Source organism: Crotalus tigris, unplaced genomic scaffold (assembly GCF_016545835.1).
Source record: "Crotalus tigris isolate CLP2741 ecotype Arizona unplaced genomic scaffold, ASM1654583v1 scf7180000020270.473046, whole genome shotgun sequence".
NCBI lineage: Eukaryota > Metazoa > Chordata > Lepidosauria > Squamata > Viperidae > Crotalus > Crotalus tigris.
Window position 1 is genome coordinate 299,017 of NW_024097939.1, and position 144,179 is coordinate 443,195.

General features: G+C 37.3%; 2 protein-coding genes, 1 long non-coding RNA gene and 2 other non-coding genes across 23 annotated transcripts; 1 reads left to right on the forward strand and 4 right to left on the reverse strand.

Annotated features, from left to right (window-relative positions):
- The first annotated feature begins 6,391 nt into the window (after positions 1–6,391).
- EPB41L4A (erythrocyte membrane protein band 4.1 like 4A) lies at positions 6,392–99,127 on the forward strand. 6 transcript variants are annotated; one of them, XM_039366391.1, is made up of 23 exons: positions 6,392–7,182; positions 7,788–8,102; positions 37,246–37,350; positions 48,473–48,524; positions 49,045–49,141; positions 53,876–53,973; positions 56,574–56,694; positions 59,305–59,392; positions 63,425–63,513; positions 64,331–64,394; positions 69,136–69,227; positions 72,290–72,367; positions 77,799–77,917; positions 82,188–82,278; positions 83,604–83,687; positions 86,117–86,227; positions 87,573–87,650; positions 88,894–89,013; positions 93,040–93,087; positions 93,177–93,245; positions 96,591–96,701; positions 97,153–97,234; positions 97,324–99,127. In XM_039366391.1, the coding sequence occupies exons 2-23, from the start codon at positions 8,004–8,006 to the stop codon at positions 97,450–97,452; spliced, it is 2,025 nt and encodes a 674-aa protein (XP_039222325.1). In that variant the 5' UTR covers positions 6,392–7,182; positions 7,788–8,003; the 3' UTR covers positions 97,453–99,127. The 6 variants fall into 6 exon arrangements, with proteins under 6 accessions (XP_039222325.1, XP_039222327.1, XP_039222328.1 ...); XM_039366393.1 differs by having other exon boundaries at positions 7,978–8,102; XM_039366394.1 differs by having other exon boundaries at positions 6,392–7,100.
- Positions 93,255–96,413, reverse strand: LOC120318593. The gene is made up of 3 exons (XR_005559537.1): positions 95,630–96,413; positions 95,112–95,191; positions 93,255–93,858 (listed from the first exon to the last, which is right to left on the reverse strand). It is a non-coding gene; the product is annotated as an uncharacterized LOC120318593 (long non-coding RNA).
- An 842-nt stretch (positions 99,128–99,969) lies between the features above and the next one.
- On the reverse strand, positions 99,970–112,504 carry LOC120318592. Of its 14 annotated transcripts, none has more exons than XM_039366408.1 (7): positions 112,200–112,504; positions 111,608–111,761; positions 109,639–110,739; positions 105,817–105,869; positions 105,214–105,328; positions 102,764–103,648; positions 99,970–102,664 (listed from the first exon to the last, which is right to left on the reverse strand). In XM_039366408.1, the coding sequence occupies exons 1-3, from the start codon at positions 112,303–112,305 to the stop codon at positions 110,004–110,006; spliced, it is 996 nt and encodes a 331-aa protein (XP_039222342.1). In that variant the 5' UTR covers positions 112,306–112,504; the 3' UTR covers positions 99,970–102,664; positions 102,764–103,648; positions 105,214–105,328; positions 105,817–105,869; positions 109,639–110,003. The 14 variants fall into 14 exon arrangements, 12 of the variants coding, with proteins under 12 accessions (XP_039222342.1, XP_039222333.1, XP_039222339.1 ...); XM_039366399.1 differs by having other exon boundaries at positions 105,817–107,606; XM_039366405.1 differs by having other exon boundaries at positions 106,650–110,739.
- LOC120318594 lies at positions 105,617–105,744 on the reverse strand. Its single transcript, XR_005559538.1, has one exon. It is a non-coding gene; the product is annotated as a small nucleolar RNA SNORA13 (small nucleolar RNA).
- LOC120318595 lies at positions 111,275–111,416 on the reverse strand. Its single transcript, XR_005559539.1, has one exon. It is a non-coding gene; the product is annotated as a small nucleolar RNA SNORA13 (small nucleolar RNA).
- Positions 112,505–144,179: the final 31,675 nt, after the last annotated feature.

A 144,179-nucleotide genomic window follows, 5' to 3' on the forward strand; every position in this document is an offset into this window, starting at 1 on the left:
ACTTATGAATAAATCTCAATATATATTTACTCTTGAGTAGTCACATATATTAACAGCCTTTTAATTGATGAAGGCCTTGCACTATGGAAGATCTGTGATTTTGATTATGACTTCACATTATTCCTTATCAGGTAAGTTTAACAACAATATTTTAAAAGAAAACATTCATTCCCAAATTCTTAACAAATAAAGCAAATCTGTGACAAAATTTATAGATTCTAAAAAATTTTAAACTCTGATTGTATCACAATTATCAGTCAATATCATATTTTCAGATGGACAGAATAAAACATGTCACTATTCATAATAATCTGCTAGTGTTTTTAAACTTCAGTTACTCCAGTAACTGAAGCAGAAATCCAGATTCAGTCACAGCTTTGTTCTATACAGTATTAACCTTGTGAACTCTAAAGCTTCCTCCTTCCATTATGTATTCAAGATGGACAGTGAATAATATTTATATGTTACTTGTAGGATGTAGGTCTATACATATGTTGTATATCGTATGTTTTAAATTGTATTATGTACGTGTATACTTTGAGAAGAAGCAACTAAAATTTATTTTTAATGTGTGCCACAAGAAAAAATGACAATAAAGGTCTATCTGTCTGTCTATCTGTCTGTCTGTTACCGAATGTAGGAATTTAGTCCAAACTCATGTATAATACAGTAAATTTATCTCATGAAGAATAACTGGATGATTAACTGAAAAGTCATAAAAATTAATGGTATTTTAGCAATGTGTTTTTTACAAGGAAATAATGTGCTAAAAGGTAACCCTGTTAATAAATTGAACAAAAAGGACACCATAAAGTATTCATTGCAATGTTTTGCCTCCAGCTATAGTTTAAGCATCCATTCAAATGACAGGTCATTTTAGTATCTCTTCTTCTTGTGCCATATCTGTTATCAGACGTTGGCAATCCTGTTTTTATCAGCAGCCACACGGAAAAGTGCTGCTGAGTTTTGTCCAAACCAGTCCCTTAGATTTTGAAGCCATGATGTTCTTCTGCCTGGACCTCGTTTGCCTTCATTTTAGTATGGATATATGAAAATGATAAGTAAAGTGCTTCAGTTTGGGAATAATAACTGAAGGTAACATCTCACTGATCAATAGATGCCTACTGACTTCAAAGAGCAATCTCTTGAAATAGTTGAAATTAATCCATTCTGATTTTCCCTTGACTAATTTCTGCAGCCACTAGAATGCTAACTATGCATTTTAAGTACAGAGGAGAAGTCTGTTTGTAGGACTAAATCTATAGATTAACATTGTCCCTTCAAATGTGATGTAAATAATTATCATTTTGTAAGTTAGTTGCAATGTCAAAGCTCTTATTCTAAAAAAAAAACAGTATAATGGAGTAAGTGATCTTGAGTAGAGCTTTATGATTGCCTTTACATTACTCAATTAAGGTGTTGGACTAGAAACCTGGAGGCCATGGGTTCTGGTCCTCTAGTCTTTCATTAGACCCAGAAATTGACTGGATAACTTTGGGCCAGCTTAATCTCCTCATAGGTTTCTCATGGAGAAAGTAGAGGAGAAAGTATCATGTAGACTGCTTGTTACTTATAGAATTGATCAATAAATCAGAACTATTTCTAGTAGTGCAGTCCAGGTGAAAGATTTCAACAATTACAGTAACTCTCTTTGCCAACCTAGCAATAAAGAAGGCAATAATAATAATAATAATAATAATAATAATAATAATAATAATAATAATAAAGTTGGAAGGGACCTTGGAGGTCATTGAGTCCAACCCCCTGCTCAGGCAGGAAACCCTACACCATTTTGGACAAATGGCTGTCTAGTCTCTTCTTAAAAACTTCCAGTGTTGGAGCATTAACCACTTCTGGAGGCAGATTGTTCCATTAGTTAATCGTTCTAACTGTCAGAAAGTTTCTCCTTAGTTCTAGGTTGCTTCTCTCCTTGCTTAGTTTCCACCCGTTGCTTCTTGTCCTGCCTTCAGGCGCTTTGGAGAATAGCTTGACTCCCTCTTCTTTGTGGCAGCCCCTGAGATATTGGAACACTGCTATCATGTCCCCCTCGTCCTTCTCTTCATTAAACTAGACATACCCAATCCCAGCAACCGTTCCTTATGTGTTTTAACCTCCAGTCCCCTAATCATCTTTGTTGCTCTTCTCTGTACTCTTTCTAGAGTCTCAATGCTTTCCCTTTTTAAAGCTAGGGTTGAGCAGTGAAAAAAAAAGATGCTTAGTAGAGAATGAGTTGAATTCATACTGATGCACTAAGAGAATAAAGGTTATTATAAAACCACTGTGTTGAAGCATCATTCTCTTACCCATTACCTATTTTCCCTGGAGATAAGGTGAGGCAATTACTATATCTCTCAGTGTCCTGTCACAGACACTCCCCTTCAGAAATGCAAATATCTTAAAACAACTGCATAAGGCAAGTTTGTTGTGGACAGGTCACAGCATGCTTCTGCAAAGCATAAACTTCATTAGCTATGTGTGAGCCAAATTTTAGAAGCCTTTGAACGTTTCACTTGTGCTCAGTGGAACTTCACTGTGTACTTTTATACTACAGATTTAAAAAAGAGAAGGCCTTTTTCTACTGTAATTATTAGCAGGTAAATTTCCAGTTGAGGAAAAAAATATACATTTCTTTTAAAATATTGTTATATCATGTTTTGTTACAGAAGCTTCTAGAATGGTATATAATTGATGTATGGATGGATTAATGGATATCTGTTTATTTTAATTTTAATTTTGTTGGTTGATGTATACTTTTATTGGTTTTGAATTATTATTGGATTTATTGAATTGCTGCAAAATTTATCTTAAGGCTTCACTGCCACTTGTCTTTTTTTAAAAAAAACACTAAATGTTTAACATTTGTAGTAGTGGATATAACATCTTAGAGCAACACTATAATTTAAAAATAATAAAGTCAATTACAGGTAGTCTTCAACTTACAACTGTTCATTTTGTGACCATTTGAAGTTACAACAGCACTGGAAAAGGTAACTTGACCATATTTTTCACAGGACAGTTGCGGCATTCCCATGGTCACATGATCAAAGTTCAGATGCTTTGCCACTGACCCATAATTATTATGGTTGCAGTGTCCTGGGGTCATGTGATCATCTTTTGTGACCTTCTGATAAACAATGGGGAAGACAGATTCAATTAACAACCACGTTACTGATTTAACAACTGCAGCGATTCACTTAACAATTGTGGCAAGCAAGGTTGTAAAAATGGGGCAAAATTCACTTAACAAAGGTATCACTTAGCAACAGAAACGTTGGGCTCAATTGTCGTAAGTCGAGGACTAGCTATACAAGCTGAAACGTGCCAAAACAGTGTCAAAATTATTGTAAATTGTATCATTTTAGGGAGGGCATTTCAGAATTAGTCCTGTTTTGAAAGGAATTTAAAAATAAAGCTTAGTATACTGATTAGCATTGGAACACGTCTTTGGGGGGTATCTTGTTCACATGCTTTTAGAGTTGTTCCTTTCCTTAAAAAGTATGATAGCAAATGTTTTTCTAGGTTCCAAAAAAAGCAATTTATTTAAAGACTTATCTAGCAGTTTTCATTACTGATCCCAGGACAATTCATCACAGACCAATGAAATGATTCCTGGAATAAAGAAAAGACCAAACCCTCAGCAACACTTTGAAATATTTTGTATTCTGATTACAAAACAACCAAAGTATGTTTAAATAATGTCATGTAAAAAAAAATGGAATTGGCTGTGGCCCAAATTCTTTCATTTGTGACTAAGAATGTAGTTTCAAAAATGTAGATTGCACCATGTCCTGGAAGAAGTATGAGTCTCACTCTCCACACCCCCCCCCCAAAGTTACAGGAATAAATTGTTTGAGAGTAAGATTCTAAGATTATTGTGTTTAAAAATGTGTTAATATTCTCAAAACAATTTTAAAGTCTTAAAGTCTGTACATTGCACTGATTTGTAGGTTATTTAATAACTGAGTGTTGAATTAATGGCTATTGTACACCATTGTGTTACACTGTTACCTACCAATCTCTAATCTTTCAGGAAAATATGCTAGTGTAAATATTGTGGCCCTCCTAATCTGGTAAAATAGTGTTCTTAAATACTTGTCACATAGCAAACTGAGAAGCAGGAGAACTGGATTTGCTTGGCTTCATTTCCCCTCCCATTTCCCAGTGGGCAAAAAACCACCCACTATTGCCCCACTTTGGGATATGGTTGGGTGAATGTAGATGAGTCTTAGAACAACAGGTTTATCCATCTGTCAGATTGCCTGACTAATAGATTGCAAGTGCAAAGGGGTACATGAGGTGGAATAGGAGGGAATGCTCCCACTGGTCCTACTCAGTGCAGCTCCTCACCTGTCCCTCTCAGTTGAGCTATTACTGAATAATGCTAAACTCATGTCAAAAACAATCCAGCTGACAGGTTACAGATGATGAGTATGGGGTGAAATGGATGGTAACAATAACAATCATGCTCCATTGTTGACTAATGCTGTAAGAGAATTGTGAATTATCAGTTAACGTCTGCCTAGTCACCAGTGCCAAATTTGAATTAAAGTGGGCAAGATGGTGTCACCTTCTCTATACAAGCCCCTTGTTGGTAGAAGCAGCAAAACAATGGCTATAGAACTAACAGTTGAAAAAAGCAGCTCTTTCTCATGGTTTAAATCAACTTTCTCTGCAGCTTAGAAATGAAATGCTGCTTAGAAAACAAGTCTAGCACTCTTTCCAAAAAGTATGAAACCTGTGTTTGTAGTCAGGCATTAAGCAGGCAGATACCTCTGCAGTGGCAAGTGCCTAATCTCTCCTGTAGACCAAGCCAATATGACCACAGAGAGCAGCTCCCAGCAATGGAAAGTGAAAGGAACTTGTTTGCAGCCGCGTAAAGTAGCCAGTGGGAGTTAGGGTAACCTTTGCGTGGCTCAGCATCATTAGCGTAATACAGTATTTCTCACCTTGCCATGCTGGCTGGGGAATTCTGGGAACTGAAGTTCACACATCTTAAAAGTTATCAAGATTGAGAAACACTCAAGTGTACCAGATTGTATTCATACCTAAAATTATATTTAAAAATATGAAATGCTTCCTTTTTAAGAACTGGAGCCACAAAGGAAAATCTTAAGTTGCCCAACTATAGCATGGGGTCAGGATAGCTGAGGAGCCATCTCACTCCATTGGCTCCCCCATTTGTTCCAGTGGAAAGGGCCTATTTTGGATCCCATCTACCAAAGAATTTTGATTGGCAGGGTCCAGGAGAAGAGCATTTTCTCCTGTGGCCCCCCACTCTGTGGAATATTCTCCCATTGGAAGTGAGGTCCACTCCCATATTCCTGGCCTTCTGGAAGAGCCTGAAAACCTGGCTCTGCTGCTTGGCTTGGGGCCCTAACAGAGGCCTGCTACGTAGGGGTTCACTGACCATGTAGAAAAGATCCCACTCCCAGACAGCCCATCATCTATGTTTTTAGCTTCTCTATTTAATTCCTCTAATTTAAATTGTCTTGCAGACTTTGTAAATTTTTATTATATTGTAAACCAGACATGTCAAACTCGCGACGTCATGTGACGTCGCGCAACGTATCGGAGCTTTTTTGCCATTGCCGGCAATGGGGTGGGTGTGGCTGCGGTATGATGAAACCAGCCCACGGGCCGGCAGTTTGACACCCCTGTTGTGAACCATCAAGAGTTGTTGCATCATTGAGATGAGTGACATGAAGAAATGAAAAAAAGAGATCATCACCAAGCATGTTAGTGCTAGATTCCAGGATGGGAGGAAAAGTCTTAATCACAAACAATCCACCTCCTGATTTTATGTGAAATTGAACTTGACCTAAAATTAAGATTGAGGGTGGTGGTCTTCTTGTGTAGCACAAAGCATTCAAATTACTCTGTTAGGTTTGCAGCATTCTAAGCATTTTTTTTCACCAATTGGATGCTATGCCGTCTGGTAATGTCTGCTTACTCCATTCCCTGCAATAATATAGGCATACAGTACTGTACAGTTGAAAGGCGATTTAAGTGGAATGCACATAGGAAAGGCCTCGGGCAATTTTTATAAATTGGAAGCCCTTCCTCCAAACATTAGGTAATGAGCTTGTAAGACTATCTATGATAGACATTTTAAAGATGTGTTTAAATCCATCAAAAGCAAGCAACAGTCGCCAGCAAATGATGCCTCTCTCCTTTTGCCAAGAGAGCTCTTGATGAGAGATGTCTGTCTCCATATGAAATAGTTTGCATGCTAAGTCTCTCCTGGAGTGATTATTCATCTCACGTTGCCGCTCGTTCCTCTGAATCATCACGTTCAAGTCCGGCTTGGCGGAATCGCCCGCTAGGGGTCACTGCTGTCCTTGCACAATTAACGCCTCCTCCCCTGCCGGTGCTGCTAAGGCAGGGAAGGTGAAAGGTTGGCGGGAGCAAAAAAGGCGGAGGGAGACAAAAACGCCGGTTGGACAGCCCAGTCTCAAGCCGGCACCGCGGAGGTGTCAGAGCCAGAGTCCTCCCGGGAGCAAGTCCGACTTCTCAGCCGCGAAGGAAGCGGCGCGCCGGCAGCTTGAGCGGAGGCGGTGCTCGCCTTGACGGTAGCGCGCGGAAGCCGCGGCTGCCTCTGGGCTGGGCAAGGAAAGCGATCGGCAGTCTGCCCAGCACCATCCTGGGCCATGCTGGCAAAGGTGGACCGGGAAGACGAGCCTCATCCGAGGAGGAGGAAGAGAAGGGCGGCCAAGGAGACAGCGCTGACATCTCGCACGCTCAGCTTCTCCGGCTGGGAGAGAAACTAAGCAACTGGACCCGCCCCGGGGCAGGTGGCGCTTGTTACTGCTGCGCCTGGGGCTCGCTCCGCTTTAAGCGGGGAACTTTGCCGGCAGAGTTGGGCTACAAGAGGAATCCTGAATTCTTTGCTGTTTCCCCTACGGGAAAAGCCTACTCGCGTGGAGTGGACAAGGCCAGGAGAAAACGGCAATAAGAGCCATACGGTGTGTCTCTGCCGCCGCCGCCGCCGCCGCCGCCCGGGATTTCAGCGCCGCGGAGAGAAGGGTGTGTGTGTCCGAGTAGACGGGCTGCGTCTGACTAGAAAGCGCAAGCTGGATGTGCTTTAGCCACAGCAGTGAACGGTCAGTACCTGCCAGCCCGCCTCTTCACGCCCTAGAAACAGGAGGAGGAGCAGCTGCTTGGTTTGGCTTCCCCCCCCTCCAGGTAACCCTCGTATCCCCCGATTTCGGGTAGGAAAAGGCGGGGGTAGGGGGTGTGCGCGCTGAAGGCGGGGCGGTTTCCCTTCTGCCCGGATCCTTCCTTTTCTCTCGTCATACAAAAGAGCAATCCCCGAGGGAGGGCAGGAGGGGGAGGGGAACGTGGGTAATTATTAATCCCAGGGACTCGGCTTGGAGGAGCTAAGCTGGAGCGCCCGGCGTTGTGTAGCAGAGGAGGAACTGGAGCTTCCCGGCCGGAGTGCTTTTCTTAAGTTCTTTTGCGTTGGAGGCTTGGCCCCTAGTAGGCCTTGAAGGATGACCTGCTTCTTTTGCGGTTGCCTTATGCTGGTATCCAGAGCAAGCTTGCTAACTCCCCATATATCCACAGCACCCGTGTGCTTCAGAGGCCAAGGGATTCTTCTAGCTGAACTGTGAACAAAGAAGCCCATAGGGTTAAGGAGCGTGTAAAACTTTGCAATGGATTTACCTCTGACAACTTTATTCTTTTGATTTCACTCTTGCAGCTCGGCAATGAATGTATAGATATAATTTCCCCCTCTCACTTACAAGGTGGTAAGGATTTGGGTTTTTTCCTTTTTTTTCTTTTTGCAGGATGCCCGATGAAGATTTTACCATTGGTGTAAGCCATCTTTTTTAATAACTCGTTGAAGATAAAAGACAAGCCTGCTTTTCTTCACCTTTGGCCTGAGAGAAATAAAAAATTGCCTATCAGAACGGAGTTATTTCGTTTCCCCCTTGCTGTGCTTGAAGTTACATTCATCTCCTTTTTTATCATTTGCACTCTGACATCAAGACACTGGAGCAGCCATGGGCTGCTTCTGTGCAGTGCCTGAGGAATTTTATTGTGAAGTTCTACTTCTGGATGAATCCAAATTAACCTTAACCACACAGCACCAAGGGATAAAGGTAAGTGCTGCCTGTTCTATTTTTATTAGGTTACCTTTGTCAGTAGTGCTTGAAATGCTTTGTCTAGTGCTAAGCAATAGGGGGCAAATCGACATGGAAACCTATTTCTGAGAGAGTGCTTATCAAAACAAAGTGGTTTCTAATTACAGGGATATGGCCATGTCAAGTGGCATTTAACTTTACATCACATTCCATGACCCAGGAAAGAATTGTAATGATAACAAACAAGAAACAGATGAAAAGGTTAAAAATGAGGGTGGATTTGCTTTCCTTAAAACATGTATTGTGTATAAACTAGACCCTGCAACAAGGGAAGAAATTCTCAAATTTTAGTAACTCTCAATTGTATAAAGTTGTATATTAAAACACTTTTTTCCCAGATGGCTTATTTTCTTTAGATAGTTTACCTCGTGTTATAATGTTCACTAATTGTCAAATCCATGATAGCTAGATATCCTTGCTTTATGTTTATATAAAACTAGCTCTTTTTTTAAAAAAATGCATACATCCTCAAAGATACGTCAAAACTAATAAAATTATACTTAGGGCTTGCATAAGATACATACTTATCAATGGTAGTTAATATTAATCAGTACTTGCTGATTAGCTTTTAGGTCCAAGAATTTTGATCCAGATTATTTTTAAGTATAATTTTATTCTGACTGACTTCCAAAAGAGCCTCATTTATTTTCCATAAGTTTTAACTATCCAGTAAGGTCAGTGGAATAAGGGTGCTTAATATCCCTTTGAAATATCTCTCAGTCAACAAAAGGGTAAAATACTATTGCAACTGAAATGCTTCCAAATAATCCATTGTTTTTTAATTTATATATAAATATTTTAGTAAATTTTTGAATTCCAGTTTTGCACAGATATATATGATAGAGCAGTGAGTTTTCTGTCTGAATATGAAGTGCAGGTTTTAAACTTAAAAAAACATTTCTGCAGAAAATTAGAATTTAAACAGAGCTTTCTTTTGAATGAGAATAAATGGATCGTTCTGGAAGAATCTTAAATATATAGGAATCTATGTCTTCTTTTGGCTGTTATAATGTATAATATATTATAAGCTTTGTATATCAAACTTGAGAATAACAAAAGGATCACACATTTATATCAGTGATGACTATATTTGTCTGTAGAAAATAAAACTCTGAAAGTCTATAAGAAAAATGTCCAAAATCCACAATAGGCAGAAATGTATCACAGTATCTGTAGCAAATATACTTGTAAGGCATTTATTTAATAATTTACTTGAAAACTTAATCATGGGTATTATCCTGTCTGAAGTTGACATAACTGAATTTTTAAAAGGTGGAATAATTTACAATCCTATATTCCTGGAAAATTATTCTCAGTAAATCTGAGGGAAATATTATGTTTTATATACATATGGAGTAGAAAACAATAATACTAGACTGACTTGCCAGTTATATGGATGCTATGAGAATTAGTAGTATAATTACATTTAAGGCAGTGGTGGGATTCAAATATGTGAACAACTGGTTCTCTGTGTAGATGCCTCTTCCGGAAGTCCATTCTGGGCCTGGGCAACAAAAAATTAGCTACTGGTTCTGCCAAAGTGGTGCGAACCGGTTGAATCCCACCACTGATTTAAGGATGTAGCTAAGATAATTTCAGTGCACAATGAAACGTGACTTTTCAACTAATAATGTTTGCAAACGTGGACTTTTAAATATAATTGTCCAAGGAGTCAAACTTGATGGGAAAACTGAGATTGCCACTTTGTAGTATAACCGAAATAAATGGAACTAAAGTACATAATAAGCAATAACTGTGTAAACTTCGGAATGTTTATATCCTACGGGCTTCATTGAAATTTAATCACAGGTCAGTATGCAGGGATTTAAATGAACTTTATATGTGATAATGGTTTTAATTGCCATTAAATTAAAGGAATTTATTTTTAAGCATTCTGAAGTTTGGTGAAAAAATTCTCTGGAGATTTTTTCTTGATAATTAAGTATGCTACTGGTTGAGGCACCAAGCTAGAAAGTGGGAGACTGTGAGTTTACAGTAAGTCCTGCCTTAGCCATGAACATCAGATAGGTTTAGGCCAATCCCTCTCTCAGGCCAACCCACCTCACAGGATTGTTGTGGGGAAAATAGGAAGGTGTGTTGTATATGTTTGCTGCCTTGAGTTACTTGTAAAAATAATAAAGGTGGGTTATAAATAAATAAATCTGATGAGCAGTCCTTTGCATGTTCAACAGAATAACTCATAGAAGATATTTTATTTTTTTAATAAATGTGCAAAGACATTCCTATAGTATAGCTAATACCTTTTGTTACGATTACTTTTTATTAAATATAAAAATACAAATAATTACAGGATAATTGTGAAAACCAAATTAGATAGGCTGTATAAAATAATCTTTTAAATAGTCTTGCACATTTTATTTTTGTTTGTATTTTGATTATAATGGCTATTAGAGCTGATCAGTGTTTTAGGTTCAGTTCCAAAAAGGTGCTTTGGAATGCATATGAATGTGACTGCAATACCTGTTTGAAACGCTTTAAAGCAGCTGCATTGTTTTTCCAGGATTTCATGGCTGCTCTGCCATGTGATCTAGGGAATATGCTGCCATGTTAAAAAGTTGAAAACTGTTGCTATGCTTATGACCCACATACTTCAAACAACTTTTCAGAATTGAATCCAAAGTTTTGCAGTCTTAAGGACCATACCGTAATAAAACCATTAAAGGGGATCTACATGAGAGAAATTTAGAAGAATGCAATTGTTTGTTTTTAATCTATATCTGATGTTAAATGTAATGAACATGTCATCCTAAAATCTCAGAATACAAATACCTTTACAGTATATTACAAATCTGAGAGGAGAAAATTTTAACTTTTGTACATTACAAATTGTTTATAAGTTGATTATTAATGCAGGGATATTTCTATTCTGTTACATTTTTCTTTGTCTAAATCTTATATTTGCAAGTAATTCCATCAATTCATTATAGAAACAGTTTATTTCAAATTGGTTTACTTTGTTTAATGTTAGAATATCTCTGAAGGTTTAATGTCCATAATTCTAGTTAGGAGCTGTTATGTGAATCTTTAATGCCTAATTGGAGATAAAGTAATTAATCCATTTTATATAGCCCTTCGAACAGACTGTGGAATCCATGATTTTGGATCTTTAACTTGCATCTATATTGTTGGTAAGCAGGAATTATAAGAATGCAGTTAACAAATTCTATAGTGGCAGAGCTTTTTCATCTTTGCCAATATTTCTGTCATGTAGATGATTCACCTCCTTTCCACTTTGGAATGTCTTAAAACAAATTATAGATACTTGAATTCAAGTAATAAAAGGGTGTGATAACTGTAAGAAAAACATTTAGAACCACTGCGAATTCCTTAACTGAAGGTGTAAGAGCATATATCTTAAGGAAAACTGTCATGCATGATGCAAATACTGTAGGTGCGTGTGTATAGGGCAGTGATGGCGAACCTTTTAGACATCGGTTGCCCAAAAACTGTCCCACTCCCCTGCCCTGCCCCCCACCTGGCCACAGGGCCACCTACCACCTCACGGCCTGCTGCAGATCAGCCAGGCGGCCCTTCAGTGCCATGGTGGCCACACCCTCTGCCCACACCCTGAAGCATCATCGTGTGACAGGGTGCAAGGGTGGAGTCTTGTCGCTGCTGCCTGACTGCCGTGTCCTTGGCTGCACTGCTCCGCACGGGCGATGCCTGGGGATGACTCTCCTCCAGGGGGGCTGCTGGTGAGGGGCCATGGGGGGATGTGGGGCTGGGGTGACAGCGCGCATGCCCACAGAGAGGACTCTGCCACCTCTGGCATGCATGCCATAGGTTCGCCACCACTGGTATAGGGAAACAATATGAATATGGGTCCTAATGGTGCAAAATACAAATTGATTCTATGCTGAGTTAAAGATATAATAATTTGTACTGTTGGATCAGGAAATTAGATAAAGACAATGTAGCTTGAAAGCAAGACATTCAGCATATAAAATTTAAAGATTGTTTCTCAGCGACTCTCATGAATTGATTTAGTTGAATGCAACTATAACATCTTAGAAATTCATTGGCTATGTTTGATTCTCCTTAAATCTCTTCAAGGAGTAGAGAAACAACAGAATGGTGCATAGACTGATCATAAGTGTACAGAGTTAGAAATAAGGTCTGTAAGTTTATTTAGTGCAGTCTAGATGCTTTCCTTATATTTTTAATAAAGTAATCATGGATCCTTTTTTTCTGTTCATTTTCGATGCGGAAAACATTATCTTTTGCCTTACCATAGACCCACAAACAGTATCTGGGAATAGATAACAGGATCTGTCCAGGAATGGGTAAAAAAAATAAAACTTCTTTTTGTGGAAAACCTTTTCTCTCGTTTGCATACATGTAAATGCATAATGACAATATATATTTCCACACTGCTAGAAAACATGTACAAATCTTTTTTGAGTGCTAGTAAGAACCACTGATTGGTTCAAAATTGGAAAAGGAGTCCGGCAAGGCTCTATACTGTCGCCCTGCCTATTTAACTTATATGCAGAGCACATCATGAGAAAGGCAGGGCTAGATGAAACAAAAGTTGAAATTAAGATTGCCGGGAGAAATATCAACAACCTAAGATATGCAGATGATACCACTCTAATGGCAGAAAGTGAAGAGGAACTAAAGAGCCTCTTGATGCGGGTGAAGAAGGAGAGTGCAAAAGTTGGCTTGAAACTCAACATTAAGAAAACCAAAATCATGGCATCCGGCCCTCTCAATTCCTGGCAAATAGATGGAGAAGAAATGGAGGTAGTGACAGATTTTATTTTTCTGGGCTCCAAGATCACCTCAGATGGGGACTGCAGCCAAGAAATTAAAAGACGCTTGCTCCTGGGGAGGAAAGCTATGGCAAATCTAGACAGCATACTAAAAAGCAGAGACATCACCCTGCCAACAAAAGTGCGTATAATCCAGGCCATGGTTTTCCCAGTTGCAATGTATGGCTGTGAAAGTTGGACCATAAGAAAGGCTGAGCGCCAAAGAATTGAGGCCTTTGAACTATGGTGCTGGAGAAGACTCCTGCGAGTCCCTTGGACTGCAAGGCGTTCAAACCGGTCAGTCCTAGAAGAGATCAACCCCGACTGCTCTTTAGAAGGCCAGATCCTGAAGTTGAAACTCAAATACTTTGGCCACCTAATGAGAAGGAAGGACTCACTGGAGAAGGGCCTAATGCTGGGAAAGATTGAGGGCAATAGAAGAAGGGGACGACAGAGAATGAGATGGCTGGATGGAGTCACTGAAGCAGTAGGTGTGAACTTAAATGGACTCCAGAAAATGGTAGAGGACAGGAAGACCTGGAGAAACGTTGTCCATGAGGTCACGATGGGTCGGACACGACTTCACAATTAACAACAACAACAAAGACTTATATCATGATGATGATGATCCATTCAGTCAGATCCGATTCTTGGTGATTCTATGGGCTAGATCTCTCCACATCTTCAGATCTTGCAGTACTTTGAGTTTTTCTATGCTCTGGCTGGTGTCAGCTTTGATAGTGTCCAGCCACCATGTTCTTTGACGCCTGGTGTCCTTTTATTGCTAACTCTTTCAAACATAATTGCTTTCTCCCAATGAATTCCCCTGCGTGACATGGTCAAAGTAAGTAATTTTGCTTTCTAGTGATAAGTCTGGTGTTATGCACTCCGGTACAATGATATATCAATATAATTGCTCATATCAATCAATGAGACTTATATCAATGAGCCCATAAATGTATTAGCTTAATTAGCACCCAGATCCATAGTGCTACAGTTTTATGTAATATTGGCTGTGTTTTCCAAGTTTTTCCACAATTTTGTCAATCAGGCTATCCATGATATACTCCACACAATTTTCTAGATTCATGTTGAATCTTAAATTAACTATCTGAACTGAGTTTCCATGTTCTAGTGTAAGAGGATGATTATTTAGTATTTTATTCTGTTGTGTAAATACAGTAATTGAAACAGCTTCTGTTTTGCAAGTATGAATGAGGCTTTGGCCTACTGATTGCCACAGAACTTTCTTCCTTTAGTTGAGTTTATAAGTTATGGTAGCTATAATGAAATGAAAACATTTTGGATAGCATTCCAAAGATAGTGGAAGTATTTGAATTTACACATGGTTAACTGATCATGATTCAATGTCTATATGATGTACTAAATTAATCATATGGAGAGATTTATGCAATATACTGAGTCAGAGGGTCTCAACTTTTTTAGACCAATGTACATATTTATAACTCATAAAATGCTTATAATTGATGTGGCCAGTCACAGCATACTCATACTAGAAAGCAAGAAATCATTGTCATTTTCTAGGAATGCTTACAAAATATACCTATGTAGAGTCTAAAACAGAGGTCTCCAACCTTTCTCAGTTGGAGGGAAAGCAAGAGGGAAGCATCTTATGTGCGTGCGCGCACACACACAAACGGCACCACAAGCACGCGTGATGCAAACGGGGCAATGCTAGTGCCCACATGACACTCGCTAGCACTGCCCCATTTTTGACACGCGGGAGCTAGAGCTGCCCCATTTTCACTGTGCGGTGCCCTGTTTTCATAGCAATGGCACTAGCAAGACTGCGGGTGAGTGCATGCATATATGTGCATGCACTTTGCCAGCCTGTCCCATGGCCCGGTAGTCAGTAGGCCATGGCCTGGTAGTGGGCCACAGCTCACAGGTTGGGGACCCCTGGTCTAGAAGTATTGCTGGAATAGAGATTCTTTTTTAGACTGCTGTTTTGCTTTGTTATGTTAAATTAAAAGATTTTAAAAATTAATAAGGGAATCTGCTGTAATCAAGGACGTGTAAATGGTTATTACTCAGTATCACATTGGGAATCCAGATACAGCATGTAAACATTTTTGCAAATTTGTGCTTCACTGTACTGTATTAACACAGTTGGTTTGAGTATTGTGATATATAAATCCTTGTATACATAGAAATTTAGATGATGCCTGCTGGAAGATTATTGATGTGCCCTATGTTTTTATATTTAGAATTGATTAGTATTATTAGTATTATTAGTAGTATTTCTTACTACTTTGTAGTGATGCTTGATTTGGGTATTGTTTTTTCATATGTTGTATAAAAATTTGTACTGAGACTGATGATATAATCATCCCTCTCTCACCCCCGAGGCCTCAACTTCAGTGGTCTTCCAGAGGGCCTGAAGCCAGCCAGGGCTTTGCTGTCTGGCCTAGGAATCCAGTCATGTGGATTATAGATTCTGAAAGGTAGTTTATATTGTCTGCACTGTTTATATTGACTGCGTTTTCCTTCAAATTAGGGATGGTTTTATTGCTTTTAATGTATTTCATGCTTTTTGTTGTTGTTTTGATTGTTTACTGTACTGATCGTATTTATCTTTGTACATTGTACAGAGTCATGTATGTGAGCTGGCCAGTTATATAAAATACCAAATGTTCCATGAATCTGCTGTTTATTTGATTCTGGATTTCCAAAATTTAATGTAAAATACAGTAATTGGGTGGGGGGAGGCTTTAAAGTATGAATTGATTTTAAAACCTTAAAGTGCAGAATTAAATCTGAATCTAAAACCAGATTATATTTCAAACATATTATACAGGTACTTACAACCATTCCTTTACTGACCATTTGAAGTTACAATGGCACTGAAAAAAATGATTTATGATCATTTTTCACACCAAATTCACTGAACAACTGCAGTGTGATTCATTTAACAACTGAGGCAGGAAAAATTGTAATATGGGGTAAAACTCAATAACAAAAATTTTGGGCTCAATTGTGGTCGTAGGTCAAGGACGTGTAAAAACTTACTGTTTTCTCCCATCATATGTTATTAACAATAGTCTTGGTTTTGATAGTCTATTTAGATATGCTATTTTAATTTATTCATTTACATCCTGCTACTTTATAAGCTGAAAGTGGCATGTATAGGAGTTATTCCTATTTTATTTATAACCTGAAATTGGAGGCTGGATTAATCATAGGCTGGATTAAATGAAAGACTTTGGTTGAAATTCACTGATTGAGTTCTATGTAATTTGAATGTTCTGTATAGCACAGGCTTCAAAATGCATCACTGGCAAGCCTCTCTTAGCTGAAAACCTGGAATAGACTCAGTAACCCTAGTTCAGTGATGGCAAACCTTTTAGAGACCAAGTGCCCAAACCGCAACCCAAAACCCACTTATTTATTGCAAAGTGCCAGGGCCGCATCAGCATTGTGGTGCCCTTGGGGAGGGGGGCAGGGAGGTGCCTCTGAGTACTGCCTCTGGCATGCAAAAACCAGGGGTGCAAAAATGGACCACCATGCTGCAAGGCGCAAAAATGGTTGCCGCTGCACTGCAGGGTGCAGATAGAAGGCGCTGCACCACACAAGAACGGGGCATGGCTAGTGAGTATCACACAGGCACTAGCCCTGCCCCATTTGCAGTATGTGCGTGCTCGTGGCCCCATGTGCGCATGGATACGTGTAAAATGCTAGTCAGCTGCTTCACCTCCTGGGTGGGGCTCCTGCTGCAGGCGACAGTGGTGGCCTGATGGACCTGCTGCTGGTGGCGGTGGTGCGCGTGCCAACAGAGAGGGCTCTGAGTGCACGCGTGCCATAGGTTCGCCACCACTGCCTAGTTAGTGTTGTATAGCATCTGTTTAGGTGCTTTTCTGTTAAACTACCACAAAGCTAGGACATAATTTTAAATTTTATTGAAAGAAATATCCAAGAGCAGCCAGCAGTGACACTGGAATTCATAGGTCAGATGGATACCATGGGAATACTAAGGATTTCATGTAGCAACTTAGTCTTTTTGGTGAGAAATGTAAAAAATGAAAGCATCTTATTCCATAACAATATATTGTAATAGAACATAAGCTTTTACAAAATTTATTATTAATATGGATATGCTTATGATGAAACTGAATTTTTAAATATATTTCTTTTTGAAGTATATACCATAAATTCTCTTCATATTTCTGATACTCATTTATAAAAAGCTAAAAGGCACAAAGATTTTGTAGAACTTTTCATAAATTAACCATTCTCTAAAATCTGCCATTATTTTATACAGATTACTAATTTTTGCTGCATCTTTACAGATGAGACCAACCATTTTGAATTCTCAAAGGAATTACTATGTAATGAATGAGTATTAAGTCATTTTATTTTCCCAGAGTGCATCTAACTAAATTAATGGAACTGGCATGACAACGCGGTAGAAATCCATTAATTTTTAAACGAAGTTACCTCCTGGCCAATCTGAGGTTTGTACAATTGACAATCAGTTTATTATTGAATAGACTAAATTTCTGGCTTCTTAATGATTGCAGACAATACCGTATTTTAAATTTTAAATAATTTTCCTTTAACAGGCTTGATTTGGACATTTCTTATAGAAGTTGTAAATGTAAGCTGGAACTGGGGACTATTCACTTTACAATACAATATATTTGGCTTTGTCTCATAAAAATTATAAACTGTAGAGAAATTACCAAATGTAGTATTGTATTTGTAACAGTTGGGAAACAAATTTTATAATATTTTGTAGAGTGAAAGATGTCAAACCTATTTTGGTTTTCACTATCAGTAAATTGCCAGTTCAATATTTGATTATCATTTGTTCCTTGCTTAATAGGAATCAGTATAATCTAGTAACGAACAGGCCAGAGATGTCAAAACTATGTAATCTGCATTTGGGATACTATGTTTAAAGCCAAAAATATGTAGCTTGATTTTAAAATTGAGAAAGCAAAATTCATCAGCATATTACCTTATTTCATCCTATAGCCATGATGCAACTGCAGCAAAGGCTCTACTTTGAACCTCAGAAAGAAAAAACTAAGATTCCTACATTAGCTATAATTTTCAATTTTACTATTATATATTTTAGTGAAGTAGGTTCCATGAGTAGGATTGTTGAATGAGCGAAAACCTGGATAAGGAAGTATAAAAAAACAAATGGAATTGAAGATGAGAATACAGGATGTGGGATTCTGCGCCTCTCAGTTTTAAAATTCCTTATACCTCAATGTACTATTAACAAAACACTAAGTAAACATTCATGGGATTACAACAGCCCATCAACAGGAATATTCTTACAAGCCAGAACAATATGGCACCAAATTTGGAGTGGTGGGAGAAACCAAGAAAAAAAAGTTTGAATATGGGCAGAATTCATATGGGTGCTATGGTGGAAAAAAAGTCCAGAAAAAAACTTTCTCAATGCATAAGGGCAGGAAAAGTAGTTGGGTAGCAATTTGGAACGTTGCTGGCCAATCTATTCTATGCCCCATCCTTCCTCACATGACCCAGAACAGCCTCGTACTTCCTAGTTTCCTGTATGAAACAGCCACACAGATAAGCACCATGAGAGAATAGCAGAAGCACATAAATGGGCAGGATATGCTACAATGGGCACATTCTCCTGATTAGATCCACCCTTTCCTCCAAGAGAGGGAATGTATGCGCTTAACTCAGAAGCATGCATACATACACATGCATACATGCACAAATAAACCAAGATAATATGATACACCCTGATTAAAGATGCATATGTGCACACAAGCACAGAATATGTAACTTTTAACAAGGAAAATTAAGATATTTCTTTGGTGATTTTTATTAAAAGCACTAGGAAGAATTCAGGCTGTTCCCTGCCTTGAATTAAAGAAAGCAGAAGATGGGTGCCACAGTGCAGAGGTTTGTGTTCTTTTTGTATTAGTTACATGATTTATATATCTGTATCCTTTTTTTTTCTTCATGCTGTTCTTAGCTGCAGAAAGCAAAATATTAGCAAGTTTTCAAAAGTCTGTTTGCCTTCCAATATTTTTAAGGAAATGGTTTAGATTTTGATGTGAGGACAGAAGGTGATAAATCTGGTTCCATTATAATTTATATAGTTCTTCCCATTCCACAACTACTCTTTCAATAAAAAAAGTACTACAGAGTCCTGCTACAGATTGCATGTACCTTGGTCCTTAGTGTACAGTGGATTAGTATAAAGGAAAAGTCCAATGAAGTCACTTAACTTTTAGTAATTAACAAGGTTAATTTGTATGCATGCTTCCTTGATTTTATTTATTAAATTTAAAGAAAAACATGTTGAAAAGTTACCATTTCAGTCTGAGTATAGCCATATAATGCTGCCAAGTTAAATGCTGCTATTTAGTGAAGTCTATCTTGATCTGCATCATTATTAAACACACCCGACCTTTCCTAAATATTTCTGAAACAGCAACTTAACTTGGCTTCCTTCCTGACTGCTTTGTTGAACTTTGTTTCTGTTAATGTGTACCAAAAACTATGCTTTCAAACATCACAAGAATATTTCACTGCTGCTAAATCACAATCACATTCTTTTCATTGAATCTTGTGAAGAAGCCTTATTGAAATGCAAAACCATAAACCAATGTTGGTTTGATACATTGCACCTAATGCCATGCAAAATGTTTGAATGTCTAAGAAAAGTGTAATTGTTCTATATATATGTTTTATGGACAGCCCAGATATTTTTTGGGCTTCAATTTGCAAAGTTCATGCAAAGCCTTTCTTAATTAATTTTATTCTCTCCAACAAAAGAGTTGAAAATGCTTGGGCACTTTTTATTTATTTATTTATTTAATTTATAAGCTGCCCATTTTGCCGTCCAAAGAGACTTTGGGATTCTAGAATATGTTTAACAGTTCTGTTAAATGTCCACAGGAGAAGGAATATCAATTAGAGATGGTTCTGTAAGAGGTGACATCAGTGTTAGCTATTATAAATATTTTGAAAAATAGGAATTGTGGGTTGCATTGTGTCCACAGTATTTTCCTATTTACCTTGTCAATCCTCTGCTAATTTTGGGTGGAGACAGTTAGGGCAAGTCTTGAATTGTTTCTCCCTTTGTAGACCTACAACTTTGACTCCTGTCGCTATTAGATGCATTTTCAACTTACTCATATACTCATACTGTGGTGCACACATTTTTGGGAAAAGCTGCATGCAGTAGAGGCAGCATTGTTCCAGAATCTAAAAATAAATAGTCAAGGTATTCTCCTGTACTTTTTTGGAATGGTATAGTCCTATTCAAAATAGGCTTTTACTTTCTTATTGAAAAACATACCTATGTTTTGCCTGGTTCTAATTTCAGCTTGCTTACCATCATCCAGCCCAACATTATGCAGGCACTGGCTAAATAAGTTAACTTTTTCTTTGGGGATAATGTCTGAAGGAAGAAATGTTAACTAGGTTTAAAAATATATTTAGGGCAATCATATTTCCTTTGTTAGATATGCTGTAGGGGTTTCCTATGGTAGACACTAGATTTCACTTAATACTGGACTGAGTATAGCTAAGGAATACTATTACTCTATCCCACACATAAGCACTATACAGAAATTACAGGACTATTTTGCTTTGGAAAGTTCTGAGTTCAGAAGCAATTTATTGATTTCTCCATAGTAGAAGAACCTTATAATCATGGCCATTTAGCACTGAGTGATAAAGATTGTATTAAATTACACTTCTAGAACAAAGACTTTTGAGAAGAACTACTGAAGTATTAGTGGGGTGTTGGTTTGTTAATTTGGTATTAATTAATTAGATATCATTGGTTCTGCTTTGATTAAAAATCACTATTTTGATTTTATTGTAGCAAGATTATGTACATCTAGAGGTTGAGATAATGATTCATGAGACCCCGATTTTCCTCCCAGAATAGATGTCTTGAACCTTGCAGTTCAAGGAAAAAGAAGCCAAAATCTGAGAGAGAGGGAGAGAGCACACAAGAGGGAGAAACCCCAGATATATGGATTCAGACATTTGACACTTATAAGATCATTGTGAAGAAAACCCAGTTCTGATTGCTAAGAGTCGACATTGATTTGGGAGCATGTAATCAATCAGTCAGTTACTAGCCTGACATACTCCTTGTTGATAATTCTTATAAAATTATCTTGTGTTGGCTGTAGGAAGTTTAGAAAAAATTGTGACAAATAGCTTGTCTTTGTCATAGGTTAAAAGAAAAAGAGAAAAAAGCCCATCTGGATTGTAGTCAGTACATATAGTCCTTGAGTTATGTCATGTGACCACATCACTTAGTGATGACAATCCAGGTTGTCTTAAATTCAAAGTACTGTATTATTAAGTGGGAAATGGAGGGAATCTTAGGTTAGGAGCACAGGGGTACTGCAAGGGAGTGGGGAAGGCCCAGTGTAGGCCATGTATGAGTTGGAGTGCTGCAGTACAGTATAAACTTAGGGAAGCCATGGAAAATGTGTGTGTATGGGTGGAGGATGTATGTGAGCATAGAAAGTCTATGGAAAGGGAGTGGGATATATGTGTATGCAAGCTGAGGAAAGGGTGCATGTGTAAGCAGGGAGGTTGGGAAAAGGGTACGAGGTCTTTAAGCACAGGGAAGCTTAGGGAAAGATATGTTGGGATATGCAAACTCTGAGCAAAAACATGCTGGAGAAGTAAGGCATTTATGGATGTGTGTCTACGTACAAGTGCAGGGAAACACAGCGCTACTGGGTGTGTGCAATTGTGAGAATGCAAGAAGGCCCAGGACATGAGGGCACTGGTGAGCGAGCAAAGGAGGACGAAGGGCGCAGTGCATGTGAGCAGAGAAAGGCTGGTTGGGAGGCTTACCCATTATACCTCCAGTTTGGGGGAAGTTAGCAGAGAATGTCAGCAGTGGCAATCATGTGACTATAGGACATTGCAGCTGGTTATAAGGGTGAGCTGGTTGCCATCACTCAAATTTTGTTCACATAACCATGGGGATGCCGCAACATCCAGAACTTCGAGGACTGATCTAAAGTCCATTCAGTGTCATTGTAACTTCAAATAATCACTAAATTAAGGATTGTAACTCGAGGACTACTTACATTGTGTTTTGAGATGGTATGTTCTACATTATGTATGTGTGTGTGTGTGTGTGTGTGTGTGTATTAAAAAGGATATTAAAAATAGAAGCATGATTCCTGGGTGTATACATGGTGAGAATAAAATATGATCACCAGGAAAAGTTAAAACATTAAAAGTTTTAATATAAAACAGAAGTTTTAAATAAAAACATTAAAAGTTTTAAAAGATTAGCAACCTAGCTTTCGTTGGCTCCTGCCAACTTCATCAGGGTGTACACAAATCAATGGAAGTGAACATTTATATGTAAGTTAACGCCTGTGCTCGACTCCTGGACCGTGTGATAGGTCCAGGTCGGCCAGTCATAGCATTCCCTGTAATTGCTGCATGATTGAGTGACTCATCTACTTGTATCATGCGTCCCTCATCAGAGTTTAAACAAGCCTCCGACTCTCCACTCATCCATATCCGCGGTCTAGGAGGATCCTCAATCTTATTCCAACTCGAGATGATTTACATTCCAACCCCTGCAATGTGTTGGCAGCTGTTCAAAAAAAGAGGAGAATTAAAATCTTTTTAAACAAGTAAAAGACCAAAGGCGAACTCATATTAAGAGAATCTATGGGGTGCTAGTAGAACTGGATTCAGAACCAGAACTAATTAAAGAATGTATGATTAAATGGGCACAAAATTTTGGTGAACCAGTTCTACTAGATACCTGGGAAACCATCTGGGTGAGGAATGTTAAATTTACACAAGCCCAGAACTTAAGGGAGAATTTTTACAAAATGTTTTATAGATGGCACCTTGATCCACAAAAAATGTCTCGTATGTATCCTGACTTACAGCCCAAATGTTGGAGATGTGGTTGTTTGGATGCTACTTATTATCATATTTGGTGGTCGTGTAAAAATATAAAAGCTTTTTGGATTAAGATATGGTGGAATATTCAAAGAATTTTTAGAAGGAGGGTAAAATTTACCCCACAATTTTTTTTGTTGGGTATCGTTACTGATTGTGATGCTAAGGAGGTTATACTGATGTTAAATTTAATCACAGCCGCAAGATTGTTAGTAGGGCAATACTGGAAGAAGGAATCTTTGCCTACCTTGCAAGAATGGTTTTTTAAAGTTTCTTATTTGGCGGAAATGGCAAAGATTTCGGCTTTTTTAAAGGATCAATCGCAAGAGAATTTTTTTGCGGTATGGGAAAAATGGATAGATTTTATACAACATAAGTTGGATATAAAAAATATTACTTAGTTTTTCAATAACCTATATATAAAGCTTAATATTTTATAGATTGTATTTTTTTTCTTCTCTTTCCTTATATTTCTTATTTTTATTTTATCTTATTTTACTTCTTTTTCTTTTTTTATATATACATCTTTTCTTCTTTCTTTTCTCTTTTATTCTTTTTCTTTTTAAGCATTTTTCTTTTTTAATATTTATGCTTTTTTACATATATATTATTGTTAATTATCTTATAAGCATATGTAATGTATTTAGATATATTTATGGTTTATACTTTTTTAATCTCTTTTTAAGATTTTTAGAAATTTTAATTAAGCCTATATTCAGCTCTGGGAAGGTTGGGGGGATGGAGTGGGAGGGTTGGGGTGGTTGGGTAGGGTTGTTTTTTGTTTTTTATCTTTTCTCTATTTGTAAAAATTTTTAAAAATTTTCAATAAAAAAAAAAGGGGAGAACAACTGTTACGGAACCTAGCGAGGCTGGGAAAACTGGGAAAATGGTGCGTGGGGGAGAACCATGCAGTGAAAGCATAAGTACATTACCCAGATTGAGGCTTCGTTGTAAAAAACATCATGATGTTAAGGGTAGATGTCAGAATGATGGAGAAGGGGAGAACCATAAACTTACAGAGAGTTCAAAGGAAGGGAGAAGGGGGAGACGACTTAGTGGTGGGGATGACATCTCGAGTTGGAATAAGATCGAGGATCCTCCTAGACCGCAGATATGGATGAGTGGAGAGTCGGAGGCTTGTTTAAACTCTGATGAGGGACGCCTGATACAAGTAGATGAGTCACTCAATCATGTAGCAATTACAGGGAATGCTATGATTGGCCGACCTGGACCTATCACACGGTCCAGGAGTCGAGCGCAGGCGTTAACTTACATATAAATGTTCACTCCCATTGATTTGTGTACGCCCTGATGAAGTTGGCAGGAGCCAACGAAAGCTAGGTTGCTAATCTTTTAAAACTTTTAATGTTTTTATTTAAAACTTCTGTTTTATATTAAAACTTTTAATGTTTTAACTTTTCCTGGTGATCATATTTTATTAATAATAGACTGGATGACTATTGAAAATTGATGGCTAACAAATTGATGGCAGTCAAGTTACATTTTGTCAAACACAAAATAAATATATCTTTGGTTTTTTGCTTTTTACTTGCATGAGCTAGAGGCAAAAAAATGGCATCTGAACTAATCTGCATCTACTTGCCAGCAAGTTGGAATAATTTAATTATTTTGTGTTTTACTATGCTTATGAGGATAGCAAAGTAAACAGAAATGCACATATTGATAATATCTTTGCCCTTGATTACTTTAGCAGCTGATTTTTTGTAACATCCAAAATCCCTTTCTTATTCAAGGGAGATAATAGTGAAGTTTACAAGATTAGCATATTGAATGAATACAACAAACGGCTTTGATTGTGAAAACTTATTTTTTGCAAATAACTTTGCGATTACCGTAGTTCCCAAGTTTAATACCAGAGGCACATCATTTACAGGTAAGTATTTCTTTATCAATGTCTATAGCAGTTAGTTGTCATTGCAGTTGTAAAAATTATTTTAAGTACTATTTTAATTAAGTCTATATTAAATATATTTATCTTAATTCTCACTTTAAAACATGGTTAAGCTGTGAATACACTATTTATTTTAATGGAGGTACTCTTTACTGCCAGAGAGTAAGGCTGGGAATTTTGCATTTTATACAATTTTTATTTTTGAATGTCTTGATTGCTTTGAAAAATAAGATCATCTTTTCTGTGAGGTTGCTGCTGAGAGTGCCATCCTTTGACGTATGATTAAATAGAAGTCTTTCAAAATCTGCATTCCAGTGCCTATATATATCAGCTTGGTTTAATTTTAGAGTTTAGTTTAAAATTGTACTGTCATTGCTTGTTTAACTTCTCTTTAATTTAATGTTTATCTGCATAGAATTGAAGTAGAGACTATCAGAATTAATTTTCTGAGTTCTAAGCCACTACTGTATTTTCTCAAATTTACTTCTAGAGTTTTATAATTGGTTTGACACTTCTGACTACTCAGCGGTATGAACAAAAATTATGCATTATAATAATGCCTTTGCTAATGTTTCTATTTCTTCCCTGATCACAGAATGCCTTACAACAGGGCTTTTCAATCTTTTCACCCATTGTACCACTTTTAGGATATGGCAACATCCGAATACCACCAGTCACTTAGCAAGGTGTCAAAAACTTGATGATTAAAAAAAAGAAAAAAGTGATAAAGTACAGGTAGTCCTCGACTTACAACAGTTCGCTTAGTGACTGTTCGAAGTTACAATGGCACTGAAAAAAGTGCCCCCCGAGGCACAGCCGAGCAAGACACCTGCCTGCCCACCTGGCGGCGCTCTTCCTCCTGTCTGAGGTTTTCATTGTTGTGAGCATTTCTGTTGAGGATTGGCAGCGGGGGTGGGGTGGGAGTTTTTTTATTCCCCCCGTCTGCTGGGTGGTTGCAGCAGGTTTTGGTCATTTCATATAACCCTGGGATATTGTGACCGTTATAAATATGAATCAGTTGCCAAGCATCTGAATGTAAATCACAAGACCCTGGAGATGCTGCAACATTCCAGCTGATCGGCGCTTCTCCTGGGCTCAGCAGAAGTGCCAGATTCAGTGCTGCTTTCCAGCTGATTGGTGCGTCTTCAGGGCTCAGCAGAAGCACCAGGATCAGTGCCGAACTCCAGCTGGAGCCTGGCACTGATCCTGGCGCTTCCACTGAGCCCTGACAGCCCTGCAGCTCCAGCCATCTCTCACTCAGGCTTATGCAGGGCTGTCACCGGTTCAGCTCATTCCCCTCCCCCGCTACCACTTTTCTAGGATGGTCGCGTGCCACCTGCCAGGTGCCAATGTACCACAGGTGGTACCTATACACAGGTTGAAAAACCCTGCCTTACAAAGTCTTATAAACTAGCAAATTGGAGACATAACATGTTTAAATACTGTAATGGATTTTTCTCAAGAAATACATTCAAGTGCTGTTTTTCCTCTCTCTCATATTCTCACTTTTAAATTGCTTACAAATTATAGTAGTTTATTATCCTGTATTGTTTCTTAAGTTATCTTTAAGTTAGACAGTTGACTAATTCTTCAGTAAATTAGAAGCATAAACAATTTAAGTTTTATCTTAAGTACTTATACCTATAAAATGCATTTTTAGATTATTAGTTACTCATATTTGCTTCCTTCTGTCATTAAGTGGTTTATTTAACACATACTGATTGTTGCAGTTTACAATGGATAACAATTGCTAACAGGTAATTGCAATCCACAGTTATAGTTAGGGCTAATGTAATTATATAGGCTCATATTTTACATGGTCTTATATTAATGAAACAGTTACTGTTTTTTCTAGTAAGATAGTTATATCAGGCATATACTCACTTTGTTCTACTGAGAACTATAAAGTTTTCCACCCAGATTAGTGATAACAAAAGAATGTGTGAATCTCTGTCAATCAACTTTGCATTATAATAACAAACTTACTGTGAACAATTTGAAAAGATATTTAATGTACACTTTCTGTTTTGTCTCTTCACACGCTGAGATATAGGGACAAGTATCATCTGCAAACATTTCCTTTTGTTTACATATTAATTATTCTAGTATTACCTGAATTAACACTCAGAAAGTATACTTGGAAATATTATATGTATTTTTATTTTGTAATGCTATTTCTGATGTCATTATACTGCAAAATCATTTTTAGACATAGTCATATTCTAAATTGAACTGCTAAATCAGTGGTTCTCAACCTTTCTAATGCCGCGACCCCATAATACAGTTCCCCATGTTGTCGTGACCCCCAACCACTTATACATCACCATGTGCCAGGGGCGTGGCCAAAGAAAAGGGGAAAAAAATGGCGGACAGCTTTGTTTGGCGACCCCTGTAAAATGGTCATTCGACCCCAAATGGGGTCCCGACCCACAGGTTGAGAACCACTGTGCTAAATCAACAGTTTGGATAATTTGAGGCATATAGTGTTTCAAAGAACATTCTAGTACAAAACAAACCATGTGATAAATTAAAAGTAGACATGTATACTTTCAATGTTCACTTGTACTTTTATTTTTCTGTTTGTTCATATTCAGGCCTCAATATTAATTAGCAATATCACCTATTAAAATAATACATAGATTTCACTGGTTTATCTATTCAATTAGAATTATTATTATTTAATTAAAAAAGTTTGCCACATACCTCAAGTTCTAATCTGCTTTGAGAAAATATATACTTGCCTAGAGTTTTTTATTAATTGATCCCAAAAGACTGTTGGTTTGAATGTTGGAAAGTAATGCATTTTTCATTAGTAGTGTCTGTGCAGACAATGAATTCACAGAAATTAGGCTGACTTCATTGAATTGCAAACTTTTAAATGAGCATGAGACGGCAGTAAAGAGTTAGACTATTTTGTTTCTCTTTGCTGCCACTTGGTGATCATTTAATTTTTGCATTCCAAATATGTAACACAAGTTAGGTAATATTTTAATTGTTGCTTAGAACAGTGGTTCTTAACCTTTTTGTACAAATCGCCCCCTTGAGCCAATGAGGAAGTTGTCATCGCCCCCTCCCCCAACATAACCTCTCTATCACAACATAGGAAATAATTCTTCAATTATGCAAACACTTTTTTTTGTTTTCTTTAAAATTGTCATCAGGACATATCGATGCAAAGTTTATTTCCAGTCTTTTTCCCATATCTCAACTGTGTGAAAAATTTTGGTGCCATCCGGCACTTTATTCCCAAACTTCGTGATACATGTATTTCATTATTATCTTATTTATTCAAGACACTTAAATGTAATCACCACTGAAAACAAAATTCAATTGCAAGAAAGTGAAATGCCCGAAAAGAAAAACACAATTCAATCCACTAATAGCGAGTGATCTGATGTTTTTATACGACAGATATACAGTAATTCACTGTAGGAAAAAGTCTCAAAAGTGTCCCCAAAACTTCTCGCTCCATCGCCCCCCATATTGCCCCCTTTTTGTTCCTTTGCCCCCACGTCACCCCCCTGAAAAACAAAATTGCCCCCTGGGGGGCAATATTGCCCAGGTTAAGAACCACTGGCTTAAAATAACATTGTGTATATTTGTCCAAAGCCTTTGTGTAATGCTACATTAAGTTAATTATATTAACACATATTTTTGCTTATGTTTATATAGTACATTATTTGAAATTTCTCTCCTATTTGCAAAGCATTTTTATATACATCTGCTCAGTACATTATTCTTCAAGTATCATGACTGCATATCACAGAATTATTTTTCAAATTCTCTGCTCCCTCTGATCTAAGAAATAGATTAAGGGGCCAATTAAATTTTGAATATTGACTTTTACTGTAAAATTTTGGAAGTAACCATACAATATCAATTGCTTCTCCTAGGAACCAGTGTTATTTTAGTTACCTTGGTTCATAACAAAGATAAGTGACTATGATTTTAGAAATTTGATACTAAAGGGAATAGAAGATTCTAAGTAGAAGGAAAAAAAATACAAAGTTTAGGTGTCAGTTAACCTGGACTTAGAAAGTGACACAAGACGTCATAACATTGCAGATATTAAAAGAGATCATTGAAAAAATGGAGGCAGAAATTAGTAGCTATAATATCAATAGTGGCAATAATGAGATCTGTTTCTATGGATAGATTATATGCAAAATATATTAATGAGTAAATCACAGACGTGGAGCAATTTTTGTCTGACAAAGTACCAAAAGGGGAACTCCAAAGACAGACCAACAGAATTATTTGTAAAAAGGTGCTTTATTGGATATACAAAAGGGAATGGCTGAAGTTTTAAAAATTACACAGGAAATATAAATAAACGAAGAGAATGACCTGTGCAAGCTTCTAAAATTATTCAAGAGAGGTGATTTGGCACACATGAGCACACTGCTTTTTTGAAACAGCTGCCTCCTTTTTTCAGGTATTATATAAGCCTGTAAATTGACATAGATGCTTTAAAGAATGATATTACAGCAGTTTTTTCTATGAGTTAACTTCCGAAGTCTGAAAAAAGTGTTAGCTGCTTTAAAGTGTCATGCTTGCAGCTTTGGAAAATATTATTTTCAAATAGTTTTAAATCATGCACTGCTATATAAATCAGGTCTTGCAAATTTGAAAATTATTTTCACCTTGAAATTGTCAAAGGATCACTTTTATATAGAAGGTTAAAAAACAAAAACCTAGAACCACAAAGCTAGTGAGAGATCCCAGAAGAATTTCTGTCTAGTTCAATAAAAAGTCCAAAGCATAGCCATATGAATAGGCTGATGGATAGCCATGGGAGAAGAAAAGCCAATTGCTTTACATAAATAGGAAAAAACCAACTAAATTATATTTTAGTATCAATAATGTATGATGTCAACAGTAGAAAGGAGAAAATGTTTGAGCATATAGATACACATGATATGAAAGGATTATATTAGAGGTATGGTGTTGAGCGTGTCTTACGTATTTTGTTGTAGATCCATATTCCCTCTTGGAAATAGAAACAGCTCTAACACAGCAGGAGATACTACCATATGTATAATAGACATGAGAAATTTATTTGTTTTGTTAATCTGATTCTAATCATAAATATATTTCAGAGAAATACATATTTGTATTGTCTTTGCTAACAACTTTAAATAAACTATAAGGTTAAACATGTAACTCACTAATCTCTATAAGTTTTGTTTATAAGTTTAAACATGTAACTCATTAATTAAGTTCTACCTGTTTGTTTTGGTAAATATTCACAGAAGCATCCAGTTTTAAATTAAATCTATTTGCTTGAACATGTATTCTTCATATTGAGATCTGTTTAGTTACTGGCCTTAGAATCAAACTTTTATGTTGCTTTTTTAAAGATTTCCCTGTGGTATATGATATTGATTGCCAAAAAGCAGAAAGCTTCAGCAAAATTACTATTAATTTTAGTAAGATGGGAATTCAATGAATAATAGAGCACAAAAATATGTTTTTTTTCCTTAGTATGCTTCTGAGATCTTTTAAAGCATCATGAGAATGAGGAGCCTGCCATTCTCCAAAGACCACCCCCATTCTCATGACACCTAGAGAAGACCTCAGAAGCTTTGTGAAATATTGTGAAAACAAAGCATCACTTTTTGGAGCATAAACGGCTCATGCAATTTGAAGAATGGCATAATTGGTCTTGGGAAGAAGGGTTGCCGTGATTAGCAGTTGCCTCGCATTACAGATATATTACAGTGAAGCTGGGCATGCCTCACCAGCAGCAGGAGGAAAATAGCCAGGGTCAGCTGGGCTGACGGAGTGCAGAGAATGTAGCTTAATTGGGCTGCGCTGCACCACACTGCACCACACTACTAGGCTTTAGCTTCCTACCACACTGTTGGGGCTTCCTGGGCATTTGGCATTTGCCAGAGTGCAGGAAGAGTGGCCCGAGCTGTTGGGGCTTCCTGGGCATTTGCCAGAGTGCAGGAACAGTGGCCCGAGCTGGGGCAGTGGAGGCTTTCGGGGATGGTTGTGGCTTTGCACCGCACTGCAGCTCAGGAGCTTAAGTGTATTCTTTCCCCGACTTCCCTGTGCTTGCACTGCAGCACCCCCCACATACTTGCATGTGATTTAGGCTGGGCCTTTTCAACCACATACATGCACACACACATGCATCCCTACAATTCCTTTCACTTTATGATTCACACATCTGGAGTTATAATGGCAACTAGGATTTTTGGTCATTTTGCTAAGCGAAATGATCACATGATATCTCACTTTACGATGATGGTGATAGAAATTCCAATGCCAATTGTGGTTATAAGTTGAATAATGCCTGTATTGATAAAATGGTTACAAATGTAATAAAGGATAGATATGAGCAATTTATGCATTCTTAATTCCGATTAAGAGAATGAATGAGTCTTTAAAATACCAAAAAGGAATTACTATTGCATTGACAGAATCACCTGCTATAATCCCACATTATACTTTCAAAGGGAAGTTGCAATTATTATATAATTGGTGATGATTCTGGCTTAAATTGACTTGGAGTGGGCAGCTTTCCTAGTAATTGGATGACAGATAACTTTTGGAATAATTGGCCTTTGAATGTTTGGAGGATTTAGTGATACTCTGCAGGGAAAGAAGAGTATGATCACATCACTGGTGAATGATTTGTAAATTCCAAAGTATTTTAATTAGTGACTCAGTTTAGAAGATAAATCACTAAGGAATTATAATTTGTAAAAGCAGTTGAAATTAGAATATCAGGTGGTCTTTTCATTTTTTTTCTTGGATAAATATTCCTGTTTCTGACATCAGAAATTCAGCAATAGAATTTTCCTTTCCACTCAGTATATACGTGCCACAAAAGTTTCACACTGACTTTATAATTGCCTAGTATCAGCCAGTTAAAAATGTAAAGGTGCTGTCAGGAAACTCATTTGGTTGCTTTAATATTTTAGAGATTGCCATATTATCTAAATATTCAAATACTTACCCTAGCAAGCTTGTTTTACAGATTTTTTTCCATTTTCTTTTCAAAATATTTTAAGTATTTTGCCATATTTTAATGTACCATTTTACTCCTGTCAAACGAAAAATAAGTCTCTTTTCTGAAGGTTCTAGCTGTTATTTTATGAAGGTGGTAGAAACCTGCCTTTCTGGTTTTGACTGCTGCTGCATTATAAAACACAACTTTATGATTCATTTTGAACAATTCTTTTTTTGCTGTTGCTAATTTTTCAAATCTTTCCTAATCAGAATGTAAGCCTCTACCAGATTTAAGCATAAAGTCAACTCTTCAAATTGTAGAAATATTCCCAGTCCAGATTGGTTATTTGCTGTTTTTCTCCTCTCCCTCTGATGGAGTTTTCTACCCGAACTGTGTGTAATGATCAGGATTGCACTCTGTTTAGAAGCAGGATGCCACATTGTTCCTCAGTTTTGCTTCTGGTTCAGCTTTCAACAAAGCAGGGCACTCTCAAAAATCTCTACAGCCGGGTTATGCAGTCAGTGACCTTGTTTATATACCGGTAACTTGTTTAACTCAGTCAAAGGAGGGGGGCATTAATGTGTCATGTGAACACTTGACTGCAGTGATAGAGTGGAAAGATTAATAGAGATTTCATTGGTCAATCGTGTTCAGACAAAGTTAATGGCACTTGAAGCCTTTCTCTTCCTACTGCTGGATAGTGGATAGTGCCACAAAATTAGGGTTTCTCTAGACACAATAGCTCTATTCTGTACCCATCACACACAGCCAAAGAAAGTGGAGCAGGAGCAGAAAATGTTGGGGATAGGTATACTGTTGAATCCCATTGGGCCACTAGTGATTTGCATATTTTTTTTCTCTGATTCTAAAAATAATTAGAGGAAATGACAGTTCCCCATCCTTTTTGTAGGGACTGGGAAGATACCTAAAGCAAGTACTCTCTGCTTGACTCCATCATTCCTGATCATGCTGGTAGAGCAGCGTTCAGTCTATTATTTGGAGAAATGGATGATTGAGTCAGTAGTGTTGTTCAACCAGTCTTGAATAGGACTTTTGCAGAAGGAAAATAACACAGCTACGCAAATGTACAAACATACTAATTACATCATTATATCGTTCTTGCTATCCACTTTCTATGCTTGCTGGGAATTCTAAGAAGTTATAGCCATCAGAGGTGCTCTACCTTATATGTTCAAACATGTGCCCTATTCTTTTATGAGTAATGCAAATTATAACAGTCTTAACCCTGGGTGGAAAAAACTGATACTGGTTGAATATGCTTTGCATTACAATGTCGACATGATAGTCATCACGACTCATTTCTGAAGTAGCTTAATTTCATATAAGAATTTCACTGATTTCTGTAAGATGCAGATCAAGTGAGAGGTTCTGAATACCAACAGAAACATTGAAAGTATAGGATACTAATGTGGATTGTATATGAAAAGTGTCTGTAGCAGTTATTATATTTTTATTCAACTAACGTGACATATGTTTTAGTTGATTTTCTTTTAATGTATTAAGGAAATAGAACCTTATAAAACACAAGCTTTACTCATAAAGATAAGTAAAATAAAATACTGGCCTACTGAAATAGATTCAGAATTTTCTTTTCCTCTTTTTTGTATCTGAATTGTTTTATAAAGATAAAATTTTCAGTTATTTAAATGAAGAAGCTACAGCTTAGTGGAGCAATACAGTATAACTGCACAGCTAAGAATTCAGTAGCACTAGTGTCGATTTCTCCCTGGAATATTTGAAATCTATTGTCAGTCAGAGCAAATAACACTAGGTGGCATGGGAAAATAAGGCATCTTTCTATAGTAATAATTAATGAGCTTGTGGTGATACTGCTTCCTCAGAAAGCATAACCTAGATTCAGTATAGTCACAGTTATAATACTACACAGTAATTGTATAATTACTGAAAACTTGGGAACAGATGCATGTTCATGACAAAGAAATGAAGCACTATAGGTAGTCCTTGATTTAGGACCATAATTGAGCTTAGAATTACACTTATAGGTTGTGTTGGTCATTAAGTGGACCATTATTTGACTGGGCCTCATTTTATGACATTTTTATGGTGATCATTGAACTCATTTTCACCAATGGGCATTTTTTTTTGCCAGAAATTGGAAGTAAAAACTGAAAATTGGCAAAAATACTAAAAATTGAAGTCATATGACTACGTGATGGTGCAACAACTAAATGCAGCCAAACCGTGATCAGATGACTATAAGGGGATGTGGCCATTGGAACTTCAAAAATGGGTCATAAGTAGGTCTGGGCAACTCCATTGTAACTTTGAATGGTCACTAAGCAACTGGTCATTAAACAAGCATTACCTGTAATATTTTTTTGCCCAAATGATAGGCCTTGTCTTTTTCTGACTGTACTTGAGCATGGATTTACTAGGTTCAACTTTGTCTCATGGCAGGACCCACAGAAGAAGAATAATTTCTCTTATTCACAATTATTGTGGGCAAGACAGAAACAGTTACAAATGCAAGTGGTGAAAAAAATATTGTAGTGGAAGTGGTCAACATGATGCTCTTCAGTTGTTTTGGACTGAACGCTCCAATGTAGCCAGCTATGAGAAATTCTGAAAATTTTAATCAGAAAATCTAGAGGGCATTTGATTTTGTCCCAAAGAAGTAAGTCTAGGGTATAGCTGCTGCACTGTTAAAATGTTATATATGCATATATTGGTTAATACTTTTACGTTTTGGTACAGACAATCCCCTACTTAAAAATTTCTAAGTTAAGAACTTTCTCCAGCATGAACAAACTTGTCCACAGTTCCAACCTAGAAAATCCCAGAGGGTGGGAAAAGACTTTCCTGTCTTGTGGCACACTGCAGAGAAGGACAGCCTTGGCCATGTGGAGTGGAGGTGGGCTTAGACATGCCTGAAACAGGGCCCAAGTACCCTGGGGATATAGGTAGAGGGTTGCTGAGGCAGGGAGGAGTCTGCTTCACCTGAATGCTAAATCTGGGACGAAGGTTGATCAGGAAGAAAAAAAACTGGAGCCACACATGAACTTGGAGAGATTGTGCCGGAGAAATGGAATGTTGCAATAACACCCATTGGGACATGGCCTCTTCTGCTGCTGGAAAGCCCCCACCAAATGTGTCCCTGCTTATCCCTGTGGAGAATAGAGAAGTAAGCAGTGGGGTACTACAAGGCTCCGTCTTAGGCCCAGTACTCTTCCATATCTTCATAAACGACTTAGACAAGGGAATTAAAGGGAAACTCATCAAATTTGCAGATGACATCAAACTGGCAGGAGTAGCCAACACCCCAGAAGACAAACTCAGGATCCAAAAAGATCTTGACAAACTCGAACAATGGGCCCATGAGTCTCAATGTGGAGAAAAGCAAAGTCTTACACTTAGGCAGGAAAAACCAAAGGAACAAATACAGATTGGGCGAGACCTGGCTTGGAGGCAGTAACTGCGAGAGGGACCTTGGAAGGTAGACGATCACTTAACTATGAGCCAGCAGTGTGCAGCAGCAACCAAAAAAGCTAATATAATTCTGGGTTGTATAGAGGCATAGAATCAAGATCACACAAAGTACTAGTACCACTTTATAAAGCCCCAGTACAGTGGTTCTCAACCTGTGGGTCGGGACCCCATTTGGGGTCGAACGACCATTTCACGGGGGTCGCCAAACAACGCAGTCCGCCATTTCCCCCCCCCTTTCCTTAGCTGTGCTACTCCCTTTTATTCTATTGGCTTTTGAAAGCCAATAGAATAGACTCTCTTGAATAGAGTCTAATTCTATTGGCTTTCAAAAGCCAATAGGAATTGTCCAGGCTGTCTCTGCCCTGCTGAACCCCCCCAAAAGTCCCATTCTGCAAACGGTGCTGCAGCAGTTGAGTAGTCCTCGACTTACGACCGGTTGGGGGTCGTGGCATTAAAAAGGTTGAGAACCACTGCCCTAGTAAGACCACACCTCGAATACTGCAGCCAATTTTGGTCACTATATCACAAAAAAGATGTTGAGAGTCTGGAAAAAATTCAGAGAAGAGCAACTAAGATGATCAAAGGCCTGGAGACCAAAATGTACAAAGAACGGTTGCAGGACTTGGGTTTGGATAGTCTAAAGAAAAGAAGAAATAGAGGAGACATGATAGCAGTATTCCAGTATCTGAGGGGCTGCCACGAAGAAGAGGGGGTCAGGTTGTTCACCAGAGCACCAGACGGAAGGACGAGAAACAATGGTTGGAAGCTGATCAAAGAGAGGAGCAACTTGGAACTAAGGAGAAACTTCCTGACAGTGAGGACAATCAACCAGTGGAACAGCTTGCCTCCAGAAATCATGGGCACTCCATCAGTGGAAGTTTTAAAAAAGAGACTGGACAATGACCTGTCTGAGATGGTATAGGTCCTTCTGCTTGAGCAGGGGGCTGGACTAGAAGACCTCCAAGGTCCCTATTCTATTCTAGTGCACTTCACTCCTCCCTCAAGTTGTGTGTGGTGACAGCTTCTGGTTGTTTTGCTGGCAGCCCTTCCCTGATCTTATACTCACGCTTTTAAGTCTTTGTTTTATGCTAGTTTTCTGATAATGTGTTTTAATTTTGTCTTAAAGTAATTAAAGACAAGTGTTACTTTATGTACATTATGTACATTTGAACATTAAGTTAAAATGACTTTGGTTCTCTTTTTTCTCCTGGTTATTTTATGTTGTTTCAGATGAGATTTTTCTCTGACTCTTTTTTTACATCTAAACCATATGGGTGTGCTTGATTGTTTATTTAAAGCCTATATCCTCTCTTTTCATGTTGTTGGCACATTAAGTACTAAATGCATGATATCTCTCATTTCTTCATGTTTAATTCTGTTTTAGCCTCTTTAAAAAACTTGTTTATGACTATATGATAAAGAGAAACGTAGGTGGTATTATACTGATATTTTAATTATAGAGTATCATACAACTTTCTTCTTCATTGTCAAGGAAATTAGCTAACAATATGTACTTACACAGTACTACTAGTAAAGTAAAATAAATTAGCTTTTTCTTACAGGTAATCATAGCTCTCACTGCCTGAGTTGTTTAGCAGCTGTTACCACTATATACTAATGCCCTTACAATAAACCAGTGTTACTAGTATCAACTAGCAATGCATGCATAAATATGCCAACGTTGAATTCATTAAATCACTCTGTCAATGGATTTGCTTGATGTTTTCCCTCTTCCCTTAGGGAATCTGAAATCACAGAGTGTTGAGGATGTGTGAATACAGGCAAGAATGAATAATGCAGAATTACTGCAGATCACAGTTTGAGTACATAATTATGTGACCTCATGATATTAGAGATTTAAAAACTTGTCAATATAATTGCTCAATCTTTTCTATAAAATGACTGGCGAATAAGACAGAAAACTTTCCTGTCATTGCAATTTTTGTTAAAGACCAGTTCTAATAATACAGTCTCCTCTGGTAGATTTATCTAACTGAATGCATGAATGCCACTGTGTAACTAACAAAAGAATGAACATTTGTATGAAAAGTCTCTGCACATTCTTTCCCACAGAAATCAACGAAAGGGTCGGTTGTCCTGGGCTACGTATTTCGGCATTTAAACCTCATTGAGATAGATTATTTTGGACTGCGGTACTGTGACAGAAGTCACCAGACGGTGAGTAAAGTTACAAGAGATTAGATATTCCAGAATAGATAGCAGAGTGACCTTTTTTTAAACAGTTCTGTTTTACACTGTCATGTGCTGTCTCAGCAAGTTAGTTGTTAAACAGATAAAATCTATTTCCCATTAGAGCATGCAAATTAATATTAAGTCAGGAATTCCTTTGGAGGGGACGGTTAGTCATTAACTGTATAAAAATTGCCTTTCCTATTCAGAGGAATACAGTAGATCCAAGTCTCAAAAGACTAACATGTCAATAAGTAAATGTTTCCTAAGAGGAAGCTCACAGTTAAAATAGATTTATATTAATGCTGAGATTATTCAGTTGCCTGCATGTTATTTTTGAGTACCCCCAAACTCTCAGTGCATAGTCTGATTAGCCAGCTTTTAATCTCATAATTCTTGAGGGTAAATATGTATGGAAGAATAGCATGTATTAGAATTTCCCTGTTCAATAAATCCTTGCATTTGTTTGATTTTTATAGCAATGGGAGTCAAAAGTGCACATCCTGTCCTGAGCTCAAGGCTTATTCTAGATGAAATACTTGACAATAGGGAAATAAATTTCACATGATACGATTTATCTTATTAACTGTTGAAACTAGGACAATTGTCCACATATATTACAGTGCTGAAAAGAAGTCATACAGTTGGAGTGATGTGAACATGATTGTGCATATTACACATAATTAACCTGAAAATTAAATATGAGCTTTCCAAATTCTAAATTAATGGTTTCCAGTTAACTAAAACTTCATTATTCAAAAGAAATTACCCCAAAAGGTTTTAACAGCATGATAGGAGTATTGTATTAATTATTGGAAGAATTCAGTGGACCTAGTTTTGATTTTAGAGGCTAGATTTAGATGTTACAGTTTAGGACATCAGAATTCATATGTGTTTGTGCTGCTATTCATCTGTTAAAACAGTAAAAAGCTCATGCTTTTCTTCCAAAAATTATTAGAATAGCTCCATATTTAGAGGAAATGGATTTAAAATTATATGACTAATACTTGTAGTCCTGCACTGAAATAAATATATATGTAATTGACTGGCAGAACTAGATAATATTAATATTGACGATAGTTGTCATGGGGAGAAGCAAAAATAAAACTGATCCTGTGTTTCAAGTTATATAAACAACTCAAGTAAAACTAGTTAAAAGACCATAATTTATTGTATGCATTCATACCTGGATAATATTATATGTTGAAATGAGTTATACATTCTAGTGAAGATAAAGACTTTTGTGATAACATACACTTGACATCAGATTAAAAATTATGAAAGTGTAATATATAGACCTGCAATTTACAGTTATGCATCTAGGAAAATATTCTAGTGATTAAATAGAAGCTCATTGGGATGTGCAATGATAACTTCAACTTGTCTACCTATAGAAAACCCCCTATATGAAATAATTATTATATATCCCATTTCTGTGGGCATACATCTGTTTTTTATTAATATACTAATGATACCATGGTATTAGAACTTTTCTTATATAATCTGCAATATTAGATAAATAAAGATATAGGAAATAAATAATTGCACAGTAAGGAAATTAACCTGTATCAGTGGTGACGAACCTATGGCACAGGTGCCAGAGGCGGCACTCAGAGCTCTCTCTGTGGGCATGCATGCCGTCGCCCCACTCCTAGGCCTTCAGCTGGGTTTTATAAAACCTTTTTGCTTTAGGCCTCCACCGCCGTGTACCAAAAAAAAGGTTCAATAAATCAGTCAATTTCAACTTCTCCCGGGGAAAAAAAAGATCTTGCAAAGTTGGAATTGATTGATTGAACTTTTTAGTCCCACCCAGTCTGCCTTTATCACTATAGCCACGCCCACCCAATGGGCCACACCCACCCGGCACCCGACGATGCATAAATGGGGTTTGGGTTGCAGTTTGGGCACTCGGTCTCTAAAAGGTTTGCCATCACATCCCCTACTCAGGCTATCTATGAATGACACATGCAAGCATTATTACAATCAATATATGCCCTCCCATACACACACACAGAGAGAGAGAGAGAGAGAGAGAGAGAGAGAGAGAGAGAGAGAATCCTCGACCTCTGGGAAGGATATAAACCAGCTGTTTATTGTTAAAAAACTACAACAATAAAAACAACTATTTACAGTGCTAAAAATAGAATTTTCTACTATTGTATAGATATGCCTGGGATTCGTATTTTTATAGTTATTAGGGACACACACACACACACACACACACATATAGTATTACTGGATAATAGCTATATTTTCTTTAAGGTTTAGTTGAAAATTTGTGGAATAAAATTGTTTTATGACTTTGATTAAAACAGCTTTTTTCTTTATCTTTTAAATGCATTCTTTTATTGCATAATTTCTAGACTGCATTTCAAAATAGAATTAAATAAATATAGCAGATTAAGAACAGTATTAAGTTGACTGAAGTAACTAAATGAGTTTAATAAGATACATGGGCTGGGTTTAACAATATCATGTTGCTCACATAAGAAGTAACTTGTAGTCTCTTATGTGGGTTGTGTTGAAACTAGTTTAAATCCCATATAGGGCAGTAAAAAAACAAATTTCTGTTGGTATGTTGGCTTCATACAGCTATGTTCTAAATTTGTAAGAAGTCCTATATGACCCTTGAAAACCTTCTGGAAGCTTCAAATGGTTCAAATTGTAATGATTCAAGCAATAACAGATGCTTCTTGTTATGCCAGTGTGTCTTCATTGCTATATGAGCTGCATTGGTTTCCAGTTGACTCCTGGGTGCAGTTCAAGGTACTACAAAGCCCTTCATGGTATAGACACTACCATTTGAATGACTGCCTGTCTCCAGTTGTTTCTGCCCATCCAATGCTTTCAGACAGAGTGGGTGTATTTTAAGTCCCATCAATTAAATACTGTCTTATTGGGGATAAGACAATAATGGCGCATGCTTTCTCTGTTGACGCGTGTATTTTCAGGAAGAGCACCCTCTCAGAATAGGCATGGCCCCTACTCTCTTTGGTTTCAGGAAATATCTTAAAATCTGACTTTATTCCAAGCCTGCAATTAGAGAGGTCCTACTAAGTTTTTGCATGTTGGGAAGTGTTGTTTGGTCTGGGCAGCTATGTGGGTTTTTTAACGTGTTTTTTAAATCTGTGTATTGGAGTTATTGGATGCTGACCAGAATCTTCTGGGAGCTAAGCCATTTTACCAAATCCAATAAATCAAATTAAATCATATTCTTTTCCTATTTTAATGGGTAAATAAAATGGACATTACAAAAAGATCAGGGAGAGAAAGAAAGGAGGGTTTGTATTTATGATTATTTAAATGACAGAACTAAAGACATTTTGATTATGACTGAGATGATAAAAGTTTTTTATTTAACAAAAGGTCTCTTATATAAACATTTAATATATTGAATTTAAATTTGAATTAATAATCATAATAATGACTCTTTAGCTACAGTAGATGATTTTATGATGTAAACATAAAATGTTTCAGTGATTTGGATTGGTCATGAAATATATTAGAAAGTTAAAATCTGACTTACGTATTAAAATCTGGCCTGCTGTATAATTTTCCATGTCATTAAATATTATGACATTTAATGCCATTACACTCTATTGTCTTCTTTCTGTCAGAACCCCATTTTAAGATTGGTTTGGACTATTTCATATACTTTGAGCTTTGATATGATGAGTAAAGTGAGAAACTGAAATGTTGGACATTTCCATGTTTTCAACATATTGAACAATTTTTATGGACTGGGGAAAAAGGGTCATAATTTGTATTTTTATTGCAGTTAGATATATGGGTCTATATGGTTTTATTGCTTTTACTGTTGTAAGCCGCCCAGAATCATCTTGTGGGAAGATGGATGGCAAGCAAATATAATAAATAAATAATTGATATTGCATAGGGACAGATGAGTCTTAGATCTAATTCATTTGATCAGTGGGTCCAGTGGTGGTTTAGACTAATAAGCATTTTTCAAGGGCAGGCATATAACAGTAACAAAGTTAGAAGGGACCTTGGAGGTCATCTAGCCCAACCCCCTGCTCTCACAGGACACCTATACTATTTCTGATAAATGGCCTCCAGTCTGTTCTTAAAAGCCTCCAATGATGGATCATCCACAACTTCCAAAGGCAGTTTGTTCCACTGGTTGATTGTTCTCACTGTTAGGAAATTCCTCCTTAGTTCCAGGTTACTTCTCTCCTTGATTAATTTCTACCCGTTGCTTCTTGTCCTGCCTTCAGGTGGTTTGTAGGGTGGGGTGGGGTGGGGTGGGGTGGAGTGGAGTGGAGTGGAGTGGAGTAGAGTAGAGTAGAGTAGAATAACAGAGTTGGAAGGGACCTTCTAGGTCAGGGCTGTCAAACTCGCCGTGTCATGTGACATGTTGTGACATATCACAGTTTTTTCCCTTTGCCAGAGCTGGGGTGGGTGCAGCTTCTGTGTGATGCATCCAGCCCATGGGCCAGCAGTTTGACGCCTTCCACCCAAGCAGGAGACCCTACACCATTTCTGACAGATGGCAATCCAGTCTCTTCTTGAAAGCTTCCAGTGATGAAGCTCCCACAACTTCTGAAGGCAATCTGTTCCATCGGTTGATTGTTCTCACTGTCAGAAAAAAATTCCTTATTTCTAAGTTGAATCTCTCCTTGATCAGTTTCCATCCATTATTCCTTGTCTGGCCTTCAGGTGCTTTGGAAAATAGGTTGACCCCCTCCTCTCTGTGACAGCCCCACAAATATTGGAACACTGCTATTATGTGTCCCTGGTCCTTCTCTTCACTGGACTAGCCATGCCCCTGTGCAGTATTGTCTTCTATGCCCCCCCCTCCAGTGAATCAGGAAGGCATTTTTTTCTGCTACACATCAAGTGTAATATGCTTGAGCTGGCACAAATGATGGTGTTCAATTTACCCCTTATACTTCATTTCATAGTAAGCAAATATGTCCATTACTGTTCTCTGTGGCAAGAACAACCCATCTGCTCCAATGACTGGTTGCTTTCTTCTATGACCAATTTGTGTTGAACCTTGGGCTGCCTGCTCTCTTGTGAAGGAACTTTGATCCGTGAATCTATGTTTGTATGCTTGTTTTCTTTTTATTCCTGATGCACTGATGAAATGCTGGAGTTTCTTTGCTTTTATTTTTAAATAAACTCACTGTGCAAAAGTGAAATGCCAAGCCTTTTTGTACACATCTCCTGATTAAAAAAAATGAAATGGTGGACCTAGCTTTTTTTTTTAACCATGTGAAATTGTCAAGAATTCTGCCAGTTCCTTCTTCTAGGCTAAATATCAATAAACATGATTAAACTGAATTTTATTTTCCTTCCTTTTCTTTTTCTTTTTTACATTTTCACTGATGAAGTTTTAAAACAGTGAATTTTTTAAAAACTTGGTGAAATTGACAATATTTCTGCCACTTTCACTTTTGAACACAAATGATAAGAAAAATGGTAAAACAATAGGAATCTTTTTTTAAAGAAGAGATCTCTTAAGTCCTTTCCATTTCAAGTAGCTTAAAGTGCAGAAAAGTTCCAAACGTCTGTTGGGATAAGGAGTAATACTGGAAATCTACCCCTTATGACACCAAAAGGATAAAAATGAGTATGGTCAATTTCATAATCTGATCAATTATAGATTCTTCTGCTAGGAAAATCATCCAGCATTTTGGTCAAATGAATCTGGTTTACTAGCTATACTTTGTCTCTCATTTTTGGTACTCTTATTTGATTTCAACTTTGTTTACTGAAGTGACAACCTAAGCTCTGTTTAAAATAATCGGCATGGAATATGCTGTCTGTTTTCTTGCTGAAACAGAAATCTGTGTTAGGATTCTGTATATGATACAGATAGGCCTGCAGTTGTTCATACAGATTATACAGAAATGCCTTATTGAAGCTACAGTGTTGATAAATGTATTTTGGTAAGCTTGAATATTTGTTTGAGAGGCATGTTCTTTCATGTTTCTTCTCTTGACTGAGCTCTCTAATGATTTGGCATCTAATTTATGTATTATTTGCCTGAAACAAAATGTATATTCGTATGTATTTAAACGGTATGCTTGGAATCTGCAATTTGATACAGGAAGGAGCTCAAATATCTTTTTTGATCAATGTCTTGCTGTAGACTATATTTCTTCTAACTTTTTTGCTTGCTTTCAATCAGTATGGGGATTGTACTACATTTTACTAATTTTCTAATAATGATGTATTTTCTAATATAATTTCTAAGATTTCCATGTAACTTTAAGAAACAACTATACAGAAAAATACTTGGCTTTTACAGATGTACCTGTGCATATACTTACAAAATGGATGAAATAATGTAGTAGCAAATATTAGGCTGCTAATTTGTACTTTTAATTTTGTTGATTTGTTTGAAATATTTCAACTCTATGTATTTTCAGGCCATATTTTCTTTTTGAGTGGGGTTTTTTTGGCTTGTTTGTTATACAGGGTAATAAAAAATATTATTATATGTTTCTCATTCAAGAACAACTGGCAATTCACTTCCGGTGGATCTGCGTTGGGCGATGGCGGCTACTTTCTAGCCGTCCTCCTGGGTAAGTGTAATGAACCGCTATGAACAGCAGACATCAGCTGTTCAGCGGTTCAAAATCCCCCTCCCGGGCAAAGGGGGGGGCAGAGGGTAGTCTGAATAGTGGTAGAGCCTCTTATGTACCCCCAATTTTCCTTTTTTGGGGGTGATAGAGTGCTCCCACGGAGTTCAGACTGTCTCCGCTTCCCAGCTGCTTTTGTCCTTGGGACAAAACAAGCCCTCGCAGCCACCTCCGCGTTTAAAATGATCTAGTGAGTTTTTTTTAAGAAGCGGACAGAGTTGTTTAGAGGATTTATTTTTTTGCTTTCCTTGACTTTATAGGTATTTTAAATTTAAAGGTTTATTCTTTTGTTATAGTCTTTCTTTTTATTTTTTGCTTTTTGCTGAAAGGGAAAGTAAAATGGCGATCGGCAGACTTTCTAGCGTTTTTTTTTTCGGGAAGTTAGAATGGCGATCGGCTTTTTTACCTTCTCTTTTTTTTCTTTCTTCTTTTTAAGGAATTTTTGTTGTTTAATTTTCTAAACATTATTGTTCTGGTCTGATTTTTTGTTTTTGCTTTTTGTATTTTTAAAAGGCAGGCATTTTGGTTTTTCCCCCCCCCCTTCTTTTTTTCACTTTAACGATTGGAGTGTATATTCTAATTTCTTTTATTGATTTATTTTTCGCCTTCTTTGATTTTATTTTAAATCCAAAGGTTTATTGTTTTGTTTATAGTCCTTTTTTTCTACTATTTGCTTTTCTGTTGAAAGAGAAAGCAAATGGCGATCGGGAGATCTTCTAGCGTTTTTTTGGGAAGCTAGAGTGGCGATCGGCTTTTTTTTTACTTTCTCCTCTTTTTTTCTTTTTAATGATGGATTTTAGAAGTATTATTACTGTTTTGGTTTGATTTGTTGCTTTGTCTTTTGTATTTTTTGTTTTGCTTTTTGTAAAGGGCAGGCATTATTTTTAAAAGGCAGGCATTTTGGTTTTTCCCCCCCCCCTTTTTTTTTCCTACTTTAATGATTGGAGTGTATACTTTAACTTTTTGTTTTGGTTTGATTTGTGGTTTTGTCTCTTGTATTTTTAAAGGGCAGGCATTCTGGTTTTTTCCTTCCCCTTTTTCTTTTTTTTTTTCATTTTGTATATCTTAATTTTTTTTTATTTTTTTTTCTTCTTTTCTAACTCCCTTTTTTTTATTCTTTTATTTTTCTTATTATTTTAAAGATTTTTCTTTGAGGGAGTTATGATTTTCTTTTGAAGGAATTTTTGTAATTTTTAAGAAGGAGTAAAGTTTTTTTTTAAGATGGCTCCAAAGCGTCCAGTGAATTTCACAGTTCCTAAATCTTCTGTGGCTCAGCCAACAACTGTGAAGGATATGCAACAAATGATGGAAAATTTTACAATTCAAATTAGGGCAGAAATGAAAAAGATTTTGGAAGAAAATAATAAGATTTTGAGGCAAGACATAGTTTTGGCTCTAAAAGGAGTTGCTTCTGTTCTTGAAAAGTTGAATTCCCATGTGGAAGAAGTAGCTGAAAAAGTGGAATTAATGGAGGGGAAAATTGAAAGTATGGAAAAAGAAATGGAAAATGAGATTCTTATGCTTCAATATGGTCAAATGGAATACGCCTTAAGAATTAGGGGCTTGGAAGAGTCCTTGCAAGAAGATCTGAAAGAGATGGTTGCAAAGGACTTTGCCGTAATTTTGAATAAAGAAAAAGAAGGAATACTTAGTGAAATTGAAAAACTATTTAGAGTTAATTCTGCGGTGGCAGTACAAAAGAATTTGCCAAGAGATGTGGTAATTTACTTTGGGAAGAAATCTTTACGCAATGAAATTATACAAGCTTTTTATAAGAAGAGATTTCAAATTGCTTCACAAGATGTTATAATTTTAAAGGAGATCCCATCAAAAATTTTAAGAAGAAGAAAGGAGTTTGCCTTTTTAGCAAATGAACTTAAAATGAGACGAATTTCGTTTAGATGGGATGTTCCGATTGGAATGGTGGTGAATTACCTGGGAATATGTTATAGACTTAATACTGTTTCTCAAGCAAAAGATTTTTATACTTCAGTATTGGGGGTATGTTCATCTCCATCTATTAAGTTCAAGACTTTGGAAGAAATGGATGTAGAATTACAGTTTGAAGACTCTAAAATTGGGCAACCCCTGTTTAAGAGATCTCAACATGTTCAGATTGAGGAGCAGGAGACAACCTGTGTAGCACAAAACTGTAAAGAAAAGCAGCAACTGAAGAAGAGTAATGAAATTTCACACCTAGTGATTGCTGATTCTGTGGGAGAAGCAAGACCCATAAATCCTTTGGAGCAATCTTCAAGGATGGAAGGGTCACTTGAGATGAAAAAGGGGAAATTTCAGCCTGAGGGGCGTCAACAAGTTGAGAAGAAGGGGCAGAGGAAAATCTGTGCAACATATAATTGTAAAGAAAAAGACCAACAGAATAAGGAGCTTAAGGAATCCCCACATGTACTGGCTTCTGAGTCATTGGGAGACTCAGAAAATTTGGAGCAGCTTTTGAGGACAGATCCTAAAGCATTTGTTTTAAGCTTTATAACGAAAATGGACAATCGAGGCTGACGATAATAATATCAGTATGATAATGAATGGAGAATGAAAATGGACAATTGAGATTGATAAGGACTGGGTTTTTTGTGGTTGCAACTTGTTATTGATGAAGATTTGAATATCTATTGTGTTTATGGTGGATGGAATTTGTTATAGTGTTTTTTGTGGGTGGAATTTGTTATAAACTGTCTACTTTGGATGGAATCTGATAAGATTTAAATGAGTATAAAGGTGTCTTGTTTCCTTTTTTCCTTCTTTAAGTTTTAAGTAATGTATAAATTTGTGTTTTGGGGGAGTTTATGAAAATGATAATAATATTTATGATATTAGAAGGATTGGAGTATATTACAATGTGTTTAGTGTTTGGGTGGGGGTTTTAATGTTTAAAGTTTTAAGTAATGTTCAGATTTGTGTTTTTGATTGATTATAATTTGTTTGTTCTAATGTTTCAAGTTCTGATTGTTTAAATTTGTGTTTTGGAGGGACTATAACTTGTTTAACTAAATGTATTTAGATTTGTTTATGATTTATGCTAGACTTTATATTGTAGTTATAGATGTTTAAAGAAAGTAGTGTTTAAAATTGGTCTTGGAAGAAATTTATGTAGAAGGATGGATAATATTATAAGTAAGATTAGAAGATTAGAAGATTTTTAGAGTATATTATAATGTGTCTATTATTATTTTCTAGAAATAATTCATTTAATTTAAGGTATTTAGGATTGTTTAGGATTTATAGGTGTTTTAAGTTTTATATGTGTTTTAAGTTTTTTTTCTTTTTTTTTCTTTTGAAATATTTTGGATAAGCCTGTAATCAACTCTGGGAGGTTCAGGGGAGGGTTAGGGAGGTTTGGGGCTGGGGGAGGGTATGGGTGGGTGGGCGGGTTTGGGGAGGGGATTTATTTTGTAAAATGTTAAAAATTTTCAATTAAAAAAAAAAAAAAAAAAAAGAACAACTGGCAATTTTAATTCTGTTTAACTCTTTACTGATTTAGCAATATCGTAGTTTATTTTATTATCCATGAGTTGATACAAATGAATTTGAATAGACAGATTATTTTAGTATCCCTAAAATACTATTGTCAGAAAGCAATGGGGAAATAAGGTTGGAGCTACTCCAATTATAGTTTATGTTAAAAATACTGTATCGTTTATTCATATAACTTATTTTTCTATATTTTTTAAATAATCATATGTACTGTTCAATTCTTGGGCAACCCTAATAAATATTAAGACACAAAATACTGTATAGAGGGCAAACTGATGAAAGTTAATGAAAGTTGTAGTTTATCTGGTGCTAGGCTGAGAAAGGTTGAATCTAATGAGGTGACACATAATGTGTACAAATGTGCTTCATATCTGGAGAACATTTATTTATTTGTATTTCACCTTTATTATTTTTAAAATAACTCAAGATGGAAAACATATCCAGCACAACTTCCTCCTTCCAGTTTTCCCACAACAGCAGCAACCCAGTGACATGGGTTGGGCTGACAGAAGAGTGACTAGTCTAATTCACCAGCTGGCTAAGATGAGACTTGAACTCACAGTTATTGAACCAAACTGGCTAGTGACAGTTTGGTTACCAATAGTCATCAATGACAACTAAGTGTTTTTCACATAAACATATAGATTAGAGAAGGTCAATCATCATCTGCATGTGGCCTCATAGCCTTTACTTTAGTTCCCTTAGAGCCCCTCCCACATGCTATTGACATTATTCATTTTGGAATCCAATTTTTTATATTTTTAGCACGGGCAGAATAGGCGCATTATTTTTTTAATCTTAAAACACATATTTTGCAAACTTAATCCTCCCCAATCTCTCCAACAGTATTAGCGTGATGGGAAAAACTATCCATATAAATTATAGAAAGAGTTTGTATAATGTTTTGTTTTGTTTTGTCTATGGCAAAATCCTTAAAGTCTTGTATTGTAAGTGGCATATATGTTGATGTATATTTTTAATAACTTAACTCTTTCTTTATATAATTACAGTTCTGGCTGGATCCTACAAAGACTATTGCAGAGCATAAGGAACTCATAAATAGTATGTATATAATTTGAACTTTATGAATATTGTTTAGTGTATTCACTGTAAACCCATCTTTTTGAGAAATCTGACACAAATTATTCTGCTTATTTTTTATGTAGAAATATTGATCAATCTCAAAATTGAAGATCATACTGATTTGAGTGCTAAAATTTATTTTTCTGCCTATGTACAAATATTCTTATTTTAATCCTGTTCCTTTTTTTCTGGTAGTTTTTTTCTTGATACTTATGATTCCTGCCAAAGAAAATTCAGAGGATATTACAGCTGTATCAATTCTACATGCTTGTATATATTATTACAATTTTAATATCAGAAAATTAATTGGAGCACCACCCCAATACTAATGCATTTTGAATAGTGTGCTAAAAATAAATGGGAAGATAATTTAATAGCTATTATATAACTAAAATTACAGGTGAGCAGGTGAATGCTTGACTCAATAAGGTGCCAAAGAAAATGTTTTCAAAGTATGTCCAGATATAAATTGTATGCTTATGCATTTAATTTTATATAGTTCTCTTATTTCTAATAGCTGGTCCACCTTACACATTGTATTTTGGTGTTAAATATTATGCAGAAGATCCATGCAGACTAAAAGAAGAAATCACCAGGTATTATATTACTCTTAACAACAATCACAAAAAAAGACTTAATGTTATTTTAGATAGATTGAAAATTGACTATATTTGTTAAAGAGAGAAGGAAAAGGAAAAGTAGTGAAGCTTTAATTTATTCAGAGTTTAACAAAATTTTATTTTAAAAATACTGAGAAATAGTTTACTCAAATCACCTGAGTCTCAGTGAGATGCAGTAATGTTCAATCGAATGAGTCTTAATTTTATATGTACACAGTCCAACATTTTGTACTGCTTGTTTTGTGTTTATAGTGTGCGCGTGTTGGTTGGATGCTCTGATGAAAAAATAGTTTGGGAAAGGAAGGAAGGAATTTACAATGCATAAAATGGAAATAAATGGGGGATTCAAAAATTTCATATTCCAATATACAGTATATGTTCATAGAATGCCTAGGAAATCTATAGAATGTGTGATGTTTTCATGCAAAGTATGAAATTTCTGTGTTATTATAATATGCCATATATTTTCCCTAGACATTGTATATAATACCTAAGGCAGCATTATGCAGAACAACAAGAACTATTTAGGCAAAATATGAAAAGAGAGTCATGAAAAGTATTAGGATTAGGGTTAGAGTTAAGGTTAGTCTAAAACTAAACCTAACCTTAACCCTTCTTTGAAAAGACGTGTATAAAAATGTAAGAAGAAATGCAAAATAAAGTACAGGATTTTCTTACTGGAAAAAAACAACAACCAAAATAAAATTGACTTTAGTATAACAAGAAAGGCTAGTTATACTCTGCAGCAGTGGTGGCCTTTCACCTTCACTTCCTCCTGGTTCCAAAACAGCGGAGGGGGACCAGCTTGGGAGGGAGTGAAAGGGAAGAGGCCAGTGGGCAGCTGGTTTATTGAATGGATGGGAGGAGGTCACTGAAGGGGGGAATGGCCTGGCTGTGGGGGCCCTGAGATAAGTGGGTGCAGGATGAGTGGGGCAGCTCCACCCCCCCACTTGCCTTGTCTCAACTCGTGGCAGTGGCCATGCCATACAGCCTCCAGTCCCATTGTAGCAACAAGCAAGCAGACGGTCGGACGGAGTGGGTGGGGTTATTTTTGGGATAGGGCTTATATTAGGCACACGCTAAAAATCATGCTAGGGCTTATTTCCTGGGTGGGTCTTATTTTCGGGGAAACATGGTACATGAAAAAAGTATTTGTAAGTGAAATTTAATAGGCTATGTACCCATCTGTTTGGCCTTAATTAAGGAAATGTTAAACAAGAAATTTTCTCAAATGTACTGAAAGATGGAAGCATGTACTGTTGAAAGAAACATGGATTTCAGAAAAAGAAATCAAGCATTTTTGCAATAAGCTTTACATGATTTGCTGGGATTCTAAGTGCTAAGTCAAAGTAAGATTTGATCCTTCATTAGTAAATCTAGAATATTCACTAGATGAACGTACACAATGAGTCCTGCTCCTTACAGCGTGGGTGTCAAACTCACCGAATCATGTGATGTGTTGTGACGCGTCACGATTTTTTTTGCATTACTGGAGTGGGGTGGGTGAGGCTTCCATATGTTGCAAATGGCCCACAGGCCGGCAGTTTGACACCCCTGCCTTGCAGCATTATTCAAGTAATCTTTGGTTTCTGCAGACAGTTGTGATTTCTGTGCAGCTGTTTGGCAAGGGAAACCCTTTATAGTGTGGTATGTTTTGACTTTAGCATAAGCCTTGAAACTTACATTATCAGGGTCAACAACCTCACAAATGAAGTTTTTTATTCTGCAGACAGGTATGGTTGAATGCATGAATATATGTAGGAAGCCAGTGTTCTTTTAGTCATCTTAACTCAGTGCTTCTCAATTATTTTCTGTCATGCCCCCCTAGGAAGAAGAAAACATTTCGCGCCCCCCGCGCGACTGTAAATTTTTTTTTTCTGTACAGAGGACCGATTTCCGGGTCTAAAAGTCACACGGGTGGGTTTGGCCAATCAGGATAGAGCATCATGTCTATCCAATCGGGTCCTTTGCGTGTGTCACGTGCGTTGGCGGTCATGTTGTCCTCCGCGTCGGGCTGCCGCTTGCGAGTGAGTCGGATGATCCGATCTAGAAATCCAATATGACAGTATTTGCCGAGGTCAAACGAGCCCCCCTTTACGGAGCCTCGCGCCCCCCCTGGGGGGTGCGCCCCACTATTTGAGAAGCACTGTCTTAACTGAAGTTAGGTTTATATGGAGGATGTGTTTTGCAAATGTTTCAAATTTAATAATGCAGATATGTTTTAAAGTGCTCTAAATCAGTTGATGCTTTTTATGGTTATTCACTATATACACAACTTTCACTTCTTAATGTTAATTGCATGGTAATAATAGCATATAATACAACAGTGCCATATCAGTCAGTCAGTTAAATCCTTACTTTAATCATAGACCAGCATAAAATATAATAAGGAAAGATTACACCCATTTCAACAACAAAGCTGAAATTTATAAGACATAAAAGATCACTAAAAGCTAAGATTGTCAACACAATACTATAATATTGAAATATTTCTCTTTATAAAAATTCTTAATACTAAAACTATGGACTGGTGAGGGCACTCTTAAGCCACAAAAAGGATTTCAAAGCAAATAAAGATTTAAAACTTATAACAATAAAAAGGATTTTCAGTAAATATATTCATGCCCAACATCTTTAACTTAACTGTACATTTGAAAAGGGAAAATAATTTGCATCTGAACTAAAGATAAATAAACCAAACGTTAATTGTTTATAATAGGTGAAATATGACCTTTCTAAATAGGCACAAATACATTAGCTTTATTTGGGCTGCGTTTTCTGGTGACAATAACATTAGCCTGTCCGATTGCCTTGGGAAGGACTCAAAAGGTGGACAAAAATGCCAAAGCCATTCTAAAGATTTGGCTGATTGAGTGACCAACCAACCATAATAATACAAATTTGTTATAGCTATCCTACTACAAAAGACTCTCAATGGTTTAGAATATCCATTGTGCAATTTAAAATAACCACACCACATAACAACCTAGACAAAGCAGCCATACCAATAAAAACAACAAAAACTCATTGATCAGAGGCTTCTTAAGCCCAATCTTAAGAGCCTTCCAAAATCCTAGCAAAATGTACATCATCATCATCACTATCTATCTATCTATCTATCTATCTATCTATCTATCTATCTATCTATCTATCTATCTATCTATCTATCTATCTATCTATCTATCTTGGAGGATGCAGTTCAGGAGAGCAGGCAAAAGAGAAGGTGCACTTCCTGAGTTCCCTAAGATTACAGCATTTAATTTAGAGAACCTGGAGCTCACCGTTTTGCCTGAATGCACAGGAGTGCAGAAATGATAGGGTACAGGTGATCTCACAGATAACCAAGTTCCGTGCTTTATAGATGAGACTGATACCTTGAATAATACCTGGAAGTCAACAGGTAGCCATGTGGCGGTAATGATGCTGCTTGAGATGGTGTGTGACAAGAAGTCCCTGTTACTGCTTATGCCAATGGATTTTGGATCAGCTGTAGGTTCAGGAAGGTCTTCAAGAGCAGTCCTATATAGACTGTTTGGTCTAACGGTTAAGGCATCAGGCTAGAAAGAGGAAGACTATGATTCTAGTCCTGCCTTAGCCATGAAAACCTGTTCGGTGACCTTGGAGTAGTCATTCTCTCTCAGCTTACCTCACCTCACAGGGTTGTTTTTGTAGGAAAAATAGGAGGAGGAAAGTAGGTTGGATGTGTTTGCTACCGTGAGTTATTTATAAAAATAATAAAGGTGCTGCGGAGAAACTAAAAAATAAACATATTTTACTAGTCCAGTCATGAGATGACTAGAGTGAGAGTAACCAGCTGAAGCACTCCCGGTCAAGGAGCAGGTACAACTGGTAGCTGAGATAAACCTGTGCAAAGGTTGCCTTGACCACAACTACTACGTGTTCATGGAGCAGAAACTGTCCAGGAGGATTTCCACATTCTGCACTAGTTCTTGCATGAAGTACAACCCCATCCAAGATTGAAAATAAAAACACCCAAACCCCAGGAGGTCCAAATAGCCATATCCGCTCAGTCTTGTCAGGCTTCAACTGGAGTATATTCTTCCTCATCCAGACCAAAACAGCCTCCACACACAGGATTAGTACGTTAGTAGTTCAGTTGTGCACCCAGGATTGAGATATACAGTCGGATATCATATACATACTGATGATACCAAACTCCACATTGACAAATGATTTTAGCCAGTTAGTTCATATAAGTGTTAAACCAGGGGTCTTCAAACTTGGTCCTTTTATGACTTGTGGACTTCAACTTCCAGAATTCCTCAGCCAGGCACACAAAGGACCAAGTTTGAAGACCCCTGTGTTAAACAAAAGGGAAAAGAGTGTCAAATACTCAGTCACTTCACATGTGAAGGGCCACTGATGCAGTCTTTCCACTCTAGGGAAATAATGTTGATCAGAACTTGGTTATCTTTTGATTTACACTTTTATGCAGTTTTCAGTTTAAAAATTATGTTTAAAATGAATATGCTAAGGATAATTATTTATAAAAAGTCTTTGAAAAAAATTACAAGCTAATGTGGAAATAAGATGGAATTGATACACATTTGAATATATGTGGAACTAAAAGCACAATCCCATCTCAAACTTAATGAACAATAATAGTATAAATAAAACTTGCAAAGAAAAATGAGCATGTTAAGGAGTTTACAACTGCATGTGCTAATGCTCATTTTCTCTTTGTTTCAGGTATCAGTTCTTTTTGCAGATAAAGCAGGATGTCTTACAAGGGCGTTTGCCTTGTCCTGTCAACATTGCTGCTCAGTTGGGAGCTTATGCAATACAGGGTATGTGCTGATACAGTATTTTCCTTTTTAATAATGTCTTTTATTTGCAGTACAGGTTTGATTATACTTTAAAACCTGTGTTTCTTTGAGTTGAATGTAGTAGATCAGGGGTGTCAAACTGCCGGCCCACAGGCCAGACGTGTCATGTGGAAGCTGTGCCTACCCCATTGCCGGCAATAGCAAAACCAGCCCGATACGTTGTGCGACGTGATGTGACGTCGCGGGTTTGACATGCCTGTAGTAGATTGATATGAATTCCTTGTTCTTCAAGATCCATTCCAGAGGGATAATAAATGCATGCATTGGATGCCCATGTTCACACAAGGTTGACTCACACATAGTGTAAGATCAGCATTTTTAGTCATGGTTTCCTGAAAAAAGCCCATTGATTCCTGTTTCAACCATAATGGTTTAGGTTCACTAAACCTATGCACTAGATTAGCTGTGTGACAATGTTCAAGATTACCAAAATTTGCTGTTAGGTGTGCTTTATCAGAGATCCACTCCATATTAAATTTTTAATGGGGAAGGGAGTAATAGTCCACAGAACCGGTGCCACCACAGATCTGTTAGCTTTTAAAAGAGCTGTGTCTTCTTTAATATTTATATGCAAAGTGAATATATATACAGTTTTAATTCATAGAAAACTGAGTTCAGTTTATGTAGGACCACATCATAAAATGTTCAACTATATTGAACTTGTTACATCAATTCTTCCAGAATGCTTTTGTAATTATTTTGTTTTATTTAGAGTCACTTGATGGAGAAATATAATATACCCTCTTTCAGAGTATCATTTTGAAGAATTTCAGGACTGAGGGAAATATTGAAGATCATCAGGGGGGTAGGCTCAGGCAAATATTGCCTACAGAAATTGCTTGCTCCACACAGTCACACACACATCCCCGAGACTGGAGAGGAAGAGATTTCAAGAGAGTGCTGTAAGCTGTTTGCATAGCCTACCTGTACCTCCCAGCACCAGTTTGCAGGTGCAGTTGCGTTGCTTTTGACATGTATAAGACAGTAAGCAGGCATTTGAACATTCCAAAGTGTGAAGGAAATGGTTAGAAGGCAAATAAAAGCCAAATGTGAAACTGAATGGTTATGTCTCTTTCCAGCCAGAAAGCACATGTGATATCTCATTTAGTGACTGTTTTGCTTAGTGCTTAGTTGCCAGTTTTAGTAAGGATTATTAAGGGAGGACTACCATTACTAGGTTGCCAGCAATCTTGGTGAAGTATGATTTCTCCCTTACTTGCTTATCTGCTGCCATTTCCTGCTAATCTGCTAGAGAGGTTGGCTGCTAGAGAGGTTATATTCTGGCTAGTTCTTTTCTTCCTAGACTTTTGATTATGTCTTTTAAATAGTGTGTAAGTGAGGTTTATCTCTAGGTGTCTATTGATGGCGGATTTATCTGAATGAATTTTCAGGAATCCTCTAAGATTTTTGATTTGATCTGATGTAAAATGTTAAGTTTCTTAGTTGAAAATGATTGAGGTTGTCCATGTGTCATTATTGTTAAGCAAGTAGTCACTAAGAAGGGAAGCCATATAACTGTGACTGTGCTTTCCTTTTCCCTTCTTCTCCATTCTTTGGAATGTTCACCCCAGCAATGGGATAGCCAACTACTCTAACAGCTGCTATCTATAACTGACCAGACTAATCAGTTTCACATTTTAAGCTTTTGTTTGCCATCTAATAATTTTATTTCTACTTTCTTTTTCACCCACTCCTCCACCCTTTGGAATGCTCACCACAGCACTGGGATAAGGGAATTAATGTCTGTATTTACATTCATTGGAAATAAATAGATACAAAACAATAAGGAGACACACTATGGGGCCTATACATCAAAAGGAATGAAGTGGTACTGGTAGCTGTGAACATGCTATGCAAAAGCGTGGTATATTCCCCGTCATGTGCATGATTACTCTCTTGTAATCCATTCTTCTCCAGTCTCCATTGGGAGGGGGGAGAGAAAAATGTCAAACGCAGGAGAGATTGCCTACAAAGATTGCTTGTTTATTCCCCTCCCCCATTCTCCATTGTTTAGGCAATTGCCTTTGCAAGACGGAAAGGAAAAAAAACAGGCTACCTTTGTAAGCAATTTCTCCTGTGCCTGATCCAATTTTTTCTCATCTTTCCCTTACAGAGCAAAGAAATTGGTGAAGAAATAATTACAAGGAGTAAGCAGCATACACTGTACTTAGGTCTGTTAGCATCACTACATTCCTTTCAATGTATATTCACCTATGTATGCCTGCTTACTCTCTTGTAATCCCCTTTTCATCAATTTTTCTTCTCTGCAAGGGGATACAAAAGAAAAACAGGTGAGCCACAGAACAACATATACTCACCGAAATGCCTGTTTTAATGCAACATGTTAAATGGGATCCATATTTAATTTTTTCTGTGTGAATAAATGTTTCTGTTCTTATTTTCTCTTCCATATTCCTACTTTCCACTTTTTGAATTAAATGCTATAATCTAGATTAATTTGGATTATTTTTAGTTGAGTAATTCCAACAAAATGTTTTATGTGAATATCTATCCACAAGTATGCAATTTAAAGAATTCATATTTTTGTGTGCATTGTATAGCTGAACTTGGAGACTATGATCCATGCAAGCATACTGCAGGTTATGTTTCGGAGTACCGTTTTGTTCCTGACCAGAAAGAAGAATTAGAAGATACCATAGAACAAATACACAAAACTCTGATGTAAGAATTTGTTTTTATTAACTAATGTCAAATGACAACTTGTACAAAGAAAAAGCATTAAAGAAGCAGCCCTCTTCTGTGAAGGACGTTTACTTTGACTGCTTTTTAAAATATGCTTATGTGTTGGATCCCTTTCTTATCTTAACCCACGTTAGAAGGTGATGTGAAGGAATTATTGATTTTTTACCTATAGAGATGAACAGATATGCAATATCCAGAAGAAACTACAAGAAACGTGAGTTCAGTAGTATTCCTGAATAAATGTCTGTTTTACAATCATCTTTATTGAGTCATCTGTCTGTGCTTGAATTGAAAAGAACTTTGATTCAGATGTCAGAACAGTAAAAAATCAATATTTTTCTTTATATCAGCAGTAAAGTCAATATTATTTTTCATATCAGTAAAATCAGCATTATTCCATATCAGCTTTAAAGGATAAAGTTAAGGACTGTGAATATTTCATATTTGTTCTAAAATGCTATTGGATTTGAGATATGTTTGTGATTTCTGACTGGAGATGTTGGTCTGAATATCTTAACTAATTTTTCAAAATTATGGTTTATTTAATAAAACACTGATGGCTAGGTTTATACAATAGACAATTAGGTAGAAGCATCTGAACAACTTTGTCTTGAGTTGGAAGCTAGGCAGGTCTATTTAGATGGGAGAAAGTCAGTGAATATTTGGAGTTATAAAATAGAGTAGAAAGTTAAAATATAACCCCAGGGTAAGGCAGTGAAAATCATTTCTTTACTGCTACTAAGAAAATTACAGAAATATTTCTGTGAAATTGCAGCAACTGAATTGACTTGAAGGAGGCTTCATGTTTTCATAATAATGATTATATTTTACTAGGTTTCTAAACTATGGTTTATAAACAGATGGATTCATTTACATTTCATGTTATGCCAAACATGCATGCCACATTATGATTTAGCAAGTGCAAATCTCGCCACTAAATGGTATAGGTAAACATGAAAAATACTGGCAGGAAATCCTGTATTTCTGTAGATGCAGAAGCATGACACATTTCATCAAAAGTGGTGGTGAAAAAAAAGATGAAAGCAATCTATAAACTACTAAAACTCTTGTATCTTTACCTGTGTGAAACAGTGCATCAGGGGGCAGTGATCAGGGGGAACATGATAACTTTCTTCCAGTATTTGAAGGGCTGTCACAAAAAAGAGGGGATTGACTTATTCTCTCCGGCACCAGAATGCAGGACAAGAAGTAATGTGTGGAAGCTTGTCAAAGAGAGATACAACCTAGACGTAAGGAGAAATTTTCTGACAATAACAGCAATTAATCAATGGAAAAGCTTGCTTCCTAGGTTTGTGGGTGTTTCACTACTGGAGGTTATAGACCTACTTGAGGGAGGACAAACAACATTAGAGGAGGTTCCAGTTTGCTTGTTGCCACATCTGTATATTGAAGGATCTATGAAAGAAACAAAACTTTTTTGATATTTTATTCGTAAACCATAAGTAACATAAATTTCTTTTATTAGGGCAGTTAATCACATGGAAATTGTAGTAATTTGTTTTTCTTTGTATTGAAAAACAAGTTTAATATGTTCTGTGATCAGTATTCCAAAAAGAATTACTAAGTACAAACCTATAAAAGAGAAACTTTATTGCAGTGTAGTCAATTCAAAGAGAGTTCTATAAGCAAACTGATTTTTGCCACATTCAGAGAAGGAGAATTGCAGTGATGAGACAGCAACATATTATATAAAAGAGATATGAATGGCCTAGAAAATTTACTGAAAGAGGGGTACAAAATGTAACCTTGTATTTTTATAAAAGGTACAATTACAACTGAATATGAGATATAGATTCAGTAGTCCCTACGCTACAAGGGCAACTCAACATTTTCCTGTGAAGAAAAGCTGTTGAAAATATATAAGAATTTGTTAAGGTTAGAATTCTTCTAAATTTGGAGGCAATTATTTGATGTAAATATTTTGCTGGCCTAAAGAAGAAGATTAACCTGTAAACTATATGTCTCTAAGCAGAACCAACTGATCTTGTTGGCCTTCCAAACACTGCTTAAGAACTGACACTGCCTACCTACAAGTACATCATCAGACTACAGCTTGTGAAAACCCATAGTACTTCAGTTTCTGCTGGAATGATTTTCAAGATCTTTCAAAATTATCATCAGAGTGAATGAGCATAAATGATAAAAAAGGCAGTAGCTTAGTAAGAAACCATAACCATATACTAGTCTTTACTTTGATCATCTCAGTCTCTTGGTGGAAAACTGTACTGGACATATACTCTCTCACTTTAAATATATTCCTTCAAATATTGACTCTTATCTTCTTTGAGGAATCAAAGTTTCCATACAGTCCCATTTGGGTTCCCAATAAAAGCAGTGCATGAGCTTTAGCTGAAAATACTATTAATATAGCTAGTACATGCATCTCTGAAATGATAGAAGGATTGTATATTTTGCTGAATTTTGAAGGTTTTGGATTATATAATCTAATGAACATCATGTATAATTTGTAAGGATTTTAATGTGTTGTATAAGGTATTAGCTGCCAGCTTTGAATTTTTGGACTTTGTTGTGAATAAATACATATAAGAATGTTATTTTATTCAACAGTGGCCAAGTTCCAGCTGAAGCAGAATTGAATTACTTAGGAGTAGCAAAGACACTTGAAATGTATGGCGTGGATCTTTATCCCGTCTATGTAAGTAATATTTTTAAAGTTACAATTGAGCGCAACTTCATTATACCTTATTTATTTGTTTGGTTAATAATTTATTAGGCCTTTAGTAACTTGGGGATGCAATTGACTGAGTTTCATAATTTTTTCTTCTTCTAAACTAAGAATCACTTGATAGCTATTCAACAGATTGTATGGGTATGTACAAAATGTGTGTTCACTTCCGGATTTTCTTTAAAGTATTAATTACAGAAATAATCAGTGAATGTCAGGATATTTATGGTATAAGGAAACAAAAGAAGACAAGAATCTGAAGGGATATATTATAAGAGAAAGTCTGTTAAACATTTGGAATTTCTTAAAAGCTAAAATAAGCCCAAGAATTTCACAATAATAATGTTGTTCATATTGTTATTATTTATTAAACTTGTATGCTGCCCAGCTCTCAACAATTCTGGGCAGCTCCCAACAATCAAATAAATTACAATAAAATCAATAAAACATGAGAAATAAAGGTAAAAGATGGCAAAGATGATGAAATGAAGAGTCTCCCTTTCCTTTCTCAAAGGCGTGGGTGAAGTTCCAAGTCCCCACAGCTTTTCTAAATGACAGCAAGTGTGGAAGCCATCTGGAACTCAGAAGGAACTAAAGAACATCACTGTCAAATGCTTTTTATTCCAAGGACAAGAAAGATTACTTATGGCAACATGATACCTCTGGTCTCAAGAGATAGACTAAAGACACAAAAAGAATTCATTAAAAAACATAGAAATCTACCATAGTTAATGCTTCTACCACAGTATTTGTAAATAAGTACAAATTATTTTTAAAAATGATATCAATGAAGGAACTCTATGGAAGATAACATAATTTGAAACACATATGGGAAGTTTTCACCTAAAAGCTATCCATTCAGCAACAATTCAAAGTTAAAGCAGTGCTGAAAAAAAAAATCACTTTACAGCCCATTAATAACCATTGGCAACCTTCACAGGATCTTTCAATCATATGATTGCCATTATTCTCAGTGCATATTATCAAACAAAGCCTTACTAAAAGCCAACATGGGTTTGTCAAAAATAGATCATGCCAGACAAATCTTATTGCATTCTTTGACCAAGTGACAAAATTAGTGGATCAGAGGAATGCTGTGGACATAATTTACTTGGACTTCAGTAAGGCATTTGATAAAGTAGATCACAACCTACTACTTGACAAGATAGAAAAATGTGGGGTAGACAGAACCACCACCAGATGGATCCGTAGCTGGCTGACCGGCCGTACTCAGCGAGTGGTCCTCAATGGAACTGCATCTATATGGAGGGAAGTGTGTAGTGGGGTGCCCCAGGGCTCTGTTCTGGGCCCAGTACTCTTCAACATCTTCATCAACGATTTGGATGAAGGGATAGATGGGGAACTCATCAAATTTGCAGACGACACCAAGCTGGCAGGAATAGCCAACACTCCAGAAGACAGGCTTAAGATACAGAAGGATCTGGACAGACTTGAACACTGGGCACTAACTAACAAAATGAAATTCAATGGTGAAAAAAGCAAGGTTCTACATTTAGGCAAGAAAAACCAAATGCACAAGTACAGCATAGGTGGCACCATGCTCAATAGTAGTAACTGTGAGAGGGACCTCGGAGTCCTAGTAGACAATCACCTAAATATGAGCCAGCAGTGTGCTGCAGCTGCCAAAAAGGCCAACACAGTGCTAGGCTGCATTAACAGAGGGATAGAATCAAGATCACGTGAAGTATTAATACCACTCTTCAATGCCTTGGTAAGGCCACACTTGGAATACTGCATCCAGTTTTGGTCACCACGATGTAAAAAAGATGTTGAGACTCTAGAAAGAGTACAGAGAAGAGCAACAAAGATGATTAGGGGACTGGAGGCTAAAACATATAAGGAACGGTTGCTAGAATTGGGTATGTCTAGTTTAACGAAGAGAAGGACAAGGGGGGACATGATAGCAGTATTCCAATATCTCAGGGGCTGCCATAAAGAAGAGGGAATTAAGCTATTTTCCAAAGCACCTGAAGGCAGGACAAGAAGCAACGGGTGGAAACTAATCAAGGAGAGAAGCAACCTAGAACTAAGGAGAAACTTCCTGACAGTGAGAACAATTAATCAGTGGAACAGCTTGCCTCCAGAAGCAGTAAATGCTCCAACACTGGAAGTTTTTAAGAAGAGACTGGACAGCCACTTGTCTGAAATGGTGTAGGGTTTCCTGCCCGAGCAGGAGGTTGGACTAGATGACCTCCAAGGTCCCTTCCAACTTTACTACTATTATTATTATTATTATGCCAGATTGGTGGGTTTTTTTTATCTCCCCCCCCCTCGCAGAGCAGAGAGATTGGAGAGAAAGGAATTGTTTGTTTTTCCCATTGAGAGTAATGCAGTTGTGCCAACAGTGACAAAAGGTCAAGCAAATAAGTAATTGCCTACAGATATTGCTTGTCTTTTTCTCCCTCGTGCCCCCCTCCCCCTCCAAGTTTGGAGAGATTTCAAAAGAATACTGTAAGCTGATTGCATAGCAATATCTTATTGGGGAAGCTGAGGATGGGGGGCAACAGGGATAGGCGGCAGAATGCAGGGCAACGGAAAGAACAGAGATACTGTAGTTAGCAGATGGGGGGAGTCGAAGAGCATGTTGCAGTTATAAATGTGGACAAGCTGCCATGCCCCAAATTTTAATCACTTGACCATGGTGGGGTTGCAACAATTATACTTCAAGGGTCAGCTTTAGCTACCATTCATTCAGCACTGTTATGACTTCAAGTGGTTGCTAAACAAGTTGTCATTATTGAGGACTACCTACAGTATATTTAGTTTCTTAATTTAAAGATTGTTACGTGTTCCCACTGGGAATTCATTATGTTGAATGATTTTGTTTACAAAATAAATATAAGCAATCAATAAACTTTGGTGTTATTTGTTCACTCAGAGTCCCCGAGTCAACAGGGCCATCTTGTAATAGCATTCCATGGGAAAGATATGTAAACTTTCAAAGAATTTGAAAAGGATGAATACTTTACAAACTATGTGTTAGTACAGTAGTCCCCAACCTTTTTGGTACCAAGGACTGGTTTTGTGAAAGACAATTTTTCAGTGGGGAGGGGAGGGGAAGAGGAAGAGCGTGCAGCCTAGATCCTCGCATACAGAGTTTACAGTAGGGTTAGCGCTCCTATGGGAATATAATGCCTAATGATCTAAGGTGGAGCTGAGACAGTGCAAATACAGATGAGCTTTGCTCACTCACCACTGCTTGCCTCCAGCTATGCAGCTTGGTTCCTAAAGGGCATGGACCAGTGCCGGTCCATGGCCTGTGGGTTGGGGACCCTGTGTTAGTGGAATTGTTGAGTTATTTTCCTGGAAAAGCAAATTACAGTGCTGAACCACAAATTTATTTACACTTTCTTCCATTCCAAAAGCAGCTTAGAAGACATTCAGAAGGCTGAGCCTAGTAGGCTTGTAGACTATACTGTATAATTCTTTGGATCTTGGACAGGGTCAGCAATCCTTGAAATCTGTTGCAAAGCAGTAATTCTTTTACTCTAGAACAAGATACTTTTTTAAAGACAAAAGTTAAATCCTTGAAAATTCATATTTGGGTTAAGCATGGATTAGGGAACTTTCTGTTAAAGATAGTGGTTGGGTTGCCATACAAAAGGCAATTAACTATTATAAAAAGTATGAGATTACAAATCTGAGGGATTTATTCTCAGTGTCACTAGAAGATAAAAGGAATATACATGCAACAGATATGTTCAGGCAGGAAATTATAAAAACAACACAGAATCTGAGTAAAGTCCTCAAGAAGTTCAAAATAATAGGAAATAATAGATAATTAGTAGGTCAGATTTAAGTGGAGAGAGTGGAAGTTTATTTAATATTGACAGTGGATTTTTTTTTTGCATCTACTATGATGGAACCATATTAGAAAATGTTCTTCTTTATCTCTACACAGTGATCTATGCGAAAAATGTTTTTCTTTTGAAAAAAGTATCACATTAACAAATATAATTTAATTTAACATTTTTTTTCCAGGGTGAAAACAAATCTGAATATTTTCTGGGATTGAAGCCTATAGGAGTAGTTGTTTATAAGAATAAAAAGCAAGTAGGAAAGTATTTTTGGTAAGTAAAATCTATAGTCCTTATCAATAATGGATGGTAAGCAACAATATATATGCACACTTTGTTCCTTTTCCATCTATTCAATCTTCCAAGTAAATTGGTAAAGAATAAACTCCCTTTGATTGAGGTATGAGTCCTGATGATTGCATGGATACACCCTTGCATGTTTTGATAACTACATACACAGTCCTCCGTTTATAACCGTAAAAGAGCCTGCTCATTATGGTCATAAGTTGTGATAACGTAAAGCAGGTGATCACGTATCCAACCTGATTTTACTACCTTTTCTTTCAGTGGTTGTTAAGCAAATTGCTTGGTCATTAAGTGAATAAGTTGTTAAGTAAACCCATGGTTGCTCTAGGGCACTTTTGCAAAAACTGGAAAAGCCGGTTTTCAGCAAAAAGTTGTAAATTGTGGTCATATGAGTGTGAGGCGCCACAATTCAACCCTATGCTACAAATATTCTCTTCTATTAGTACAGTGTTAACAGGTTTATTCTATGTTGTATATATACCACTATATTCAGTTATTACCTGCATCTATAATATATTATTTGCATTAACTATTGCTATAAAACAACTTGGGGAAAATCGAACTTAGAGTCGTGGTGGGCTATGGAATGCTTATTTCCAATTTAGAATTAATTTCTGATCTATCAATTATAGAGAATTGGAATAGATATACCTATATTTTTCTAAGGTATTAAAGAATGTCTATTTTATTAACTCTTTATAGTTAGACTGATTCTTTCAATATTTCCTGAATAAATTCATTTCTATCTTAATGTACGTTTTGTTTTGTTTTTTAAACATTTTAGGCCTAGAATTACCAGGGTCCACTTCAAAGAAGCTCACTTTGAACTTAGAGTTTTGGGAAAAGATGTAAGTTTATATTTTTGTAGTTTTAAATTAATTCTGTTATGGAAGCAGTCAACTCTGTAAAAAGTGTGAAAACAATAAAAGGCATTAATAAGCTGGCTGGGTGATTGTGGGCCAGACCGACCCACTTCACAGTTTAAGTGTTGTGGGGAAAATAAGAGGCAGGAATATTTACACTAACTTGAGTAGTACAAAATAAAGGTAGGATATAGATCCAATAATTTCAGAATATAATTAAATGTGAGATTTATTTAATCTGCAAAGGATTGTTTTGTAAACAACTATGAGTAGTCAGTTAGGGATAGTAATTGAAATAGAAATTTCCGTCACTAAACAGTATGGTCAGAAAGCATGAGATCACATGACCACATTAACTTAGCAATGGCAATCACGCGTTAAGCAAGTCTCAGGCAATTCACAAGCAGGCAGCCATGTAAGATGTTGGGCCAGGGATGGCTGTTGCCAGGTAGAGGAGGTTATGCGGGTGGCCTGCGAGACATGGGAATGTGGAAGGCTGGAGGATGCAGTGGTTAGGCAGGGGAGGGCATGCAAGGAATAGCTCCAGGGTGGTAGAGTCGGGAGTGGCTATTTCCAGGCAGAAGAGAGTGCAAGTGATTTATGACCTCCCCTGTCTGCTTCCCCATTGATTTTGCTTGTGGAAAGCCAGCAGGGAAGGTTGCAAACAGTGATCACATGACCATGGGCTATTGCAAGCCAATGGCCAAGTACCCAGATTGCGATAAAGTGACTGCACTGTTCTGGGATGGCCAGAACTTCAAGGACAAGTAAGTCTTCTTTTTCAGCACCGTCATAATTTTATTATTATTATTAATGGGGAAAGTTATAGAAAAAAATTAGTGATACCCTTGGCTACTGGTCTTTTTGTCTATCTCTTACATTTGAGGTGGGGCTTTTAAAATTCTTACAATGTAGCCTTGCCTGACATGATACCCTCCGGATCATGGCTGGTAGTTACAATTCCAACACAAGAGAGTCAGTTTGCTGTAGTGTTAAGGCGTCAGTCTAAAAACCAGGAGACTGAGTTCTAGTTTCGCCTTAGGCATGAAAACTGCTTTAGTTTAGGCAGTCACTCTCTGTAACCCACAATATCATACATGGGTGACCAGCCAATCAATCAGTTCCAGTCACAAGTAAACACTCTAAATTCGGTTGATCCGAAAATAGATTCTGAACTTGTAGGAAAAAAAACACTAGGAAGAAGAGTTGTAATTCTAACACAACTGTTACAATAGAGTGTTTGCACTGCCTGTAATGTCTATGTAAATTTAAGTAATGTCTCCGTATATGAAAGTAAGGCAACTAATGTATAATTTATGTATATAATAAATGTGCCTGTATGAGTGACGTGGTAGCCTAGAGGTGGAGCTCTCACCTCACAATCAGGAGGCTGTGAATTCGATCCTAGATAACGGCAGATATTTCTCTATCTGGGCACAAAGAGAAAATATCTACTATCTACTGTGAACTCTGCATAGGCATCAGCAAGGGCATCCAGCCAACGCTCAACTCCATTCGGTCACCCAACTCCACCCAATGCAAGGGATTGCAGGGTCATTACAAGAAAAAAAAGGGGGGGGGCTGGAAATGATGTGACTTTATTATTAATCCTGGTTAAAAGCATTCTAATTTTAATTAAGTAATGGAATTACATTGTTGTACTACAACTGGGATTGTATATTGTCCATCACAATAATTCAGTAATAAAGAAAGAAAGAGATAGGGACAGAGCTTGCCCAAAACATTTTGGTATTGGAAACATTCTACAGAGAAAAGTTAGCTAGAATGATAGTCGAGTCTTATATTAAATGGCAGTGAGGTAGCATCCATATTTGGTGATTGCAAAATAAATAGAGCAAATTGCTTGGCAATAGTAACTCGAGATCAAAAATTTCACTGTTATTCTTCCAAGATCTCCAATTTGTGGATGAGATGGAAAGCAAATTTATACAACAAATAACATAAAGTTTAAGAGTGAATCAAAGTGAATCAATAAATACCCGATACTTGGTATCTGTGTAGCTTTCTGGGCTACTTGGTGTAGAAGTGTTTTGTAATGACTTTCTTCCAGGACATTTCTTCAGCATACAGTCCTGTTATTCTCTCAGTCAAGTATTTACCAGGTTCATTCTTGTTAGCTTCCAACTTACCTTCCAACAAGATCAGCCAGGTATTGATACCTGCTGAAACATGTTTGGGTAAATAGACTCTCTAAAATTCAGTCCCGAGGATAGAAAGTAGCAATCACAGATGTGCTGTTGATAAATTACCAATTGAAGTGTAAGATGAAATTAGTTGGAGAGCTTATCCCCAAAATACACTTAAAATTATGTGTAATATATACAAGTTATTTTTTTAAAAATGCAGTAATTTTTTAAGTCCTGTTGATTTATTTCAAGCATTTCATCTGCTTTTCAGCTGAAAACCTTAAATAGCAGCTCATAAAGATCTGCTTTAAAAAAGAATCCTTTTACAAGCCTGCTGTCTGAAAACCAGAGTATACACATTTGCACACACGCACATAAAGAGATTGGGATAGGGCAGGAAGAAAGAAGCTCCTTTAAGCATTATTTCTGAATTAGAATATGTCTAGCTGCAAAAGAAAGAACTCCAGAACTGCAAATGTTTGAATCCTAGCTGAGCCAGTGGTCTGGCCTTGTTTTCCATCTCCTTCTTTGCTATATCCCTGAGGGAGGGAGCAGAACCATTAAGCTGTTTCTTTCCTCTGATTTTTTTCAGTGGAATGGCCCTGTTTCTCATTTCTCCTTTTATAAAAGGAACATGTTAAAGAAACGCTGCTGAATGATAAGGTCTTTCAAATGTATTCAATTTTCTGCATTGATATGAATGTCCAAACTGCATTGCATCAACTTTCCAAATCTATTTGGATTGTTTTGGAATAACATTTTTTCCGATGAAATTCTAGTAGAAAATGTGGACTGAGCTATGCTATCTTTAAATAATTACAGAACTGGTTAAATAGTTATACACAGTTTCTTCTATATGTCAAGTGACTTCACAATAAGATGGAAGGAAATGTGAAGTGGCAATACTACAGGTCCTTTTTTCTAGGCCCTGTATTAATCAACATATTTATAAATTACTTTGATGGGGGATTACAAAATATGTTATCCAATTTGTTGTTAGTAAAAAGCTAGAGGGCAATGCTAAGCATCTATTTTGTCAGTCTCAAAATACAGAATTTTGACAAGCTGGAACAATAGACAGAATCCACAAAGTAAAATTTTAATACTGTGTCCTTCATTTGAATAGGAAAAATCAAAGGGATAAGAGAGGTGTAACCATAATATTCAGCAGTACATGTATAAAGGATCTGAATCTCTTGGTGACTCATAAGCTGAACCTGCGCCAGTAGTCTATATGCACCTCCCCTGCACCTCCAAATAAATCTAATCCTAGGCTGAAATCAACAAAAATATAGTGTCAGAATTACCCACAAAGTCATTGTTCTTCTCTGTTCTGTGTTGATCATACCATACCTATTACAAATTAGAGTATGATTTAACTTATCATATGCAAGGAGATGAGAACTTTGTTTCCTAATGTTTTCTGTTTGCCAGATTTAAAAAAGAAAAACTTCAGAGATGCTGTTTTCATTGAAAGTCATTCTGGCTGCTATGCTGGAATTATACTTGAAGATGAAAGGCTTTGCCACCATTCTCATAAGATTATAGTTTCACATGACTTGACAGGAAAACAGTACCTTATATTCTGACGTGAATTTGTTCATCTTTTAAGTCTTTCAATATACCAAAGAAGGGTCGGTAGAGGAGACTTGATTCTTTTATTCTCACTATGTGAGAATTTATTTGATAAAGTGTGTATATAGTTTCTATTTCAAGTATCTTAGAATTTGATGTAAAGAATGCAAATAGTATTTCAGGTGCACCCAATGATCTTATAATTTACAGTAGATTTATTTTTTTTTCTTACTAGTGGGGCTAGAAGAGTGATACTCACGAAGGAAGTTAAATCCTGCAATCCTGTGTACTTTAAAAAACAGTATTTTATAGGGTTGTATAGAGTTTCTTCATTTTAAAAATCAATCCGTTATAATAAGATTATTTTTATTCAAGTTTTAGATATAGCAGATTATCTTTGGTTGTTGAAAGTACTCTAATTCCACTTACAATGTCTATGAATTAATTAAAGGGTAGTATTTTTTGTGCATGAATTCCCTTTTTAAAAAGAAATGTTTAGGACATCTTGTTGATAGAGGTGATTTTTGAAAAAGAGCTACAAACTTTCTTCAGTAGTATTTTCTATACATCTCACAGCTAATAAACATGTGTTTGGGATGATTTCTGCTAATACTGTATATTCTTCAATGATTTTAGCATTACTTTTGTTATAGGTCAGTCCTGTATCTTCGTACTCTATACAAAACAATTTGTAATTAAAGCAACTCTGGTACATCTATTTGGTTTCCAGTTAATGAACCAAAGAAAAAGACAAATGCCTTACCAACAGTCAAAATGATTTAAGTAGTACTTGAGGTAATAGCTGATCTCCCAAAGTAAAGTGATCAGAGTTCTACATATTTTCAGTAGGCTAATAACTTCAGTGAAATTCTCAATGACCACAAATGGTCCTTGATCTAGGCTAGACATGAAAAGTGTATTTAGCACTCATGAGCTCAGGTTATTGAGTACAAACCTTTTACATCAGAATAATTCCCATAATATTATCATCCTTTTCATTTCAGTGTAACGAAACTTCCTTCTTTTTTGAAGCACACAACAAAACTGCATGCAAGCATTTATGGAAATGTTGTGTAGAACAGCACACATTCTTCAGGTAGGTGAGCTGAAGCTCCAAGGAATCTGTTACTGAATGATGATAGTAAAAAAGACATATCTGAGCAGATTTTTGTTGTTGTTAGTTGCGAAGTCGTGTCCGACCCATCGCGACCCCATGGACAATGTTCCTCCAGGTCTTCCTGTCCTCTATTACGGAAGATATATTTAAAACTTACCTAGAGTTTAAAAAACAAGTATTTTGGATTCTTCTGTTTGTCTAGCTATGTTTAGGATAGGTGTGCACATTTCATCAGATTGGTTTGGATCCAAAAATAAGAATGGTAGATAAGTAGCCACTGGCTTTGATCTGCAACTGCTCAGGCAAGCATTTTCCAATTACTGTAATGTTGTAGCTCTGGGATACTGATTTTGCTTGACTTAATCTTTTTTTTCCTGCTTGTCAGAGGTCCATTTTTTGTAACCCAAACTACCGAATTTCTTAGAGAGATATTAACACTCAGATATGAATGAATTAAAAAGAATTGTGGGCTTGCGCCCACAATTGGACCCAGAAGTTCCATCACTAAGCAAGGCAGTTGCTAAAAGAGTCGTGCCTAATTTTACGACTTTCTGTCATAGTTATTAAGTGAATCACTGCAGTTGTTAAGTGAATCACATCATTAAGTGAATCCGGCTTCCTCCATTGACTTTGCTTGTTGGAAGCTGGCTGGGAAAGTTGCAAATGGCGATCATGGACCCCAGGATGCTGCACCCATCATAAATACATGCTGGTTGCCAAGTGCCTGAATTTTGATCGTGTGATTTGGGGATGCTGTGATGGTTTTAAGGGTCAGGACAAGTTGTAAGTCACGTTTTTCAGTGTTGTCATAACTTTGAATGGTCACTAAATGAATGGTTGTACTTGTAAGTTATGTATGACTGCTAGTTCCAATGGCAGGGAAATAATAATTCAATCTAGAAGTGTTTTCATAGCAATATATAAGATCATGACAGTTTTATAATACTTAAGGAATTCTGTGCTTATGAATTGGAATTGTGATTTGTATTTGTAGAATTCTTTGAAACAAAAAGTTGAAGTCGGCTCTTATATTCTGTATTAATATTTATGTTATTTTGCCTTGTAGCTTATCATTAAAGTAGTCTTGTGCTGTTGTTCTATTGAATTGAGTGAGTCTTAAACTAATCTTCAGTGACCTTGGGAAATAGGAGAGAGCAGGCAAGACTGGACAACTGGCAAGTAAAAAGTGTCTCGGTCTACAGAAGGGAGACTTTTCTGAAATAGACAAGTACAGTTCCTTTTCTTCTCATTGTAGTCTGTTGTTGCAATTCAGAGAATCTTTGATCTTACACATTTGTCTCTAAAAGTTGTCACTAAGAGCTCATTTATATAGTGACAGAAAGTAGCTATGGTTAGCCCTGCAAGGTCCAGATAAGAAGCACGACTATGAGTACTAATTCTATTGTAAGCTTACCTTAATAGACTCTTGTAAGACTGATCTGAAAGTATTTCTTCTTTCCTTTTACTCCTCAGAAAAATAGGCGAGATCCATTCTGAAACATTTCTCCTCCTCCCTTCTGTAGACCGAGACACTTTTTACTTGCCAGTTGTCCAGTCTTGCCAGCTCTCTCCTATTTCCCAAGGTCATTCTGTGAAAAGAAGTTTGTATGCCCGCCCACACCTCCAGTTTTTTCTTGAAAATAAACATACATCTCTACCACTGATATTCTCCCTTTCTAACTGCTTGCCTATAATTTTGACTTTAATCTCCAGTCGAAGAATCTTCCCCTTTAATGTGAACCAATACATTGGGAAAAGGAACCACCAGCCTTCTTCCAACCACCTCTGTGTTTTTCAATTAACCTATATATCAATAATAGCAATATCAATAGCATTTAGATTTATATACCGCTTCATGGTTCTTTTCAGCATATTGCCCCCAACGATCTGGGTCCTCATTTTACTGACCTCAGAAGGATGAAGGCTAAATCAAGCTTGAGCTGGTCAGGATTGAACTCCTGGCACTGGCAGAGTTAGCTTGCAATACTGCATTCTAACCACTGCGCCACCACAACTCCTATAATGCATAAAACAAACTTTCTCTCTTCCTGGATTCTACGGATCCAAATAATTAATAGGGATAGGCAAACAGATTTCTCCTGATAATAATGATTATCGTGTTTCCACCTCAACGAGCTTTCTGTCTATTGCTGTCAAATTGCCCTAAATGGCACATTCTATGGAGGCAAAAGAGAAGAAATAAATATGACTGCAGGCCCATCATCGCAAATCTGGAATACAAAACAGAAGCAGCTAGTGAGAAAGCTTTATTTCAGTCCTGAAGAAACACAGGGACTGTGGTCTCAGTTCTGGCCAAGAAAACCAGGAACCATCTCTGTGGAAATATACTGCCAAGGATTTGACCTATAATGGACTTGTAGTTAATTGATTACTTCAGAATAAGGTTTGCTAGTGATGGCAAACAAACAGCAATACACAAGAGACTCTCCTCTTAAGAGAAAAATGACCTTGAGGTTTCTTTGGGCTACCCTCAAAAAACATCCCCAGTGAAGATTTTCCCTGTCCCTTTCTCAATGTACCAAATATTCAGCATCCAAACCACAGCTTAGTGATATTTCTTTGGGGGAGGTGAAAATGGGTGATGTTTTAAAAATTAATATTTGTATGGATAGAACTTAAAAAAATCTTATGTGATTTCCAGCTCCCGAAGAAAAAAAACACTGCAGTGAAAAATCGCCCTTCAGTTATGATTGGGAGGAGATGGGAGGGCTGCTGGTCTCTTTGATAGCCACAGTGAAAATGGCCATGGAAGTGCAGAGCCTGCCAGTAGGATGGAAGACCTTGCAGTGGGCCGATTGCATCTGAGCACATCACCAATAACCTTGTGGGCAATGTTCTTGAAATAATCAAACTTTCAAAGCAGAGTATCTCAGACCAGGAAGTTGGCGACAAAATGGAGGGCTGATTCTGAGGATGTCCTCAGCAGTACTATAGAAGAAGTCTACATGCAATCTATATTTTCTTTTATTTGTGGCTAGTTCTATAAGGACAAATGTACTGTGTGTTTTCAATTGAAACAGAATGCCAGAAAATGAATCTAATTCTCTATCAAGAAAACTCGGCAAACTTGGATCTCTTGGTTATAAACATCGATACAGGTAAGAATAAGATAATATTACTATTGTGACTTGAAGCTTTAATTTCAGGATGCGTCTTTTTTCTTTGTTCGTGGAATCTTGAATTTTAGGTATTGTGTGCTGTGATTTTCTATCCCTTTTTTGAGACAGGTATTATAAGCACAGCTTTAAAAGGGATTTGAGGAACTCATCTCCAGCCTTTTATTACAATTACAGCTGCAAAGTTTGTAAAAATGAAGGCTGAAATATGCTTTAATGTTTTAAGAGTTCTGTTTATAATGTATACTTTGCTTGTTGATTCTAATGGCATGTGGTAACTTATTTGAGTCAAGATTTACTCCTGGCAATTTCATGGATATTTTGAAGAGGGTTCTTTTTAAAAGCAACTATATGAAAATAAGTTACTATTGTCTTTCCCCAAATTTTGCTGTCTAACTTACATCTCTGGAACATCTTGGTATTAACTAATTTCTTGCTACAGTTATTAAGTGAATCCTTGCAGTTGTTAAATTAGTAACATGGTTGTTAAGTGAACCTGGCTTCCCCATTGACTTTGCTTGTCAGATGGTCACAACAGATGATCAAATGACCCCGGGACACTACAACTGTCAAAAATATGAATGAATTGCTAAGATGTGAATTTTGATCACCTGACCATGGGAATGCTGCAGGAGTTGTGAAAAATGGTTATAAGTCACTCTTTTCAGCGCTATTGTAATTTTGAACGGTCACTAAATGAACTGTTATAAGTCAGGGATCACCCCTAAGCTGAAGTTGCTTTTCTGCTCTAAGTCAATGGTGTGTACTTGTCAACCAGAGAAAGAAACAAAAAAATATTTTTAATATTTAATAAATATTTAATAAACCATAATGAATGGATCTGATTTAGCAGTATTGACATGCACAGCTTTGAATAATTGTTAGAAATGTTATGTTCTATCTGAAAACAATTTGACTTTTATTTATAGCAAGCTTATACAGGTGTTTGAGGAGGAAAAAGTACAAGAAGAATTAAACAAGTAGCGACATTTCTGTTTTTAAGGGCGGAGTAACATTTATTAGCCCAACAAAGATTTTATAGCAAGAGCAAATAAGCAGCTTTCCACAAGGAAAAAACCCAATAGACAAGGGTGATGATTAAAAAAAAAATAGAGCTGGAGAACCCCAGAGTGGCCAAAAGGGCAGAGATGTGAAAGGAGATAGGTAGGTGGAGGGGGCTTCACTAAGCTTTACCTTAGTGAAGCTCAGGGCTTGGAGGGATCAAGCCTGTTAGGGATTGGGGTGGATCCTCAACTAATGACCAGTGGAATTCAGTTAACGACAGCAATGGGGTAATGCTGGGATTTCTGTCACTAAACAATGCAGTCATGTGACATCATAGGGACAAATGACAAATGTGAGGCTAAGATTGGTCACAGTGACCTATTTCAGATTTAACTGATTTTAGAAGGAAGTTATGCAATTCTCTACCTCCTCCTCTTTTTCTCTTTCTCTCATTATAACCCTCCTCCCACACACCCGCCCACTCTTCCCCCCCCCACACTTAGGTTTGAAGGTTTGGTGTTTATTTTGCTCAACAATTAAAGTTAGCAAGCAAAGCAGATAATTTAGAAAACAGGTATGACAGTGTTGCCTATTGGGAAACTCCAGTTAAAATATTCCTTGGACACTTGTTAATACATTTTAAACTAAACAATTATATCCTTTTTAAAAATAGAATTACAGGATGTTAAGTCTAATTCATGCTTGCTGGATAACTCATATTTAAATCAAATACACTATAAATAAAATGTATGTGACAAATTATATATATATGTCAATCCATGATGTAAGGTGTAATGTATAGCTCCCCATCAAGCATATGCACATATCTCAGTAACTGCATAATAATAATAATAATAATAATAATAATAATAATAATAATAATAATAATAATAATAATAATAAAGTTGGAAGGTATCTTGGAGGTCATCAAGTCCAACCCCCTGCTCAGGCAGGTAATCCTATACCATTTTGGACAAATGGCTGTCCAGTTTCTTCTTAAAAACTTCCAGTGTTGGAGCATTCACGGCTTCTGGAGGCAGGTTGTTCCACTGGTTAATTGGTTTGATGTTGTTCTTTTCTGTTTAATTGTAGTTTTAATTGTTAGAGAAATCCAATTTAATGTTTTTCACTCAATTCTATAGCATTCTGTGTTGCGGCAACTGAGAATTATTGCTAACAAAGTTAAATTTTGCAAGAAAATTCAAGAACAAAGCTTGACAAAGCCTTGAGTTATTTTTGTTTAACCTGAAAAGTTTATTAGATCAGATATGCAACAATAAACGGCAAAGCACATATTAACAGTAAAATGTCTCTTTGTTCTAAACTGTTTTGTAAAATGTTTTCAGAACACATTGTTCATCATTTGAATTCTGAAATTCTTGTAAGTTTTCCTTACATTAAGAGACTAAATCTTGAATCTGGGCACTATAATTGACATTTAGTTTGCTAACTGTAATTTGTGTGTGGAGCTAATGTTGTAAATACAGCTTGTGCAGAATGTGGAGTTCTGTTCACTGCATCTGGTGTGAAAACATTAATCTGTACCAAAGCAGCTCCACTTCTTGACTATTAGCCACCTAGTCAAATTCAAGGTTTTGTTTTGGTTGGTAATATTAATTGCTATTTCAGGCTTGATTTTTTTTTAATATGCTTGATTTGTACGCATCATGTTAGATCAGGGGTTAAAACTGGCCAGCTTCACTCGATTTCTGTGGTTCACAGAGTCTTAGTCTGCTGATTGCTAGGCCCATTGATTTGAAGATATTTTAGGATAGAAAGGATTGGTCAGATAGAAATTGGAAATTGAAGTTTTCCTGTAGGAGTTTGTTTGCTGCCAATAGTAATAGTAATAGCCTATAGCCTCTCTGGTGGTTCTGAATTACCATGGCCAGCATCTCCCACCCTTGGCCAGACTATATACATAAATATGATAATCAAAAGTAAATGATAACTTCCCATTATGGCCTCTTGGTTAATGAAATAGTCTTTGTACTGTTAAGCTCAGTGTCTTACACAGTCATCTGACAATAATGCACAAGTGGGCCTTCTTTTCAATAGAATTTGTTTGGAACTTTGCTCAGAATATAGCAGGTGCTTCCTCTGTTTTGTTTTAAGTGTCTGCTGATATTTATTACCCAGACAGCCTTGTGTGTCTGAATTCTTTCCCCTTTTCTCACTTTATAGATTTTTTTTTCCAGTTAAATGCTTTGCATACCATTTTGAGATGCAGTAGACACCATGCAAATGAATTAAATTATAAATTAAAAAATAAGAAAATAAATATTGGTGGCTGTTTCTTTTTCCTTCTTGCTTTTAAAAATTTATCTTGAAAATATTGAAGGGTTGACCCATTCTAAAACTACCTCACTGGTCTGGATCAATTTTGATTTTACTTATTTTAAAAGAAATACAGTGAGCATACTGTCTCTCCCTTATTATTTATGGATTAGATAATATGTCACTATTGAAACTGAATATGAGTATATATTGCAATAAAGTAGGCATTTGGGATTGCTAAATTGTTTAGTTAATGGTACATATTTTTAAATTGGATAAATATACTTTCTGGAAGTAAATGATAAAGCAGATTAGTATAATTTATGATGGAATCTCTGTATATTTTATTCCAGTTTATTTTTTTCTTATTAGTGAATTAGCACTTTCTTTGTGAAATTTTTATAATTATTAATACACATTTTAGTAAAATAAATAGTCCAAGAAATTATTCTAAGAAATAAAGTAAGGATACTCCAAAGAATGTTTTTGTATTTAGGCCCTTAACACAAGAGGCACTTTATGTAGATTCTTCGATAACTTTCTAAAGAAAGTAACAAATAGAAAAAAAGTAGAAGCATTTAACAGAATTATGAATAATATTGTACAGCCAGCTCTGTAAACAGAAATATTGGGACTTCAAATAAGGTCTCCTAGGAAAGGGAGCTAGTTTTGTTGCTAGTTAAGTGGAGTAATTCAAGGGTACCTTTAAGCAGAAGTTAAACATGAGCAGAGCAGTCCTTTGGAGTGTGAGATGGAGAATCCAAGGTGACAGAACCCTTCAGCAAGGTAGTAGCTTTCGTTTTTATTACCTTATTTGGTTACAAACAAGTGCCATCTCATTGATTCACATGGCAGGAAAATAAATGACTCCGTTACTTGTTCTGGCATAGCTTTCTGTTCTTCCAGAACCATGTCAGAGGACCAGAGGACTTTGGGTCCCAGGGGATCCCCTTTCTCTCCCAGCATACTCCCTTTGCCTTCTGTTGGGCACCAGAGGACTATCCATAGACACACGGAGAAAGCTTCTAAAATCAAATCACCATTTCTGAAGGCAGATCTCCGAATTCTTGAATCTTGGAAAGCACATCTCTAAGACACTTTCATAGATATCCTAGTGCAGGGATAGGCAACCTTGGCTCTTTTATGACTCATGGACTTCAACTCCCAGAATTGGCTCAGGAATTCTGGGAGTTGAAGTCCACGAGTCATAAAAGAGCCAAGGTTGCCTACCCCTGTCCTAGTGTATCAGTCTAAATTGATTATTATGAATTGGAAATTGGGAATGGCATAGCAGTTTGTCTTTCAGAATGAAGAGGAGCCACGCCTACTGATATTCCACTTGTATATCTTTTTGCCCAGCTGAATGGCAATATCTAGGTAACCTTGACTGATCTTGGTAGGCTGGACTAGGAAGTCAAGGAAATATCTTGGAAGAAGCAACAACAAATCATTTTTCTATTGGTGCCAAGGAAACTACATAGTAATTGCTTCAGTCTGCTTTGCAACATGTTGATGTGGATACATAGTTGTGTCTAAAGACATAGTTACCACTAGAAAAGAAAGCAAGGTAAGGGTAAAGTACTGTGAGAAATGAGGTTTGAATGCCATGAGAGTAAATTGGACTGATTATGAAAATCATTAGGGTGGGTAAACAGTTTCTACTCTTGGAAACAGTCATAGTTTAAAATTCATCCTACTAGTGTCTTGCTTGCGATAATAGCTTGTGGTCCTAAGGTCACATGTCAGATTTGGATGAACTTGAAGACAGGCTTTTACCAAGTGACCAACTGTAGCATGCGCAAACAAACTGAAGATCAGGCATTGGATTAAATAAGTGAAGCAGGAGACTTCATATTGTATTAAATAGTAATTGTTGGGTTGAGATTAGTTTTTTCGGTCTTAGAGGTTGATTAGGATGAAAGAGCTTTTTGTAGATATACATATCAGCTTTTGGAGGACGATTGCAGTGAAGATGGTAACTTTAGTCTAAAGGCACTTTATAGGCAGCTTGTTCCATTAATCCTAATCTGTTCGATTAAGTTTTGAAGCTGTACTGCATACTAGGTGAAATGTTGCATTCTTCAAAAACTACTTGGTAGTTTTCAATTAACTTATTTGTTGCATTTTCTAGTGGGAAGACAGCTTTGCAGATGTATAAAGACATTTCTGTCCAACTCCCTCGACCCAACCAAACAGTTGAAAGAAGTCGCAGTAAGACATATCCAAAAAGAACATCAAAAATACAACTTGGTAAGAAATGTTAGACCTCCTGTTTGAGTTACAAACTTAGCAAAGGGAAGGATACAGAAGAAAAGCTAAAAAATTTACAGCACATGAAATTTGTAGACATTTCTGAACCAATGCCTCTGGATTTAGCAGTAGCATAGAGGCTACTAATCTCTCCTTCTCTAGTGCTAGGTTATTGCTATAGTCAGATGAAAGCTTGTCCAAGCAATCCGTGGCCCAAATCAAAATATCTCTTACATTTTATATTGTGGCCTAATCTTCATCGCTATCAGATAGGAAACCAAAATGATCATCAGACTGAGATTGACACATTGGCTTCATTGGTCATAAATAGTGCTTACTGGACCAGTCAGACCTATTCACTAGCTGCATTTTTGTAGATTAAAACAATATCAGCCTCGCATTTGTCTAAATCACAGGCCTTCTCTTAAAAAGTGTACATTTCCAAAGTGCAGCAAATTTGTAAAACACGAAAAGATTTTAAAATGTCACCAGTGGCATAAATTTTAACCATCTTCATAGTATGGAGAATTAAACACTTCTTCCATATTGCAAAGATGTATATCAAATTAATGGAGTAAATATACTTTATTAGTTTTGGATGCTTTAAGAGTAGTACAATAAGGCTACTTTCAATTTATCATGTAGGATATATATGCCATTCAATTCTTTCTAAAAGTTCAGTTGTTAAAAGAGCTTTGACACGCAATTCTCAGTCTTGTAATATAATCCTTATTTATACTGGCTGCTTTATATTTAATTGTTTAAAATAAATAATATCCATTTGGAGCCTTTCCAATTTTTTGGTATGCAATTTATAAATTGTAGCCATTTACAAATTAAACCGCAAGTATTTATATAAATAAATGGAAAAATATTATTTTCAACCCTTACGGTATGTGGAACTGAGAAAAGAATATTGTATTTTTGAATGATTCTTGGAAGGCTCTTTTTTCTAATACTTTGCATTTATCAAGCTGTAAAGAAAGTAAACTCTCCCTTTAAGCTAAGTCTCATTTACCATTTTTTTTTAGTTTCATACTTAGTAAAACAATATTTGTCATCTACTAATAAAAATGAATCCATTTAATTGTTTTTGCCATTTAGTGTATTTTGTGAATAGTTTGCTAAAATTATAAAATTAAAGCTGACTTGGTTGTAGAGCTACTCCAGTTGATTGACTGTAACTCACCTCACCTCTGATGAATGGTTCAGCTAGCTGAGCTATTGGAAAGTTGGAATTCAGCTATGTCTAGAGGGGAAAAAATTGTTTAGCCCAGCACTAGAGAAGCCTTTTAGTTTTTTTGTTAGAAATTTAAGAAATCAGTGATATTATTTAAAGACCCTTTAAAGCTAAAACATAATATACACAGTTTTTAAAATATACACATTTATTTCCCTTTTCTGTGGAATTTATTGTTTGAACAGAATTTTTAATATGCCTGACATTATTATGTACCTAATAAAATTATTATTAGTATTTACTATTTTTATTCAGTATGAGCTTGTAAATACAGTGTAAATCCCATTTTACAGGAAAATTAACTATTTCTAAAACCGAGGTTGATAAAAAGAAACTTAAGAGAGCAAAAAGAAAAGTGTGGGATCTAAGTTTGTAGGATTTCTGGAGGAAGAAAAAGCAGATTTAAGATAGTTCTGTGAAAAGCAGAATTGACAACTGCAGCAAAGTATGAAGAGCAGGCCATTAGATCAGCTCTTCAAACCTCTCCAGATAAGGAGAGCACTTGAAATCACTTACAACATTTAAGTTTGCATACTTCCTTTTCTTGTCGTTTTCAGAAATTGTTTGTTAACTGTATCTTGTATCAGTAAGTTTGATAACAGCGAGCGCCCCTTTTTACTTGTTAGCAGAATCCTCAATTTAATAATGATTTGTTCAGAGACTGTTTGAAATTATGTTGTTGCTGCAAAATGGATTTATGACCTATGCCCAAATAATATGGCATTGCAGCATACCCATAGTTGCATTATAAAAATGTGGCCACTTGGCAGCTTGCCTGCTCTTACAACCACAAAAACAGTGCAACTCACCCACTTACCTATCTCTTCCCCGGATCTCTTCCCTTTTGGCCACCCTGCACAGTGGCATTTTTTGGCAGGGGTTGGTGATGAAGTAGAGGTTCAGGGCTTTCAGCAATCTCAGCCAGCTGCCCCCAGGCATCTATTCAGCCCCAGCGCTGCCTCTGCCATTGAGAAAGGCCACCAGAACATCAGCCATTATTTTGATGCAGCTTCTTTTTTTTTGTATGATAATATGTGGATTTCTATAGCTGGTACTACTGTATTTTTAAATTTAAATGTAATATTTAACTATATTAATTAGCCCAGAGGGGGCTGGGCTACATGCAGAAAAAATTCTCAAAATGGAATTCTGTCAGCATCAAAAGGGGAGGGGAAAAAAGAGAACCTTTTAAGTCATCTAGTCAACCGGTTGGCTGTTCCAAAGTCATCGTTTTGAGCATATTGTAAATATCTGGATTGTGGGAATAAATACCTTTTTATTAAGCAACATTAATGTTTTTAAACAAGTTTTAAGAAAACAAAATGGGACTTACACAAAATGTTGTACCATATGCTACTTGTATCAAGAACCGTAGCTAATCAGTATGTATAAGCCAAGGGTAAGCAACCTTGGCTCTTTTATGATTCGTGGACTTCAATTCCCAGAATTGGTTCAGGAATTCTGGGAGTTGAAGTCCACGAGTCATAAAAGAGCCAAGGTTGCCTACCCCTGGTATAAGCAATACACTTTCCTCCATCACACATTTTTTTTCCAATCAATAATCCAATCAATAAGTTTTCAGATTGGACTAAACCAATTTGTTTCATTTTAGCTGAGCATATTATACAAATGCAGCCAATTAAATAAACTGTGGCTTAGGTGATATAGTAGCATAGCCACTTTCTGGCTTTTGATCATGGTTGATTTCTACTTTTAGGACTTTTTTTATTTGATAGTTTTGGAGATGTAAATACTTATGCAAATTTTAGACTGTGTGTATTAATACTTTGATTATTTATTTAAATTTGTTTGCTCCCCAAATTCAGTGGCCTCTCTTTCTATTGCCACGCCATCTGATAATAGTTTTAGTAACTATCTTGGGGGGGGGTTAGTAATTAATCACTTTGGACAACTTATCTACTAAATGTCTTATCCTGAAATATATATTTTCTACCTTTTTGGAAATTTATGTGCAACTTTTTCATAATGCCTCTTTGAAATGACTTTTAATGGTTATTTACTAAATGACTTTTTGAAACTGTATCAAGTGAAGTGTTTTTTCTTAATGATCCAGAAACATAGGCAACCTGACACCCTCCAAATATCAAGCTATACCAGGAGTAGGCTCAGGAATTCTGGGAGTTGAAGTCCACGAGTCATAAAAGAGCCAAGGTTGCCTACCCCTGAGCTATACTGTAGTGGGGTCTTGTGTATTAGATTCATTCTTATAGTAGAAGGCTGTTTTAATGCTTGTTAGCATTTCTATTTAATATAGTTTGCCCCTGTTCATTGTACAATAAAGATGTGTCTTGTGAATTACAATATTTCAGTCAATACTCTGTAGGGCTGAAACAAGGTTCCTAACACCATGTGCTAAGCTTTAAGGAGTATACAACATTACATGCATAAAAGAACCTTTTTACATAGTGTCCAGATACTTTTAAAAAATCTAATTCAAATTTTTACATATTCAGTTAGTATTGTTATTTTTGTGTTCTCCCTATTGTTACAATGCTGAAGTATTTAGTTTATAAATACTATTTTTCTATTGGAAAGATTGCTTCTTATGGGAGAAATGGAAAAAATTCTGTTGCGTAAGTACTGAGTATTTTAGGTTTTTTTTTAATTGAAGCATTATGTAGCAGAAAAAGGCTATCTTTGCTGGTGTTTTTGAAATATCAGTAGTTTAGGTTTTAATTGAAAAAGTTCCAGGGCTTTTTTTCTCATAGAACGCCCAGAACGGAGTTCCGGCACCTTTTTTGGATGGAACCTTATAGGGTAGGCAAGGCGGGTTGTATGACTGACGTGTGTGAGTTCCGGCACTTTTTTTTTTTTTTTTTAGAAAAAAAGCACTGTGAAAAACCATTGTGCTGGCTAAATTGAGATGATTGGATAACAAATATATGTAACAGTTGTGATCTTAAGAGATTGAGAATATAATTAAATGAAAATATATAGTAAAAGATATATCCCAGAATGCAAGAGAATGCTAACAGTTTGAAACATTAGACATTTTCTTTTTCATTTCAGGGTCACATTGTACAAGTCAGGTTATTACATACAAAGAAACTGAAGAAAATGAAGAAAGAGCCAAAATTATTGCTCCATCACCAATTAAAAGGTACCGATAAAAGAAGTGAAAAAAAAAATGGTGTCATCAGCATCTGGGAATCTAAAGCTTAAAAAAAATGACCCGTTGATTTCTTTTTAAGAAAAATTAACTTGATGTTAGGTTTAACATAAACCTTTTTTGGATTTAGAAAATCTTTGGGAGGTTGAATAGACATACTAGATGCTCATGAATAAAACTGAAATAATTATTTTAATTACAATCAGAATAAGAATTATAGCAGAATTAATGCAAGAAGAAATAGAATAAAGTTTCATTTTTTGTTCCTACGCCCAATAATTTATAAAACCGTTGGCAATCTTTATATATATACTTTATAATGAAGTCGCAAATCAGATTTCTAAATGCAGCCATAGAATTTCACACAGTTTTTTTATCTAATTAAATATTTGTTTGGCTGAAGATAATTTGGGCCCTTCAATGTGATATATAATATTGTGGAATAATATAAGAGCAAGAATGAAAGAATTTATGTTTGCTTTCAAGAAACAGGCAGAATTATATGAGAAGTAGAAAAACCTTCATTAGGTATAGGAAAAAGTAGATAGAAAATAGAAATAGTGAAGTTTATAATGGGGAAAAAGAGTCTACTTGGTTCTGTCTTCCTTGAAAAGGGGGAGGTATGCCTTCCTCATGAAGCAGTGAGAAGCAATTTTAGATAATGTCTTCCCTTTTCAGTGAAAATTGTTGAGAAAGTGGTCTGTTTGCATCTTCAGAGACCCTGGAAGAAGTGGATTATCTGGACCCCTTTCAGTTGGGGCTCAGGCTGGATAGTATGGAAACAGCATTGATTGCACTTATAATGACATCTGGAGAAGCAGATTAATGGTGATGCAACTATCTTGGTTCTCTCAGCAATCTTCAAGACTATTGATCTTGTCAGTTCTTTGCTGTTTCTGCCTGTCTGTATATGGATGCACATCTCGACTCCAGATGCCTAGCTTTCATTCTAGCACTGACAATAGTCTAGTTTGGATTATACTTATGTAGCCTGATATGTGGAAGAGAGTGACAAAGTTTGCAAAGATGACTTAAACAAATTAAAAGCGTACATATAAAATAGATAGATTGCATGAGTTGTTCTGTCTCACACTGATGTACAGTATAAAAAGAATGTATAGTATTTTGTATCACTTGAACAGTCATTTCAGCTTGAACAATATCTACACTTGAACAGTCCCCAAGATAATTGTGACAAAAGTGGTTCATTATGAAAATTCCCTAGAAATAAATATCTAAGCTTGTGATGTGAGATTTATGCTTACTTATTTCCACAGGTTGATAGTTCTAAATTCCTTTTTTTTAATGCTTACCAGTTTTAAAAAGTTAAGAAATGAAAGCAGCCCAGAAACCCAAAGAAATAAAACCAATGCACCATGGGAAGAAAACTGTCCTCAAAGGTAAGCTTGGTTTTGAACAAAGTATACACATGGTGTTAGAAGTAATGTGTTTGCAGGTATCTCTGTGCGATAATCTTAACTCAAAATCTGCTTAGATTAAACGTTGATTGCTTAGATTAAGATCAATCTGAATCTTTACTAAATCCAAATTGAAGGCATTGCTTGACTTAGTTGACAGGTCCTGATTTGTTTCAGCCCATTGTTTCTGAGCTTACAAACAAATTCACTTTTTCCTTGTTTCTGCATTGTCTAACTTCTCAGATTTAAACTGCTCTTGAATTTTCCCAAACAATAATTGCTGACATTCTTCCTGGCAGTGAATCTTTAGCAAAGCAACACCTCCTTTATCTAGAGTTCTTTCCATACCAGAGTGCTTATATCTTTTGCAAATAGAAAGGTGGGGGGGAAACCCAATGTCCTTATGAAATCTCAGTAAACATTGTTTTAAATAGGATTTCCTGATGATTGCTCCCACAGGGTGTAAAATAATACACTCTGAAGAGAATAAAAGGTGACTAAAATAAATAAATTATGGTAATCCCACCCAAGTTGGATTTTTTTTTTCATTTTTACTGCTGGATCTGCATTAGTTTAAGAAAAAAGTTTACTTAGCTTCTGCAAAGAAGTGCCTGTGACTAAGAGCTTTTGGAATGCCATCCACACATTGGCAGAGCAAAGCAAAAACCATCCACATTTTATAAGAAATCATGATTATTGCAAACTTAGTTTCTTAAACCATTCACAGTTTTTGTTAAAAAGTCCTGGCTTAGTGTTATATCCAAAAGTATGTTAGTTAAATGTTGATGACACAATAGTAAAGAGAGATTACGGTAAGTAAAAGGAAGTTCTCTGAATGATAGAGGTGCCTTACTATTCAATAAGAGCCATAGGTTGAGGAAAAGGCTGTCATATTTCTGGTGTCTTAAAATTAGTGCCTTTTAATCACTTGCTAAGACCTGATACCGAGATTTGAAATGGGTTTACTACATAGCTAGACCCCATCCTCAAGACAAGTAGCTCTTCTTTTTTACCGGTTGCTGTTATTTCCAAAGATTAAGAGTGTGAAAACATACTGACTTTTCTGGGGCGAAGGGATAAAGGAAGAACAAAAGAGGTGGGGAGCCAAGCCACTTATAATTCCCTTCATTTATATGTGAGATTTCTGTACGAAATGATGGTTGCAAAGGGTTTCCACTCTCCCATTCTTTCCATTACTTCTGTAGGAATCTGCAAAAAAAGCTTGGGCAACTATTTTACAAGCTTTCAGCTCACTTTGAAGAAATCAATTTCATAGATATTACATGTTCATAAAAGACTAATATTTCTGTCTCAGGAATTATAAATGTTTACGGTTGTGGAGGAGACAGAATATTGCATATTCTTAAAATCTTCAGCATGACATTGGAAAAATAAATTTCAAGGGGTCTTTCTCAAATATTATTTCACTAGTCTATTTGCTTATTGCAATTTTTCTTATCCTGTTATCATTAATAATTATGGGAAATTGTTCTAATGAAAGCTAACTGTAAAAAGAATATGCAAATTGTTAAGTCTATTATCTCTGCATAGCTGGTCAGGAATAATGAGTTTTTTTCCTAGTATTATAAGGAAGTCTTGCAGTACAATGCTATTCTTAATAAAAAAATATCTCCTATTATATTGTCTAAATTTCTAAATATTTTTAATGTTCTGTCTTCAGAGCTCCTTACATATATATGTTTGGGGAAGAGTTCAGTACAGTGTATTCATTTTCCCAAAGTAGTAGAATCACCATCCTCTTTTTGACTACACTTTTTGAAAAGTGTATTTGTTAGGATAGAAAATACCAATACTTTCTTTTCATAAAATAATTGTAAAATAAAACTACAGGTAATCCCCGACCTATAACCAGAACCGAGCCCAGAATTTTGTTCAATTCAATTTTACAAACATTTTTATGATAGTAGTTAACCACATCATGTGGTCATAAGTCCAAATCCATCTTATGCAATGGATGTTTGTTGCTGGAAAATGGCAAAAAGGTAGCAAAACATGATTACATGACCCTGAGATGCTGTAACTCAGGGGTCCTCAAAATTGGCCACTTTAAGACTCGTGGATTTCAACGCCCAGAATTCCCTAGCATGGCTGGCTGGGGAATTCTGGGAGTTGAAGTCCACAAGTCTTAAAGTGGCCAAGTTTGAGGACCTCTGCTTAACTAGTCGTAAATGTGAGCTGATTGCCAAACACTCAAAATGTGATTGATTGACTGCAGGGGTGGTGCGGCAATCATATCTTTGATAATGGATCGTAAGTACTTTTTTTTTTACTTTTTTTCCATCATAACTTTAAATTGTAACCGGTCATGAGTCAAGGACTACTGAAAATGTGTTATGATAGCCACTGTAAAATGGTATGTTTTTTTTATTCTTACTCTTCTTTGACCCTAGTGGACTTTACAATTCTCCCAGTGACCGAACTAGATCACCAAAGTTTCCCCATTCACGACGGCATCCTTCGGGCGGAAGTGAAAATGAGCCTGCTCAGCCTTTCAGAAGAAGGTGGGACCTGACCTTAAATTTTCTGACTGTTGTTATTTACATTTGCTTTCTGCTTCTTTCCTAATGCAAATTTAGGGTTTCTTTAGGTCTGTTTTGATTCTTTTTTTTCCTTTGACCGTCATCAGCTACGTTTGCTAACAAGGTGAATGATAATCTAAGTTTTTCAAGTCACCTAATTTGTGCATCTGTAAACACTTTTGGTTTCCAGGGCAATGCAACATTAATAATACTGAAAGTGAATTAGTAATGACAATAATTGTTATTGTTTCACAGGGAAAACCTCATTATTTACTTTTCCAAATGTATAAATTTGACGTAATTAGGCACTCTACATGGGGCTGCCCTTGAAGAGTATCCAGAAGCTTCAACTGGTGAACAGGACAGTGACACAGGCAGTAATGTGTGCACCTAGGTCTAGGAGGACACATATTACACTTCTGTGAGCTGCACTGGCTGCCAGTTTGCAGTTCTAGGTGCAGTTCATTTGAAGTACTGTTTCTCTCCAATTACATCTACTTGTCCGATCGGATCTTCTAGTAGTAGTAAAGTTGGAAGGGACCTTGGAGGTCATCTAGTCCAACCCCCTGCTCAGGCAGGAAACCCTACACCATTTCAGACAAATGGCTGTCCAGTCTCTTCTTAAAAACTTCCAGTGTTGGAGCATTTACTGCTTCTGGAGGTAGGCTGTTCCACTGATTAATTGTTCTCACTGTCAGGAAGTTTCTCCTTAGTTCTAGGTTGCTTCTCTCCTTGATTAGTTTCCACCCGTTGCTTCTTGTCCTGACTTCAGGTGCTTTGGAAAATAGCTTGATTCCCTCTTCTTTATGGCAGCCCCTGAGATATTGGAATACTGATATCATGTCCCCCCTTGCCCTTCTCTTCATTAAACTAGACATACCCAATTCTAGCAACCGTTCCTTATATGTTTTAGCCTCCAGATCTTGCAGCAGGTGCATGTTGCAGGCCCTGTCTGCTAAGGGGTTCCATCTGATGGAACCTAGGAGACAAGCCTTTTCTGCAATGGCATCCTCCCATTAGAATATCATCCCCGTTGAAGTGAGCTTGTCCCTATGGCCTTCTGGAAAGGACTCAAAACATTTTTTTTTCATCAAGCCTGGGAATCCCCTGGCAGCAGGGAACCCACACTTTGGCTGCATCACATATAACCATCTTGCAATCTTGTTCTTATTTATGTCTAATTAGTAAAGTGGTTGTATAAAGTGTTTTAATTGTTGCTTTTATTGTATGTCAGCTGCGATGGGCGGCCATATAAAATTGGATGGATGGATAGAATACTCTTACGGTTTATTTTTTGCTAATGTCATTCTGTTTTTCTCCTTTTTAGATCACGATCCCGTTGCAATACCAGCAGTGGAAGTGAATCAGAAAATTCTAATAGGGAACATAGGAAGAAGAGACACAGGTGATTAAAAAATTATGCACAAATTTTGAACCAAATGCATATTATACTTAATTTACAGATTATGGTGTAAATAAAAATTGCTTCTGTGAATGATATTTTCCTGGCTAGTTAATTTTCACTTGAAAAAATTGGGAGATTGTATTTCTTCTCCTGTAAATAGGGGAGGTTGCCAAACTCCCTTTTGTTATGTATTAGAAGCAATCCAGAATTACAAGTAATTTAAACTCTGAATATCCCCCCATGAGCGTTATGGTTATGTTCATGCCTTTTCCCCACAGTCTTCATTTAAAAAGCAGAGAAGAAAGCAGCTTGCAACCTGCTCAGGCAAGGCAAAAGGATTAAATCTCTCCAGGCTCCAGCTGATTTCATGCATTAAAGAACTAAACAGAAAGATCAGAAGCGATCAGTTGTTTTTTTAAAACAACCAGAAATGTTGGTAGCTATTTTATATTTAATAAAACCTGAATCTTTAAGAATGTTTTACCAATGCAGGGAATAACCTAATATGAAGACTGATTCCTTGCCTGCAATATGGAGACAAAATCCAGAGGACATTTTGGATAGGGCAGAGGGTAGTTCCTAATGAAGGAATTCAAACTGAGCAATCAGTATCTTACACGACCCAACCAAGTGTCTATGAATTGATTTCATCAATGGTTTTCATCAAGGAAATGTTGGATCATTTGAAAAATCAGTCTGAAAAATATAGATTTCAAGTGGATATGCCTGACTACTAAGATGGAATTGGGTTTACGTTTGTCACAACATGAAATTGTATGTTGGGTTTTGTTGGGTTTTGTGTTTGGATTTTTCTCTTCTTTTCTATTCATTCAAAAACAGAAGCAGCAGTTAAAACACTGCCATTCTGCAGATCCTTTTGGTTAGTTTTTATTGTTACCTTTTAAAAAAATGAATAACTGGTTTCTGGTTTGATAGGTATTGGTTGCTATTCTACTGGGATTATTTTATTGCACTGGTTGTAAGCCACTTTGAGTCTGTGACTGAAGCAGATATTTGTTTTGTAAATAAATATAATTAAATGTACTGGCTAGTTCCTTAGAGTAGTACATTTATTTTTCTTAAACCTCTAGCTACTAGAATCAGTCATCTTGTGACATTGTCTGTGCTCAGAATTAAATTTTCAGAATATTAAGATTATCTTCCCAATCTGGCACTTTTCACATCTGTTGAACTACAACTCTCATAATTTCTAATTGTTATCATTATGTTAATTTTTGTAAAGGTTACGACAAGAGAATGACATGGTTGATTCAGCTCCTCAGTGGGAAGCAGTGCTGAGGCGACAAAAAGAAAAAAACCAATCTGAACCCATCAATCGGCGTTCCAGGCACAGATCACGATCGTATGTTGAATGCTAAACTTTTTGGACATCTAAAATGAGAAAAGTTACGCTTATTTAATATAATTTTTACTTATTAGTTAAATACAATAGGAGAGACTCCCTCTTGTGGTCAATTTGAATCTTTTAAAAACCAGATGTAGTTATTTTGCAATATTGCAATAAACCTTAAGGAAAAGAATAACAAGAAAATTAAATGCTACAATGAAAGAATAGTTTGGTCTAATAAAAAAAAAACAATTGCCCTGTTTGAGAGGGTTGAATACAGGAGAAAAGTATTAAGTGATGTTTTTAAGAAAAAAAAAGCAAACATATAAAACCCCTCCATTTTCTATTGCTGTACAGGTCATCTGTATTGCCAAAGGATTTTTAGACTTAACAGACATACAAATCCTATAGTTAAATATTCAAAATAATATCTAGTGGGATGTTAATTGATTTATATTGCATTTGATTAGGTATAATGACCGGATGCACAAACTTGTTTTGGGAGCTAGGAAAAATTAAATATGTTGTTAAAAATAGAATAACAAGATTTTCTCTTTAACCCCATGAAATGAATTTCACCTATTCAAATGTTCTGAAGAACAAGGTTGTATTGAGCCCATTAGCTAAATACAGTAAAATCTTGATTTCATAGGCTTCCATTTAGCAGACTTGGGATATAAATTTCTGTCTGGACATCCTCCTGAAATAACAAAGTCCGTTGCATCTGAAGTAGTCTGCACCAACCAATTACATTTGTTTTTAATTCATGGAGTTTGTTTCATTATTTGCATGATGATACTCTATGAAGAAGGCATAATTTGTATAAATGTGTGATACCCTTATGCAAATTACATTATTTGCATCATTATGAAAATGAAATGAATTGCTGCAAAATTATACAGTTTGCAATTTAATGGATGTTTTGGTGTATCAGATACCTCTCCAATGTTGTCAAATCAACATTCTGTATTAGCCATTCTGTATTTCTGCCTGCTAAAATATTGTCCCTCTCCTCCACCCCAGCAAAGCTTGAATTCCTGATGTAGCAATTGTATTATACAGAATAACATACAGCTGTTTTTCGGCTAGCATAGAGAAAACTACGGTATGGCTATACCTACAGTGGCATAACATTTTCACCTAAAATGGAAAGTTGTTGTTAATTCAAATGGTTATCACTCATTTTGGCTTATCAAAAGACTCAGGTCACTAGGGACTATAAAATAATTAGATTTTTATTTTTCTTAAAATCTTTGAAAATATATCATTTTTTATATGGGTCACTGAAGCCTTCTCTATAGTCACTAAAGGATATATTTCCTGGAATTGTTGTTTTGTTTTACAATGAAACCCAGTTGTTCCAAAGCAAAAACATAAGGTTTTGTGTTTCTCCCCTTAAATAGCCAATTTGTTCCTTTTAGTCATGCAAGGATGGGTGGAGTGTATCCAGCCCTCACAAACTGACTTTTAACTGTTTATATAGCACTCATAAGTACGTTTTCTACATGGTTTGCAACAATAATAATAAAGATGCTATTGAATTTTGCTGTTGTCACTAATATGAGGATGACATACGTAACATTTATTTTCTCTGTGTTGTATTGGATCTATATGTGACCTAATTAAGCTACTTATTCAGAGATGCATAAATAAGGCTACACAGTTTATTATAAATCAGTATCTTTTATCCATTATTTGCTTGTGACTCTCCCCCCCCCCATGGTTCTTCAGCAAAGAGGTCTAAAAAATCCTGTGTTGGGGGGGGTGTTGTTCATAGCCCAAGGATGCAGTTTATGACTACACTGAGGTCTGAGGGTTTTGTTTTGGATGGGTAATGGTGGATGTAGGCAATTCACTAAAGCTTTCTTTCAGTATAGATTGTTTGTACTTGGTTCCTAGTTATATTACAGGTACAGAAGAGATGCTGATCCCTTCAGATGAGGGCAGAGTTCACAGCTGCTGCTTTGCATGAATGAGTCTCAGTGAAAAAAGGAAGAAGTTTAGCATTAAATGTTGAGAAATTCTGTTAAGCCCTCCTTTCCCTCCTCCACACCCCTTAGGCAGACAGGAGTACAGAGGACATAAAAGGGAATGTACAAAGATTGGGGTGAGGGGACCAAGGTTGAAAAAAAAATGCAAAACAATGAAGAATATCTCTTTGCCCGGGAAGAAAATTTGGGCTGCAGTTAGTTCTCTTACCAGGGATCTACTACCTTTATTAGGTCAAGTGAAAGTTCAGATGATACAGATAGTCCTCAACCTACGACCACAATTGAGCCCAAAATTTCTGTTGATAAGTACAACATTTGTTAAGTGAGTTTTGCCCCATTTTACAACCTTTCTTCCCATAGTTGTTAAGTGAATCACTGCTGTTGATAAGTTAGTAACCCAGTTGTTAACTGAATCTGTCTTCCCCATTGACTTGGCTTGTCCAAAAGTTGCAAGAGGTGATCACATGACCTTGGGACGCTGCAACCGTCCCAAGTATGAAGCAGTTGCCAGGCATCTGAATTCTGATCACATAATCATGGGAATGCTACAAAGGTTGTAACTGTGAAAAGTGGTCCTGTGTCACTTTTTTCAGTGCCGTTGTAACTTTGAACAGTCACTAAATGAACTGTTATAAGTCGAGGACTACCTGTATTTTCAAGTTTTCAGGAACTGTTTCATCCAGCAAGGTGAACATCAGAAAAATAAGGGAAGAAGAAAGAAAAATGTGGAGATTATTTATTTATTTAGCAAATTTCTACCCTGCCCATCTCACCTAAGTAAGAGTCTAAGATCATACACACAAAAGCTTTATCTCTTTTTCCTCTTGATTTTGAAATATTTTGCCTAATATAAATACTTCTATGAGACTATAAGACTTGTAGTTCTTTAATGCACCTTTCATTACAGTTAGTCCATCACTTAACAGCCAGTCATTTAATGGCTGTTTGTGATTACCATTTGCAATCTTCTGTGCTGGCTTCTCCAGAAAGCCAATGGGAAAGCCAGCAGGGAAGCTGCAGGTTGCAGGGATGGAGTATTTTAGGTCCATTCAAGCAGCACCCCAAGGGATTTCTCCTCCCCACACAACATTGCTCAGCGCGATGCAAGAACAAACCTCAAATTCTGAAGATTTGTTAGCTTTCAAGGGCTAGAAAGCTAGTGAATGCCATAATTCAGAACAATGGTGTTTGCTACCTTTCTAGCCTTCCTAGACTAGGAAGTCTAGCTAATACAATCACTCTCACAATAGTTTGGAAGGTCCCTTCTCCAAACTGCAGTTTGCAGAAGGAGCCTTCCTACAATTGTGAGAATGGAGCCCACTTGCAAGATAGTGCAAGGTGACCTTGGAAGGACGGCTGTACCTTGAATTGGGTGGGTGTACCTACAGCTGCAGAAAAAGGCAGTGGACCTGGGCATAGTTGGGCAGGGAGAAGGCCCTCTCCCGGGACTCTACTTAACAGCAACACAATCAGTTAACAACCGCAACTGAGAGAGCTGGGATTGTGGTTATTAGGCAAAGCAGTCACATGGATGTTTCACTTACTGATTACTCACTTAGTGAATGACGAAGATTCTGGTTCCATTTGTGATTGTAAATCAAGGACTACTGGTATTCATAATTAGCTTGGTTGCTTTGAAATCAAGTAATTTTTCTATGAAAGAGATACTAAGCTATTAATATGGCATTTTTTCAGAAACAAGTTTACTTAACTAGAAAATAGTGTCAACCTTGATTGTACCATTAGTTGTTTCCACTTTTAACTTTCCCAGAGCTTTGAGAGGTAGGAGACACCTTAAATAATTATTTTTAATTAGAAGTTTAGTCAACACATCTTGTGAATTTTGGAGGAAGACAAATAGTGATTCACCTCAGGGCTTTTCTATTCATAAGATGCCATTTCCACATACAAAATTCAAAAATTATTCCTGTGCTTAAGTATTTATTAGTAAATCATTGTTCTTGGCTGTCATAATTTTAAAATTTTGTATTTGTTTATTATGTATACTGATAATAAATATATATGTATATATATATTTGAATGCATATAGGAGAAGTCCAGATGTTCAAGCAAAGGAAGAATTGTGGAAACACATTCAGTAAGTATTTCTGCAAGCATGGATATCTACTATTAAATAATATTTTTTATGCAAGTGATTTGTTTAACTTTTAAACTTTTCTTTTCCAGAAAAGAACTCGTGGATCCATCTGGCCTATCCGAGGAACAACTAAGAGAGATTCCATATACTAAAATAGAGTGAGTTTATTTATTGGACAGGAGTTGTGATGTAATATATTGTTGTCCCTATACAAATCTATATGAGGACATAGTTTGAGGCTGATTATACAACATTAAATAAGACAGCAAATATCATATTAAAAGGCATAGATCTAATGTTTGTAACCTCCCAGAAATAAATAAATTACTAAGCTCCTAATATATATATTACATCCAATAAAAGTGAAACAATTACTTAGTTTATATTTGTTTGAGTTTCACTTGTGTGGGAAAAGTTCTGAAATATGATATTGCAGAAATCCCTCTTTACCTATAACTTAGCTGAGGTTGGCTATGATATGGGAATTGTAGTCCAATATTTTGAATGGCATGAAGTTGAGAAAGCCTGTCAAAGAGATTCCTGTCAGCATCAGGCATAGAAATGGGTTTTGTTTGGAGAAAATCGTCTTTTATTTAGGAACTTGGTCATTGCTAAGTATTTTGAGACTTGAAGTCGATGCATCCAGAGGGCATTCGTTAGCAACAAGTACCTTCGGCAGTAAATTGCATGATAAATCTAAACGTGGGGGAAACTCCAAATCTTTACTTGAGTTATTCACATCAACTTTAGTCGCCTCTGTTTTCGGTATGCCTGCGGCAGATAATGGATTTAGGTACGATTGCATCAAATTTGGCTTTAAGTGGTATCTCTACATTCCTGTGATTTTGTTATATATCCTGTTAATTAATAGAGAGTTTTCATTCATGGAGACTTGGGGGGAGACTTTCAAGCTATCTTCCATTTTAAAGTTTTAAAAATGTACTCTTCTTCTGATCATCCCAACTGACTCTTTGACTTCCTTGACCTTCTTTCCTCAGCATAGTATCACTAATTGCCAAAGCACAGCTGGTCCTTTCAGATCAAGCTCCAGTTTCATTCCAATAATTGGCCATCTGGGATTTCCATGTGGTGATGTGAACAAGTGCTTCTGACAGGAGCTGAATCATGTTTTGCATCATAATGTGATTCTGACTCACCACTGAGTAGGAATTAAGAATAGTGGTACAGGCATGAAAGCTAGACATGAAACATTTCCTTCAGCATATTTATCTTTCGGTGTGCATGCAGGCACATGTCGTTTGTAAGACTTTAATCTCAAGATAATATTATTGGAAATGTGTGAACAACAAGCAACTTTTAAGGCTGGGATAAATTATAAAGGTTTCTCAGTGGGTTCTGAATAATAATAATAATAATAAATCATGACCAAAATGTCAGGATAAAATCTACCAGTGTGTTCTCTCTGTCAGAAACATATTTTTGTGAGAAATTAAGCCTTCAGAGCTTACACAGTTTACTCAGTTTCCTTGGGTACAAGTATTGGATCAAAGGTCTTATGAAAAGAAACATTTAAACCTTTATCCTAATAGTTTATGTTATAATATTAGAAATAGAGCTGCATGTATAAAATTCTAACTTTAAGAGAGAGAATAATATTGCACTTTAGCCAATGTTAAAAGGATGGTGACAGAATAATTTATGAGTGAGTGAGTGAATGAATGAATATTTATATAGCCTCATTGATTCTAGGTGACTTGCAGAGATACATCACCATTTTCCTTATTATTATTTTTTTAAAAATAATTGTTAGGATGTTTTTTCCCCAGTATCTCAACCTGCCATTTTGTAGAGACTTGCTTCCTATAGTAAACTGGGTCAAGGAAGTCCAAGTTGTACAAATTGGAAAAAGAGTTACCGTAATAGGCCCAGTTAGCTAAATCCAAGATCTAGCTCTAAATCGATCTAGCTCTAAGTAGACCCTCTAGCTCTAAGTAGACCCAGCCTTGCAAATTTAACTAACTCCTCTGTTCACTCTGCCAATTATGGAATTGGTTACTCCTCACCTTATCAAGGAGGCCCTGCAAAAATGGGAGTCTCGTCTAGGCATTCCCTGTCAATGGAATTGGTCTTCGTCTTCCTGTGACTATGTGGAAAGAAGAATGAAAATAAATTAGTGGGGATTGAAAAGGTTAACTGCCCAAATCCATCTAAAGTGCAGCTTTAATTATACTACTAGAATTTTTTTCCACCCTAACTTGGAACAGAAAAAAGGGGGCAGGAAGTGCCTGTTCTGAAAGTTCTGTAATAACTGAAAATATTTGCACAACACAGACCTAGCCCTGCTTGATGGTCTGCTGTCTGTACATAATGGCAGGAATGAATGATTTAAAACTCCCAAGAGGGTATCGGAAGAAATGAGATTGTTGGACTAGGTATAGGGAGACTCAGATTCAAGTCCATCCTTAGCAATGGACATTCACCATCTGTCTCTCTCAATTCCTTTCATACGTATTGGGGAAATAAATTGGACATTCTCAAGCTGAGAAGAAAGATGGGGTATAAATCTAAAGACATATCTTACTTTTTTATAGTGTCCAAAGCTTTTTTTATATATTCTTTTGTCAGTAATCTGTACAGCTGATCTGAACGTTGAGCTTCATATGACATTCTGTGTGGCAAGAGGCTGAAAGAATAAGTGTAAATTGTATTGAGTGGCTCACATTTCCAAACTCTTAACTATTAGAGTTGCCCTATAGTTAAATGTCATGGAGAAAAATATCTATGTGATCCCTTAAGAATTCACACAGACTTGATGGCACAAAATCAATGAATAGTTAAGTGGGGATTCAAAGATGAAAGAACTACCTTATTCAAAGTCCTGATCCCTTCATTATGAAAGGGAGGAAAATTTTCATTTTCTGATTTTATTATTTTTTTTCCTATTGTATAGGGAAATTCTGTAGTTCTGTTCAGGATTGAATGCATTTTTTCTAAATTCAAAATGCATGATATCATGACACAAGTTGCATTGCAACTAGAATGCAAAGTCTACCCTTGACGAACGTATGTGCATTATTATTCTTTTCGCCTGCCAGTTTGCAAACACTGCATCCCTTCTCATAGTATTTGAAGAGCAACTACAAGGTCAAAGAGAGAGTTTTAGGACTGGAGTCTTAATTCAACTTAGACTCCTAGCTGTAATATGCATCAGTATTGCAACAAATGCCAAGAAGTATTTCTTTGTTTTTCACAGGAAAGAATATTCTGTAAGATGACATTTACTTTCAATTTTATTTCTATGAACATTTTAAAAATCTACAGGATGTAATAAGGAATGCCTTAATTTTTGAAGTTTTTGTGTTGGTGCTGAAACTTGGCTATGTACACACACACACACACACACATACACACACACACAAATTTATAAATGAATTTGGACATAGATGTAGTACTTTGAAGAAATGTTTTTTCTATTATAGTCATCTTTTGTAATTCTTATAAACAAATAATAATTTGGTCCTGGAAATTTATTTCTTCGTTAGGACTCAAGGTGACCCTGTTCGCATTAGACACTCACATTCTCCTCGAAGCTATCGCCATTATCGACGATCCCAGTGCTCTGATGGGGAGAGATCTGTTCTGTCAGAAGTGAAGTAAGTATATTAATCACCGAGAAAGATGGATGGTTGTTTGATAAACATTACAGTGCCAGTTACAAGACATGCAGCTTACAACAGAATGCTCTGGGAATATTTGTTAGAATATTTAGTTTTCTGGGAAATTATTCAGGGGCCACTCTGATCTAGAAACCAGGAGTGACCTGTTACTGAATTCTTCATTCTGTGATGACTGAAAGGGAATCTACACCCTTATTGAAGGGTGATGGACCTCATTTTCAGAAATAACATACTCTGCTAGACATTCAAATTAAAAGATAGGCCTCCTCATCAAGAATTTTTAATAGAACCAAGTAAAAACCATGCAATTATCTCTGAAATATAGAAAGATAGATAAAAATCGGCAACCGAATGATTTACACAAATTCAAGCTCCTTCCTTTTATTTTATAAGCACTGTGTATTTTGAAGTTTGCTTTCTTTTCCAGTGCCAAAGCAGATCTCGTGCCTCCACTCCTGGTTACCCGCTCCTCGGATGCTCATTGTCCCACTACTGCAGTATCTCATCAGGTTAGTAATGGCTTTTAATCATGCTTGAATATTTAAAGTGCAAAGATGTTTAACATGATTTTAATTTGTTCAATATTTGTTTACTTCAGCGGCGAAATGGATCTAAGGACAGCCTTTTAGAAGAAAAAATACAAACATCTATCAACAATGTGGATGGAAAACACAATGCTAAGACTATAAAAATTGTTCCGGCATCAAGGCTCAAGATAGAGACCTGATTTTTATCACACACAAGACTATGGAAGAATGCAAATCCAAAATCCAAATAAACACTTTTAGTTTGTTTGGTTTTTTTTTTTTTAAATTAAGAGACTATAAAATAATTTTAAGAACATTCTGGATTGCTGTGGAGAAGATGCTGTTTGAGCTTCAGTAAAAAAGAAGGCTGCTGCCACCGTGAGAGTAAAACTAAAATGCAAGTTATCCAGATTGTATTGGACGCACAGCATAAATATATCTTTTTAAAATGGAAGCATAAGTAATGATTTTCAAGGAACAGTGCATTTTCAAAGGTGCAATAGTAGATGTTCTTTATTATAAGGGCTATAATTCGTATGCCTATACTTGCCTAGCAAATATACTACTTTATTATTCATAACAGTGTTGAATCTTTTTCTATCTAATAGAACACCCTTGATACAAGGAATTAATCAAGAGCATTATTCAGTTATGCAAACCCAGATGCCGTTTCAATGAATTATTTTAATTCTCAGTAAAATAATGTTTTAAAATACAATTCAGTATATTCCCAAAGTTATCAGTATACCTACATGGTTCTCTAAGCACTGAATAATAGTAACCAATAGAGAGAACGTGGTTTTGTTTGAAATCTATGGCAAGCATATATGGCAGTTTTATAAATCTTCAAGGTATGTTGCAGTCTTCTAAACAAGTTACTATCATATTTGAGTGAAGTGTAAAGCCAGACTCCTTTTTATTGATATTTCTAAAAATTTTCAGCAACAGACCTGATAGTGAAGTTACTGAAGGGACTGAATTTTTTCTGAATAATCCTTTGGAGGGTCATGGAGGGTAGACATATTATGTCTGCAATTAATTTGATTCCCTACTGAGAATAAGTAGCTTGTTGAATTTTGGCAGTACAATTTTATAGAACTTGGAAATAACAAGAAGATTTGGAGAACTGTGGATACTTCATTCCTCAAGTATATTTGCAATGATTCTGCTATTTAATTCACAAGACCACTTCCAGCAAAAATGAATACAGTATGGTTATTACCAGACGGGGTTGAAAGAAATAGATTATACATGCTGTGCAAAATCTTCCTGAAGTCCTTGTTGGGTAAGATGATAAAAATGCAGAGAACATTTTCTTAGTTGATATCCTTGAATGAATAGATTAGTTGCCTTGTCTTCCTTTTCACAGGAAGAAAAAAGAGCCAATGTTTTAAAAAAAGAAACCAAGAGAAATATGATTAAAATTTCTGCTACCATATGCACCTATTTACATTTCTGAACTGGTTTGATGATGAGCATTTATAAATACAACCCAACTGGAAGACATGTTGAATGTAGGAGAGAACCTAGATTTGCGTATTAATTCTAGAAAAGAAAGTTTCATCTGAAAGAGATATTATAAAATGCTGATGTTTTTAGAGCAGCAAATTCAAGATAGCCGTCATGAAAAGTGCTCCCAAAATGGTTGCACAAACTCAATTTTTGATGTATCTTATTTTCCGGCGTATAAGACGACCCCCGACTTCAGAGATTTGCATGGTTTAGAAAGTCGTCTTATACGCCGGAAAATACGGTATGTGTCTCCAAATTAAGATTTGAAAAATGCATGTTTTGACAGTGCTGATTTGAACAGTAGGCAGAATGTATGAACTTGATTTGCCATTGCTTTTCTCCTATTAAATATGATTTAATACATTTTTGTAGATGTTTTTCTGTGTGTTTGATCATTTATGGAGGATCAACATTTAACATTTGTTTTTTTTTAATGTTGAATGGATACTTGTGCTGTGTACATAAAAACATGATACACAAAATGAGAAAAATAAACCTCGTAGTTTTCAGCCTTTCTTTGCTACTGACCTGATCAGTAATTTTCAGTGAATTGATCTAAACCCGACCAGAAGTAACATTAACTGAAGCTGAATTAAAACTTGACACTATATTATTATAGGTAATTACAGAACTTGATATGCAGTTACAACACTGAAGATCCCTGAAGGGACTTGTTATAAATTCCATGGCATAGAGAAAATCAAGATAGATGTAGATTATTCTTGACAGCTTTACTGGAAATGTTGCAAAAAGAATGGGTTCGAATAACCTCCATTTCTAAAACAGTTTTGAAGATTATATCTAGTAGATTCCTCTGAGCATATTTGTGTTTGTGTTCTGTGTGATTTTGATTTACCAATTTCCTTTTCAACTGAAGCATGATTAAAGCTTGTTTAATCATGAAAAGTAGAGCCCTGATATCAGTGGTGTAGTGGCTAAGATACTGAACCTAGTCTATCTTCATCCATAAAAACTCAACAGACAACTTCAGCCCAGTAATGTGTCTCAGCACAAGATAACTAACAGTTGCTGCTGTAAGAACAAAAAGTCAAAAGGGCCATATGTCCCATCTTGATATTTGTGCTGGAGATGTTAGCACATAAATCTGATTACCAGCAATTGTGTGGAATAAGAGCTCTCAGTCCTTTCAACTCAGTGTAAGTTTTCCTTGTATATATATATATAAGGCAGGCAACAATAGCTGATCCTTGTCCAGATTTTGTTAATTTATTAAAATTTTACAATACAGTAATATACAAAAGATAGAAAATAAGAAAAAAGTGAAATGAAAAAAAGAAAACAGTTATGCCTTCTGCCCTTCTATTGAGGAATTGCCATAACTCTTTTCCTTATTCTCTTTGACTGTTAATCTGATGGAGAAATCATCAGTTGAGTTTTTTTTCAACATAAACTCCATGTAAGGTTTCCAACCTTTCAAAAACAAAGTCTTTATAATTTTTTACCTGACCAAATTGGTAGCCTAGCCATTTTCCACGAGTTTAGTTCATTTTATAATCCATCTTGGCCAGATCTGACATGTACCAGCTTGCCCTGAAAATTCAATTTGCCTCTGGATTTTTATTAGCCTAAGTTTGGGGCTACCAGGATGTTCAGGTTCAGCTAAACTTTCAACTAACTATTCTGCAGGAAGAGAACAAAATATATTTTCTACTTTGTGCACACTCCTGCAAGTGGGTGATAAATTTTACAGTATTTTTTTTTTCTTGCCAGCTACTCAGCCCTTCAAAACAAGGGGAAAGGACAAATCCACTCATATTTCACAAACATGGAGCCAGATGCTGAAGAGTGCAGGTTGTAGTGCTGTTACATATAAATTCTGTATCTGGGATACTTTTTGAACACAACTTTTTCCCGTTCATTCACTTTAACAGTGAAGAGATATTTCAACTACTTTTTACCCCTTTTCCTTTCATGGAAAGTAAAACAGTGGATTTGGCTCTGCATCCAACATAGGAGAAGAGAATCTGCTCAGAAGGCAACCATGAGAATAAGGGATATAAAGCTCACCAAACACTATTATGGAAGTTCAGCTTGCTGGTCCACTGTCATCACAATTAGCGTTGCCATTGTTCAGTCAAGATACCTTTGAGCCATCAAAAGGCACTTGGATCAGAAATAGAGCAACAGCAATAAGACTTCTATACCACTTCATAGTGCTTTACACAGCAGTAAGCAGTTTACAGTCAGTATAGTGCCCCCAACAATCTGGGTCTTTGTTTCACTGATCTCAGAAGGATAAAATCAACCTTGAGCCAGTCAGGATCCAACTGCTGGCAGTTGGCAGTTAGCCTGCAATACTGCATTTTAACCACTGCATCACTACTGCGCCATTACCATCTTAAGAGCAAATTAGGATAGAAGGGATGGATTCAGGACACCTGCCCAATAGATTATAATGGTTGCTGCAGCTTTTACGTAAGTGTTTTACTAACAATGGTATTGTCTTGCTTTATATGTTGCCTTATTTTGTACTTCCTTTTTATTCAGTTGACTGCAAATTATATGGTCAAGGGGACCCAATCTGAAAAGGTGCTCTGCTTCTGAAGGGCCTGACATTTCTCCCTGCATATACCCTACCAGATATTTAAATAAGAGTTTCACTGGATCAGTTCATTCTGATAGTTGGTACTGCTGCAGAAGCCACTGCTGCCTGCTTCCTTCAGCGATACAAAAGCCTGCAATGCTTGAAGCTCAACTCTATGCAATAATCTTGTAAGGCCATAACTACCTAGATCACTAGTGGCTATAATAAATAAATAAAATTTTGGAGTGTTAGAAAACAAGTTGAATAAGGCTGTTCCAACTCTTCTTCACATGGTGTGCATGCCAGTTTGCCCATCCATCTTCCATTGTCGTTTTATTCCCTCAATGCACTGCCACACATTGGCCAATATTTATTCCTTACTGCAATTGTCTCAGCAATAAGGAACAAGGTCCCAGAATAGCATATCCACATTCACCTTTCCAAGCCACTTCTGCCCTGAACTGCTACCTATACCTGCACACATCAAGGAAACCTATCTTTTCTCGGCCACTTGCTTTTCCCTTGAGCCAGTTCTGCCCAGAATAATTGCATCTCATTAGAGAGCATTTCATTCTGTATACAGACTAAAAGATGTGACATGTACTTGTTTTTATTTGGGCAAACTATCCAAATCTGTACCTCTATCAATTTATTATTTCTCTACGTACAACAGGTGTGCAGTTCTGCAAATACATAGTCCCAGGTGACTAATGTGAAGATCGACAGTGCGGGTTATCTGCATGCTCAGTGCAATTAGGAATATATGAGATAGCAGCTTGCAGTCACCCAGATGCTCCTCAGTTAATGTTTTCTATTTTCTGACTATATAAATTTTAATGCCAAGTGATTCATGCAAATACAACGATCAAAAATAAAATATATTTGCAGTAGCATTTCCTAACAAAGGAAATGTTTGTGATTTAACTAGAATCCAGAAATCATGATTTGAATTTGCTTTCACAATCGATCCATTTTAAGAACTATGATCTCCAGCTCTATTTGTTGCAGAGTGACGATTCTCCAGTAGATACAGATAGTGCTCGACTTACAATTGGAACCAGAATTTGTTGTAAAATACTGAGGTCATAAACTGAGCCAGACATGATTTTATAATTTTTACAGCAATCATTAAGTGAATCCAGCTTCCTAGAAACTGGCAAGATTACAAATTGTGATCACATGACTGCAGGTCATGGAGTCATAAATGCAAGCTGGTTGCCAAACACCCAATTTGCAATAACTCTGAACTGTTATTAAATAGCTATAAGTATTAAATTAGCTTATTATAGTTACTGTGCGAGTTTCCTCCTTCAAATTCCTGGGAGTCTACCTCTGTGAAGATCTTACCTGGAAAACTAATACAGACAGAAACAGTTAAAACCAAGAAAGGCCAACAGAGACTCCACTTCCTCAGGGTTTTGTGGAAGAACAGGGTAGAACGACTCATGACCTACCGGTCTACTATTGAAAGCATTCTCACATATTGTATTGTGGTTTGGTATGCTGGCCTGACAGCCGTGAACAGGAAGGTATTGCAGAGAGTGGTGAGCACGGCACAAGGCATTGTGGGCTGTTCTGACTCCACCAGATGACATCGCCAGGGCCCGTTGCCTAGGCAGAGTGAGGAAAATTCTCGGATGACTCACACCCTGGTTGGTACCTTTTTACTCTCCTACTATTGGGTAGGAGATACAGAAACATAGCCAGCTGTACTAACAGGTTGAAGAACACCTTTTATCCATGAGCTGTCAGGCTTCTGAATGGGACATAACTTTATAACTTTATGCATGACAGACTCGTGAGGCCGGCGTGATGTGCAATTAGTTCACAGGGTGAAATAAGTTGGGGGGTTTGTAGTCACCGCAAGTTTGTGGTGAGGGGGGGGCATAGAGGGAGGCTCACCCAATTTCACTGTATACATGTTATACTTTGATAATAAAGGGTTTATTATTTATTATTATTACTGACCAAAATCCAATACGTTAACAGATAAAACAAAATAGCTTACTTCAGAATCATTAATGCAATCAAAAGTATGTGGTTTTATAAACAGGACCACAACCTGTGGCCATATTCATAGAAATGTTTTACATTAAATTACAGAAGCTAAGTCCACTAGCCAAAATTGCTCAATGCTGAAACTCTGTATATCTTTTTCATCAGATTTCAAAATACAGCCAATATCTTTCCTTTATTAGCCAAGTACTATTCAAACACCTGATATTTGTGAAATGTAACTGGTGTTCTCAACTTCAGTGCTAACATCCTCCAGTAGTGCAATAAAAAGCCTGTGTTGCAAGGAGGTGGTCCGAGTACAATTCATATTCTTGCAGCAAGATCTAGGAAAAAAAAATTGTACAACCTAAGCACAGAACAACTTTTTTCATGATACAAAATAAAGATGAAAAATGTTTAATTCTATGTTGCAGAGAGCAATAAACTCTTTAGTGTTGTCCACCAGAGCTGGTGCCCCCTCAAGTATTGATGTCAAATTGTGAAAAAGGAAATTTGTTTTCAGAGCATTGTATCTTCACTTCTTGTGTTTCAAAAATATAGGAATTTGAATAGCTCTCCTCTTCAAGTTGACTACCACTTGGGAAATCTGTCAGATCTTTGGATTCCTCAAACTGAAGTGAAACTCAGGCTGATGTCCAAGATTGTCTCAGTTATGCCTCAGAAATGGTGTGATGTTCAAACTGCAGCGTTTCCTTTATGTTTGGAAAATAGCAACAAGCAAAAATGCCTCTTTCAACCGGAAGCCATTTTCAAGTTTTTTTTCCCTCCTCTTGGGAAATAAATTTACAGAGATGCTGTGAAACTGCCTCGGAACAATGGTTCTTTTGCCAGTTTTTTTGCAAAAAGCCCATCTTCTCTCTTTTTATTTTCTGGATCAGTCATTCTACAAACTACAAGGAACAGGAAAAAAATACACATTTACCGTAAATGCCGGTGTACAAGGCGACCCGGCGTATAAGACGACCCGTCTTTATAGCCGGGCCGCATTCCTAGAATGTCGTCTTATACGCCAGAGACTACCAGTATTTCCGGCGTATAAGACGACTCGGCGTATAAGACGACCCCCGTCTTTGGCGCAGATTTCAGCGCTCGCGGAAGTCGTCTTATATGCCGGCATTTACGGTAACTCAGTAATGTCCAATTTAAGATATTGTCTGAAGTATGGGGAGGGAGAAAAAGTGTGAATGTTTAGAAAAGAAATATAACCTTGTAATAGTAAGAGGCATGCTAAATTTTATTTGCAGTGGAAGGCCAAAATGAGAATAGAGGAAAGGAAATGGGTAGACAGACAGAAACAGTTAAAACCAAGAAACTGAGAGAGAATTTGCAAAGCTAAACCTAGTTGATTGGAAAGCAGGTTAAGCTTCCAAAAGCCCTATACAAAATTTCCTCTTTGAATGGGAAAAAGCAGACAGGAACAAAAAGCAAACGTTTGGAGCAAACAGGAACAATCACTTCACAATTTTCAGCACTTCTTTAAACATTCCAACATGTCTTTCTTTCCCTGTTGAGCAATTTCAGGAGAAAAATAAGTTCAGTTTAAGATGAGTGACAGGCATACTTATGCATACTCTAAATAACATTTTCTTTAGATCTGGATCATTATGGAGTCCTGTCAGCTCATGATGTTGTGCCATTCCTGGAAATGGTTTAAGGGGAAGGTAAGGTAGCAACAGGAGTAGAAAGCCTCCCCAAACCAAACCATTCCTATTCCAACTGGTAATCCATCCAAAAATTGAAAAATGCAGCAAAATTATGCCGTTGTATGGCACTCAAATCAGTGGTATGTTTGCAGATTGTCAAGGAACTACAACTGGTGTACTATAGGTAGAGAGCCAGCAATATAGGAGAAACACTATATTAAAGTAAAAAAAAGGGGGCAGAATACCTGAAAGGCAGCAAAACTGTATCCTGATGTACTTTTTAATATCACCAACTCAAATAGCACCGAAAGGTATAAATTTAGAAGATGGAAAGGTCAAGGAATCCACCGGGCAGCTTAACTGTATAATGTTAAGAAAGAACATGTTATAAGGGTATAAAAAAACAAGCTGCAAATGTAAAAATAATTTCCAAACATTAGGTATTTTTTGAAAAACAAAACAAAAAAACAGTAATGATATTAATTGCATGCCAATATATAAATAAAAACCATAGGAACAAACTAGACATTTCAGATATATTCTGATGAGACAAAAAATAAAGATCATATGTATAGATGAACTAATGTCAAATTTTAAATATCTAGTTATTCCTGCAGATGCCAAAGAAGCGTAATATTCTTCAAAGGAGTGTGTTCTAGCTGAAATGCAGAGAAAAATGAATAATACATTCATGAACACATTACAACTAGAGTTGATGTATGCCTTTTCTGACACCACATTCACTAAAGCCAGTGTGAATGGGCAACACAAAGGCAAAATTTTACATCCTAAAATTCTAAATTTTTAATCTATTAACTGATAAGAAATAGTTTTTGTAGGATCCATACCTGCATTCTAAGCATTGTTTTCATTCAAAATGGCAGCTTTTTCTTGTTCACGTCTGAAAAACATACTAAAAAATTGAATCTTTACAAGGTCATTACAGTACTTGTATTGTTACATTCTAGTTACTACCCGAGTGTAAAGGAGAGGAGGGACGTTGTCTTACCTGAACGCCTTTTCTCAGCATGATGATGGAGAATCCACTAGTGGGTTATCTTAATCTTCCTGCTGCAATAAGACTAAGTCTAAAAAGTTGCTATGCCTCTGCTGTGCAAGAGCACCCGTTTGTGACGAAGGCGAGGCGCAGACGTTAGTCTGACGCGTACTCATCCTATCCTGTACACAGGACCAAACAGATACTAAAAAGGGGAGGGTGTGGATTCTCCATCATGCTGAGAAAAGGCGTTCAGGTAAGACAACAAACACCCCTTCTCCAGCAAGATTGGATGGAAAATCCACTAGTGGGACATACCAAAGCCCTGTTGTCCCTAAGGGGGGAGGGAAGCAGTTTGGGCCTGAGTTCCACTGGTAGATACCACTTGCTGTAACACCCTCTGTCCGAAGCATCCAAGGAGGCAAATTTGTCAATCTTATAATGCTTGACAAACGGGGAAGGTGAGGACCATGTTGCTGCCCTGCAGATCTCCCCAATAGGTGCCTGGATATCCCAAGCTGCCAATGTAGCTGCACTGCGGGTGGAATGGGCAGTGATGCAACTGGGGATGGTCAATGATTGGGACCAATAAGCTTGAGCAATGCAATCCTGGATCCAGTTGCCTACAGTCAAGGAGGAAACCTTCTGACCCATGGACGAGGGTTGAAAGGTAATGAACAGTACCTTGGATTAACGGAAGGCAGAGGTTTGATGTAACGCCACAGGGTCCTGCGAACGTCCAGAGTATGCCATTGTTTTTCTAGTTCGTGAGTTGGATTAGGACAGAAGCTAGGAAGCACCACCTTCTGGGAACAAAGGAAGGATCCAGGCGCAGAGTCACCCTATTTGCATGGAAAACACACAGGTCCTCTCTGATGGAGAGGGCGGCCAATTCTGAAATTCACCTGGCCGACGTGACTGCTACAAGGAAAGCCACCTTCATAGACAATAGTTTCAGGGAGCGCGTGGTAATGGGCTCAAAGGGTGGCGAGGACCTGCAAAACACGGGGTAGGTCCCAAGGATAATGGCGGACCGCCGGAGGCTTGGTGTTGGTTGTCCCTTTTAGGAACGCACCGTAGGGTGTTGCGCCAAGGGGGCGGAATTGTCACACACGATCATCGTGGAAAGGGCTGAAACTTGTCTGCGGGTAACCCCTTATCCAACCCATCCATCAGGAATTCTAGAACAACCGGAATAGTGATGTCTGAAAGTTCCACTCTGTGACCTGAACACCAGGCACAGAAACTCCTCCATGTGGCATCATAAATCCTATTCATGGAGGGGCGCCTGGATTGCGGAATCATTGCTATCATCCTCAACGAATATGAGTTTCGGGTCAAGGCCCGCCGTTCAAATGCCAGGTTAGTTGGAGCCACTGGGGATCTGGATGCTGAAGAACTCCCTGGCTGAGGACGATACAATCTGTAGGAATCCACAGGTGAGAGATGGAAAGCTCCACCAGGTCGGCGAAACACGGACACCTCGGCCAATGTGAAGCAATCAGGATGACCTCCGCCCATTCGTGCAGAATCTTGCGGACTGTTGCCAAGATCAGGGGGAGGGGATGAAAGGCGTACAACAGCTTCCTGGGCCAAGGACTGTGGAGGGCATCCGTCCCTTCTGCTCCCCGGGATGAGAACCTGGAAAAAAACCTTTGGAGTTGGTTGGAGGCAAAGAGGTCTAACACCGGGTTATCAAACCTGTCCACGATCTCCCTGAACAAGTCGGGTTCCAGGCACCACTTGGAGTAATCCACTGTGGCCCTGCTCAAGGAGTCCACCTGCTGATTTGCCTCTCCGGAGATGTGTTCCGCTCTGATGGAAGACAGATTGTTTTCTGCCCAAGTCCCCAACCAATGGGCCTCTTCCATGAGAGGTCTGGATCTGGTTCCCCCGTCTGTTCACATGAACCTTTGCAGCAATAATTATCTGTCAGCACAAGGACACGTTGTCCCGCCATCCTGCTGCTGAAGTGGCATAAGGCTAGATGTATAGCCCTGAGCTTCAACCAGTTTATATTGTTCTGTAAGTCTGTCTGGGACCACCGGGCCTGAGCCAATTCTGACTGAAGGTGTGCTCCCCAGCCGAAGAGACTGGTGTCCATTGCCAGGGTAATCCTGACTGGTTTCTTGAACTGGGTGACCCTTGCCATTGCTGGGGATGCCCACCAACAAAGGGAGTTCAACACCTGACACGGAACTCGAACCTTCCAGTTGGAGGCACTGACGCGTAGCCTCTGGAACGGAAGCAAAATCCACTGTAGTTCCCTGGCGTGAAGACGTGCCCAAGGTACAATTGCTATACAGGACACCATCTTCTCAAGGAGTTGTGACAACGCCAGGGAGACCACCTGCTCCCTCTGAACCCAAAGAACTAGGGCCTGTATGCTGTCCTTTCAGTCCTGTGACAGACAGACTGTGCATTTGTGTTGATGACCGCCCCCAAATGGAGGAGAACAGGTGGCTGGAACCGTCTGGCTTTTCTGAAAATTGTCAGAAAACCCGTAAGTCTGAAGGATTTTGATGGTGGGGGCTATGTCCGATTGAGCCTGCTGGAAGGATGGAGATTGTATTAGAATATCGTCCAGATAGCACTGGACACGGATTGGAATTTGTCTCAGGTGGGCGGCCAGCACTGCCAATATCCTCGTTAAAACCCGGGGGGCCGAGGAGAGACCAAATGGAAGGGCTCTGTATTGATAATGCTGGTGGGCATAGCAAAATCTGAGGAACATGCGATGCCCAGGGAGGATAGGAATGTGCAAGTATGCCTCCGTTAAGTCTATTGATGTCAGGAAGTCCCCTTTTCTGATGCTGGTTAGGCTTGATTGAAGCAACTACATCTTGAACTTCCTATAAGTTAGGTAGTAATGTAGACTCTTTAGATCCAAAATTGCCCTTTAGCCCCCCAAAGTCTTTGGAATGACAAAAAGATTGGAGTAAAATCCCCGCCCCTTCTGATCTTCTGGCACTGGTTCTATGGCCCTTATCTGTGATAAGTGGGAAATGGCCTCTGACATGAGGTCCGCCTTGTTCGTGTTCTTGGGGGTAGGACAAGACTGAAAATGTTCTGGAGGACTGGATCAGAATTCCAGGGCTAGACCACGAGTGATGGTATTTAATACCCAGGAGTCTGTGGCGGTGCCTTCCCATACATTGGCATAGAGGGACAGTCAACCACCTATGGGGGAAACATCCCTGGAGTCACTTGGTTCTTCTGAAGGGATGCCCTCCTGAGCTTTGAAAGGGCTGCTTGGTCTGGAACTGTGTCTTTGCCCTGTGTCTGGTCTCTGGGTAAAGGTACTGGGGGGTTGAGGCCAGTCCCAATTCGAAGCTGGACGGGAGGACTGCCTGCGAAAATAATGGTGTGAAGTACCGCTACCTGATTGCCAATCCCCTCTCTTACTCATTTTTATCATGGTTTTACGCTTGTCCTTGCCCTCTACGAGATAAGGGTTGAGGGCTTCACCAAAGAGATGTCTCCCATTATAAGGCTGAATAGCCAGACACCATTTGGCCTTCAGGTCCGCATGCCAGTTCTTGAGCCATAGAAGCCTACGGGCTGAGATGTCTGCTGCTATGGCCCGTGAGGAATACCTTGCAGCATGGAGGGAAGCATCAGCCATGTACTGCGATGCGGCCACTAACTTAGTCAGGGTCTGATGGACACAAACCTGGTCAGGGGGCACCAAGTCTTGGAGCTCACGCAGCCACATGATGGAGACCCGGGCAAAGAAGGCCAGGGATGTAGACGCCTTGACCGCCCATGCTGAAGCCTGATGGGATCTGCAAAGGGCAGATTCAAATTTCTTGTCTTCTGCTTTGAGTGCTTTGGCCATTTCCCCTGGAATAGTAGAACTAGAAAATAGAGAGTTTAGTGGTTCATCTATCAGGGGAACCTCCAGCAAGGATGCGAAGGAAGGTGCCACATTAAATAGATTTCTCTCTGAGACCCCCGGAGTGGAAAGAGATCCCAGGTTCGCCCACTGCTTCTGCACTGTATTGCGGAAGGGGGGGGGGCAAGGAATATGCTTCTGTGTCACCACCGGCTCAGAATACTGTGGGTTCGGGCCCTGGGATGTAGAAGGAGCCGGCTGAGCCTCCTGTTCTGAGGCATGTTAGCTGAAGAGCACGCCTTGAGAAGCAGCAGGCCAAACAAAGATTGGTCAAACAGGCCTGTGAAAGGTGCCGGCTCCTCAGCCTGATGAGATGGTCGTGAAGGTGCTGCTGGAACTTGTTGGGACCGCTGACCAACTGAAGAGGCCATAAACTGAGCAAAGGCCTGAGCAATCATGGCCTGAAATTGATCAGGCCACGCTGCCTGTGGCTTAGAGGGGCGGAGCCCTGCTGCGGTGGGCGTAAAGGTAGCTTGTGTCCCAGATTGTAACGTGCCTGGAGTGGCAACCCTCTGCGATTCTAGACCCTGGCTAAATTTGACGGGTTCTAGTTGCACGGCCTCCCTTTGAGGGGACCAGGCCTTTGGGGCTAGGTTAGAGGGAACTAGCTGGGGTTCACACAGCGACATCACAGTTGGAGTAGATGTGTTAATATCCGCGTCCCCTGGAGCCGGTTGACGTGCCCTGGATAATTCCCTTTCTAGGACCTGGTGCCTGCTAGCCTCCTTTTCTGCTGTTTTTGAGGACTTTCCGGTGGACTGAGCCTTGGCCTTTGCCTTCAGCCTCTCTGCCACCTCCATTGTGGAGGCTTTCTCTTTCTTCCTGGTGGGGGAGTCGGGAATTCCCTGGGACAGTTGAGGGCCGGAATTATTTGACATCCTATTAGAGGAACAGAAATGGTTCAATTACTACCCTGCACCCAGATGGAGAGAGAAAGACTCCAAGGAATATCCCTTTAGCACCAGTGGCTGATAGCGTTAGTCCCTATAGCAGGTCACCTGTGGTGACTCAGTGTCCCCAATGCTATAAAAGACTGTTGACCGGTCCCTTCCCTCCAGGCGGTAGGATCCTGGAGTGGAATCCAGCTACTGGAGGGGTGGGGGCAAATTCTCAGGCAATGTGGCCCTATCGGGTCAGATTGCCCTCCACAGAACCAATACAAAGGGAGATATCAGCCTGTCAAGCTGCAATTGTGTGTGCAGAAAAAAATGGCAGCTGCGCTGAATTCGCACCCAATTTAACTGCCGCTAGGTCTGCAGATCACAGCTGTTGCCAAGTACCTTTATCAATCATTTATCCTCAGCAATCCTAGCATGGAACAGATTATACTTTATAAACTGCACTAGGAAATGTTTTCAAAAGCAGCAACTTACACAATGATGTATTTAAAGTTATCCTTGGTTTTAGGACATAGTTTTGTTCCATACGCAGCAAACTCCAAAGGAATAATCCCGAGTGTTGTAAAGAAAAAACTGCAATAGGGGAAACCTGCTTTATGCCTTCTCTGACACCACATTCATTAGCAACCAAAACGAACGGGCAACACTAAAAAGGCAAGGACCGAAATTAACTGCACAAATGCGGATGCTTTGCATGCTCGCACATCATGCAGTAAGTAAGACATTGTTCCGTGCATGGAGTTTATCAAGAGTGTCACACTCACGCTGCCAGGAAGAGTGAAGCTGTAACTCAAAAGCGTCTAAAATCAAGCGGGATGCAAAGGTCTCCCCGTTGAGTTCGGACTCACCATGTGCTTTTTCCTGGTCGCGTGCCTCGCAATCGGCGGCCTTTCCGGAGAAACGTCACGAGGGGTGCCGGAAGTCGTCGTCGCCGCGCTCCCAAAATCCGGCCGGGGACCCGCCGAGGCTTCGCCGTGCGCCTAGCCCGGTGCGCTTCGTTGCCTAGAGGAGAGGTGGCTCAATGGAGGCACGCTTTCTTATCTACCCCAGGATCTGCTCGGGCGAATTTTTTTTCTAGGTTTGCACCGACTTAAGTTCTCACGGGGGTTCAAGGAATGGGGCTGTCTTTTCGTTGCAATCCTAACTCCGCTCCATAAACCGCCTAATGCCAATGCGGTAGAACTTTACTTCGGAGGCTCAGGTTACTTGCGAGCGAGATTTTTGCAACACTGCAAGCCGGGTTTCCTTAATAATCCCGAGGCGCCGCACTTATTAACACGCGCAACTCGGATTTGTAGTGCAACGATACCAGAGCGGTTTCTATCTTTTCCCCGGCCCTAAAAACACCATCTTGCCTCCATCCTCTCCCAGGCTGCAGGCTCCACCAATGGGTGGCCAATGCAGGCTGTACACAGATCTCTTCTGACCCGCTCTGCTTACCTCCATAACCGCCGAGACAACTCAGCTCCCCTCGCGCGCCAGAAAGAGAAGGACGTCCGTCCTTGTCTTCGGTTCCCTTTATGCTTTTTGCTCCAGGACAAGCCATTGCCGGAACGGCGGGGGTGGAAAGGCAGGCAGCTGCTCTCGGCGAGAAGTTAAAGGGGGGGGGAGCGGGAAGGAAGGCAGGCCCTCGGTCCGTCCCTGTAAATCTGCACGAGCAGAACGGGCGGACGCTCCCGCCCTTTCCTCTGCAATTAGCGAAAGAAAGAATGAGGATTGCGTCAGCTACGGATGGCTTTCTCCGCCCCCTATCAGCGGTTGACAAATCACAGCAGAATATAGAGAGATACGCTTTTTTTTTTTTTTGGTAGTCTGCCTATATTGTCTCTATAGGTTTTTTTTTTTTTTTTTAAATGGAGCCCAGAGGGATTCTGGGAGTTGAAGTCCACACATCTTAAAGTTTCCAAATTTGAACAATGCTGACTTAAGCCATATATGTTTTCAAAGTAATAAACATATCCAACGCAATTTCCATACTTTTTTCCGCCACGTGATTGATAATCTCCTCTTTGATTTCAGTGGCAAGGAAAACAAAACTCTAAAGGCTTCCAGAAAAAAATTGAACAGCCATATGGGCATAACAGGACCATATAAATTTGAATTGCAGTCTTTTGTCTTCTTAAGATCAGTAATAAAACTGGTTAATTTTTTTGGTGAAAGTGAGTCCCCTATTTTATCACACAGGTCCTGCTTACTATCTTTCCTAGGATAATACAAGTTGAAAAATCAATGGCAAACAGAAGTTTTTACAGCAAAAGTGACTATATCTTGTTTTAATGGAAAACTATGTGGATCTTGAAGAACCAGAAAAGAAAAAGAAAATTAAAGCATTTCTGAAAAACTAACAAAAGATGTCCTAATTCCTGGCTTTAAATGTGACTTGCAGTCATACCAATTAACTTATGTTGCACAAAAGAATGGTTTTGATTACAGAGAACCTCAGATGTATTTTTTGCAAGGAACAGTCTCCTTTTTATGGAGATTTATGATCTGGGGGAAAAGTTTTTTGTGTCTTTTTGATGATTAACAGATGCATTATGGAACAAGCATAAAGTTTTAATTTAATTTGACAAATGAATATGAGATGGAAAAAGAGGAAGTAAGAACAGAGCTACGGTACATGCAAAAGATATGTTTTTCTGAAACAGTTCTCCTAAAAATTGTACAGAAGGATGCAAATCTTGCTTTAGGGGTAGAAATTCATATTCTTTATTCAAGCTGTTCCTAGTGCTTCAAGTAAGGAATACTCCTCATCAGATTCATCTCCTGGCTGTGAAACATTTTACTTTTTTTTCTCAAACATATTTAACAAACGAGTGAATTGATTGTAAAAGTGGCAGAACTGTGTTGGAAATATGCAGGAATTATTACTAAAGCGAAAGGAGTTGAAGACTTTTTAAAATCTAGAACTTGAAAGTATTATCAGATGCCTTCCTTATTCACTGAATTATTAGAAGAATAAGGTACAGCACGGAGGTACAGCACAACCAGACTCACAAGTTATGTTATAGTCCATCTTAATAAAAATAGCTTTAGCCTGGGCATAGTGGGGCTTGACAGCTATAGAATTGGCATTGGCTCCTACTAGTATTCTAAATAAATTATGGCAATTTAAAGTGCTCTTTGTCCTTTAAAGCCCCGTGAGGCTTGGCTGCTAAAGACATCCACCAATTAGAATTGTTCAAACCAACATGGTCAGTTTTAGAGAAACAAGTGATAAATGAGAAGTTTGCAGTTGAATTGCTGTGTTTCATTTGCAGCACCCACTCCCCTGATTGAAATTACACCTATCCTTACTTTGATTTTGTTTAATAAAATAATAAAAACCAAGCTCTTCTGAGGACTAAGGAACATCTGTATTGAATGTGTTGTGTTTTTGAAGGGGATTGATTAAAGCTTTGTGCCATAAATTGGATTGTTAATATTTACATGCATGGTAAATAGAGTAAACTATATGCACATATACAGACAGATGTTTTACTATGCCTATGTTAATTTCAAGAGTCAGGACTGAAATGTAGAAGTATGAAATAAATTTATACATATAATCTCAACCTGAATACATAGCAAATTTGGTGGAAAAAAAATCCCCTTATTAATCAGCAAGCAGAATCTCACATGTGTTCCATACCTGATGGGGCAGATTAGAGGCTACATCATTGACAAAGTAAGAAGAAAGAGGAAGACAAATAATTGGGTGAAGAAAATGAAAAAGCTTTAAATTGTTCCAGGAGACAGGTGAAGATGATTACAATCTTGTCCATATTGTGGGAGACAAGCCTGATTATAAGAAATTATTTCCATTGTTTTACATGTAAATTGAATGTAAACTGATCCTATGTATAGTTACTTAAATATAAATCCCACTTTCAAATAAGCCTTATATTCAGTAGATATACTAGAATTGGAGCCTAATAATTGCATTCTGAAATAATTAGCTTCCTATGTAATTAATAAAGCATTGGCTCAAATGAGTAGACAACAAGCACATACAGTATTCACAAAATTTGTCATTTTCAGTTTTACTTGCAAAACCACCAGGGGTCTCCAGAAGTCCAATACTTAGGAATAAATACAGAAAAAAACACCCTCTCACTTAAAAAATAGAACAGCTTCTCATTATTAAAAATTCCTGATACCTCTCTAGGAAAAATGTATTTATCATTCACTTTATTTTATACAAATCAAATCATGAACAATGGTTTTGCAACCATTGCTTATAATCAAAAGTATTCTGAACATACTGTACATTGTGTCATTTCCAGGCAAAATGGAGAAAAAGCACTTTTGGTTACTTATGACAAGGTCAGCATAAATCACCATATGGTTACACTATTACTTTGCAAAAATCTTTTATATACATTTTCTTTATAAGAAGTTGACATTGTCAGTTTATAATTTCTTTCCCACAAGTTTTGCCATTTTTCTAATATTATATTATATCCAAAGTTCTTTGCCCATGTTATTATTGTTTCATTATAAGAAACACATTACTATTAACATGGGAAAAAATAAAATGTAAAATATATTTGAAAATTCCAGGATGGCTTTCAACAATGGAAGCATTTATACATTCAAATTTAGTTAACTTTGAGAAAATATGGACATACAGAGATATTCTAAATTCTGAAGAGAATTTAAAATCTAAGCAAGAGATGGAAAATCAAGGTGTAGATCTATCATGGTGGGTATACTTATTAATGCAAGTTAGATATGATAAAGATGTTAAACTGGATGTCAATGCTGCTAACATTGGATGTTCTTGCTTTGACAATAGATGAAAATGCAGTATTTCCTCTATGCTTTTAGAATTAGTTTGTGCTGGGAGGGGGGATTGGGATGAGAGTTCAGTTAGTCATAATAATAATAACTCTGCCGTGGGAATCCAAGGACAAACTGGGTCCTGAGCTAATAACGTTTTGGCGGGCTGGAGAACTGGGGAGAAAGCCCGCGCGCTTCAAGCTAATTGGGGAATGTGCTTTATGACTGTTTATTGGGGGTGGGAATTGTGCTTTGTTACTTTGTATCCAGGGGAGGAAAATTTAGTTTTTGGGTTCAACTATGTAGTGCCAACACTTTGTTTCCTGAATAAAAGATTCTTTAAGGTAAACAAAAAACAAGTTCTTTTGAAGGGTTTCATCTGTCAGAACCATCACACTGTATGGATTTTATAAAGAACAGATCTTGTTTGATCAGACATTATTAACCTCTGATGAGAAACTAATTAAGTCATACTGCAAGAATGTCTTTCAAGCATATATTAACATCCATGTTGGATTTTTACTTTTTGTGTTATCCTTGTTTCAAAACTAGTCAGTAGGTAACTGCATGTTTTTGGATGATGCTCAAATCTACAAGGGTTAGCTAGTTTCATTTGAAGGACAGTAATGATTATCCATCTTTCAAAATATCTTCTACAACTTTATTGAATGCTGCTGTAGAATTTTTCTTCACTCTGCGCTTGCCCCAGACTGTTTCAATCTGTGTTATTCCACAAGAGCCTTAAAACGGTTATTGGATTGGATTGCAACGCCTAAACCAGACATGTGCATGTTTGTTAAACACATGGTTACCATTCTGGCTATAAAGCAGGCATTTATTACTGTCTTCTTCTTCTTCTTCTTCTTTTTTTGCTCTGGTTGATTCATTTGCAGCACTGGAGCTGGGTTTAAAATCAGGACTTAAGCAACAAAATAAAGATGTTGGTTTCATTCCTATTCTGTGTGAGTCCAAAGTTGTGTTATTATTGATTATGAAGCTGATCTGTTGAGAAGTATTATAGAAACAAAGAGCACTTAGATGTAAAGAACAACCTATCCTCTGGCTAAGATCAGATCTGCACTTTTTGCTTGGCCTATTACCAGTGCAGAAACAGATTACATTATCTTCCTCTCCCCTCCCACCCACCTCCCATTGTAAGTAGACCTCGTGCCTATGATTTCCAGCTTTGATTGAAAATGGTTTTCCAACCTGAGTTGTCTTGAGCCCTTCAGAGCAGATGGTCTCTAGCACTTCATTCTGTTCAATTAAAGGTGGCCCTCAGATCACAACCATTCATTCAGAGATTGTTCAAAGTTATGACAGCATTGAATAAGTGGTAATTACAACCAGCCCTCAGAGTTCTGGCTCTTGCAGCATCCCCATGGTCACATTTACATAGTTTCTGAAGTTCCCTCTCAACTTCTCCCAAACAAAGTCAATGGGGAAGCCAGTTGGAAATCAGAAGTCATGATCACTTGAGATCCCACTTAAAGTCCATGTGGTTCTTGCTTAATGATGGCAACCAGGACTGCTGGAACTGTTGTTGCTGACTGGCATGATCATGTGACACAATTGGAGCTCCAACTCCAATTTGCTGCATTGCATGATATATCCTTAGCCCTTCAATAGCTGGTTACTGCCTCCTGCAACCATTTTAGATGGTAGAGGACAGGGAGACCTGGAGGAACATTGTCCATGGGATCGCGATGGGTCGGACACGACTTCGCAATTAACAACAACAACAACAAGCAACCATTTTAGCCTGGCTTGCTTTGCACCCATATTCTTTGTACCTATATTCTCTGGGTTTATCCAATGGCTCGTTGAGTCAATGAACTATCCTAGAAGGGTCTGCTCAATCCTTACTTTACCCAGTGGGTGCCCATTTGGTTTCTGCCTGTTTTAGAAAAAGCTTGCTTCCCTTGCTTTCCCAACCTCCCTTACAAAGTTTCTGTTTCTCTCTTTTATACATTCAAGTTGCAGCAGAGGAACATAGTTTCTACAAAGATGAACTATTGGTTCTCCCTTGCTGTACAATATATGTTGATCTACCAAGGAAGGATATGAGACTAGTGAGGAGAAAACATTTCCTAAAAGAAAAAGGCAGGTTTTGGTAGATGGTCCACACAGGAGCCAGCAGAAAGATTTGCCTTTCCTAGATGAATGGGAATGGCAAGGAGCAAAGGAATAACCAGTCAGGTCTTATGAGGGCCATAGCCCACACTAATTGGTTTAAGCAGCAGATAGGAGCAGCACAGGAAACAAGCAGTTTAGACGGCAATATAGAATTCTCCCTTCATCAGTGTCTTGGAATATTAAAACTTCTGACAAGTTACCACACCCAAATTCCTGATGAGGATATTATTATGGAAGCAGATGAAGTTTTTCCTGCCTTTGTAATGTAAGATGTTGTTTAACCTATCCCTGTAGAAAGATTGATGTACAATGTCTACTTATGACTCAATATCTGACTCCTATATAGCTGCTTAAGTCAGTGTGGATGTTTCTGTGGGCCAGGAGGTAAGGTGTGAGATTGTCTTAATTTTGGTCTACCTGTTAAGTATGCAGAACTGCTTCTTATATTTACAACTTGTGAGATGCCTACAGAATCGTACAGATGAACATGTTCTGTTAGTTTTTTTTAATATTTTCTCTAGCTTTGTTTTCTTACCTGCACCCTCCTTTTCTGATTTAGATGATTCTCACTTTAATAAATGGGCTTTTAACATGTATATCTTATTTTACTTTATAATTATTGTTTACTGTAGTACCATATATAATGGGGCGATGTGGTGTTCAGCAGTTAAGACACTGGACTTGTCAGCTAGAAAGCAGCCCAGGTTTGAGAGCCTAGCTCCATGTGACAGGGTGACCTCCTGTCCTCATCCAGCTCCTGCCAACCTAAGTTTTAAAGCATACAAATGCAAGTATATATATAGATACCACTTAGCACTCTGTGACGTCATGCTGGCTACATGACCACAAAAATGTCTTTGGACAGCGCTGGCTCAATGACCTTCAAACAGAGATGAGCACTGCCCCCTATAGTTCGCAATGACTAGTGGAATAAAATCCGCAGGGACTCCTCTACCTTTTTACCTATCATATATAATATTAGTACATCTTAATACATGGCAACATTTTTTTATTCTTTGATAATGAAATAATATCAAGTATCCACTGTGGCCCAGCAAAAAATAGATTACTTTTATATTCTGGTTTTCAGTTGAGCTAGCAGAGATGCCAAATTAAAAATAAACTAATATACAGAACAAGTAAAGAGTAGTTTTAAGCTCTTGGCTTATTCACATCTTCAAAAGTGCATTTTCCCAATTTAGCTATTAAAAAGAAGTGATAATTCATTGAGACTTTTGGGAATAGTCACATTGTATCAGAGAGGAAAGAAGCTAGAAGAGAATAGAAATGGGATATAGATGCCAAGAGTATCTCAATTTCTTTAAGATATTTATACTAAGATTCTGAACTAAACCTTTGATACTATCTTTTGCTACCTGACATAGAAATGTAATAAATAGATTTGCAGTCATTAACTCATTTTTACTGAGACATCACATTAAAATGGATGTAATTTTTTTAAAAAAATGAATTTCCTTTGAGATTTGCATAAGACAACCAGAGTGTAATGTACATTAGATCACAATTTTGCTTTAGCCCAGTTTTCTATGGGAAGGTTTATCAACATTTTTATCTTGTGTGTCTTTCTGTTGCCTTCTCTTGCAACATGTTTGGACACTGCGTGGTGTATTAATCTATTTTGTAGGTGCCTGTTGCCTGGGCCATCTGTTGTTTTGGCATCTACTGTATTGTAACTTTTCCATGTGTCAGTATAACTCAGGGTCAAAAGGTTTTAGTTAAAGAGAAAGAAAGAGGCAGATGGTATTCCTGAGAAGCAGGAAGAAACCTTTGGATAAGTAAGAAAGAGCTTCCACAATTATTTGTTAATTACCTATTACTGGAACTGATGTATCATCTTATAAGTGGGAAGAATGCTGTGACTTTAACAGATGGCCATGCTATAAATAATCAAGATGATTAGAACATTATAATAATGAACTATGTGGGTGGGATACCTGACTCTCAGGAAGAAATATGACAATTACTGTTATTTGGAGGTCCTGTCTTTGAACCATGATCAGTTTTGTGGGAAGCCTATTTTTTAATGAAAGTGCTTTTCTATAAATTTGCAATGACTTCTATATTTTATGCAGGACAAAACACACATGATTGTTTTAAAATATTATAAGCCTTTGCTTAGGTCCTTAGCTGATGAGATGAAGCATGTGGCAATTTGGAAGATGACCTTTCAAGGGATCAGCATCTAAAATGAGGATGCTTTCCCCAAAGGGTCATGCCTGGGGCTTTTGCTGTAATCTCTGTGGGAGAGGCCAGTTCATTCTCCACACCATTTAATTATGTATTTTTAGTATGGATCTTTAGAACCAATATATCTTTATTATTTTTTAAATTACTCCCCCCCATCCCTCCAATTTCTATTCTCTTTTTGGTTTTAAAAGTTTGTGTTAGTGATATTACATTTTTTTCTGGTATTAGAATCTCTGATTTTTTTCAAAAAAAGTAACTTACCACAGGACTTACATGAGAGCCTTTATATCTACATATTCTTTTACACTTAAATTTCTGTGAGTAGTTTCTCAGAGGGAGTGGCTATATTATTTTAAGGTTGCACATTTGGAATGACTTTCTGAGCTGGTCAGTGTTGCAGTACTTAATTTAGTCTGCTTATATAATTACAGTTGATGAATGAGGGTGCTTTATACTAGGCACAGTTACTCCTTTACAGAAAAAAAACTACATATCATTCTATATATTTTGTTCACAGTTTTCATTCACATTAAATTCATAATTGGCATGTAATTAGCCATGTGTAACTATGTTATTAATAGTTTTATTTCAGCATTGTTTGATTTTAATTGATTATATACCATCAAGTCATTATTGACTTTAGCAACCTCATACATATCCTCTATTAGGATGTGTCTCTAGCAGGATCTTCTAATGATGCATCTATCACTACTGTAATTGAATCCATCCATCTTGCTGCTGGTGTTCTCTTCGTCACTCTCCTTCCATCTCTAGAGAATTAGGTCCTTGTGTAATGTGTCCAAAGTAGGATAATTGTGCCTAATCATCTATTGAGAACTTTGGGTTCAATTAACTATTGAATTGTTATCTTGGCTAAGCATGATGTTCTGACTGGCTCAAGGTTGATTCAACCCTCCATCCATTTGAGGTTAATTAAATGAGGACCCAGATTATTGGGGGCAATATGCTGACTCTGTAAACTGCTTAGACCAGTGGTTCTCAACCTTTTTAATGCCGCAACCCCCAACCGGTCATAAGTTGAGGACTAAACAACCGGTCATAAGTCGAGGACTACACCGGTCGTAAGTCGAGGACTATCCAACCGGTCATAAGTTGAGGACTTTCCCTGCCCAGGAGCGCTGCACATGCGTGGTGCCGCCCCCTGCGCCGGCCGAGGCGTATCTGGCAAGCGGCAGAGATGGAGCAGGGCGATCACCGGCTGGGCCACCAGCTGGCCCAGCCCAAGGGAGGTAAGGAGGTAAGGCAACCCTCCCTGAGCCCGCTGGCCTCCCACCTCCCACCCCTGCCCTTCTTTTACTTACATTTTTAGTAGTTGCTCAGCAGGGAGGGGTGGAAACTTCCAGACAGCTCGCCTTCACTGCAGACAACTTGCAGCACCGTTTGCAGAATGGGACTTTTGGCGGGCTCAGCAGGGCAGAGACAGCCTGGACAATTCCTATTGGCTTTTGAAAGCCAATAGAATTAGACTCTATTCAAAAGCCAATAGAATAAAAGGGAGTAGCACAGCTAAGGAAAAGGGGAAAAAATGGCGGACTGCGTTGTTTGGCGACCCCTGTGAAATGGTCGTTCGACCCCAAATGGGGTCCCGACCCACAGGTTGAGAACCACTGGCTTAGACAGTGCTTATATACCGCACTATGAAGCAGTATATAAATCTAAGTGCTATAGCTATTTTCAGGTGTCTTCTCCAAAACCAAACTTCAAAAACATTATTACTCTTTCTATCCTGCTCCTTCAAAGCCCAGGTTTCATTTCCATAGAGTGTCATAGGGAATACCACTACTTGCATTGTACTAACCTTTGTAGGTATAGACGCATCATGGCATCTGAATACTTTTTCCAATGCATTGATGGCTGCTCTACCAAGTGCTAGTCTGCAGCATATTTCTTGTTCTGCTTGTTTCATTACCATTGATGGTTGATTCTAAAAGACAAAAGCTATCTATCACTTTAGTAACAGATTATTGTACCTTTTGTAATTAATTTGTTCTTCTTATTTAATCTTACTATGCTTTTACTATGCTCCTTGACTTCTATTATTAAGGCATGTAGACCCTTTGCATTTACTGTTATAAATGTCATCAGCATAATATGAGTTATTGACGCTTCTTCCTTCTATTTTAAAAACACATTAATCTTCTTCCAATTCAGTTTCCCTTAATATAGATTCACCATAAATATAAAACTGTTGTTAACAGTTTAAATAATAGCTTGTTAATATAGTCACATTACATGTTCTGGTCTGTTCCTGGCTTTCTGCTGGTTTAAAAAAAAGTCCAAGAAAGCAGAGCTACATAGAATATATTGGTAATGTGTTTCAAGATGCAGTAAAATAACAGATTCCCAACACTACTTTGAAATAATTCATCTCATCATTCCATATGTTTTAAGCATGGTTAGATATCATTGAAATTATTGAGCAATAGGGAAAATGATGGAATTGCCAGTTATGATCAGTCACTTAAGATATGAAATTGTTATAATAGTTTTGTGTGTGTGTGTATGGTGTTTTGTTTTAAATAGCTTATATTGAACCATTCAGTTTTTTAGCACTGAACCTTTTTTTGAGTAAATAATTCCTTGTTTATTGTGTACTGCTCTGTAAATAATCTACTGTTTCTGTATATTTTTACCATGGCTTCAGATGTGTTCAACCACAGTTCCATATATAGTTATTTTTTTGCATAGGCCTAGATGATAAGCAAGAAATGTTGTCATGGAAACCTCTAGCTAATTATTGATGGAAATTTGCCGGAATTGGTATGCAACGAAGTGTACTGAGTCCAGTAATATTGATGGTAAGTGCTAGTCCATGTACTGAATATACTCCTGTGTATATGTATTTTGAAGAAAGGTATTACATCCTATGTATGTAAGTTAGCATAATAACTAATAAAAATAGATAATGACCTTTGAAATTTCACTGACTAAAAATTAGTAAAAACTTTTTTCATGGTGCAAACTGACAGAGATTAAGCTTTGCAGAGTTGGTGTACTTTTCCTTAATGGTGTTGTCAGCATGGAGGTTGGGCAGTCAACTGTTGGAGATGCTGCATTTATATAATTCTGCATTGTGCAAGGGCTGGGCTAAATGAACTTCAGATTCATTTTTTCCTACTGTAAGGTTCTTTTGCTTTTTTAAAACCATTGTTTGGGTAATCATAATACTTTATTTCTTAGGCTTGTAGCCTTCTTCAACCATAGCTTTAAACAACAGGCTTTGGTAACAGTTTATTATAGTATAAAAAATTAATATTAGCGAGCCACATCTAGAGGTGACACAAAACACCTCAAAACACCCCAGTCAAATAAGCACCATCCTTTATGGGTGAGCATCTACATTTTACTTCTTGCAGACTTGCTAATGGCTTTCCTGAACTCTAAAACAGTTTAGGCTACTTTAGTGCCCAAAGATCCTGATGAAAAAGCTAAGGGAGATTTACTTGTACAGCTACTCCAGGGTATATGGCTGCAAAAGAATTTTACCTTTAGAATCAGAGTAAAGGTTTTATATTTATTTCCCCAGGTCCTCACTGAATTGTGTCAGTGGATAGCAGTCAAAACTGCCAATAAACTGGAGTATAGCCCACATGTAGCAGAGCTAGTGAAGGTATTTCAGAAGTTCAGTTAGAACAAAGTCCCTGAAATTCAGGGATTACGTCATGCCTTTATTATGCTCGGCTACAAAGCTAATCAATTTGCAAATGTAATCCAAATTGCTAATTGTTATTTTTCAGATTTAAATAATTAATTGGGATCAAATTACTTTAATTTCCTCCTGCATGAGTCTGCCTGTTCCTAAAGTTGCCTGAAGAACACTTTCGCACGAGTTTGCCTTCTGAGCTGAATTGGAGCAAAGGCTGACAAAGGCTTTTCTGTATAATATATGGCCAAAACCCTGCCCTGAAGGGTAAATTGTTATCTTTTTTATCATTGCCATGCTTGAAAACATTTTTCATGAATGGATTTTGGGTTTTTTGATTATTTGATTTAGTAGCTTTAAATTGTATCTCTTAAAATTACTTTTAGTGCTGAGTTTGCTCTTTCATTTTGATATGGTTTATGGTTCATTGATGTGAGCCATTTTAGGCCTCTATTTGGAAAGGAAAGACAAGATATAGTATTTTTAATTGGATTAAAATAATATGATGCTTATGTCAAGAAGCATTAACAGTATTATATTTAATGGCTGACAGAGCAGCCTGTGACTAAAATCAGAGTAATGTCTTTTGAATATCTTGCCATTAATAAATATCTGTCTAGCTGCTGAGCAGCGATACAGAAGAACTGAGAGGTTTGTATTCCTCTGCTCTCTTCTTGGAAAATTTTGTTTTGCTTTTCCCTTTTCTGCTCATGGGAAGGAATATAATTTTGCTATTTAGATGCATGGAAGAGGGTTCAAAGACCTCCATACTTGCTGCCAAAGTCTCAACACACATTTTGGGGGGGCTTTTCAAGGACAGGGATAACTGGCATCTGTAACTTTCTTAAAAGGCGGTCCACTGTTTCTTAAAGGGTAATATCCAAGAAATTTTGTAGCATCTGAGATGCTGTCCCAGGAACCAAAGGGTTCTGACTACAATAAATAAATTACTTTTATTTAATCATTGTCAGAATAAGTGTTTCAATGCAATAATGGTAGGCAGGTTTTAATATTACAGATAATTAGCTTAAGAGTAGGTTATTCGAAGAGTTTGTTTTTAGACAAGTTGAAATATGGTTATCCAGATTTTGCTATAAAATGCTAAAAATGACAATGTTTGTAGGCTACATTGCTAAACTGCATGTAGGAGTATCTTTTTCCTCTGCTTAATATAGCAAACTTAATCAAGTTGTGATTTAAAATAGTATACATTCTTTAAATCAGTGTTTCCCAAACTTGACAATTTTAAGGCATGAGGACTTCAACTCCCAGAATTCCACAGCCAGCGTTGCTGGCTGTGGAATTCTGGGAGTTGAAGTCCACATGCCTTAAAATTGTCAAGTTTGGGAAACACTGCTTTAAATGATCAAAGATGCTCTTTACCTCAAATCCTTAGAAACAGTGTTCTTACTGGACCCTTGAAGGTAGATTGAAATTTGATTGTTGAAAAAATGATAAATCTGTTAGTTCTTTCCTCCAAAGCTTTTCTCTCTCCCCACTATATTATGAAGAAACTTAGATATGCAGCATTTTATTTGTGTATGCCTTGACTTTACAGTTTCCTTTTTTATCTCTGAAAAATATAAGTAAAGTAAATGCTTGGTGGATTTTCCAGAATCTGACTGACTTCCTGATATGTGGGGTTTAGTTTGCAGAATTTCCACCCAGCATGACTTTGCTGAAAATTCTGGGAATTGAAATCCTTATGCCTGGCCAACACACCGTTTGGAGAGGTCTGTGTTAGAATTAAAAGAATATAGTGTCATGTCCTCTTCCTTTTCTAAGTCAACAATAAGTTATATAAGTTAACCCAAGGCAAGGTGGTAATATTGAAGAAAGCCCTGGTATAAACCAGTCTGCTACATGATCTGCCCTGGTGACCAGTAAGCTTCTAAGTTTGAATACTGTAAGGGTGCTGGTCTTAACCAATAAGGTAAAGCTTTTTATGCATAATTGACTTGGCTATTTGAGGCAGAGCCTTTCTCCCATTCTTTTTGCTCATGCAGAAACACTTAATACAGTGGGCATGCTCAAGTTCTCTCTTTAAAACATTGCCATCTGATAGGATGTAGGCAGCACACCTTTCCTGTTATGATCTTTGCCCTCGGGAACAGCACTGATCCTGAGGGTCAAGTTGCTCCAAACCTCTCACCTTTAAATAAACCTTGTAGACCTGACTATTTTTCTAATTCAGTGTTTCTCAACCTTGTTAAGGTTTACGTTATATGAACTTAAAGTCGCAAAATTCCCTAGCCATAATAAGTTGAAGTCCACATATTTCGAAATTGACAAGGTTGAGAAACAGTGCTCTAGAATACTGTATTATTTGTACATGTTCTGGTTAAAAGGAGAGGTTTTAATCAATAAATTGTTCTAGTCCCTTAGTTTTTGTGTTCTTTTGTATAGTTTTTGTTGCATTGAATATTGTTTTTAACTTATATGCCACCCTAAATTGTGATGAGATGGGAAGCTTAAAAAATTGATTAACTGATTGACAGATACATTTTATTTTTTTACTTGTTTTCTTGTTCCCTCTCCAGGTTATCTAGGATATCTGTTAATTTAGTGAAATTTTGCTGCTGCACATAATGTAAAGCTGTTTGCCTAGTCAGACTTGCTTCCAAATGTAGTGTTGCATTAGGCTGCTCTTGAGAAGGCAGTCCAAAAGAAATTTGAGTTTTAATTGATTCCTTTGCAATTTGGTAATCATACAGTGATACTCAACCACTAGGTGGCAGAAAGTTTATAATTTAGCGTCATATATTGATAATCCTGATTATCACTGACTGGATGTGGTTAAAGTTCAGCTTCAATGTTTTATCAATAGTTTAAGACCCTTTTTTTGCCCTGATCTTTTTTCCAACTGACATTTATCTCTGTTTGCTACAGAGCATTTATTCCGTAAATATTTGGGGGAAACAGATGAAAAAAAATGAGGAGGCAGTCAAAAACATTTTTCAGGACAGAGTTTCATAACTGGGTAGCTACCAGAAGAAGACCCTACTCTTGATCACAGCACTGTGATCTACCTATATCATGTTATAAAAGTGAATTGTTATTTAATTAGCCTAGGAAAACTGAAATATAAATTAGAATTTATATTTTGTAAGATAGAATAAACCCTCTAAACCAGACCGTCACAAGACATATCGGAACAGTTTTGCCATTGCTGGCAATGGGTGGGCGCGGCTTCCAGATGACGCGTCCAGCCTCCAGGCCGGCAGTTAAACACTACTGCTCTAAACAGATAAAGAAATTATGCAATAAGCATATAAACTAGAGAAGAAGCAGATGTAAGAAAAACTCCAAAAGTCTGTTTTCATTCATTGTGAGATTATTTTATCAGTACCTCCTTTGGAACAGGAGCTGCCAGGCCAGCCAATATGAATCATCTTGAATTTGGGATGCTGTTCATTCAGTGATGATAATGGCTAACATATAGTAAGATTTAAGATGGCATTACACAGTTTTTTTTTTCTCATAGAACGCCCAGAAAAGAGTTCTGGCACTTTTTTGGGACAGAACCTTATAGGGTAGGCAAGGTGGGTTGTATGACGTGTGTGAGTTCCGGCCCTTTTTTTTTTTTTTTTTTTAGAAAAAAAAGCACTGGCATTACATTATGAAGCCATTTATTTATTTAATTGCAAGCTTAAAAACAAGGTGAAAAATATTTTAAAATTCACACTTAAAAAAAATGCACAAGAACAAATCACAAGTGAAAATAAAGAAAACAGAAGAATGCAATTAATTACAAAATGAGAGGGCAGAAAAAAATTAAAACAGGGAATAAACCAGGAAAACAGCATTACATTGTGAAGCAAACTGTTTTTTCTCTACCTAACAGGGCAGTAATGAGACATTTTGCATAAAGTTTTAAAGAGTCAGTCAGCCAGTCAGGAATAGCAAGTCTATCAGAGTTATTAGCCAAAACAACTTTAAGGATATGTTATAGGAGAGAGGGAGTAAGAAAACACTTTGCCTTGGAAGTGTAATGATGGAAGTGTGGCCAGTTTGGTGTCTGTGGATGCTAGGCCAATCTGAGCAGTCTAACCTGTTCTTTCACCAGAATGTCATTCAGATTAATGAGGGAGAAGCAAAGACTTCTTATCACAGACACTGTTGCAGCAAACTGGTGGCTGCTTTTTTGATCACCCTTTTGAATACATCTTTCTTACAACACAAATTTAGAATAGAATAGAATAGAATAGAATAGAATAGAATAGAATAGAATAGAATAGAATAGAATAGTTGGAAGGGACCTTGGAGGTCTTCTAGTCCAGCTTTCCCCTATTAAACCAATAGTGATGCTCCACTAATAGAACAGTAGTAGCTACTTAGGTTGTAGCAGATGCTGCTATTGAGAATTAAGAGAGAGAGAGAGAGAGAGAGAGAGAGAGAGAGAGAGAGAGAGAGAGAGAGAGAGAGAGAGAGAGGAAATTGTGGTGATTATGAGTGTTGAGAGCAGCAGAAAAGACGGCGGCACAATAAACTACACTCCAAATTTCCAGCCTAAGCAACAGAGTTCATCTGTCATATGCATATTGAGTTAGATTAAGAAAACCAATGTATTGACATTAACTATTGCATGCTGACTTCAAATTGCATGGCTGTTTATGAGTATAATAAGAACATTCTCCCTCATGCAACAGATAGAAATATGATGGGTAACCACCGTGGTGGGATTCAGCCAGTTTTCAGCACTTTGGCAGAACTGGTAGCTAATTTTTTGTTGCCCAGGCCCAGAATGGACTTCTGGAAATGGTATCCACACAGAGAACTGGTTGTTCACATATTTGAATCCCACCACTGGGTAATCACCTTTGTTTGGAGTCAAGAGAGTTTAAGATTATTTAAATTTAACAAAAATCCCATAACCTATATGACATGAGCTCAGTGTTGATCATACAACATCATAATAGGGACTTGCAATATTTTTAAAGTAATAATGAAACCATTGTGTGAGTGCAATGCCTTGAAACTGAAACAGTACCACAAGAAGAATCAACAAGTTTAGGAACCCAAAGGTTCATAGCTGCATCAGCGGATGATAGGGGAAACAACAGCAAAAAAGTCTGTTGAATCTATTAACTTCTAGTTTGGCTCTCAAGCCTCCCTAATTATTTCTGCAAATGGGGTTCCTTGCTAGCTCTGTTTGAAAGCAAAATTCAGCATGGTTTGACTTAGTTCTATCTACAGTTTCCATTATACACCACAGTTTCCATTATACACCACATAGTTCTGGCAACATGTGATGAGTTTCCATGCAGTTAGGTTAAACTGGATGGAAAACAGCTTTCAAACATTATAATCACTATCACTATTTGTCCCATTTCATGCATAAGAGTTTTGGGGAAATCTATAACATAAACCAACACTCAAAGATGTTTGAAATTGTGGATAGTATACATAATCATACATAACCATAAATTTATTAAAGCAGTATCATCGTGGATACAAACATAAACATTTATCCTTTCACAGCTGCCTTCTCTGAAAGGAGGGGAAGGAGATAGTATTAATATAGATTCAGTTTAGTCTAGTATTAAGGCACCATGCTAGAAACCAGGAGATTATCAATTCTAGACCTGCTTAGGTATGAAAGCTGGCTGGGTCATTTTGGGCCAATCATTCTTTCTTAGCCCATCTCACCTCATAGGGTTGTTATTGTGGTGAAAATAGAAGGAGGAAGAAGTACTATATATGTTCACTTATAAAAGTGGGATACAAATATATAAATAAATATCATTTGCACCTTCATTTATTATTAAAAATTCAAACAATTTCTCTCAAATGTTGACACTTGCAAAAAGACTGTATATATATATCATAAAATCTGAGCATACCAGGCAGCCATCAAATTAGGAGTCTTAATAACTAAAGAGAACTGTTTTTTTTTTTCAGATGGGACCAAATGCATTGACCTTGTGGGCTGGGAAAAGGCCTGTTAGTTATCTGCAACTCCCAAAAGGAGTATTCTACCTAAAAAAGTAACACAACAGAATAGATCTCATTTGAAAGGCAAAGCAAACCTCAGAGGCAACAAGCTGTTAATATTTGTTTCTAATGAATGGGGATGGGAGAATGTTGTTAGGATCTGCTTATGAGCTTCCCAAAGACATTTGCCTGGATATTATGGGAAGCAGGATATTGAATCAAATAGACTTTTGATCTGATCCAAGAGGGCTGCTCTTGAATTCTTTTCTTGTGTAAGGATCAAGATGATAGCACCTTCTCCAAGTGTTTCTGATAATAGTTGCTACGTTCCAAGCAGTTTGAATACATTGGTCAGTTTGGAGATTCACCTTTTGTCATTGCTATTCAGGGGGAATGTGAAAAGAAACAAATCTGGTAGTAGTGCATCTCTTTTATTCTCTTGCACCATTTTTTAAGGAAAAACATCAGATTTTTTTCATAGTACCATACTTAAGTGAGTGGCAAGATTATCCACTACCTACAATGGCTACAATGTTCATTACTTCCATCCAGCAGATAAATGGTGTCTTGTCAGTCTGTTGTAATTCATTGATTTAAAAGAGAAACAGATGGGAAACCTGACTTAAAATAGCTATTTTCTAAGTTCACCACACTTACTGCAATATATGTGGGAGAAAATATAATTATAACATTATTTCTGTAATGATTAGGCTTAACACCTATCATTTTTTAAACCTTATTTCATCAAAATATATAAAATAAGCTTTTGTTGCCTAGCACCAATAGCATATTGGTTAATTTGTATAAGTCTATAAAATATTTTATGAACTACATAATTAAATCTTCCTTCTCTGATTGTAGAACCTTGAATGCAAAACAACATTTCAAAAGGAAGATAAGAACAGGCTTTGGAGATTCCAAGATTCAGAATTGTTTAAATTCTCCCTATCCCACTTCCAGTGGAAAATGGAGCATATTGGGCATGAAGAGTTAGAGGGAATAGCAAATCCAGAGAGAAGAGAAATTGGAAGGATGTTCTGGAAGAGATGCCTGTCGACAGCAGGAACATTCCATGCTGCAAAATTCTCCTGCACATCAACAGATAACTTTTGGTGTCTCTCATGATTTAGAAGTTTACCTCATTTTCATTTTTCTTCTTCTCTCCTTTCTTCACCTTTACCTTCTCCTAGGTAGTCAGTCACATTTTGAATGACTTTTATTATTTACTAATGCACTTTTACTTTGAAAATTGAAAGTTGTGTCGCATAGATTGAGATGGAGGAATTCACAGTGAATCTCTCCATCCATATTATCTACTTTAATAATAGTTTAATTATTGTATATTATTACTTGAATGATCCAGAATCGTTTCCTATATGAGAAAAGAATAGGAAAAAAAATAGAGAATGTAAAATTCTGAACTCCAGAGTCCAAGACCACAAGTTATCCATAATATTGGGAATGAACCTCACTAAGGACACTCAAATTCTCAGTAGACCAATTTCTACAAGAGTTTAAATATATTTACCAGTGATTATGTTCCATTGAAGAAAGTGGACTTCTTTCTATATATACCTGCACAGGGTCACACTAAACAGAACATTTCTAAAAGAAAAACTTACAAAAATCTCAATATTTATTTTATTTATGGTTGTTATTCATAGTTTTCTGGCTGTAGTTCAATACTGTTCCCAGGGCAGAGACAATTCTAAATGTAATGCATTCCATCTGTAGCAAGACTGAAATTAACATTTAGTTCTCAGGCTGCCAAATGAGCCTCTGTTTGCTGCCAAAATGTAAAATTTTCAAAAGAGGGGGAAGACTGTTAAACCACATGATTCTCCACTGTTTCAGAATGTGGCAGTTGAAAAGTAACTTCTAGAACAGAACAAGAGAACAACATTTTGAGCAATTCTTTTCTGCATTTGCTTCCTGGATCTTTCTAGGAACAGCTCAAAGATGTTTAGGTGTTTAAGGTGGGAAATTCAGAAGGCATGTTGTGCAATGGGACAATTACTGAAACAGTAAACAAACATTATCTACAGTCTAGATCAGTGATTCTCAACCTTTCTAATGCCGTGACCCCATAATACAGTTCCCCATGTTGTGGTGACCCCCATGTGGGTGTGGCCACCAATAAGAGGGAGTAGGACAGCTAGGGAAAAGGGAAAAAAATGGCGGACAGCATGGTTTGGTGACCCCCGTGAAATGGTCATTCGACCCCAAATGGGGTCCTGACCCACAGGTTGAGAACCACTGGTCTAGATGACAAGAGAATTCCATGCCTTTAGTCCCTCTCTAATAATTTTTAGTCCTCTTTCTAATAATTAATTAATTAATAATTAATAAATATTGGTGGGGAGTGGGGCCATGCAACATTTCTCCAGATGTACATGCTTAATGTTAAGTATTAAGGCTTAAGTATTTTATGATACTTGGCAAAACCCACCACAAAGTTAAACAATTAAAATGAAAGGTTCTACACAATTTCTTACCATTCATTTCAGTGAAGGTTGTAGAAATAAATAGTTTCCACTGACTCACTTTCCCGAATGGTCAGTTCTTTAATTGTTCAATGTAAATGTCTTCAGTGTTAAATTTAAATATTAAAAAATTCAAGAAGTAATGATACATGAGATAATAAATAAAAAATTCATTTTAATGTATGCCGATTAGTGTACATTCAAAGTGACAATAAAGTTATTATTCTATTCTATTATTCTATATCAAGCAACATGTAGAAATTTGGCATATGACTGACAGGCGGATTTGGATGAAAGTATGGTATCATAAAATCTAAGACCAGGGAATAATTGCTGTATATATCTGATAGGAAGATGGAGCTTTCTTTTACAAATGATTCAGATTTCAGGACTCTTTATGTAGCAAAAAGGATATATTGAAAACGGTTTATTTGGAAAAGACTAGATTAGAAGTTCTACAACTCCTAATGAAAAGAAGCAAAATCTAGTAAACCATATTGCTCTATCCAGGGAACAGAGGCTGGTCTTCTTAGATTCCCTAGATCAGTGGTTCTCAACCTATGGGTCGGGACCCCATTTGGGATCGAACGACCATTTCACGGGGGTCGCCAAACAACGCAGTCTGCCATTTTTTCCCCCTTTTCCTTAGCTGTGCTACTCCCTTTTATTCTATTGGCTTTTGAAAGCCAATAGAATAGACTCTCTTGAATAGAGTCTAATTCTATTGGCTTTCAAAAGCCAATAGGAATTATCCAGGCTGTCTCTGCCCTGCTGAGCCTGCCAAAAGTCCCATTCTGCAAACGGTGCTGCACCAGTTGAGTAGTTCTTGACTTACAACCAGTTGAGTAGTCCTCGACTTACGACTGGTTGGGGTCGCGGCATTAAAAAGGTTGAGAACCATTGCCCTAGATGTTGAAATTCCTTCCGGTCAAGCTTCCTCCTGATACCACCTGCTTTTAAGATAGTTGATTCAAGTTGCCATTACCTTTTTGCAGAAAACCAGTTGGCCAGACTCCCCAAATACATTTTCCCTAGCTGAATCCAATAGTGTTAAGCTTAGTAACAAGCCCTGGTCTATACAGCTTGACTGGATGTGTGCTCAAAGGCATCCCCTCCCTCTCCCCTGGATGGGTAGGATGAACCTGAATAAATATTAAAACAAGTGCATTAAGTACTCCCAAATCAAATAATGCTATGAGACTGAATTAATAAAGCAAAAGTTAGAGAGGTCATGGGATTACAGAATGCAAAAATCAAATAAAAACAACATTTACAGACAGACAGGCACAGAGTCTGCTGAAGCCTCTCTTTCTTAGCTCCATGCAAAACTGTCTTTTTCCAAAACAGAGGCAAAAGCATACCTCAATCGTATTGGACAAAGTCAGAGGCCCATTAACCAATCATGTAGCTGTTGCTGTGTGAGATTCACTTAACTCATGGCTGCTCTCTACAGTATAAGGATAAAATGTCCTGCCTATAGTCTAATTATATAATATCACAAAAGCCTGTGTTATATGGATCCTGCAGAGAGATTACTGAGATATGACAGACAATCATGGCAGTGTAAATAAGCAGAGCAGCGTATAATTTTTCATTCAAAAGCAGTCAGTTTCATCTGTAAATAATTACACAGAGTGGAGCATCTGCAAGGTGATTTTTTTTAAAATAATTCTTATAACAAATGGACTGAATTTCACTGAAATAGGTCAATTTTATTGAAGAAAAATGATTTGACTGGATTAAGTCCATAAATTACAGTCTGAAAAAAAAAATATCCAGGATGCATGAAAGAACAATGAATAAATAGACTTCTCATTTTACTTAAATGAGAGAGTACTGTCTCCAAATCTAAAGATTTTGGATTGTGCCTACTACTCTATAAAGAGTTTTTAAATAAGGGATCCTCTCAGGAATTATATTCTCAAGAATATAATACATTTTCCCAATGCCTATTACAACTTACATCACTTTTAAAAGCAAAGTTTTAAATCAAACAGTCTTTTGTGTCAAGAATATCATTATATAATAACCTATCACTTTATTTAATTAGTTTTTTATTTGACAGTTTGAAATGAACATTGTGAAACATTATAAAACTGCTATCTTTTATGAACTTTTTCAAAGCTTGGCTTTTTCAGCAAGTTCTGAGGCAGGCTGATTTGTGATCTTGCATTTGATCCTAGATATTTTCATTTTTTGTAGTGAAGCTGTTTTCTCCCAATTTAGTATTTAATATTGATGTAATAGTTTTCTTGCTTTGTTTTTAAATGCCTGCACTAATTTATATAGCATTCTGACTAAAGTTGTGATGGCAATTAAGGTGGCTGATCCATTGATTGAATAATAATTCTATTTTTATTTATTAAATTTGTTTGCCACCCATCTCACTGTTAATAATCAGCAAGACAAATGGCTAAATTATTTTCTGAGGGTGCAATTCACTTACAATTATTTGGTTCATCCTCCAGTCAGTTGTCACCATTTTAAGCCAACCATGGCCACCATTCTATAATAATAATAATAATAGTAATAATAATAATAATAATAATAATAATAATAATGATGATGATGATGATGATGATGATGATGATGATGATGGTATTGTTGTTGATGGAAGGGACCTTGCAGATCTTCTAGTCCAACCCCCTGCTCAGGCAGGAAACCCTATACCATTTCTGACAAATGGCTGTCCAGTGTCTTCTTAAAAATTTCTAGTGTTAGAGCATTCACAAATTTTGGAGGCAGGTAGTTCCACTGATTAATTGTTCTAACTGTTTAGGAAATTTCTCCTTAGTTCTAGGTTGCTTCTCTCCTTGATTAGTTTCCATCGATTGCTTCTTGTCCTGCCTCCAGGTGCTTTGGAGAATAGCTTGACTCCCTCTTCTTTGTGGCAACCCCTGAGATATTGGAACATTGCTATCATGTCACCCCTCATCCTTCTCTTCATTAAACTAGACATACTCAATTCCAGCAACCATTCTTTATATGTTTTAGCCTCCAGTCCTCTAATAATATTTGTTGTTCTTCTCTTTCTAGAGTCTCAACATATTTTTACATCATGGTGACCAAAATTGGATGCAGTATTCTAAGTGTGGCCTTACCAAGACGTTATAAAGTGATATTAACACGTCATGTGATCTTGATTCTATCCCTCTGTTAATGCAGCCTAGCACCGTGTTGGCTTTTTTTGGCAGCTGCAGCTGGCTCATATTTAAGTGATTGTCCACTAGGACTCCGAGATCTCTCTCACAGTTACTACTATTGAGCAAGGTACCACTTATACTGTACCTGTGCATTTGGTTTTTCATGCCTAAATGTAGAATCTTACTTTTTTCAAAATTTCAAAATTTCATTTTGTTAGATAGTGCCCAATGTTCATGTCTGTCAAGATCCTTCAGTATTTTAAGCCTATCTTCTGGAGTCTTGGCTATTCCTACCAGTTTGGTGTCGTCTGCAAATTTGATGAGTTCCCCATCTATCCACTCACTCACCTTCTGCAGAGTCTTCTGGTCCTCACCCTTCCCAGAAGCCCCCCAATTCTTTAAAGAAATCCAGGCCTTCATAACTGGATTATACTATGCTTTCCTATAAGGCACTCCATTTACTAATATGGTCAGGAAAAACTTCTCTTATTTTGGGGAATCGTATCATTGTTTAAGATTGTCTTAAACAATGAAGATGATTGAAGATTACATGGTGTCAACAATCTGACTAGCGGACCCAACAAAAGAATTCCTCAAGGCAAGTGAATCCCATAAGGTAAAACTTTATTGGATGCACCATCTCAGAACTGAAGAAACTAAACCAGCTCTGAGTTTTCCCACATGAAAGCTTGCTTAGTTAAGCAGCAGTTTCTCATGGTCCCCACCTACCAGGTGTTCACATTGTCCAATCGTAATATTTCTTTTTGTTATGGGAACAGTTCACTTCTCCATTGAGCACCTGTGGTAGTGACCTTGGCATGGTGCAGGCTTTCACGGTCCGTGAACGGCTTCTTGGCATTCCATTCCCTCCTTTTGCTTTCTACCCATATGTAGCTGGGGCACTGAAATTTACCTCTTTGTCTTACTCTAGAGCCTCACACCTTTTGTGGTAATCAAAACTATAGACAACATAATTGTGTTTATACACTATCAAACTTTATTGATTTTCTATTATATAAAAGTGGGTTATCTGTGGCTGTGCAGACACTGTGATATCAAACTCTCAGCAGCTCTAGCCAGCATGGCTGATAATGAAGAGATTAGGAGTTGCAGTTCAGCAATATCTGGAGATCCACTAATTCCCCATTCTTAATTACACCAAGTAGGGAGCTTCTGTAGAATCACACAGCTGAAGCCAAGATTACAATCTTGTTTTAGAAGGTGACAGTCTTATTTTCTAGAGAAAACTAAGAGGCTGAGATTTACCATACAGAGCTAGGCATGGTAAAATGAAAAAGCCAAGGAGAATCCATAATGTTTTTCCCAGTGTACACTGTTTTTCATTATAATGGGGAGGGACCGCTGCTGTACGGCAACCTGGAAATTGTGTCTCTCTGAAATGAATGTGGACTTGACACATTACTAACAATAATATGCATGGTCAGGTTCTGTAAGTCCCCATTGGTTTTACAGCTATGCTGGCTAATCTCTAGCTAATGCTGCGCCTACATTATGTTATTTGTATGATGTTCACTGCAAGTTCTTTGACCAAGTTAACAGTATCCTTGAAACTGACAGTGTTGTTGATTTATATATTAAAGGCAGCTAATAATCCATTTCATAAACACAAAGGCAATTATTACAGAATTATCAATAGAAAATTAGCAGAAAGGGATTTAACTCTTCGTGCAGCTAATTGAATTGCAACACAGTATTGACCTGCAACTTTTCCAAATCAATGTGGTGTATTGTTTAGAATTTCAGATTAAGTCTAGGAAGTCCCATATTCAAATCCCTATTTAATTATGATCGACTTATTAGCCTTACTTATTTTACTTGGCAGTAATTAATATGTTGGGTTAGGATCCAGATGGTCCTATTTCAGTCAACCCTATGCCACTCACTTTTTTTCAGCCCAGTTTTCCTCACAGGGTTATTATTGTCTGGGATAAATTAAGTGAAATATTATTGTCTGAGATAAATTAAGTGATCTCTTAGCTATGTTGATCTCTTAGCGAAAAGTTATCTTGATCTCTTAGAGAAAAATATCTTGTCTCTTGGAGGAAAAGCAAGATATAACTCAGATTAACTAATGGTAAGAAATTGGTACCTTTAGGATATGTTGAAAGAAATGCTGTTTGCCCATTAAATAAGATATAATGATGCTGCTTAACAGTTATCACATGCTGATTTTCTCCTTTAAACAGATCTTCTACCGTACAAGTCTAAACTATTGGAAATCTCCCTTCTACTTCAGAAGCAAGCCTCACTCACAATTCTCCCCCCCCCATTTTTTTTTTTTTTTGCAGAGTTGTTCTTTATTCTCTAGTCTCCAGACTTGTGTTCTGGATGTCTCCCCAAAAAGATTGTAACTTTGAATTTATAAAAAGCTTTCTGTTTCTCTTCTACCATTTACTCATGGAATATGTTTATTGTATACCTCTGAGTCTCAGATATATCATCTTTGTTTCCATTTTACTTTTGCCATTAAGGTAACTACAAAATAATACTTTCCCTTGGTTTGTTTGTTTGTTTGTTTAGTATATTTGTGTAACCATCCATCTCACATAAAAAGTGACTCTTTTACCTAAAGTTAAAAGATACTTTGTCTATCTTTCAATAAAACTGGAAGGGCACTTTATGTAATATCCTGACTTAAGCATTATTTTCAATGCTTAATGGAACATTGTGACATAAATATAATAAATAAATAAATAAATAAATACACACACTCATACATACTCATCATTGCATTCCCTCTGTGGATAAACAACCCTTTGTACATTAGAGAAAAGTGCAAACAATCAAAAACCAAAGGGGAAGGAAGGAAGGAAGGAAGGAAGGAAGGAAGGAAGGAAGGAAGGAAGGAAGGAAGGAAGGAAGGAAGGAAGGAAGGAAGGAAGGAAGGAGCATTCATTTCTCACAACCAATTATATTTTACCCATTATCTTTCTATTGGCACATTTTAAAATTTCTCCTTCCCTTTCTTTTTGATAAACGTTCTACCAAGGTATACAAATATATCTATTTGCTCCAATTGTTCACCATTTATATACAATAGTTCCCTGTCAGATACAACTACTTTGATTTTCAATACATTAATTTTCATATCCATAGTCCTCATCACATAGTTCACGGGTGTCAAACTCAATCGCATCACGTGACGTATCGTGACATATCATGATGTTTTTTGCCTTTGCGGAGCCAGGATGGGTGTGGCCTGCATGTGACGCATCTAGCCCATGGGCTACCAGTTTGACACCCCTGCCATAGTACAATCTATGTAACATATGCTACAAATCGTTTCAGTTCTCAGCATTTTTTTGCATTCACTGACTATCACCATGAACATTGCTTATATATTTCTTTTAAAAATATTAAGCACTCAAGAGGATATCACACATTATTGTCCTATCTCTGCTCAGTTTTGAGCTATTTGCTAGATTCCGTTTATATTACTGCCTGCTTTTCCATGACACACTGTTCTTAATGCAATCAGCAACCAATCTTCATATTTATTCAAAATCCAAGGCTATTTACTATCATATATTTCCCTAAATCAACAAATGTGCAATGTGCTTTTTCACTATCCTACAGTTTCTCATTAAATGTTATGTCACATTCATTATTTCAAATATAACACATTTCTTTTTAATCATAAGAATGGCAAAGGTGTTTCCATATGCATTTTTTCCCTATCACTGGGCCATCATACCAAGTAAAACCATTAAAATAATCTGGAATGCTTTCTGTCCCTCTCTCTTTTTTCTCCTTCCACATTTATTCTGGAAAAAAAAATAATTTGAGCTGTGATGGGTCCTCACTTATTTTTCATACCATGAATGAAACTCCCATGACAGTTTAATGACTAAACATATGTATAGCCATTCTTTAAATTTTTCCTGCTCTTCCTTTTTATTCTAGTGTCCTTAATACACTGTTTGGCTATCAACCAATAATGATTCTAGTACAGCCAAAATGACATCAGTGTAAAAACTAAATACACATCAGGTACAACTTGTTCTTTTAAATTTGATTCTTCTTGAGGTTCTCTTATACATCCAAATTATTAGACTTGAGCAAATATTGTGTATCTCTTTCCCTTTTTTCTTTTTTGATAAAAGCAACATTGATGCCAACTCTCTTTGTCTATCACTATTCCCATTCTGACTCCGTTTTTACAAACATTACATGGCAGATTTTATTCACTGAATTAAACTTAATTTTTATTTGGAAGATTATAATGGAAACAAGAACTCCATTCTTTTTTTTGTGGTACTTAGCCTGCAGCGATTGGGGCAAGACATCCAAGTAGTCATGTAAATATATTTAAGTCCAGGCAATTATGTAAGGTAAGATATAATTCACTGCTTTCTAAATATAATCAAAGATCAAGACTCTTCTGAATTTAATTAATACAGTTTGCTTCTTTTGCACAAAGAATTCTGTTTGATCAGCTTTGCCGCCAGATTAATTTGTCAAGGGATTATTATTATTATTATTATTCAATTTCTTTGAACTGCTGCAAAGTTAAAATAGACATAGCCAAGACATTTCCTTTCCTTTACTGCTTGGATTGTGTTACCTTGCAAGCCATTCTCTGCATCTTTATAAATGCAGATATAAATTATATATAAGATTTCCAGTAATAATCGTGAAATAACCATTTGATGTCATGATTGTGATTATCTGGATTGTTTTAGTCTTGTTAAAAAAAAATTAAAAGGTTACTTATCTATTTGCTTGGATTTTATTACTAATTCATCAACTTCAGAACTTATCACCTAAGACACGGCTTTTCAACCTTTTCACCCATTGTACCACTTTTAGGATATGGCAATATCTGAGTACCACCAGTCACCTAGCAAGGTATCAAAAACTTGATGACCAAAAAAAAAAAAAAAGGAAAAAAGTGATAAAGTACAGTAGTCCTTGACTTACAACAGTTTGCTAAGTGACTGTTCGAAGTTACAATGGCACTGAAAAAAGTGCCCCCCAAGGCACAGCCGAGCAAGATACCTGCCTGCCCTCCCGGTGGCGCTCTTCCTCCTGTCCATGGTTTTCATTGTTGTGAGCATTTCTGTTGAGGATTGGCAGAGAGGGTGGGGTTGGGGTTTTTATTTCCCCCATCTGCTGGGTGGTTGCAGCAGGTTTTGGTCACTTCACATGATCCCGGGACACTGTGACTGTCATAAATATGAATCAGTTGCCAAGCATCTGAATGTAAATCACAAGGCCCTGGAGATGCTGCAACATTCCAGCTGATTGGTGCTTCTTCTGGGCTCAGCAGAAGTGCCAGGATCAGTGCTGCTTTCCAGGTGATTGATGCTTTTTCAGGGCTCAGCAGAAGCACCAAGATCAGCGCCAAGCTCCAGCTGGAGCCTGGCACTGATCTGGTGCTTCCACTGAACCCTGACAGCCCCAAAGAAACACCGATGAGCTGGAAAGCGGCACTGATCCTGGCGCTTCCACTGAGCCCTGACAGCCCTGCAGCTCCAGCCATCTCTCGTTCAGGTTTGTGCAGTGCTGCCACCGGTTCAGCTCATTCCCCTCCCCCCACTACCACTTTTCTAGGATGGTCATGTACCATCTGCCAGGTGCCAATGTACCATAGGTGGTACCCGTACCACTGGTTGAAAAGCCCTGGTCTAAGAAACTTCAGTAAGTAAATAAATGGGAAGAATATTTGATCCATAGACCTCATCTATATAATTTACCCACCTCAATTTTCCCCTTCCTTTCTGAAGCCTAGAAGATGAGGTTTTAATGTGTGCACTCATAGAAACAAAAACCAAAATGTTTTGGATATTGCTACTGTAATGTGTCTTGCATAGTGTAGAATTCCTCCACTTGTAGGAATGACCATATTAAAGATTGCCTTGATCTGCTGTTTTTATTTCTATTTAACTGCTAGCTGCTACTTTATGCATTACATTACAAGAAACACAGTTTTGTAGAAAGATGTACCGTATTTTCCGGCGTATAAGACGACTGGGCGTATAAGACGACCCCCAACTTTTCCAGTTAAAATATAGAGTTTGTGCTATACTCACCGTATAAGACTACCCCTCTTCCAACGCACACCAAATAAAAATTAAAAAACATCAGATTTGATTTCAATATGGTAATTTTAATTCAAATGCTTATGACATGCAGGTACTTAGCAGAAAAACTGTCATTTATAAACATAAGGCTGTCATCAAACATATAAACATAAAACAGTGCAAGTGGATTAAACTTTTCCTAATTCACTCTAAAGCTGAAAGGAAGGATAAGACAATAAAACCATGGGAGCTGCCATGCTGTTTGTTTTCTAAGCTGTCAACCAAACTGAACTGATGATGATAGGAGGAAGATAAAAAACAATAGAAAGAGCAAGTGCCGGGCAAGTCAGCAACGCCCATCATAACTGCAAGCTATTTTTACAGGTTTTGCTTGCGTGACAGTTTCCCTTTAAAAGCCTTCAAAATCATCCTGTTCATCATCTGATATCATAAAAATATCAATGACATCTTGTGGTACATTTGTAAGGCAGTCATCATATGGATCGAATTCCGTATCAGATGGTGTGGTCTCAGCTTCAGCTTCCTCTTCATCTTGCCACAAGTAGTCATCCTCCATACCATCTAATGAATTTGATATGCCACACTTCTTGAAAGACTTGATTACTGTTTCTGCATCAATATCATTCCAGGCTTTTATGACAAACTTGCACAAAACATCCAACTGTGGAGCACGCATGTTTCCTCCTTTTGTGAATGACTTTTCGCCGCTAACCATCCATTCATTCCACTGTTCTCGAATGCGATCTTTAAATGGCTTGTTTAGGCACACATCCAGTGGCTGTACCAACGATGTCAATCCTGCAGGAATAACTGCCGCATCTGTGTTTATTCTTGCAAGCCTTTGCTTGGTGCTGGGAGTTAAATGAGCCCTGAACATATCCCACACCAGTAGACTACGTTTTTGAAGAAGTCCACCTGGTCGCCTGCTCCATACATTATCAAGCCATAGCTTTACCCCTTCTTCATCCATCCAGCCTTTTTCATTCACATGTACAAAACAACCAACAGGGAACTTGAGTTTCGGCATTGTTTTTCTTTTAAAAATAATCATTGGTCTCAGTTTGGCACCATCAGCTGTGCATCCTAGTACCACTGTAAAACTGGACTTCTCATGTCCTGTTGTTTTAATTAAAATTGTTTTTTCACCTTTTTGATGGACAGTTTTATTTCCAACCATATCAAAATTCATTGGAGTTTCATCCATATTTCCAATACTACTTAACGCATAGCCATGTTTAATGCGCTGTTGTATTACGTATCGATGGAAACTAATTACTTTGCTATCAAGATCTGCAGGTAATTTGTGTGCCATTTTTGTCTTTTGCCTCAGTACCATATTATGCCTTTTCAAGAATCTAGTACACCAAGATACAGTGGCCTTAAATCTGTTGCTGTGATCTGGGTTAGATTTGGCCCACTGAAGTGCAGACAAACATATTTTATTTCGTGTCACTACATAACCATTTTGGCGATGCTCATTCACCATGTCTGCTACATGTTTTTCAAGTTCTGGCCAATGTGGGGTGCCTCTTCTTAATGCACACTTACCCCTTGCCATACTCTTTAACGCTTTTTCATTTGCTTTCCAGTCCCGAACCATCTTTTCTGTTACTCCATATTGTCTTGCAGCAGCGCAGTTATTATGTTCCATGGCAAAGTTTACAACTTTAAGTTTGAAACTGGCTTCATATTTCCTTCTTCTTGCTGGTGGAGCCATGATGGCATCTTTACTGTTGGACATTTGTATACAGTACTGTATGTACTGGTGCTCTACTGTATGAACTGGTACAGATACTGGTGCTGTACTGTACCGGTACGTACCCAGTATACAACAACCAGCCAATCATGGCAAGCGATATACCTTATCACTGGCAAGCGATGTACCTTACCGGTGATTGGCTTGTTGTTGTATACAAAGCCTGGTTGGATTGGGTGGGTCAGCTCTCCCTGCCTGCCCAGCCCTCCCTGTCCTCTTATATGCCCTAGGGAAAAAATGGACATGCTAATACACCCTTTCGCTGAAGAAGGGGAGAGGGAGGGAGGAAAGGGAGCGAAGTTTTCTGAGTTCTCATTGGCCACCTGTAAGCCCAAATGAGTACAGTATTCTCTCCTCCGCAGGCGCCCTTTTATGCCAGTGCTGAGCGTGTGTGTGCGTGTGTGTGGCATGCATGCGACTCCCCCGGGCTGCTCACCGGGATCTCCGGAGACTGGATCTCCTCCTCTTGGTCTTCCATCCCACATGCGCGCGCGTGCACACACACACATGCCTCCTTTCCCTCTTCCCTATCCTTCCAATCCTTCCCAGCTCAGAAAGCAGCGAGGAGAAGCGTGCGCGCACACACACACACACACACCCTCCTTTCCCTCTTCCCTCTCCCTCCAATCCTTCCCCCCCACCCTGATTTCCAGCTCAGAAAGTGCAAAGCAGCGAGGAGAAGTGTGTGTATGTGTGTGCGTGCACGTGGCCTCCTTTCCCTCTTCCCTCTCCCTCCAATCCTTCCCCCCCACCCTGATTTCCAGCTCAGAAAGTGCAAAGCAGCGAGGAGAAGTGTGTGTGTGTGTGCACGCGCGCGTGGCCTCCTTTCCCTCTTCCCTCTCCCTCCAATCCTTCCCCCCCACCCTGATTTCCAGCTCAGAAAGTGCAAAGCAGCGAGAAGTGTGTGTGTGTGTGTGTGTGTGCACGTGCACACCAGACTGCCAGAGACACTTAGGGACAGGGAGCACAATGAGAGACAGCAAGGGAAAGAGGAACTTGCCTTACTCTGTTTCCTGGAACGCCATGGAGAGAATGGCACGTCAAGCGGAGGGGGGGGTGACGCCTCTGCTAATTGCTTTTATTCACCACAGGCCAGATGCTGGTTTGCCGGGCGGGGGGTGGGGGTGGGAACAGCAAGTGGGAGCCTATGTAAAGCACTGGGAGCAACTCACTCCCAGTGCTAACTTTGTTGCTGTATGGATTAAAGGCCATTCGCTTGTCATTCGTTCCTGTTTGTCGGCTCTTTTCTGGGCACCGAAGAGGACGCGCT

What these genes read in the sequence shown, in the direction of transcription:
- EPB41L4A (XM_039366391.1), top strand. Translation starts at nt 8,004, where the DNA reads ATGGGCTGCTTCTGTGCAGTGCCTGAGGAATTTTATTGTGAAGTTCTA. An exon ending in CTAAAAGAAGAAATCACCAG is followed by an intron (nt 49,142 to 53,875) that starts GTATTATATTAC and finishes TCTTTGTTTCAG; the next exon opens with GTATCAGTTCTTTTTGCAGA. An exon ending in GAAGAAAACTGTCCTCAAAG is followed by an intron (nt 83,688 to 86,116) that starts GTAAGCTTGGTT and finishes CTTTGACCCTAG; the next exon opens with TGGACTTTACAATTCTCCCA.
- LOC120318592 (XM_039366408.1), bottom strand. Translation starts at nt 112,305, where the DNA reads ATGGCTTGTCCTGGAGCAAAAAGCATAAAGGGAACCGAAGACAAGGAC. An exon ending in TTGTCTCGGCGGTTATGGAG is followed by an intron (nt 111,762 to 112,199) that starts GTAAGCAGAGCG and finishes CCTCTCCTCTAG; the next exon opens with GCAACGAAGCGCACCGGGCT. An exon ending in CGACCAGGAAAAAGCACATG is followed by an intron (nt 110,740 to 111,607) that starts GTGAGTCCGAAC and finishes TTCCTCTAATAG; the next exon opens with GATGTCAAATAATTCCGGCC.